Genomic DNA, 124,709 nt, shown 5'->3' on the forward strand with positions numbered 1-124,709 from the left:
TACTGTTGCACCAAGTCACAATTTTCACCAGTGTCCGTGGAATGCTTTTAGCGTAATGAAGCGCACACACTTCCTAAACGGTAGTCGACCAGATTCATCCAATATTCTCCCTTCCAGTGAGGGTGGTAAAGATTGACGGCATTCTCTGTCTCGCTTCATCAATGTCTGGACAGGTATGTCTGGCAGAAAAGCGTATTACGCAAATGGTACTAATTTCGACAAATAAAGGAAGCAAAAAGGGGACCAGCGTAACATGTTTAAAAAATGCAACAAATATGCGACACGTTGTGCGACATCGTGCACTCTCGAAGACGACGACAAAAATTGGAAAACCGACCCGGTCCCCGATCGACAAAGGAAGCCCCTGGAAAACGTGCCCGGCAGGTGCTTTCCATTGCGTAACCCTCCTATCGCCGAGGGAAGCCACAACCAGGAAGATAAATCAACGTTTGGACCGATCGTACCGACAACTGCCGGCCTCGTTTATGCAGAGCCCACTAAATAAGGAGCTTTAGGGTAGAGAGGCCGCTCCTCAAAACGGGGCAGCGATTTAGTAGCCTCATATCTAGCCCGGAGTGATGTGCACGTGCGTATGCTGCAAAGTCGTATTTGCAGGGCGTGACGTGATGCGCAAGCTGATACGTATCTAGCAACACAAACACACTCAAAAGGTGGTCGATAAAAAGGGCACACGCATGAAATCGAAAACAATTGCATTAATAATCAACACAGCACTAGAGCTTATGGTTTAAGCAATGCCTGGAGGAGAAATGTTGTTGACACACAATACAACAATATATCCGCGCCAAGCAGTAAACCAAGGAAACGGCGGTTCGATGACATTCCTTGACTATGGAAATGCGACCAGTAATAAATAAACATAAAATTGGTACGTTTTTGCATACGGCGCAGGAAAAGGCGGTCATCCGACCAGAGAGAGAGAGGGAGCCATCCTTTACCAATCGGTGGTTGTTTTGGGTGGTTTTGCATATTAAAAGATAATCCTTCTTCCTGGTGGTCATTCCCGGGTGATGTGGTGTTGTTTGTGCATTAATTCCGATTTTACTGGGTAACCTTTTTCACCGATTACGCGCACCGAAACCCGAGTGATCGGACGTGTGACATCATTTGATGTGATATAATTTCACACTTTTGGGGTGGTTTTGGGGTGGACCGACGACTGGTCAAAAAAGCGATATTTAATTTGAGGTTAAGCACTTCTATTAAAACTACTTCAGAAGACGTCTCCCATCAACGAACTAATGATACCTCTTCCTTATCGTCCACTTCCTGGCTACAAAAGAGGTCCCACCCTATCTGACCGGTTTCGGAAAGAAAGTGTATGTCACGTGTCACTTTCATTAATACTGCGCTGAGATACTATCTGGGACACAATTGCGGATTGCAACATATGGTTGATGTGATCAATGAAATTAACAGCATGTTGTGGAAGAAATTCTTCACCTCAGGCTTGATCGAAGATTGAAGATCGTTGGAACTATTTAGAATGAAGAAACAAGCTAAATCTCCTCACTCGAAATGCCAAACTCATCTCAAAATGCACGGTTTGATCGCTTATTAGTTCATTAACTCCCAGGCGCTCACCATTCCCTGGTGGCCTAATTTAAGATGATCAAGCTGGATAAGAGGACTCTCAGGCAACCTGTTCCACGGTTCGAACGGTTCGCGCTGTACGCTACGAAATGCTATCTCCCGTTAGGTTGGAATCGAACGACGGGATTTTGGGAGCCAGAAATCCAGCAAGAAACCGTAAGGCAATAAGCATACGACCGCGCTAGAGTTCAGTGTTGTGCGCATGGTGTAGCGTCGTAAAAACATAAGCTTTCGCTGCTAAATGCCACTCTTCGTGGAGGGCGATCCGACGCAGAAAAACCCGTCTTCGGTGTAGCGATCCGCACACATATGCCACTGAATTCCTGACGGCTTGCAAGCCAAAGCACATCAAACGATGGCCAGCCGGGAGAATGTGTACGACTGCATGCTGACATGGATGCGCGTAGTCGAGGAAACCCAGCTGGTGGAGAATGTACCAACCAATGTTCCGGAAGGGCATCTTGATGGTTTGTTGTTGGTTCATTCGCCGCTACGTTCAAGTGGAGAAGTTACACTCGATGCCAACTTCAAAACCTGTTCAATCAAACCGAATGGTCTTAAGCAAAACTAGAGGCGATCTCACAAGATGATCGTCTAGCGTTCCTACGTCCAGAGTGCTCCATGACCAGGAACAACTTCTTCCTACGGGTCCGGTTGGGCGGTTCGAGCCTTAGCAAAACAGGAAAGCAGAACCCGATTCCAACAAAGGTCCACACACAACGATGCAAAAAAGCGAACCACGATCTAAAAAGGACCACAACAACTTCGAAGAATGTTGGCAATGGAGCGCAACAAAAAAAAACTCCACAGCGGTGGAAAAAAGCGAAATCACAAAATCCTCAGCCCACAGGTTCCGCAAACTCAAACCGGGATGACTGGTGCGTCGAAAGTTCCATTCCGGTGTGTTGCAGCGCCGGTCATATTTTTTGTGTGTCACGCACACCCTTGTCAAGCGCGCTGCGCGTCATATTGGAGAAATTCCTGCCCTAACCCAAGGGTGGCCCGGCCCGGAAAGGGGGGCAGAAATACAGTGGGGTCCTTTGATCGAATCAAGAAGCCTCTGTGGGGCTTGTGAGATTGTATTTCTGTTGCCTTAGTGGATATCGGGATGAACACCGGCAGGACGGCACAATTATCAATTGGAGAAACTTGCTCACACTGCTCATTGATGTGACGAGAACACACTTTTTGTTTCACTTTATTAAGATCTCGCCTCGGGATTGAGGTATCGAGAGCAGTCGCAGGTCCGGTTGCTTCCGCCTAAACCAGTTCCGATGCGCTTGGCTACTGTAAAGCCGCGATCAGGTGTCGATCATATGATCTAAAACGCACAGGAAATGCATACTCTGGTGTTAGGAACAGGTTGGCAGTAGCAGGCAACGTTACTCTCCCTTGCAGGCTTTTCGATTTCAACTAATAAAACTAACCCCCTTCTCTCATAGCCTTCGCGGAGAAATTGTGTCACCCATCAGAAACTGGGTGAGAAGGGTTTCTGTGTGTGCTGAAGCTCGGGTTTTATTTGATACGCACGTATTCGGTGACTTCAAGCATTGATTCAGTCGGTCGAGACTACTCCATTCTCGGTAATGACTGGTACCCTACCGTGCCTCCTCTACCGTACGAAGTGTCTGATTTATTTGCACTGCGCCTTCAGGTCCACGTCCCTGAGGCATGATGGTCATTTTACGATCCATGTTTCGGCTACTGGACTGGAGACCTGGGTAGGCGTAAAGACGAGCTGTGTGCGCCCCGTCAGACCACCCGACACTTTTGAAAGATGATACCCTTACCGAAGGCAGCCAATGAACCGTTGGCCGGTACGTTCTTCCATGGTCGCTCTGTGAACTGGAAATACCCGGTCACTCTAGCACAAAAATGCGTCACAGCAAGTGCAAAAATATTGCGCCCTCGAGTTTGGCCGATCGGCGAAACGTAATCAGTATGCAAAATTCGAACTCCCACAATAAGGCCACTGCCGTGCGTTGAGACACAAAAGATAGACGCATTAATGTTTATTTCCATTCTTGCGGCATTTAATAGCCAACATGACCTTCTAAGAATCGCTGATACTAATGGCCACCGAGAAAGAAACATTCTAATCAGATACCGTTCAAGACGGTTGGAAATGGTTTTCAAAAATGGTAATATTGTTTTTCATCTTAAAAGAGCTGCGATAAATATTTTAATTGCGGTACTCCTACACTTCATCCCCATTAGTTTGTGCTGCATCGAACACCGTTGGCGACTTAAACGATGCATATTGAACTTTGCAAAGATCACGCACGTGTCACGGCTCAATTTCACCCGATAGTTTTGGCAAACGATTATCACCGTTTACGGGCGGTCATCTTCCTTTTGGGGGAGTTCACACATGCCTCCGACGCCCGCTTGCTTATAATGGGAGCTATATGAAAATTGGATCATTATTTGATTTTACCGTCTACACTGCCAAAGCGAGGGAGTGGACCACTGTACCACTGGTCATTGGCCTGTCCGGAACAAACGATTTCCTCGCAAGTAAAATGGAAAGTATACGATTTTTCCACACAGCCTTCATTCTCCAGAGTTTCGTACGTGGTTTCTAAGCACGACGGCCGCACTGCCGTTGCTCTGCAGCACCTCCCGAAAGATGCGTGGAACATTCATTAGAATTGATTGCTTTAATAATGATGGAATCGGAAAATAATGCAGAATAAGCAGTGCCCCGTACATATGCCATCGTTTTGCCGAAACGTCCAAAATCTTGAGCGATATAATGGAGATGGTGCGAGATGCGTGAAAGTTCCATCCACCACATTTTTTGGTCAGTTGTGGTGGCCCGTCTCGAACGCCCGCCGGAAAACCTGACCAAAGCCTCGGTTGGAGGTTGTTGGTTGCAACAGAGTTGAACTTTCTCCGATGGCTTCCTGAGTTTTCCCTCATGACCTTCCCGCCGAAAATGCATCAGATGTAGCATGAAGCAGTGGAATCTAGTGACAAATCGGGTTGAGGCGGTTGAGATACTCAATAAAATTGGCACTCTCGGTTCACAATCCTCTCGACGATCTCTCGCCTCGGCACCATCATTTGATTTTGTCGCTGGCGGCATTTAACGAGTCGCTTAGCTCAAGTGCTTATTGTCCCGGAGGCTCGTTCAAGCGAGGCTGGAAGTTGTTTTTTTTTCTCGAGTCAGGGCAAATTTCTCTCCGAGCTTCTTACGCCACGGGTCACGAGGAATGTTTAAACGTTGATGGAGAAAATGTGTGTAGAAGTTTTCACGTGGCAGAAATTCCATCACTTTTTCGGAACTTTACAAAGGGCAAAGAAAACGGTCACCAAAACGATGGAATGCATGGCAGCGGGTCGGGTTACGTGTGGACGAGAAAATTCACAGCCAGCCGTTGCTGGAGAGTGTCATAAATAGTGATTACAATTGTCAAACGGTGTGCTGTGTGTGTGTGATTAAAGGCGCAGCTCCACTCCACTCGGTAAACTTCCCATCTTCAGTTACACCACTAGCGGCCCGGAATGTGGCACCTTACGGAAAACCCTATAAATGTCTTCAAATACCACACCAGTGTGCTGTTTGTTCAGTCTCATAATTGAGTGCAGTAAAACATGCTTTCAATTAAACATTTTTCAAGATCTTTTGGTCATGGCTATGCCAACCCAAAGCTCACGAAGCTCGCCAGCTGGAGATGGTTGGCATTGTTAATTGAGTAGGAACTGAATGATGTGTTGTGCGAGTGATAAGAGCCTCTGCAGGTGTACTTTTTCTCAGCAAGCTCTCGATTAATTACTGCCATACTAGCGATGATGGTGGCTAAATGAAGTAATTTCGTAGCGTAAGCGGAATTTCTCAAACATTCAAGTGGCATTAATATTTAACAGCAGCAGCAGTAAAATTTTCAATTCAAATAGAAGCCAGGATTCAAATCTGATATTGGTATGAAGAGATGCCTGTTATTCTAACTGTATCCAAAGCTCAAGCCAAGTTAATCTTGTTGCTAGAGAAATCTGCATAAACGAATACGCCTAAAGATTGGCCATGCGTCGCTTTTTATAATTTGCTTTACGCTTTCTCTCCTGCAAAAAGTGACATCATTATGTCCATTTCATCCACTTGAGACAACGCGTTATTTTCGTTATCAGCATCGGAAATTGCTTCCATTCGGTAGAAGTTGTTTCGAGAGACGGAGATGAACAGAGCAAACAGTGCACCGCGACCGTGTCGCTATTGCCGTGGGCATTATTGCTCAACAGTCAAACGGAGCTCGGGCTGCCGCAAACATGTCTTTCCCTACCGGCGGAAAGGAAATTGAATATATTTCTTCGAAAATTCCTTCCGGAAGACGCTCAACAAGCGAGACTCATTCATGTACGCTTGCAACCCACAAACTTTGCAGTTAGCCCAAACCTTTTGCGTTTCTCAGACCAACAAATCAACGAGCCCTCTCAAGCGCGGTTCATCCATCGAGCAAGCACAACAAATTAATTTTAATGTGAGCTAAACCCCAAACGAACGGAAAAGATGGGCTCCAATCATGAAGAGCGTGATGGACGCGAAAGACGCACCAAGTCTGCCGCATACACAATCGGTTTGCAAACGGCATCTTTGTTCGCGCGGGAGGATGCAAACCGAACGGGAAACCGGTCGGTGCAACTCCCCGGGTGTCTGAAACAATAAATGAACAAGATTGTTATTAGCTTCGATGCAGCAAAACGGTATCCCGGCTTCGACGCGTTGTTTGCGATCGTACGTCACGCAAAGTTGGTGTGCGTTTCGTGCCGTTTTTGGACGGAAGATGCGGTAGATTGCACTTTGTAGATCGGTTGTGCTGTGGCTCGCTACGATCGTTAAGGAAGAAAACCAACGGCGCAAGAGAAGAGGTTCTGTTGAGCAGGCTAATGGAAAGGAAAGTGGCCAGAACGTGATTAATGCACAAAAAAAAGTTCCTCTTCAAAACGGCAATCTTTTGGGTCTAAAAATGCATCGTTCGGACATAAGTTTAAATAAACAAGGTACGAGTAGCTCATATCATCCCTTCGGGACATAGGTAATCTTTCAAGCCACATATGTGTTCATTGCGGGAATTGTGAAGGGACAAATATTCCCCAACATGTTACCAAACAATCGATATAGACATTCGTTTCGTTTTCGTTAATCGATGTGTGGTCTGAAGCTGAAAAGTCTTATACACAAACCTCTTTTCTTGAGCAGCAGCAGTAGCTAACGCAAATGTTTGCCCAACACTGAGTGAACAGCATGATCAAGTGTGAAACATGCCGCATGACATTTTCAAACACACGCACACAACGTGTTGCAAAACCGAATGCGCCTTATTTATTGGTTGTCCGTAAATATTTATAATGCCCGCATATGATGTCTATCAGAAGGTCGGAGCTAAGCATCGGAGAAGGTTGACATATAATAATGGTTTCCGGAAACTTTCTGATGCTTCTTTTTTGTCTGCCATTTACAGTCGATATTGCTTACTGGGGTTGACGTGAGCAATTAAACACGAAATGAGTTATAAAGAAATATTTGATTCAAATGATGGACAACATATACAAAAACCCAAGATACAGACTCCCTAAATGAAGTTCTACCTGATTACATCTTCTCAATAAAAATACATTAATGCTGGCGCACAGACATGGCAACAAGTACGGCCTCCGCTGGAATTACTGCTTGATTATGGCTTCTAACACCTAACAATGGGCTGCGTGATAGTATGCCACAATCGCACCTTACAAGGCATAACTCATCCACGTGTCAACCAGCATCATCGCATCATCGCAGCACCGAAGACACCTCCTAAATCTCCCCGATGTCGATGTAACACCGGCGGGGAGACCTCACTAAAGCAGATGCGTGCATTGTGAACGTTCCTGTCGCACGCGCATCAGATGCAATTGTAACCTTGCTGAGACACCGCTCATAGAATGCACCGGTGCCTCCGTTCGTTGGCAGCGGGCAGTAATCAGAGGAAGGGGAAGATCAGAGGCACTTTGTGGAGCTACACCCGCCAAGGAAAAGTGTGGCAAGATGTTGTTTACGACGTGAGAATGGGTAACATAACTCTTCAAAAAATAAGTCCATCCCGCAAGATGGTTCGAACGTAGACACCGATCAGACAGAGATCGCTCCAAATTGGAAGAAAATCGCGTTATAACGGGAAGACTCCCACACGTCGCTCGGCTGGTGGGGTGAAAAACAAGATACCCTCCCTCCCAGGTTGGGTGATTTTCTTCGACCTGTGAAAAGTTCACGTAACCTTCCAATAGCAATTATCGTTACTACAACACACCCATCATTAAGAAGCCCGAAGAAAGCCCGAGCAGAGGGCGTTGACAGGCGTTGTGGTTGTTGGGAAAATGAATCTCCCATACGATAGTTCGTGAAAGAGCTTTGGTGACCATACACGAAGGAAATCTTTCTTCGTGGATAAAACCACTAGCTTTAGCTTGCTGGACACAAAGTCGCACAAAAACTAGATTAGACACAACTCTGCTGAAACACAGCTCGAGATCTTAGGTTAGGATCACGCACGTCGAACATTTGAGGTGACTTCTACATTACCTTGAAGGCGTGTAGAGTTGGTTTTGAGTGGAACGCCACGCATGTCTCGCGCCAGGTGAAAGGTGGTTCTGTGCAAGGACGTTGATTTGGGGTAGAAGTGGGGGGTATTTTGTTTATATGTTTAACATGCAACCAACCACGTTTCTGGAGCACGTCCCATCACAACTCACACATCAAGCGGGAGAACCAACGGACGAGACCGGGTTCCAAAGTAACCCATTTAAACTGAATGCTTCCCCCGGGTGGAGCATTTGGTGTTTGAATAGCACGTGCCTTCAATTCTTAACATTTACCGTTGCATTCTCGCTTTAAGGGATGCTTTCTCCCTTAATCATGGTCGCTGTTGTTGCCTACATCGGTGCCAAACCTTCGGAAGTTCTCCCATTCTAAGACGCTTTTCACACGTCGGTGTTAATTTACCCCGAAACGATGCTTTCGTTTTTGACACTTCGACCCATTTGCTCCTCTTTGAAAAGACAAGAAGACGAAAATAAAAACTTAAAATCAGATGCAGAGAACTAGTTCAAAATATCATCCTCAAATTCCCTTTACGCACGATGAATCATTACGTTCAAATTAAGGGCAGGCGTAACCCACGTACCCTGTCGGCGGATTTCTTCGGCAGGCGTTATCTGGGTCAGCAAATAGTATCGAAAGGCCATAAACCTTCAGGGCATCGATTTATGCGTCAGTGAAAGGTTTGATTCTCCCGTCGAGTTGTCTACGGCTAGAGGAAACTATATTTACCATCGCAAATAAAAAAAAACCACACCCAACATGACTACTGACTACCTTGTGATAAGCGCAACTATTTGTTTTGGGGGGAAATCTTTGTGCTACTCGTTGCCATCAGCGTTCAGACGTCACCTCGGACGTCACACATTTAAAGGGCGCATTCAGGGTAAAGATTATTTGGAATAAGATTTTGGACACAATTTTAACGCGCTAACGGCGGCGAAGATAACTGTACAGAAATAGTCTTGTATGCAAAACGCTCACTTTCGGAGAGATTTATTGGTGAGACATATAGCAGCTGTGTATGCAAATAATTCGGTGGAACTGAACGATCATTAGGGTATTGCATGAATCATTCAAACCCTAATTTTGGCATAATAAAGAAATTGGAATCATAATTCCATAATCCGTATGCTAATTAGCTTATTGAGAGGATCGAATGAATGCCATTCGTTAAGACACTCCATGAAGCCTTACAAAACAGTTCAACAAGATTACGTAGCGACCGTTTACCAAACAAAAAACTCTTTTCTATGCAAATACATAGGGATAAATGAGCCCTGCTGCACAATAAATCGTCAACGCGTAAAGGGTGCGATTTCCGTAGTGCTTCGAACAAAATTTCTCTGTCACCACTTTCACGGTCCGGTACAGCACGTGTGAAAAATCACGCCACCTGTTCGTACACTCCGCCGAACGTAAACTCTTCCAAACACATTCCAACCATATCGATATTGGACACAAATTAGTACCGAAAGGAATACACCCCGTGTCATGGGATACTAGACGTACCAGCAAGGGTGAAAACGGAACGGATTGTTTTTTTTTTGGGTTCATTTTGTGTCGTCAAATAACCTTCGTTGATGGGCCAGCATAAGCACCAAATGACACTCGCTTCAGACCCCGTGTGAGATTTATGGGAAAAGCTTCGATATTGTGGTACATGTGGGAAAACCCCAACCAAACCGCGATCGTTAAGACGCTGGTGGGCGATAGAAGGCATCCCAGGGTGCTTCAATTTATTGCTTCGTGTTTTATACTGCTTTACGATCACTAGCCAGCTAATGGGGCTGGGATTGCATAAGAGGAGATAGGTCAGAGCGTGTAATGATTTATTAAAAATATAAATTTTCTAATGATTCCTAATGTATGATTCCAACACTGGGATTCCGCAATTTGAGCTTGTAAAATAGTATGTCAACTGCAATGCTGGTACTGGTATCAACACAACAACAATCGTTTGAGTTTGTAATTAAGCATCAAACAAACAGAGCTGAGTTTTCTTATTAGATTAGATAAAAATTTTACATACGCGGCATTCTCCAAAAAATGGTTACTCACAATTTAATTCAATAGTAAAGAGAGATAGGGACATAATTGAAGTAAATAAAAATAAAAAAAAAACGTAAAAAAGGTAAAACGTTACGATGTGTTTCCTTGGAATTCTTGGAATAATCTTATCAGACGGTCTGGTTTGATCAAGAGACAAATATCGTCTGTCACTACTGCAGCTGGAAACTTCAAGGAACATAGTTCTAAGGAAGTGGAATTTGACCGTGTGAGGGCGATCTTCAATGATGATTGGAGATGATTGGTTTGAGAACTCCTGCTAGTTTGTAAGTAATGCTTGCTTCTTCTGAATTTTGCCCCAAAAAAGCCAACACAAATGGTGTTGGCAACTCGATCGCTTACTAAATGAATCAAGTTTCGCTTTCCTTACATCGATCATTTGTTCGTACCTGGTTCGATTTTGACAATATATTGGACAACAAGCCCTATTTGGGCGACAACGAGTCGGCCGGAACTGTTGACGGACGTCTTTCCCATCCACATTCCAATGGGTGTCTTCTTTCCCGCAGTGCTTCCAAATCCGGTGTTCAACTTCGATCGATTACAGTACACGGTTGACAATGAATTCAGATAATGGTGATCACGTTCACCTTAAGTTGTCGTATTGGTCGCCACGACCGATGATTTGCATTCAGGAAAATGATGCAATTTTCAAAAACAATTCACCTAAACGATACAGCGATACGCACACAAAAAACGCACGTACGCACACGCGATTATTAGTTAATCACTTTGCACAAACTGAACCTTATCACAAGGATCACGCACATTGATCGTAGAATCGTACGGAAAACGCACACACGTTTCAACGCTAACACACGAATCTATGCGTCTTGCTCGCATCGCAGGCTTGTGTTGGCCATCTTTTTTCATTATCTATTTAACTTTGCATAGCGATAGAAATCAATGTCGATCTTCATCACAAGCAACCGGATCGGCGATGATAATAACACAGTGTTGAATCCATCACTCCACAAACACGCACACAAAGAACAGGCTTCAGCCGTGCGCCATCTTTGGAAGACGAATCCTCGTCGGTACCAGCACCTTTAGCACGCGCGAAATATAGCCCCCAAGAGGTAGCACGGTTGCGGTTTCGAAAGAGACTACAGTGACGCTTGGGGAGGCAAAGAAGATCCACGATCAGCACTGCTCCATCCAAATCATGGGTAGGATTCTTTCCCGCTTTTCACCAGCATGGGGTAAATATTGCTCCACACACGCACAAACACTACCGACAGCCACACAGATTGGTAGCAACAATAACAAGAACGATGGCGAATATACGCCACAAAAGACAGATGCGTCCACTTCCTTGGCAGACCGATCTCAACGAAACAATACGACGAACTAATGTTGCGTGCGACCGGCTCCAAACATCACCCGTGGAGTCGTCGGGAGCATGGAGAGTTGCGTGAGATTTTCTCCACTTTACAGTGAGCAACGCATCGTATGCGACACCATAAGCAGTCTTACAAACATACCACTTTTTGTAAGATTACCGAATTTAGTAATGAAAAATATTATTTAGTAAGTGTTCTGTTATCAATTGATATATGTTCACCAGTTACAGCAAGGAACCTGAGGGGTGTTGTAGCGGTACGTGTCGTAGCGGTGCAAATGTGTGTAACGCACTGTAAAATTTCACGTTTTTTTGCTGGGGAGCATATGACGCGACCACATTCAGCGAGAGAGCAGAGAAAATGACTACTTTGATGGAGCGCGGATCGTTGACGATGCCTGCTAAAAATATCATCCGCTAACGAGGTAACGGAGGTTTTGCTATCAAATGAATGAGAGAAATGCGAACACGCACACATCTTTGCGGGGATATCTTCAAAATTTTGTAAGGGACAATATGGGACCTAGTTCAATCTGGAACCGGAGCAGATAGCGTAAACGACAGTGCGCAATTGTCAGCAGAAGGATAATCCTTACCATTTAAGTTGATAACAGAAGTGTGCACCTTTCGCAGTTGTGTTTAGTTTGTTTAATAATTTATTCGCATGTCTTAGCTTGTACGTGATCGTACTTAGAATTCCTTGCCAGTTCGATCACTTAGCAACGGGCTGTCCTATCGGTGCTAATGAGAAGAATCGTTCGATGACGGCAGCTGATGGAAGATTCGAACTTCAAACTCGCGATGAGCAATTTCTAGAGTGATGTCATGAGAACAGCTCATTCCCACTGTGCACATATTGTTTGTTTGTCGTTCGCAAAAATTCGTGCAATATTTTGTTTAGATTAAGCCAAATAGAAGTAACAACTCAGACACAGAATTCTCGCTTCTGTGTAGGTGCCTCCTACTCCTGATGCGTATAGTGCGCTCAACAACAACCACACAGACAAGAGTGTTGAGCATATTCATTATCCAGACGGTGCCGAAAATCCAGTTTGAGGGTTGCGAGACGCTTAAAAGCTTCCTTAAGATGTTTCGCACACACGGCACACGGAAAAGATAGTGCGCCGGTCGGTCGTGAAGAGATAATTCCTTAACAGCTCCATACGGTGTTGCTGTTGCGTCGGAGGATGGATACGATGGAGAACCCCACGACGAAACCCCTCCCGAAACCAAGCCGTCTGTCAATAAAGTCAATGGATTTATGTTCTCGAAACGCGTATCTATTTACATCGCGATATGAACAGAAGAACGCAAGATTAGCGTTTGGCCGCGTCTTGGATGGAAATCGGCCGTGGCGTTTGATGGGACGGAAAGGTGCAACGGTTCGAGCAGCAGATCAAGAAGCTTTTACTGTGTAAAGCATATTAATTGCCAACTTTAGCGAAATGTCGTTGCGTTTTGGGCTTTAAAATATTAAATAATGTTTGGAATGACAAAATGCGCTCCCAAGTTCGCTTCCATCTACTCAACGGGCAGTGAAAGGTCAGCAGTAAATTTAAGATGCCGCGGAGCTGATTGCAGAAAAAAACCAGTATTTCACGAAGGCATAACATGCAAAACAAAACCACCGTAAACACACACATAGAGATTCGACAACAGATAGGACGGGTTTCAAACGTTGCTTTAAACATATTAGCTTTTCGGAAGCACAATGAGGCGAAGATTTATTAAATAGGGCGCACACTGTGAAGGTTTTGGTTGAGAGAAAACACGTTTTACCGAAATAAATAGACCCATAAAGAGAGTTTCCCCGTTTTGGAGGCAACAGTTGCTGTTCGCACTCGTTAGCAGCAAAACTCGGTTACGTTTGCTTTTCCCGCCTTTTACTGTAAATCGTTAGTGAGCACAGTACATTTCCGCTAAAAAGAGAGACTTTAAACCGGCGACTTGCAACCACCGAGCGAAATGGAGTCAACTAATGAATGGAATTGTTCCCAAAAGCGTTCACACACACACACTAACACGCGAGAGGTTGAAAGATTGATGGGACTTAAAGGCAGAGACTCCAAGATATGGACGTCCATTGCTTGACAGTGACCATGGCCACTCGTGGCAAAGCCTACAACCTCATGCCAGCTGAAGAATGTCCACTGTTTTACGGTACTTCTCAACGTGCAGGAATTATCATTACAATCGTGCTTCGCTAAATTAATCTACGATTTTCCACCCTGACATCGGAAACTTCGCGTGCTTTTCACCTTTCCGTACGGTCATTGACGATAAATCACGCTCACGTACATGCATGCCGAGGGAGAGAGAATAATTTTCCTCATTTGACTAAGCTTATGGCAAAGTGCAGCAAAATAAATTATCAATCTCTTTCAGGAAGCTGCCATCTTCTCTACTGTACGCACTGGAGATGCCTCAGGATAGGCAATAAAAAAGCTGACGACAACAAACTTGCCATTTTGGTGAACCATCTTCCCTCTGACGTTGCGCGCACGATCACTAGCAACAAGTAAGACACCGGAAGGAAAAGTGTCGTTGTGTTTCGTTTGTGGCAAAAGGGGAAAAGGAAGAAAAAGCGTACGACGAGAAGGTGAAAAGAAATGTCCACACTTTGTTAATCAATCGATTGGATCTTCGAATTGAAGGAAAGAAAATAGAAAATTTATTATGTGACCCACTGGCTCTAAACGGTACCAGCTACGAGGGATCTGTACATTTGAATATTAGATTGTATTTAAATCAACTAACGGTTATCGGTAACACTTTTAGTATGATTAGGAATTGGAATATGGTTTCTAGTCGTGAACTTGTGCATAAGCCAAAGAAAACGCTATTGAGCGATCAACATCATCAGCAGCATTCGAGCATTGGTGATTGTGAGATTATTATCTACCCTTTGCTTAACCACCCTAATCCGAGTTATGACGCTTCCTGAACCATTCTCTTATGCTTCCACGTGTTGCGATGCAATCAAATGAATTACTTCAATCGAATTAAATATCACATCAGATGTGCAACTTTATGCCCGCTCCTATGTTTTTCACCTGTCTAACAACGCTAGACACACGCAAAATGCATTACCGATAATTCGAAGACTGTCTCCATTATCGACACCCTGGTTGATTGTTTTTCTCACACATCTAATGCCGCTTTGCGTTTTCATTACCATCCTTTTCGTCACATTCCATCGAAGCCCCTCCCCACGCGGTAGCATTCATTTTAAAGATAACTGATTGCATCATATGCACCATCCATCCCGGCAGGCTCATCGGCTATCAAACTAACCAACGAGCGGTTCAAAAAACGAAGATGAACACCTATTCGATGCTTGAGTCACGTCTCTCAAAGCTAGACGATTACGATCATCCGATGAATGGTGCAGAGATTAACAAAAAAGTTGCCTTTTTCTTACTCGCGATGCATAATCGACGCCGCAGATCACACGGACCTGAGCTAAAGCTAGCGCGTATGTGTGTGAGTGTATATTTGCATAATTTATGCTCACCTGGTAAGGTAAATTTGAACTTCCCACAAAAAAAGCGTCCAAACAAACATTCCACTTCGATACTGCGGCTTTGGACCTTGCAGTGCCCTTTACCGGAAGGAAAAATGTCAACAAAATCGAAAGACATCGATGCACGCACACGAGATTTTAGGCGACGAACCCTTGTTTCATCACACATTCCAAAATGGCAACAAAACCATCGATACTATTCGGCCCGCCGTGCAATACGATTCTAATACGTTCGAACTATTACTTAAATTATTCACCTTTCCCAAGGGGGAACGATCAAAACATATCCCGTAATGTATATGTCGATGGTTCGCATCGCCCAAAGCGGTTCGTTAACACATCGGAATCGGTGGGAACTGAAGGAACGAATAACAATTTCTAATTCGATTAGAAAACTGATGTAAAATAATTTTGATGACTTCCTCTTTACAATGTCGGACGGAAAGATGCTGCATTGGAACGATATACCCGAACGCGATCTTGCCAAAGCTATACAACAGCGTGGGCATTAATGGCCCGCACTGCACTATGCAGCTCATATGCAGATACTACAACGCCGGGGCTTTTTAATAGCTCAATTAGCTATAAATAACGCGGAAAGACATGTATTTAGAAGACCTCCATCGTCGTTAGGTTCGAGCTGCGCGGAACAAACTTGTTAAAAATAAAGTTGAACCATATTATCAGAAACATTATGATCTGTTTACATGCACTTTTAAATACCTATATAGGTGCGAGATAATAGTTTGATGTTGTAAGTAAAACAGCATTTCCTGAAATTAGCCACCCATACAAATTGTTTGATCGTCGATAGGACGAGTATTTTGTTTTTAACATCAGCATCAACTAAGCCGACATTTGAGAACTGCGAACATTCCTCATAACATTCCGGCATGCTGCAGAGTCAACCCCTGCATTAGCTTTTCTGTTGCAGCCACAGCTTGGAAAGTTCCGACAGGCTGGTTTGAGGCTCCGCTAAATGTCGACTTTGTCGACATTCAACTTTCCCAACTGTCGAACAGCTCCCAACATGACTTTTCACTGGCAAGGCAGCACAAATCAGGACCAATTCGGGACTCCCTGATTTGGTACCTGTATTGGGATAGGAATAGGGCACCTGCCTTTGGAAGCAGGTTGGACTTGAAACTCAATCGAGATTAGGGTATTGGCTAAGACTTCTGAAAGCTTTTTTAAGCTTTTGTCTAATATTTAACGAATATTATTTTTCCTCTGCCTTAGCACACAACAACACAAGGTGGTGGTGGTGGTACACATGTCCGCTGGTATTTCGGTATGTTGCTCGAAAATGCTCAAGGTCGAGCGCCTTAGTCTGCCATTCCATTATCCCGGCCTTTCTGTCGAACGCATAAATGCCATCACTCCATCTCTATGGAGTCGGCGGACGATCCAAAAGGACTTTACGGGCTGGGTCGTTCGGTGTCATTCTCATGACATGACTAGGCCACCAGAGCCTGGCAAGTCTAATCTGCTGTATGACCGTGAGTTCACCGTCGTAGAGCTCGTCATTGTAACGGCTCCTTCCACACACACGGGGCCAAAATTCCTTCTGAGCATATTCCTCTCCAGCGCGCCTAAGAGAGTTTCGTCAGTTCGTCAGAAACAGATTTATCAGCATTAGTTTCTGTGCCTTGTCTATAATAAAAGATCGCGCATTCACACTCCTCAATGAAAGGTTCAGTATAGTCTAACACACGTCTTGAGAGTAATTTATAAACAAATTCCCAGTTAGCCGCTTAATGCGTTTGTTTCCTGTCACCACTTAACTGTGATTTCCCATCAATCCGCACTGGGTACGTTCGAACGGCCTTCGTCATTTAAATCTTTTGTACGCAATTTGTTCGCCTCGTTGTTCGGACACCAAAACGAGCGATGGTGTGTGATGACGGTGCGAAAAAACACCCGGTATCCATTTCCTTTCCACCAATCGGAAGCATTTTACTGCCCTTAGGCACTGTTTTCGCGATGATAAATGTACCTCTCAAGTTGGTGGCGACCGGCAAGCATCGGTTTTACACCATCTGCTGGAGCAAAACAACTCCGAGATGGGATTTACGTGTCCGTACAAGAGCAAAACGCCGTAGAAGAAAGTAGTGTCCGAACTCGATCAAACGTCAAATGATCCCGCGCGTAAGTCATTACTTTGCATCTGACAAATCGTTTGCTATCGTTTTTGTTCGCCAATTTTTGGGTAGCAGAGAATGGAATCGACAATCCGCCGCCTGGTGAAAGGCTGAGTTGGTAGATCGGTAGGACGAAACGAGTAGCGAGAGAGACGCGAAAAAACGAAATAAATAACGATCGGCTAATCAACGGAAACATGCTGCGAAGCTACCGTGACGCACCCTTTAACTGCGAACATTTTGGGCGCAAGAAGCGTTTCGAGAGTTGCTGTGAAATGGACGGATCAGTCCATGATGCCCGATCTAAACGTGTCCGGAAGCACAGAGAGATCGTAGCGGAGAAACGCATCGTGGACTGAGCGTGCCCGGTAACTGATGACAGGTTGCACAACGCAAAACAAATAGACGCGATAAATGTGGACAAATTCACCGTTTCCTTTATTTCCTTATCGCCGAGGAGAAAAGTTTCTCGCTCGCTGATTTGAAAACATTATGGACAGGGCGGCTGCTAAAAAAAAGAAATCTTACCACTTTTTAGTAACAATCATGCATGCCGCGTTCGTTTAAATAACGTGCCGGTAATGATATTTGTATGCGGAGAGAAAAAAGGGAATACTGAAGGTAAAAAGGGTAAGATTGGAGCTGCGGGCGCTCGTGAGAAATTTCACTTTTTCTGCAAATTTGTCAGACATAAGTGGATTAAAGGTGCAACTTTCAATCGTAATGCAGAAAAAATGGCGAACGATTACGATTCATTCCGAATATATTTTATTTGCTAACCATGCACACAATGTACATGGGAGGGACAAATTAAAATTTCCAATCGTATGCAAACGATTCAAAATTGCGTGCATGGCCTACTTATGCATTTGTATCGCCAAACGCTATTTCAAAAACACAAAACGATCATTTACCAATTTGCAAACCGCCAAATGCAGATGGGAAGAAGCTCAAGGGAGGAAAGAATACACTCAAAAATGGTCAGTTCGTGACCTTCTGCATGTGCGGCTCGTTGCTTTAAAGATGTTTGAAAAATGTTTTCCTAAAGCCCACTTATTGGCGCGGGGGATCATTTGGGAAAATTTGAGCGAGCTTTGTAAATTGAGTTTTGTATTGCTGATGATGATTGCACAGCGGTTCGGAGACGGATGTTGAATGTGGGGAGAGCCAATGTAACAACGCATGTCTTCATTAGTGGATGGAGTGAACCGACCACCACAAGAGCCACGTATAAATATGATCATTTGAATTGTACTTTACATTCACAAGGGAATAAATTACGCTACATTTGTTTTGCTTTCATGAGTGGCAATAGATCGCAAGGTTCGAGTTTCGGAGAGCAGTTGTAGGGCCAAGCCTCTGTTCGAAGGCGACATCAAGGCTACGGAAGGTATACATAGCTTCTTACTGAAGGCTAGCACTCTTTCAGTTTTAAGCAATTAGTGCGTAACGTCTGACTTTGGGATGAGATCATAATGTAGGTTCATGTACATGAACTATCTTTCAACTGAGAAATAATATCACTTTATCGCTTATTGGAGATCTTCCTACAATGTCATTCCCTAGGGACTGTCAACGCGTTTTAACACCCTCCAAAGCAACCAAATCGAAGCTCATACTTTCACTTGTTCATCTCGATAGCCTCCGGTGTGATGCGTCACTAGCGGTGGCTCATGGTAGACACGAATGCATCAGCGCAATCGTGCATCACTGCAGCCTTAGTCTTAACGCCTACGAGCGCATGTCTAACGTACTGACGAAGTACCAGTGCGCATAAACAACAAATAGCTAGCCTTAGAGAACTGTATGCCACTATGCACATGGCATTCCTCAGCAATCCGGTTTTTTGCCGTATGACCTCCGGAGGTGCACAGTAGTACAAAGAGAGGGAGAAAGACACTGACGCATTCGGTGAAGTAGAAGGTCAAAGTCGACGGTAGACGCAAGGCAAGGCAAAGAACCGGACACTGCTTAAGCATTATAGGAAAATCCGCGGTCCAACAAGATCGCGCCTAGTTTACCAAACTTTGGCCGAATTTGGATTGGCCCACTTTTAACAGCCGTCCCAGCAGAGGAACCGGTTCGATCGGAAGATTGTAATTGGTAAAAAAATGTATAGAAAATTTGGAATTTCATACCAAACAGCAAAGTTTTCCAGAACCGATCGAAGATGGACAACTGCCGCAACTAACGGGACGTGGTTTTGGCGATCACCTGGAACACTGAACAAGAATTGCTCTAGAACGTGCCTCGAATTGATGGCCAAAACAACGGCCCGAACGAGTTTTATTAGCACCCGCAGCAGTGGGTGTCGCTGAGGTGCGTGTGGGTAGCGAACCTGACGGGATGTACAATTTCTCTGAGCACAACTCCGGGCCACGGGTTCATTAGCTACGGTGGACCGAACTGACCAAAAAAAAAAAACCGAACCCCATCCCAATTGGCACACTTTTCGTCGGTGTGTTTGTTAGTGAGGATCGTCACTTTTTGGAGGGACGCTTATTAGCATGGAAAGCGGTCTCATACGGTGGATGTGTGCGTTATCTCAGTCGAATAGCTTTTTGTTTGTTTGGAACTATCGGAAGTTTCATTAACTAGGTTACGCTTCAAGTGTAAACTTCTTGCTATTGGATCATAATTCCATTTCATTTCCGTAACTATCATTGGAGCATGCGTTCCAGCCCTTGCCGGAATAAGCGCAATAATGGCGGAATGTAAGAAATGTATCTATTAAATAGAAACTTCGTTGCAGATTATTCTCACCAAATTTGCCTTGAAGCGCGTGAGCTCTCCGAGCAACTGCCACTGACACTGTGTGGGAGGCTGCTAAATTTCTTTTCCATTACCACGTCAGACAAACCTTGTGAGGCACTTCTGTACGAGTGAACTCCTCCTCCAGTAGGGTACCCATGCGTACCCACTTCTCGAAAGGTGTGCTCGAAACTCGATGGCCGATTGACGCTTTGTTTGCTGAAGGTTAGCTACTGACAATTCGATACAACAGATTCTATTCGGGTCGTGCGAACGTTCGTTCACACAACTTTCCATCGTGGCGGATGGTGACGAGCGCGTGACCGCATTCTAGCTGAACTCCACCATTCCCCGCCAAGATCGTAATGATCTACTGTAAAGGTGAAACGTATCTCGATTTGCTCAATATGGCGACGAAACTGACACTTATCGAGTAGTGTCTAGTGTTTTAATGCTTGTTTAGGTGTGCGACAAATTGAAAGATGGTATCTCATATCGTATACGGCCTTCTATAAAGCGCCTAAAGAGCGAATCCATTTTGAGGTTTAGTAGGCCATACCAGGCATGTGTCATAAAAGTTGATGAAACAGATACATGCGAATACTTACTCCATTTTGAATTCACCAGCTAGCATGAAGAACCCAAGCAGAATGATGCAATTATTGTGGACTATAAGCACAGACCAGTAATCCGCACCGTACGGTTAAAATCACTGCTTCAGAACACAATTACAATCTACACCCACCACACATTGGACCATGGTTTGCACTGCACTGATGGTTAATTTGATTCATAAAAAATACACCTCCAGCAACGGTATTCACAAACATCGTTCCACTTCGAATAACCACTTTGTGACACTTTGCAGAGCACAACTTTAACGCACAGATGCTGCTTTTACGGCACAAAGACACTGTTTACGGTATCACAAGTCACTAGAAACAACAAAAACAGAGGGAAAATCACCAACTTTTTACACGCGTGACTTCAGAACACTTTAGCGGGTGTTCTTTTCCTCCCAGTCGCTGGTACTGCTAGACACACACTGCATTGGTTGCAAACTGCCGGTTCAGATTAACACGTCCACAAACAGGTTTTTTTTTCGGGATGTGAGATTATGGAAATACTCGTTTCACATTCACAACATTTAGATTTGGCCACTGATTGTGATGATGCCGGGAGTTGCCAGAGGTCTCCGTAACGTTGATGATCTGCAAAAAAAGGTGGTTGACACGCAGAGAAAGAGAGAACGAGTGTGAAGATCGTGTTGAGAATGAGAATACGTCTAGAGATGACTACCGGGAAATAAAAGCGTTTTGGATAACGTTTTTAGACCCAACTTTGTTTTTATGTCCGTGCAGAGCATTTAGCACGACCCTAGATGTCTAAATTGTTACGTGTATCTAATGATATTTGACGCGTTCAATGTTACAGTGTACGAAGATCTTTTACTGACACCACGGATGAAGAATTCGTTTTGATGCTTTACATCGCTTTGTATGTACGTCAACGCTACCTGTCGGCTTTCGTAGATTTCGACACGCTAATGAACCGTTGTACATTGGTACATTGAACACATTTCATCAATCCAATTTCACAGCTCTACGACCACTTCCTTATTTACTGACTCGTGTATCGCGATGAAGCAGCTGTAGAGTTTCCATTACGGTTTAGATCAGTCCCCCATAATGGACTAATTTTCAGTAATAACTCATTTTGCTGAGTTGTCGGAGAAGGTTGTTGTTTGTCGCCGCTCATTACCGAGCCCAAAACCAAAAACGCACACAAGAGCATAATATTCCTGCAAGCAACAAACATTACTTTTTCTTACATTGTTTTGGCACGTCCACGGTCGTATGTTGTTCCCGTGTAATTGTTATTTCCCGCCGCTTACCGACAATATGCATTTGTGTAGGTGGCAGTACACCTTTTGTGGCTTTTCCCACCCGGAATCAGCTGCATCTAGGTGAAACCTTTGCCCTCCGCAGACTCCGAGGGCGGGTAGTCGTCAGTAGGGAACAATTTTCCACTTTATTTTCACCATTAAGCAACCAGATACGATCGAGTGATATAGATCTTGCCGGGGTTGGGCGGTGAAAATTACTCCACCGAAAAGTCAATGCTTAAAACGGTCGATTTTCTACACTTGGATAATGCGATCAAAACGGTACGAAACGGTTGGGATGTTTGAATCACATCTCCACCGGGCGATCGCTTTCCGTCGACGTTGTCATGCGGTCCGAGTATTTGCTATCGCCACTGCTATGGGTTTTCTCCTTGCAAACATGCTTATGCAATGGTTTTGCTAAACTGCAGACAACCGGTAACGTCGAGCTCCGGTTTGCGCATCGTTTTGCGCACCGGTCGCAATGAGTCATGGTGCATTCCTTCCCGGCCGGCCAAGTCCGGCTACGAATTAGTGATATTGTGTAACAATGCAGAAGATTGAAAGATATTTAATGGTTGAATAGTCTTTAAGTCCGTTTGTTAAAGTAACTTTAGATGGTAGCAGATAAACTTCATCTTGCATCCCCGGGAATTACTTTCGTAGAAGATCCATTTCCAACATTGATAATTTTCACTGAACAACACGTACGATCATTCATATTATCTTACAGGGACTCATCCAAACGGTGTTTCCCTCTCGTCTATCCATGAATTCCTGAAGATTGTCCTATCACTTGTTTGTCCTAACTGAACTCTTAGTAGAGTATTTCATAACGTGAACACAAAGGCAAATGTTTCCCTCCAAGTCTGTATTTGTCTGGTATATGATTCTCCAAATTAATCATCATTACCGTAATGAAAATGGGTACCAGAGCTCCAACCAGTCAGAGGATGGAGGACAGGATTACTAGAGCTCATTAACCGTGTACAGTTCTGTTGGCCGAGGTTGGTGTGTGAGAAGAAAAACGATCATGCCGATGACATAAGGTCTACCTGCTGGTTGCTTATAAAAAAAACTTCCAACGCGAAGGTTGGTGATGCAGTAAAATCGAAATTCCTTGCTTGTACTTAGAAATGACATGTTTGTTGCCGATTAAGGACAGGCGACATTTCCGGTGCTTCAATAGGCTTAATTAACGCGCTGACCCAAAGAGTTACGTTTAATCATGAGGTCGTATTGTAATACAAAAAAAAAAATAATAAAAGCAATAAGAAATAACAACATAACAAAAACAAGATCTCTAATTCAAATTGGAATGTACTTCAATTAAATTTTAAATTTTGAAATACTAAATTTGAAAATTTGTTAAACATGCATAGAACACAGCCTCATAAATATTTTATATTGAACTGACAGCACGCCGTTCGGAACCGGTTCGTCAAAGTGAGTTAGCACTCGAAACGTGCAAGGCTAGATCATAAGCGTTGGTCGCACATATTTGATTGTTAAAAATTTAGTTTGAAAACCAAATACTTCAAACAACTTGTAATAAATACATGCGATTCGTTCGTTGCTAATGCGTGATGGTGAGTGGAAGATGATACAGAAAATTGTATTTTAATCGTCAAGATTAAAACAGGACGCGGTGAATGCAGTACAGGCTGCAGACATTGTGTCAAAAAGAATCAAAATGGCCAACCCAACGCGATGATGGTTCAACCTTCTACTGTCAAAACAGTTGTGCTTATTTACCTCTTCGAACCGTGCGTCAAACCGGATTTCGAGAAAAGTGAATCTTTTGTAACGTTTTTCGCCTTTGGTTTGGGCACTGTAAAGTTTGCTTTCTGCATTCACCGAACGCCGCAAAATGTCGCAAATTAAATTAGAAATCACGGAAGACAGTACGGACGATATTAATACAAGCATGCAGAATCTCATCGAGGAGGCCGATTGGTTGCTGAACATCCTAGGAAGCCGCTCATCAAACAGCAGTAGTAACATCTTTGACGATAGTAATGCTAGCACCAGTCGAAGTAGCATGAGCGCTAACGACGTAGAACCAGAACCGTCACTGGAACCGGATATCAGCGCTGCTCCGGCATCCTCGCAACCAAACTATGATGTTGGCAACGATAGCTCGGGAAGCGATACAACCATAGTGTTGTGCAACAACGAAGAACCCTCAGCAGGACCCTCGAATCGGACACCCGTGATCTCCCTGGAAGGTAACAATTCGTTTGGGCGGGAAGTAATCGTAATCGGTACGCCTATAATTGAACCCCAACGCAGACGTCAGGTACGTCGAAACAGCTCCGCACAAGATCATGACGGCTCCGTGATCGATTTATCGAATTACCAGGAGATACGACGCGAACTGCCGATGGAACCCATTGTTATCCTTTCATCGGACGAGGAAAACGACGAAGTTGCACCAGTAGCGACAATCCAACAACCAGCGCGTCCTTCCAATAGAAGCTCTTTTACAATTAACAATGTTGCCGTATCCGTTCATACTTCATCTGCTCATTCGATTTCGTTTTATATGCCCAATACAAGCCGTGGGCGCAATCCGCGCAACGGTACACGATTTAACAACATTAATCATTCCTACGAAGTTGGTGATATCAGCGTGGTTGAACCAATGCCGGCACCAATTCTCAACTCTACGCAGCCCGCACCTCCACCACAACAGAGAGCAACCAGCAACAGCCAAACGCATGTGGCCGCCCAAGGGTCCCCGAAAACATTGAACATCATCTGTCCGATCTGTTACGAAATGCTGGCAAATCAGCAAGCCATTTCAACTTCCTGCGGACATGTTTTCTGTTCCAACTGCATCCGGCAGTCTCTGCGAACTGCCAAAAAATGTCCCATATGTAACAAAAAATTGACCAAACCTTCTCAGATGCATCCAGTCTATTTTGCAACAGGATGATAGAATTCAGTGCCTAGTTTTGTTTTATATTAATTATTATGAATTTTGCAGAAATGTAATGACTTTGAACTCGTTTGACAAGGAAAGTGAAAGTGAATAATGTAAATAGATGATTTGGCCAAAATGTAAGTAGCTCTTTTAAGCAAAATGTAAATAGATGTTTTGGCTGCGCCGTCTGATTAAAAATAAGTTGTTAAAGTCCGTTCGTAATAAAAAGTTCCTATATAACAGCGTATACAAGAGTGCTCGCAATTATCTATAAAAACATGTTGACATATCTTGGAAATCGACCTTTGGTTAATAAAAGGCGCTGAATAGTTAAGGTAATGTACTAATAAATGCGTGCAGCTTTTGAAGGTCAGATCCCAGCTGGTTGGCCTGGCACTACAGTACTACGGCTGGGTATTGAGTGTTCCGTACGTGTAGCATACAGCAATTTGTCTCTTTCCCGGGATCGCATTAGTGCTGTTTGTAAAGCACAACAACTACGATCTACGATCGGTGGTCACAATTGATCGAAACAAGAGCTGTATGCACGGTTTAGCCACACCACTGGCACGCACCATTCGTTCGTGCTGGTGATATTGTTTACCACACGTACGGAGCGCTTGGTATGTTCGATTATAATTCGCATCATCGAAGCTAAAGAGTGGTGTCTCTGGACACAGTGTGTGACTCATGAGACGGTACCCAATGAGGAAAAAGGAATTTTACCCACCGATCATCAGCGTTCTGTGCGGAAACTGGTTTAATCTTCTTATCGTGTTGCTTTGTGCTTTTGATGCAACGGTGCGTTCTTGACCACAAAGCGAGCACGATGTTCCCCTGGTCATTGCTTAAGGCCACGGTGAGTCACCATGCACAGGGCAGGTGCTGGTGCGCGTGAAGACTCTGTTCAGAGAAGGAAAGACCGGAATCTTACGGTGTACTTTCTAAAAACAAAACAAACAACAACTCAGACCGTTGCTGTTGTGTGTGACCGGGAGCCAAAGAAAAGCGGAACTCTTTAATACACGATTTTTACACGTTTACGCTCGGTATGTAGCTGTCAAATAGTTATTGTAGGCAAAATATAATACATATTACAAGGTTAATAAAAAACCGCCGTTTATATCTACTTTACGGCAGACCATTTCATCGATTCTTCCGTCCCAGCTGACGTCACAGGAATCCCCGAGAATTGAGCAAATAGTTATACGAGTGTTTGCGATAAGATATCGTCCATGCGTGTCGTTGCTTCGTGAGGAAAGTAATCATCTTTAACCCAACCGTCCAATCGTCGCCGAAATATTATTCCTAACGAAAGTGTGTGAATTTGTGTGCTCTCCACGAATTCGTGATGGATTGTTGTCTATCGAACCACCAACTCGTAACTGCTTCGCATCGCCAAACCAAAGGGGTACGACGTTACACTTTTACTACGGACAAACCTTTCTCCGTGTCTGTCAGAGGGAGAAACGATAAGAAACCCATCTTTATCAAACAATGCACTCCCCCGGTTTGAACCATAATTTTCACACATTTCACGAAGAAGCCGCTTCGACGGTTGCCTTTGCCCGTTCAAGTATCGTTTCTCTTTGCTTTTTAAATGGCTCCCGTGATGATATGCAAACACTTGCCGTCATGTTGCATTACGGATCTAACCGCACTTCGCACACAGTAATACACGGAGCACTACGGTAACAATCTTAACTGTGTGATTTCGAACGGGAAGATTTGCTTTTAAAATTGGAGTTGGAATTGATTCCATTTTCGATCTATCGCCTCTTTGATGATCGCACCCCAGGAGGTGCTGATCAGTTTCATTCCCATCTTCTAGGTTACAAAAAGACGCACGTCAAACTGAACGGACCAGAGGAGGAAGTTACACTAATCTGTCGGAATGTTCCACAAACACACACATTCCGTTATACGGAATCATTGTGACCGTACGATGAACTTTGGCTGCTGCATGCTGTGCTTCGAAGAGAAACTTCACTGTGGGCAACATTTGAACGGGCACGGGAAAACATTCTTTTGATGACCACAGTTTCGTGCATTGGATATCGCCCACTATACAAAGCCCTTCTCTCCGGGTATTGTTTCCGTTTCACTGGGGGATGAATTTATTTCGTGATCTCCTCCACCGTCAGAGGATCATTACGTTTCATGCACACATTGCAGAGATTCCACAGGAAGGGAAAGGCGTTCTCACGTCAATTTGGGTCAGCGGTTGGCTCCCGGTGGGCAATTGATCTCGAAAAAGGATTTGCATAGCGCTGAAGCCTTTAATTGAAACGGGTGGCACGTGGGTGTAACATTATCAACGCCTCACTCCACTACACGTGGCACTGTGTTTGGGTGCAGTATTTCAAAATTACCAAGCCACACACTCACTTTTCCATTCCAAAACGGAATGCGTTTTTAATGGTAGTAAAAGATCACGTTGCTTTGTCGATGTTTTACCCCACCACAACTCACACGTACAATCGCGGGTTTATGATAACAATTTCCGAAGACTCCACACAAACAGTCAATTGGTTAAACGTAATGTTAGCGCCCACGGATACAACCGCGGGCCAACAGTAAAAGCGTGCCTTGTCCGCACGGTTTCGCGCACTCAAACAAAATGGCCAAGGTAAACTTTGGCGCCGCTGGCCAGAGCTCACATAGCTTGGTTGGTGGTGTGTCAGCGCGCTCTCGCGTGACGCTCTTGATTGAGCCGATCGTACACACTTCATTGGAGAGAGAGACTTGACGGCAGCAGCGATTCCGTTGGACCACGTTTGGGTGGAAGGAAGCTTAGCGTGGAGTTGATCACGAGAAACGCTCCACCGAGGTGTATGGGAGCTCCATGGAAGAAAAGGGCTCTAAGACTACACCGGTGGAAGTGGTGGCTGAGAAAATGTGGAAAGTGGTATTTGTTTGCGAGGGAATGGAACGAGTTAAGGGACCTTGTCGTAAGGTCTGTGATTGTCTGTACACTGCGCATTGGTACGACACCTTGAGCACAGCAAAGGAAGCCGGTTCCAGTGTGGTACCAGAGCTGCCCCTACTGCAGGTAGCTGGAGGAAATCGTTTGTCAGACATACGGATTGTTTATGAGACGGCGCAATGCATTTGCATTCCCCATCGGGAAGGTGTTTCCTATGCGGTCTATCATTGATGAATTCTGCTGTGTGCGGTGAGTTGTGCGACGTTGGTCTTACCAAATCGCATTTAAGATCTTCAATCTGGGTCACTCGATCGCCATCTCAGCGAGGGGAGTTTTTGTTCCAAAAACGAAACTGTCATCGACCCGATGATCGTGGCTCAACAATTTGTTTTATGAAAATTAACATCATCGGTACGTAACAAACTCCAATTCTCTAGTGTTTTGTTCATTGAGACATAGCTAGGCTTGTAGGTGACACAGAAGATCTCAAAAGAAGTTCAAGAATAATAAAACATAAAAAAACGACTCAAAAACAGAACGGCGGTTACTAACCTCGTAAAGCTAATCTGCTCATCTGCTGGCAGCAAACTCCTTCCTTCATACATTCTTCTGGCAGTCGATCGTTGCGTATTCTTCGCAGCAAACCTTTCAACCATAAATCTTGTGCAGACACAGATCGTGCTAAAATAGAAAGAAATGGTAAAATAAATATACAACCAGCATCCCTACCACACAACACTACACTACAGAGATCGATGAAATCCTACAGCACAGTGATCACTTTCTTGGATCGTGCTGGTGTGCTGGTGTGCTGATGGTTACCCATACCACCGCACAACTCTTAGCAATAGAGAAACACACCTTCTCGTTTCTTAGCGCAATGTGTACGTGCGCGTGTTAAAGTGGGACGCAATTGGCGACTCGATGCTGTGAAAAAGGTAGATCTGTCCAGCTTTGGAGCTTTGAAGTTTGTGTGGGAGTTGCGGTACTAATTTGAATAGAAATCTCACCGTTCCGTTTGTTCTCGTTCGCTTTTACATTCGCGAAGGACGTTGACATTCGCCGCGACGTCACAAATCCGGGAGGGATGCGATGAATGTATAAATACTTGCCAGAATATGATCTCAACGTGGGGACAATAATGTTCAGAAGTGTGATTGCGCATTGATCTTCGTGATGAGACACAGACCATTGCAAACTCTGCCAGCTGATGCTTTAATCGACTTGGAGTCATCGGCCACCATCCCTCTGGTTACTTTTAGTTGCTTACCAGACGCGTCACGAGCGCCATAGCGTATAATGGATGCATACATTAGCTGCTGTCTAAAACCACAACGGTAATATGTCTACCGAAAAAATAATCACCCTTCTCAGCAAACACCATCCACCATCTAGCGGCAGGAATCCGGTTCCGCAACATTGAACCTGAGTTTGAGACCCTTTCAGGCAAGCTTTCACTCTCTTCCGGAGATGTGCAGGCGGGCACAGTGGAACAAAGCAAGGCCACCGATAATACACTCCCAGAGCTCGAAGAGAACGACAGTGTTCGAAGGGATAGCGTTTAATGAGGGGTGTGTGTCTAGAGGTTTTAATCACAAGGTCGCTACTTAGACTGCAAGCTACACCCCTTTTTGCGGTTATCTCCGGTACTCGACGGAGGACTTCGATCTGCTACAAATATTCCATTTCTCCTCTCTTTAGGAATAGGCCTCTCCAGTGGAGCTTCGAACGTTATCTCGAAGAAGTAAGCTTTTAAGAGGCTCCACATTGTTCTGAATGTTTCCATGGGAGGTACGATAAAAATACGCTATATTCGTTTGCGTTATTTAGCAATACTCGGTCACTCTTAACCACACGGGAATGATTAATATATTCAACTTCGTATGCCCTTTCTCGCAGCTTACGCACTTTGGATTTCATTTCCCTGTCCCAGTGCAATGACTGCGGGAAAAGTTTCCCTTCTTAACCATGGTGGTAGACGGCACTCGCTAAACGTTGACATCGTTTGATCGAAAGTCGGTAAGTATACACCGAGAAGCATCCTATTAGGAGCAAATATATGTCATCACACGTACAACAACCTTGTCTGAATCTTCTCGCGATATGATAAACTAGCCATTTCCACCGGTTCCGCCTGACTAGGTACACGTTTTTTAATTATCCACACCAACCCGCTACGGGGCGGGCGTGCTGAATGGCGCGGTAGGTCAGAAGCACACAGCTCCACGACATGGAGAACGCCACCGAGGGAAAAGTGTGACAAAATGTGCTCAACTTGCAAATCAACTGTGCAAACTCCACGGTGGTAAGATCGGCCCTACCTTCGACGAGTTTGGCACGGTTGAACCGGGTGATTCCTTCGCGGTTGTCGTGGACGTTGTCGTTTACCTTTGGCTATGGGTAATATTTCATCCGCTGGTACCGCCGCCAGCAGTTTTCCACTTGCACACGAGGGCTTTCACACTTTCCACGATTCTTGTCGGCAGCACTGTGGCACTCACAATGCAAACAGCCGCACTACTATGACCGACATTTTCCGACCGACAGGGAGGTAGTGGAAAACCTGTCCCTAAGCAAACTTTGCTTCGGTACAACCTGACACCGAGATGGGGTACGGCACACGATTGGCACTCCATTCATTGATTAATCGATCGGTAAAGGAGCATTGGGTACGCGGCGGATACCTTCACCTTTGCCGTAAATAATCAAACGGTTGCGCGGTGGCGTGGCCGAGGGCAATATCCAGAGAGAATCTAGCGGAGCGAAGATCATCAAAGCGCAATGAACCTTTGAAGATGAAGAAAGTTTAGTCTTCCTTACAGCAGAAAGGAAATCTACATCGTTCTGCCTTAACTTTGGTGTGGCACATTGGACCGTGAACTGGTGAAAAAACGCATAGAATCTTTTCCCGAATAGCTACTCTTTAATCACGTGTGTTGATGAGCCACCATATTGCCGTTGCTAGTGGCAACTGGTGGTATATCGCGCCTGCGCTGTGTACAAAAAATAGACGCAACAGGTGTGTCTCGTACCTGATGGTTGGATGAGAAGACTACCAACCCTTCGCGTCACTAGGGACAACGGGATTGCTAAAGGCAGAGCCCAAACAAACGGGATCTCCCGACTGATTCGTATCGAAAATCTGCGTTTGTACATTTTTTTTCACTTAAAACGAGAACGGAAGGCGTTCGCTGGTGGAAGATTTACGGTCATTACGGTGGTACTTCGTTGAGGGTGTGATTTGTGCTGCGGCATTATTTAGATCGCATCCGATTGGATCATCTTCGGTTGCGATGTTTTTGTGGTAAGTCTGGACCGAGATCCTAGCGAGAAAAGGTACCGTCAATAATTGCTGCTGATGAAGCGGAGCGAATGAGTGCTAGCAACCGCAACATCGCTCGCCTGAGCCGTTGGGGCCACCCTTTAATAAACACTTTCTATCTTAACCTAATACGCTGGAATTCTAGCAGCAAAACGAAACCCACCGACAAGTGGCTGGACGCGCAGTGTGACGGTACTGCTGCATTGCACACGCTCCCGTCATGCATGACGCTTTGCGATCTGAAAAACGACAACTACTACCAGCTGGTAACGGTGGATGTACCTCTGTTTGATTTCGACGTTAAGCCCAAACTGAAGGTGTACAAGGGCACGAACCTGATCAGCGAGCAACATCTGCCGGGGATTCCGAGTGCGGTGGAAAGTTTATACATAAACGATCACGAACCACGGATACCCAGTAAGTAGAATCCAGTGAGACGACCTTCCCGGTTCCTTGAACTTAAATGCCGTCGCTCTTCTCAGTCATTGCAGTTGCGGTGGAGTCATCGGTGCTATTCTATCGTAACATGAAGCCGTACTACAAGTACACCGTACCGAGCATGACGATAGAACCGCTCGAGGTAGATGTGTGGAAGAAGCTACCGAACGAACGAGGCGAAGCGCTTGACGTGCTGATCGATAGTTTGCGCACGATCGAACCCTCCCAGATGACGCTGCAAACACAGGAGCTGCTTAGCTTGCCCGAAAGTGAGCGTGGCGGATACATTCGATCGAACGCCGAGCGCAAGCTCGAACGTCTGTCCATAATTACTTCGATGGCCGCAATCAAGAAAGCTTCAAATGATATCAAATCGGCGTCCTGCTTGATTCTAGCGACGGAGTGTGGTGAGCTGCTCGTGCTTGATACACAGGCGTTCGTGGTCCTTGCGCAGGCCAAGGTTGGTCCGTTCCGTGGTACACCTAGCATGGTCTCGGCCGGCGGACAGTACGACATCGATTACCGCGTGGTGATTGCGACTCGAGAAGGATCCCTCTACCTGTTGCGTAAAGGTTGGCTTGCGGGACAACATATCGTCAAGCTAGAGAATCCTGCTGCCGGTTTGTCATTGTTACCAATTGACCAGACCATTGTGGTCGTTTGCATGAATCAATCCCTTGTCTGCTACTCCAAAAAGGGCAAAAAGCTTTGGACGGTGAAGCTACCCCAGCCAGCCGTATGCATGACACCGGTATGTTTGCCACACCTTGGCATCAACCTGGTGTGCGTATGTCTGAAAGGTGGTTTGGTGCAGTTCTATAGTCAAAAAAAACTGGTGGATCAATTCTACGCCCCCGAATCGGTGTCGGCTTTAACCTTCGGCAGACTTGGCCAGGAGGAACACGTCCTCATTCTAGTCACCATCGATGGTTCGCTGATAGTAAAGATTCTGAAGCGAACGGCAGAGTTTGTGACCACAGACAACGTGTACGACATGAAGACAGCCGAGGAACCTCCCGGTAATTTGCAGATCCCGAAAAAGACAAAAATCTTCGTCGAACAAACGTTGCGCGAGAAGGAACATGCGGCCACCATACACAATTCGTTTCAGTCGGAACTTTGGCGCATGCGACTTACTACAGCACGGGCCACGGTGGACGTTATCAACTCTGCCGATAGCAACATGTCCACCGTTGACGTGGGCCTCGCTCCGATCAAGCTAGCAGCGGAAGTCCTTGGTTTAGGACCGACGTTCAAGCTGTTTGTGGTACTGGAAAACATTTCCACCCGAAAGGAAGCCACTGGTTTGAACGTTCTGATACAGGCGGACCATCGCCATTATCTAGTGGAGAGACCCTACCTGAAGCTGCCAATGCTTGTGCCAGGATTCCCCATACGATTAGACTTCCGGGTGACGGTTACCGTTGATCCGTCGGATGGGTTACCTCCAGTGGACTTGACACCCGAAAATTCGCACATTAAGGTGTTGGTGTTTAAAACCGGTCAGGTAACGAGCTCAAGTGAAATGTGGCATTTTTATACCTCTGTTTTAACTAAACGTTTTTTTTTCTTTTCTAGATCAAACCCCTGATTGCATCGACCGTGGTAATGCCTCAGCCAGAGCCACAGTTTTTGAATTCGTTTTAATAGCTAGAAATGCTCATTTCTTGCATATTTTAATCATTTTAAGAAGGGAACTGAGTTTAAACACGCTTCACTGTTTGAAAACAAGGGTAGAATATAATTTCGATTGGTTGTCGCAATTCCCCACTCCACCGTACTCGGACTTGATCTTCGTTGTTTTTGAATTGAATGCAACGCTGCCGTGCAAGTTGCTAACCGTACAAAGTGTTGCGTACAATCTTTGTAGCGTTTCACCGTGTGTTCAATGTTAAACGCTTGGATTTCGAATAAATCTTGAGCATTGCTATGCTGGTTTCGTTATTCTGCTTACAATTCAATTCCAATAATTATTACAGAGAACAAAACTGATCATGGATGTCTTCTATGATGTTTGAAAACTTTCTTGAAAGGCATTTGCTTCACTAGGGCATGCATCTGTGAAAAATAAGAATTAAAACAATGTTAAGAGCGTTTTAATGTTATCAATCCGCACAGGAGGTTAATCCACACCAGTTGGCCATAATTATCATTATCGGTCACTTGGAGTTTAAGCGGCATAAGTTGGTCGGCAGTTTGAAGCGCATGACTCTTGTCTGTAATCGGCAACGCTACCCAACTTCGGCACATAACTACCGCTCCACCCCCCCGGTGCTAGACATTCGCGATTGGACATCGTCAAGTACGGGGGCGCGAACGAAGAAAAGCCCCCCATCACCGGTGGGCAACAACACAATCAACTGACATCGTACCAGAATAGCGAACCCACGAACAGTCTTCGTCGGACCAGCGTTTGAGTAAAAGGTGCGTAAGGGTGCTCTTGGTCGCGTTGGTCCAGTTGAGTTGGGTTGTGTCGGACGTTCGCAGTTTGCATTTGGGTGCCGAGTGTCGCTTATCAGTTGAACTCCTATATATTTCTGCCGGTGTGCAAGTGTGTGTGTACGTGTGTACGGGCTTGAAGTTTTGAAAGCCGGTCCCTGCTCGGATCGGAGCTGAAGGTCAATTGAAGGAAGATGTCCGTCCAGCGGTTAGCCGTTTGACTGTAGCAAAGCCGTGCGAGTTCAGTGCAGGTCATCAAAAATACGAGCGTTCTTCGTGGATACAAGTAGCTCATACTGCCACAGAAACGGGTGCACATGGGTGCTTACACGTAATGTTGGGACCATATGTGGACTTGCCTTGTCTGGGGCATACAGGCCAACCATAAGACACTCTCATGGCATTCGACGTGGGCAACAACACCGTCGCGTGCTTATTAATTGCAATCAACGATTCTGCGGTCGTTAATTTCTTGGTAGGCTTTCCACATTGCCTTCACTTCAAAGACCGTTGGTTATGTTGTTTGCAAAATTGGTCAGAATGGAAACCATCGTGGGTGGCGTTTCGTGATGCATTCCGGCCCACCTGGCCAGTGGGGTGCGTGCTAGTTGCCGCTAGCCGGATGCCGACATTGCAAAACTTCCTTCTTGCACGTGTGATGCAACCGAGCTCAAGGTTTTAAAACAGGAGGGAATCTATTTGCATCCAGTAAGAAAACCGAAGTGAAGGGTCGTTTGCGCAGATTTTATAGACATAAAATCCCCATACCCGTAAAAAGAAAAACTTTTCGTACGGATCAGAAGTTCACACACGATATAAAATGTCGAGAGAATGATCGATCTATCCTAAATCACGTCCCATCAACGTGTGCCTTTCACGAGAACTAAGCCTATCAATCTTTTGTGGCCCAAAATTATGTGCCAAAGGCAGCACACAACTAACTACCCAGTTGGACATCGATGATGCGTGAGAGTTTACTTAGAGAGGAGAAGAACTTTGCATACACGCCCGTGTTTGGTCAGAGTAGAGACATCTTCAGCTGGAATATAGTTATTGGTAGCATGAGAACTGGTTTTTTAAGCGTTTAATCTACTTATTCCTTCACGCACGTCGGCACACATGAAAGAAATGACGTCATCTCTTTTGGAAGTTTTAAAGCCGCTCCCTTCGAAGTAGAATATGTCTGGGAAATCATGGGAATGGTTGTTCGATGTCCAACCTTATCAACACCTACACGGTTCCGTCGCGTACCAAGCAAGTATGCCGACTCAACCAACCCGCTTAAACCGTGTGCGCGTTAGTACGCACCTAAATGCATCCAGCATGAATGGGACTTTCAATTGAATGCAAAAACCGCCATCGGATACAAGGTGCGAAATATAAAACAACACTGCAGTGAAAACAACGTGAACAAGGTTCAGGTTTTGTGACCTTTTTTCGGTTTGCTTTTCCTTAAACAGTGCACTATCGAACGATGCAATTCATTTCATGGTTCCTCCAAAAAATTTAAAAAACACCACTGCTTTCGCATCCACCATGCACAGTGAATGGAAACTACAATTGATCGGTGCATAAGGATAAGGTACGGTGCAGCAGTAAAAGTGCCACTATCGTCATGGGCCGACATTGAGCTTTCGTAGCGTAAAGAGAAACGTATATTAACTTACATTAATATCAAACCAGTCTTATAGCTTTTCAGCCCGTTATCATATTGAATAGTTCCATGTTAAATGAATTATTTAAATTTGATGTTTTTATTGTGTAATTGAGGGACAAAGTAAAAAATTGATTTACCTCGCCCAGTTACGAAATCAACTCCATCAACACCAAAACAAATTAAATACATAATGGATATCGGCAAAAACGTAAACCTCGGTACAGCTGGAATGAATATTGCGTCATTTGAAGTTAATGTTTATAAAGAAAAAAAAACATGGTTAGGTTGCATGGATGCAAAACCCATGGATTTTTTTTGCCGTACTGACGCAAAATGAACTAAGAAGTGTTTGACACACACTGGTTCTTTCTTTGCTTAATGTTTTGTCTAGTTGTCCGAATGGCCTCCTTCAAGTTCATACAAGTATTTGCAGGGCCAGGAGCAAATAAAAACATAAAAAAACCATCACTTCCACCACGTTGTTAAGCGACGGGTTAAACGGTTTTTTTACTCTCTTGAAACTTTAATTCATTTCGAGTTTAAGGCTAAGCGAGAGTAACACGTGCAGGAGGCCATTACATGCGTTGGTATAGTGTTTTATAGAGGATGAATCGGCACGATATCATCAATGTCAAGTACGCGGTACACGTCGATCATACGAATTGGTTCAAACCTCTGCGTGTACCACAAAGTCTTCGCAACGGTGGTTTAACACATCGTTAACGTCTGACCCGTGGGGGAGTTTACGATGGGGTAGTAGCAAAGGGAAGGGATGGGCAGATGTTAAACCCGTACAAAGGTTGTTTTGCAAGTGGACTTTACCACAAGTCGTTAGAGGTGTGCGAACTTTTTCCAATGAACGATAACAATTCAAGCAAATGGCTTGCAATTTTGCGTCCACAGGTGTAATGTGTGATAAACTTTGTTGATTTACCGTGCGCGTTTCATTATTCTTCGTTCTTGTATTTTCCGTTCAGGTTTCTACAGCCAGGCAGAGTTACATCATCCGATCAACACCGGGCCAACATGGAGCAGGTAGGAGGACGGTGTTTTGATGTGTGCGACCTGATAAGAAAATCGCCCCGATCGATCGCTTATCGCCGTACTCCAGCAAGGAGATTTAGCTGGTGATTACTAGCGTACAAATGTATTAACTGAATGTTTTCCGTGTTCCATAGAAATTCAACGAATCCGCAGAAAAGGTGAAAACCTTCACCAAGCGACCGAGCGATTCCGAACTGCTGGAGCTGTACGCACTTTTCAAGCAGGCCACCGTCGGTGACAATGACACGGAAAAGCCCGGCATGTTCGATCTGAAGGGTAAGGCCAAATGGCAGGCGTGGGCGGACCGGAAAGGCACCACCAAGGATTCTGCCAAGGAAGCGTACATTAAGCTGGTCGAGGAACTGTCCGCAAAGTATGCGTAGGCGGAACGCAAACCGTACCGCTTAAACAACACATCTAAACGGTGGGAAAGAAGGAAAATTTTGTTTTTGTTACTTTCGTTTCTAATCACTCCAAACCGGGCCATAGCAATGCCTTATCGTGACAATCCTTTTCCACTATTCGTTTAAATTCAATTCGACTTCCACGTCGCGCAGAGTTCGGATTGATTGCAGCTTGATTCTGTTATCTATTTCGGGGGCACCTTGGACTGCTGTGAAAACGGCTGCTTATCGATCGCGATCGAAGGAACTGTGCGTTTATTATTTGGAAAGGAAAAGGCAGTTGCGGAATCGGCTGCACCAAATGTCAGCTAGGGAAGATAAGAACCAAAAAACGATAGGGGATGGAATACGCTTACAAAGTAAATAAAATTATACAAATTGTTAAGCCGAAGATGTTAAGTTCTTTATGATTGGAAAGATGTTGGTACAGGAATTTTATTACATGATTATTGCATGTTCTTATGTTAAGCGTCCCAACAAAAATCGGGAACGAAATCATGGGTTGAAATCAGCAGAATAAAAAAAATCAAATAACTCTTTGTCACATTCTAACATGTTCTTTTTTTTATTCATGAGAGAACGGCCAGACCCTATTACTGAAACTAATATGTTAGTTTTGGTAAAGATTCATGAATCCTAAAGTTTTATGAAACCTCAAAGCATGGTGAATCCTCAAACATTCTTGAATCCTCGAAGATTCAACAACCGCCAAGGAATCATGATTTAAGCATATGAAATAAATATGGGACTCATTTAGCATGCCAGTACTATTTAAAGATTTAGCAAATGGCAACATTCTTCAGCAAAAAAGGAAAATTAGGACAATGGTCACTAAATGATTCGCTAAATGCGGTCCGAATGGAAAATGAATTTGATGGAAAGAAAATTGAATTGAAGTGATCTTCTTCACGTCAGTAGAAGAATTGCTGATTTGGTTGCCTATAAACTAATGCATTTTAATCCTTTAGCGCATAAAGCGATTGAAAGAAGCGTTACAAAAGACAAAAATCAGAAAATCTTATTTGCTATTCGCTCAGTTCAACCGCTGTCCAACGTGTGTTTTTGCTAGAGCACTGCCTAACCGAGTCAGAAACGATTTGACAGGTGCGCATAAGAAGCGGTGGAAAATGATACTTGGGAAAAAGGGGTGAAATACAGTGTACAACACAAAAACATACCATTGCTGTCAGTCATAATCTAACTTGGTGTCCAATTATTTATCGGATTAGTGTTGCTATTCACGATATCTTTAATTGATTGATTTATGATTGAATGATTTTATGATTAAAATATAATAAAAGGCGATATTTAGTTAAAGAATTAATATTCAATCAACAACATGGCAACATAATGTGCACAACTGTTTGAGCCACCACTCTTTAGGACACTGTTTTGTCACCCCTTTTTTGCAACATACAAAAGACACGCACACACCCCTACGCTCGAGTGGAGGAAACATCTTCCTGAGATCACCTCACAACAAATGAGATCGTTTTCATCCCCTACGTTAGAATTAGGTGGAAAACACGGTCCGTGATCGGGTGATAAAGTAGTGAAGAAACGTCTGTCAACGGTAAAACCGCATCCAGAGCCAGAGTGCAGCAAAAGGTGTGTTGTCGTGCATTTTCCTATAGTTTGCAGTTTTGTGTACGAGTGGAAGAAGAAAGTTGTACGTGCGGAGTTTGTGTGATGTGAGAAAGAAGATCACGATCGTTGAATGAGGAAAGCAAGAAAGAAATAAGATGCGTGCGTGAGTGCGAGTGTGCGTGTTTATTTTCACGCCGCTAGGAAGATGGCTGAGGCGCTACTGTTGTTTTCTTCCCCGTCTGTTGATGATGTGTCCATTGGTACGATTGGATGGATGATGTGAAGTGGTCAGTTCGGGGTGGAGGGAGGTTGCAGCATACCAGTGCAAGAAGTGCGTGGCCGATGTGAAAACGTAACGTCATGTTTACAAATATTGTGCACCGTTTTTGTTTTATTTTATTTTGTGTACAATTTTTTTCATGCGCCGTGCAGTTGCTGTGCTTTGCCTAAGTGTGATTGTTTGCGTGCTTCCTCGCTTCTGGTCACGCATCACGGGGTAGGTGGCGTTGCTAGGTGAGTAATGATTGATATTCTATTCGTATATAAGGGGGTGAGTTCTTTCGAACATTCGTAACGGGGGTCGGCCAACTGCCACTTGTAATGCTATCGATGCAACTTGATCTGCAAAGTTGCAGCGTGACCTGAGCGAACTGGTTAGGGCCACTTGTTGGAATGTGGTTTGGGCTCTTGGATGCATGCACCGAACGGACACAACCCAAAGCCCACACCACACCTAACCTATCATGATTCCATCAGGCAGTAGAACGGTATAGATTGTTAGGTTTTTATGCACAGCCACAGAGTTCAAACCCCTCCAAAGTGGAACCGGTGTATGTTCACCTTTTACTGCTCCACACATTCACGAATGTGGGTCACAAACCTCCAAATCCCGCAAACGTGCCATCGTCGCGTGGTATCCCGAGAGGGTGTGCTGATCGACACTGGTGCCATTTGCTGTTTCCTCTTGAGTGAAACTTGTTTTTCTCCCGCTGCCGAGTCTGCCACGCGAATCAAAGAAAGCTCACACTGCTTCCACATGGTGTGGCTTCCGTTGTGTAGAGTTGTGTATTATTCCATTTTTGTACACAGCGGAATGAAGTTTACATTTTATTTTATGTAAAAAAAAATAGTTCAAATTTAAATCTAATCGGCAAGAGTCAGTTCTGGTCTTTGCAAACAAAAAAGAACTCTTTTCCTGATGTAGACCATAATCTTTGCTCGTGGGAGCCAACAGATGCATTAACATTCGTTAGGAAAACGTTGAAGGAAAAGATTATTTATTAGTACCGTTTTTCGTAACAAGAAAAAGTATTCCAATGGACGTGAGAATGGCATAAGACACAAAGTTTATAGTATTTCAATTTTTTTTGTTTACTTGCCAGCTGTATGTAACACCTTGATCGCCGTATCTCAATTTCCCAAACCCAGTTTTACATCAAGCCGCGAATATAAACGGACTAACCGACATCCATTTTTATTACCTATCTGAGGATCTATCAAAAGGATCCTAACTTGTTGTGATCTTTCACAACGATCTAGCTTCACGCTTACCAACAGCAAATCCAAACATTCTCTGCCACCATCATCCTACCCACAGGGCAACTTTGGTTCGTATTCAGACAACCGTAATTTCTGCGCAGCAAATCTCCAGGATGGACTCGTTTCAACCACCCACAGGACCAATTGTTATAGCGCATAATCAACATGGCGTCAAGGTTAGGAAATCGCAGAAAAACATCGCCGAGCTCGGTGAGCTGATTGTTATTCACGCCCAATCCCCAAAGATTTGGCATGTCCCAACGGGAAATGTCCAGCGCTGTGAGCCGGTTATAGGCGAGCTGCAGTCTCTCGAGTGGAATCCGCAATTGTGTCTGGTTGGTGGTTACATTCGTTAGCTCGTTAGCGGCTAGATTCAGTTCTCGGAGCTGAGTGAGGTAGATATCATCCATCCGAAAATTGCGCAACCGATTGAACGAAAGATCCAACATGCCGATCCGCCACATCGATTGCCATTCAATCGGAGCGGAAGTTAGTTGGTTGTTGCTGCAGAAAAAATATTTCAACTGAGGTAGGCGCCAGTCGGTGCAGTTGAGCGTTCTCAACCTGTTGTTCCGTATCGACAACTCTTCTATCGAGGGATTTACTAAAGGAGGTGTGATCTCCTCTAGCCGGTTGCCGTCCAAAACCAGACAGCGCAGCTCTTTTAAGGCATGCAGAACCCTGGCATTCAGGTGACGAAGTCTATTGCCAGCAAGATAAAGCCTGTGAACATGTAGAGCCATAGCCGATGGAAGCTCCGCAATTGACACTATCAGGTTGTGACTAAGATCGACAGTGTACAAGCTCTTCAGATGCGCCATATCGTTCAGATCCAGATGCCGTATGCGACAAGACGAGATTATCAAACTTGTCAGGTGTGGCACATTCCGGATCGTCTTGGGTACAACATGGAGTGAGCAGTATGCGATATGGATCCGGGTCACTTTTAAGTTGTACTGGATATAGACGTAACGAAGTAGGGGAGCTTTATACAGAAGGTAAGATTCGAATGAGCCGTTGTTGGGTATCGTAAAAGTGGTTTGTGCGTAGCTATGTCGCGTATACGCAAACGAGCTAGTCACTAGCATTTGGCTGGAGTCTGATCCGCAGAATATGCTAGCTAGAGGCTGCGCATGTTCCTTTTTCGTACATCTGAGGAGGGTTATTGATTGGATCGTTGAACTGAAAAAGATCACTATCAAACTACAAACGAGTTAGTTGATTTCCCCAATAGAAATGACAATACTGAAACTCACTCAACAAAGTATAGAACGTTGAAAATACTCTGAACATTCATTGCTGTCCGCTCCACTCGATGAAATTTCACTATTCACTATTTCATTTCAATATCGTATCTTCTTCAATTGGGAACGGTGACATGACATGGTCTTATAATAATTCAATTAGGTGGATTCGTTCTTTGATTGTCATTTACGGTGTTAAATTGATCATGACGCTTTTAATATTTAAATAATTTGTTTAATAGCATCTTCAATATTAAATAATTTATATTAAATTAAAATTTCATTTTGATGGCGATTATGAAAACATTCGTTCGCATAAATAGCCTTCCTAGGCACTGCTTTTTGCAGTAGCGTGGTAATTACGGCACGGTTCGGTAGCAAATTCAAAAAATATCTAGCCTGAGTGATGAACATCGTTCGCGGTAAATAGCTCATGTGGTAAATAGATTTTGTACGGCGCTATACTTAACGTTCACAATTCATTGATAGGTATTTTGTCAACCTTGATCATTTGGCATCAATTGGAGATTAACTTGTGCGAAGAGGCTTGCAACAGTCGAACTTTCCGTGGTTGTATAATTGATGTCATCAACATGACTTCGGGTGACGGAGTGAAGCTACTGCGAACCCTTGAAAATGAAGAAGAGGTGTATATCGGGAAGCTGGTTGTAGCCATCAGTCCCGCGGGAGTATTTCTGCAAAAAATTAGCCACCTGGTTACATACGTAACTTACACTGACTACCAGGAACCTACCTTCAATCTTCCGGAAGGCAATACTATCAGTGAAATCCAGATTATGCATGCTACGAGTCTTCGAGCGTTCGTAGCAGGGCCAAGCACACGCCTTGAAAGTCTCAATATTCAACAATGTATGTTGGATCGCTTGCCACAGACTCTGCCCAAGATGACCATGATGAAAAGATTTTTCTTAACAAATTGCCTGTTATCTGTTTTGCGACTGGATATGTTGGTAGAAAATCAAAATTTAATCACCCTGGATCTTTCGTACAATCAAATACGCCAAATATTTCCGGTCACTGCGTATCCTGGAAGGACGTTGAGTATCAAAGGTTTGATACTTAATAACAATCAACTGGAGCGATTAGATATGAGCGTGTTTGCATCGGTACCTAAGCTCGAAGTACTCCACATTGTTGAGAATCGCTTAACGCGGCTCGAATCAACGTTGTCGATCAGTCTTCCTTACCTTAACACAATGTATTGTATGCTTAACCTGATTGAAATCTTCGATCTGAGGAACTTAACGCTTCCTAATTTGTCAATGCTTTCGCTCAGTGGAAACGCTTTGAAGCAGATGCCTTCTCTGTCCAAAATGTTACCAGAACTAGTTTACATAGCTGTTACTGAGAACAATTTAACCCGTGTGGATCTAAGCTATTTCCGACCATATCGAAAACTTAAAGATATTTATCTTTCATCAAACCAAATCACTGCCGTACGTACTTCATCTCCTGTCACACTGCCAGTTCGTAGGTTGGATTTGGGAAACAACAGGATTAGCGTCTTCAACATCACTGGATGTGGCTTCCCCAACATGACATCTTTAAATCTGAAGCAAAACCGTCTGACAATGATTCCACCAGTTTTCGACCGATTCCCAAAAGTTAGCTTGATAATGGATGGGAACCCGATCACATGCGACACTTTACTTCCCTACAAAGATAAAATTGAGAATGGAAAACTTTATAAAGATCAAATATATTTCTCACAGGCATGTGATACTACATCATCGTTCCTAGTTGGAGAGAAAATAAAAGTATGCTGCAACAATTAAAGCAAAATCAATTTGTGTTACAATTCTGTGGATCTTCACATTACAATTATTTCAGGTGATGTAGAAGAGAAATACTACTCCACCAAAATCAACCATCAAATATTTGTATGCTAAATTTAAACGTAGTGAAAAGAGCACTGAGGACGGTGAAAAAGGTGGTTACAGGCGAAAACATTCAAAAAATCCACAAATATATTAAAATCAATCATAATGTGAAGTAGATCGAGATAGCTAACACCCTAAAGATGTCTATGGGACGTGTTGGACATATCGTTCACGAGTATTTGGATATGAGAAAGCTCTGTGCAAAATGGTTGCCGCGTGAGCTCACACTTGACCAAAAACAACAACGATTTGATGATTTGGAGCAATGTTTGGAGCTGTTTAAGCGAAATAAATCCGAGTTTTTGCGTCAGTATGTTACCATGGATAAGTCTTGGCTTCTCCACTTCACTCCAAAGTCCAATAGACAGTCATCCGAGTGGACTGGACGCGATGAACCTGCTCCAAAACGGGGAAAATGTAGCAATCAGTTGGCAAGGTTATGGCGTCTGCTTTTTGGGATTCGCAAGGAATTATCTTCATTGATTATCTTAAGAAAGAAAATACCACTAACAGCAACTATTATATCAAGTTTTTGGAGCGTTTGAAGGACGAAATCGCTAAAAAACGGCAAAAAAAAGTTTTGTTTCATCAAGACAACGCACCGTGTCACAAATCAGTGAAAACAATGACAAAAATTCATGAATTACATTAAGAATTGCTTCCCCACCCATCATATTCCCCAGATATGGCTCCCAGTGACTATTTCCATTTCTCAGATCGCAAAAGGATGCTCGCTGGGAAGAAATTTTCGTCGGAAGAAGAGGTGATCGCCGAAACAAATGCCTTTTTTGAGAAAAGGGGAAAATATTACTCCAAAACTGATTGGCAAAATGGCAAAATTGAAAGACCGCTATAATCGGTGTATCACCCTCGAAGGGATGTATGTTGAATAAAAAAATTATTTTGCAAAAAGGAGTTTTACTGTCAAAGACCATACAGATATCGGCCCATACGTTTACATCAAAGAATGTGCCCTGATTAATTTTCACTCTGCTAGTTTTTTGCAAAAACACAATGGGCATTATTAAGTATGTTACGTGGCCACATTACACGTAGCCAGAGATCTGTGTAATTTAAATAGGTGGATGTTTTCATTTTTGGATAAACGCTAGTTTAAGATGTAACAGTTCAGCAGATTCATTATAAAGCAATTTATGTTGCATTAAATCCTAAATTCCATTCCCTTAAATAGCCGTACTCTGTATCGTTTTCGTTCAAATAGTTGAGAGTTGTACATGGTGTATAGTGCACAGATACCAAAGATACAGATAAGCTGAGTGATGAACATCGTTCGTGGTAAGACCTTGGCAAAATTGAACAGAGGATGGTTTTGTATGATTAAAAGTTTAACTCTCACAATTCATTGATAGGTATTTTGTCAACCTTGATCATTTGGCATCAATTGGAGATTAACATGTGCGAAGAGGCTTGCAACAGTCGAACTTTCCGTGGTTGTATAATTGATGTCATCAACATGACTTCGGGTGACGGAGTGAAGCTACTGCGAACCCTTGAAAATGAAGAATTGGTGTATATCGGGAAGCTGGTTGTAGCCATCAGTCCCGCGGGAGTGTTTCTGCAAAAAATTAGCCACCTGGTTACATACGTAACTTACACTGACTACCAGGAACCTACCTTCAATCTTCCGGAAGGCAATGCTATCAGTGAAATCCAGATTATGCGTGCTACAAATCTTCGAGCGTTCGTTGCAGGGCCAAGCACACGCCTTGAAAGTCTCAATATTCAACAATGTATGTTGGATCGCTTGCCACAGACTTTGCCCAAAATGACCATGATGAAAGAGCTTTTTATAAAAAATTGCCTGTTATCTGTTCTGCGATTGGATATGTTGGTAGAAAATCAAAATTTAACCATCCTGGATCTTTCGTTCAATCAAATACGCCAAATATTTCCGGTCACTGCGTATCCTGGAAGGACATTAAGCATCAACAGATTGTCACTTGTTGGCAATCAACTGGAACGATTAGATATGAGCGTGTTTGCATCGGTGCCTAAGCTCGAAGGACTCGAAATTGTTGAGAATCGTTTAACGCGCCTCGAATCGACGGTGTCGATCAGTCTTCCTTACCTTAACACATTGTATTTTATGTTTAACCTGATTGAAATCTTCGATCTGAGGAACTTAACGCTTCCTAATTTGTCAATGCTTTCGCTCAGTAGAAACGCTTTGAAGCAGATGCCTTCTCTGCCCAAAATGTTACCAGAACTAGATTACATAGCTGTTACTGAGAACAATCTAACCCGTGTGGATCTAAGCTATTTCCGACCATATCGAAAACTTAAAGATATTTATCTTTCATCAAACCAAATCAGTACCGTACGTACTTCATCTCCTGTCACACTGCCAGTTAGTTGGTTGGATTTGGGAAACAACAGGATTAGCGTCTTCAACATCACTGGATGTGGCTTACCAAACATAACATCTTTAAATCTGAAGCAAAACCGTCTTACAATGATTCCACCAGTTTTCGACCGATTCCCAAAACTTCGTTTGAAAATGGATGGGAACCCGATCACATGCGACACTTTACTTCCCTACAAGGATAAAATTGAGAATGGAAAACTTTATAAAGATCAAATATATTTCTCACAGGCATGTGATACTACATCATCGTTCCTAGTTGGAGAGAAAATAAAAGTATGCTGCAACAATTAAAGCAAAATCAATTTGTGTTACAATTCGGAGGATCTTCACATTACAATAATTTCAGGTGATGTAGAAAAGAAAATGTTTATCAAAAACCCTGGATGTCCTACCAAAATATGGTAGAAGAGCTCATCTTGGTAGAAGAGCTTTTCGTTCTCCTAAATTTTGAATTACGTTTATATCTAAGAAGGTGCCCTGATTAATTTTCACTCTGCTAGTTTTTTGCAAAAACACAATAGGCATTATTAAGTATGTTACGTGGCCACATTGCACGTAGTCAGAGATCTATGTAATTGAAATAGGCGGATGTTTTCATTTTTGGATAAACGCTAGTTTAAGATGTAACAGTTCAGCAGATTCATTATAAAGCAATTTATGTTGCATTAAATCCTAAATTCCATTCCCTTAAATAGCCGTACTCTGTATCGTTTTCGTTCAAATAGTTGAGAGTTGTACATGGTGTATAGTGCACAGATACCAAAGATACAGATAAGCTGAGTGATGAACATCGTTCGTGGTAAGACCTTGGCAAAATTGAACAGAGGATGGTTTTGTATGATTAAAAGTTTAACGTTCACAATTCAATGTCAGGGGTTTCTTGGATCTTGCTTATTTGGTTACAAATGGAAATGAATGTTGCCGAACAGGATTGCACGATTGAAAATATCTACAGCTGTGAAATCGATATAATCAACATGACTTCGGGTGACGGGGTGAAGCTACTGAGAACCCTTGAAAATAATTCATATGTCCAAATTCAGAAACTGATTGTGGCCACCAGTCCATCAGGAGTGTTTCTGCAAAAAATCAGCCACCTGGTTGCATACGTTACGTATATTAACTACGAAGAACCAACCTTCAATCTTCCGGAAGGCAATACTATTAGTGAAATAGATATTATGCGTGGTACAGGTCTTCGAGCGTTCGTTGCAGGGCCAAACACACGCCTTGAGAATCTGAATATTCGACATTGCTCACTGGATCGCTTACCGCAGACTCTACCCAAAATGACTATGATGAAACAGCTTTTTATAACAAATTGCCTGTTATCTGTTCTGCGACTGGATATGTTGGTAGAAACCCAAAATTTAACCATCCTGGATCTGTCGTACAATCAAATACGCCAAATATTTCCGGTCACCGCGTATCCTGGAAGGACGTTGAGCATCGACAAATTGATACTTAATGGCAATCAACTGGAACGATTAGATATGAGCGTGTTTGCATCGGTGCCTAAGCTCGAAGGACTCGAAATTGTTGAGAATCGTTTAACGCGCCTCGAATCGACGGTGTCGATCAGTCTTCCTTTCCTTAACACATTGCAATTTACAAATAACCTAATTGAAATATTCGATCTGAGGAACTTAACGCTTCCTAGCCTGTCAGTACTTTATCTCAGTTCTAATGCTCTGAATCAGATGCCTTCTCTGCCGAAAATGTTATCAGAACTAGATTATATCGCTCTTAGTGAGAACAATCTAACCCGTGTGGATCTAAGCTATTTCCGACCATATCGAAAACTTAAAGATATTTATCTTTCATCAAACCAAATCACTGCCGTACGTACTTCATCTCCTGTTACACTGCCAGTTAATTGGATGGAATTGGAAAACAACAAGATTAGCGTCTTCAACATCACTGGATGTGGCTTCCCCAACATGACATCTTTAAATCTGAGGAAAAACCGTCTTACGGTGGTTCCACCTGTTTTCGACCGATTCCCAAAAGTTAGCTTGAAAATGGATGGGAATCCGATCACATGCGACACTTTACTTCCCTACAAGGATAAAATTCTGAATGAAAAACTTTATAAAGATCGAGTATCTCTTTCACGGGCATGTGATACTACATCATCGTTTCTAGTTGGAGAGAAAATTAAAGTTTGTTGTAACAATTAACGCAAAATCATTTTGGATATATGTTAATGTAATACTATTGTATCGTTGATATCGAAAGAATACTATGTGAAGTGCTGGGATGATGCGCCGAATTCTTTATTTTATGTTTATTTTGAATTATAGAAAAAACGAAACATAAAAGAAAATATATCGTAGAAGAGTTCAAAATCCTCTGTGGATTCGATCTTTATCAATACTGTTGCAGGAAGATTCATGTTGCATATTAAAGTGATGGAGCGCTGTTTACAATACGCTTCAACATTTTTTAAACCTCCAACAAATGACTCTCGGAGGAGCGAATTAGTTCCGAATTAGAGATGTGCGAAAATAAATACGGAATGAAAAGGCTCTCTCTTCCAACGAAAACTCCACCAATACCTCGGTGAATATACAGCGCAAGAAGGAAAGACATTTATGCGAAAAATCACTCGCGTAAGAACAAAAAGTTTTATAACAATTCAAAACTTTGACTTAAAATGCTTATATTACAGTCGGTTGTCGTATACATCAGGGACTACCAGATGACATACACGTTTGAACTATTTTATCTAAATTTCAAATAGTTTTAGATCAAAGAAGCATTTTATTCTCATCTCTCGGGTTCTGTTGCATTAGAATGATTGCAAAATTTAAATGAACAACGTATTTTCTTTCAATAATGAAAACAGTTCATAATGAAAAATAAAATCATGATTGATGCAGAGCGTTAAAGGTGACTGTTGCACGTGGCCTAATTTACGGGAATCGTGTATAGTTTTAACCTTGGCTAGAGGATAGTTCATTGTGTGATTAATCCTGAAACACATTATAATGTAATTTAATGCAAATATTGCCAAATTTCGTCTGTATAAAAACGCATACCATAACTGGCTTATATCAGTAGCATAGTGACTGTGGTACGAACTGTGAACAGTTCATAAATCTCTAGCCTAAGCGATGTCCATTGTTTGTGGTAAGGAGTGGTGTGGTGATAGCTCAGGAATGAATTTTTATGCTAAACTTATTATTAACATTTTCATGTTAGGACTTTTCTGGATCTTGTTCATCTCTTGCCAATTCAAGATGCATGCATGCATTGACGATTGTACTAGTCGACAGATCCATGACTGTGAAATCGATATCATCAACATGACCTCGGGAGGAGCAGTAAAACTCCTAAGGCTTTTGGAAAACGAATCAAACGTCCAAATCAACAAGCTGGTCATAGCCATCAGTCCGTCAGGAGTGTTTCTGCAAAAGATTAGCCACCTGGTTGCATACCTCATGTATAACAACTATCGAGAACCAACATTCAATCTACCGGAAGGCAATACTATCAGCGAAATTCAGATTATGCGTGCCAGTGGTCTTCGAGCATTCGTAGCTGGACGAAATACAAATCTAGACGTTCTAACTATTCAACAATGCACACTGGATCGCCTGCCGCAGACTCTACCCAAGATGACCGTGCTGAAGCAACTTTGTATAACAAATTGCATGTTATCCGTTCTGCGGTTAGATATGTTGGTAGAAAATCAAAATCTGACCACCCTGGATCTGTCGTACAATCAAATACGCCAAATATTTCCGGTCACCGGTGGTCCGGATCGGACATTGAGCATTGATTCGTTGATGCTGACAGACAATCTGCTGGAACATTTAGATATGACCGTGTTTGTATCTACTCCAAAACTCAACCAACTCTTGATTTCGCAAAATTATCTGACTCGCTTTGATGTGCCAGTACTGATTACCCTTCCTCACCTAAAAAATTTTTTTGCTTATGGAAACCTCATCAAATCAATCGATCTGCGAAATCTAACACTTCCTAACCTCAGCATGCTTTCTCTCGATTCTAATCTGCTCACGCAGATGCCATTCCTACCGAAACTGTTACCAGAACTATATTATCTGTCTATTAATGGTAACAACATATCCCATCTGGATTTAAGCTATTTCCGACCATATCGAAAATTGGAGGAAATTTATCTTACATCAAACCAAATCAGTACCGTACGTACTTCAACTCCTGTACGACTGCCGATTGAATCGTTGGATTTGCAAAACAACAGGATCATTTTGTTCAACATGACTGGGTGCGACTTACCAAACATGACATCGTTGGATCTGGGGGGTAATCGTCTTACAAAGATTCCACCTGTGTTTGAACGATTCCCAAAACTTAGCATAACAATGGATGCGAACCCGGTCACTTGCCACACTCTACTACCCTATAAGGATAAAATTAATTCTGGAAAACTTTATAAAGATCGAGTATCTCCTTCATCCGCATGTGATACAACATCATCGTTTCTAGTTGGGGAAACAATAAAAGTTTGCTGTGACGGATAAACGGAGTTCAGTTTGAAGCTACTTTTATATTGGTTGTCCTTTCTTACTGAAAACTAAAATTAATTGCCTTAATATAATACCTACTCGCCGTTCATTTGTAAATTTCGTGTGATAACCGGAAATTTTAAGTTCTACGCAATGTTCTCACTCTTTGGCTGTCTTAAGATTTGGACTAGTGACTTTCATTGTCAATCTTGCATGCATTTCGAAAAGTCTATTTGTCAATCGTTTTAAGCAATTCGTTTCTTCACAATTTTCAATACGCTAAGATTGTCAGGGCATTATTATTTATGCCACTGTCCGAATTAGTAAACATTTTCTGAAGTCATGATAAGTCAATAATGAAACTGAACGGATGATCAATATGGATATTGATGATCAAAGCTGATTAAAATTATTATTGTATCAAAAATTACATCAGCATCAAAGATTAATTTCCTGGGTTCCTAGTTATGGCAAATTTCTCTTAAAAAGTTGCATTATTTTTCGATTGACGAATAACATGCGTTCAAGGATCATATTATAATCCAATTTAACACAAATGCTGCAAACAACATTTTGCTTCAAAAGCGAAGTGCAGTGACGGTTTTCATTGCATTAGCTTAGTGAATTAGGCACGCGCTGTGTAGTTAGCAAATATCTCGGCTGAAACATGTTGATTATGCGAGAACGAAAACAACTTGGTGGTAAGTTTGTGCTTTTTTCTTGGTGACATTATGTTATTTTAAATTTTAAACTATTCTCTTTGGTTAGAATTTGCCTGTTGGATTCTGTTAATTTGGTATCAATTGGAGAAGCACCTTTGTGATGGTCAATGTATCAAACGGTTTCTATCATATTGTGATGTCGGTGTTATCAACATGACCTCGGATGGAAGAGTGAAGCTTATGGGGCTTATTGATCAAGCACCGGTAGTACGTGTTGAGAAGATGATCGTAGCCATCAGCCCTACCGGACCGTTTTTGCAAACAATTAGCCCCTTCATTGATTCCATCGCGTATGGTAACTACCAAGACCCTACCTTTGTTGTTCCGGAAGGCAATACTATCAGCGAGATCAGCTTTATGCGTGCTACAAGCCTTCGTGCGTTTATTGCCGGACCGAACACATTTCTGGCTTACCTAAATGTTGAATATTCTGCGTTGGATCGCTTGCCACAGACTCTGCCAAAGTTGGATAGGTTAAAAAAGCTTACCATAAAATACGGTATGTTATCCATTCTGCGACTGGATATGTTGGTAGAAAATCAAAATTTGACTACCCTGGATCTGTCGTACAATCAAATACGCCAAATATTTCCGCTCACAGCGTATCCTGGAAGGACGTTGAGCATCGACAAATTAATACTTAATGGCAATCAACTGGAACGTTTGGATATGAGCGTGTTTGCATCAATGTCAAAACTCGACTATTTTTATGTATTGGAAAATCGCTTAACTCAATTGGATGCGTCGATACCAACCACCTTTTCCAAACTTTCCACATTTTACATAGGTGGTAACAAAATCAGAACGCTCGATCTGAGGAATTTAACGCTTCCGAGCCTCTTAACCGTTTCTCTTGGTCCCAACAATTTGAAGCAGATGCCATCCCTACCAAAGGCGTTGCCGGCACTTGAATACATGTCGCTTGAAAAGAACAACCTTACTCAATTGAACCTAAGCTATTTCCGAAAATATCAAACATTGAAATACGTATTCATTACGTCGAACCAAATCACTGCCGTACGTACTTCATCTCCTGTAAAACTGTCTTTTGTTCGGTTCGGTTTATTAGATAACAAAATCAACTTGTTAAACCTCACTGGGTGCAGCTTCCCCAACATGACATCTCTAAATCTGAGGAAAAACCATCTTACGGTGGTTCCAGCTGTGTTTGAACGATTCCCGAAACTAACTGTAACATTGGATATGAACCCGATCACATGCGACACGCTACTCCTGTACAAGGAGCAGATCAAGAATGACAAACTTTACAAAGACCGAGTATCTCCCGCATGGCCATGCAGTACGACTTCTTCGTTTCTAGTTGGGGAAAAAATAAAGATATGCTGTGACAGTTGAAGCTGGCGGATCGTTACAACGAATCATACTACGCTCGAAATCCTCTGAGAAACATGATTTTTAATCATAACATAAAAATAATTAATTGTATCTCCCACTTACTTATTGTGAACAGCGAAATGTTACTCCGCATACAATCAAAATTAATTATGCATACGTGAATGAAATGAAATGAAATTAATAAATAATTTTCTTTTCTGAATGAATTCTGAACAAAACATGTTGACGACCACTACAAAACAGATCATTTTGAGCACACTAAAATAACACGTTACCAAATAGTATTATGAACTTCTATCCCTTTATCATCATAAAAAAAATCGATCAAAACAGCATTAGACACATAATTGAAATCTTTTATTTTTTATGACACATTGTTGACTGACAAATTACGGTACAATTTAGCAACCACACGCAGAATTTCTTCAGGCCTAAATAGCTGAGCTGTAGTATCATTATCGACAGTATCGAGACGAGGTTAACCAATAGTGCATTGTCTATCAACATTTGAATTATGGCTGTTTTGTACTGTAAGTATTCAGCCAATGGATGGTGGTGATCTACGCATCTAACCGGTGATCATTATTGTCCTTCGTTAGCAACAGGATTGGTTCTGTGGATTTTGTGTCAGATTGGATCTCGTCCCTGTTTCGCTCAATGTAAGGAACCGAATGCGTTTCTTTGCGACATCGGAGTAGTCAACATGACTTCTGACGGAGGAGCCAAGATACGTAACGCCATTGACAGCCAAGATTTTATGTATGCAGTAGGCATCGAGAAGCTGATCGTCAGCAGCAGTGCTTCTGGTCCTTTTCTGCAGAGAATTGCGCGCTTTACGGAAACGATTACTTATTACTTCTATCGTGATCCTGTGTTCCAAGTTCCAGCAGGCAACACAATTGCCGAAATCGACATTATCAATGCAGCTAACTTGCGGGCAGTGGTGGCAGGTACGAATCGCCACTTAAAGAGACTGCAGCTGGAGAACTGCCAACTAGATCGTATGCCTCCGACACTCTCGCAGATGATCGAGCTGGAGGAATTGATTGTCGTACGTTGCGCAATGACAGCATTGCGACTAGACGTGTTGGTGACCAATCCAAAACTCAATATTTTAAAACTTTCAAGTAATCAAATAAGGCAACTCTTTCCGATTACCTCGTTACCAAAACAAAGGTTGTCACTAGCAACGATTGATTTGTCCAACAATCAATTGGAACGTCTGGATTTGTCCATCTTTGACCATATACCGGACCTGGAGCGGTTGTACGTACAAGCGAACCGCATCGTTCGCATCGAGGCGACAGCACCGGTAACTTACGCTTCACTCTTGCGACTGGATGTCAAATCGAACAAAATATCTTCCTTAGATACACGCAATCTCACGCTGCCTTCATTGACTTCGTTCTATGTGGACGACAATGCGCTCACAGAAATACCAACTCGTTGGGGATCGCTGCCCAGTTTGCTCTATCTCGGGTTGGATCGAAACAATCTGAAACAAATCGACATGAGTGTATTTCGGCAGCTTCCGAACTTGACCCAAATTTACATCAGCGAAAACAACATCCAGACTATACGCACCTCGTCCCCTATTACTCTACCAAAGCTTGATATGTTATCGCTCGAAAATAATCGCATCGCGTCGGTAAACTTTACAGGATGCAATTTTCCTGAGTTAACTATTATTGTGCTGACGAATAATCTGCTGACGACAGTTCCGCCTCTCTTTCAACGATTTCCCAAAACACGGATGTCCGTCGAGTGGAATCCAATCAAATGTTCCAATATTTTGTCGTTCAAGACCAAGATTGAAGAGAATCGGCTTTTTGTGATCACCGCTACGACACAGTCAGAATGTAACACGCAATCCTCAATTGTACTTGATGAAGAGATAAGAGCATGTTGTGAAGCTTAGCAAGTATTCAACCTTCCACGAATATCGGGGGCTTGACGAAAAAAGTTAATCGTTAGAATTTGTCCAAAACGGAGCGAGCCGGTGGTGAATTGGTAGCGGTGCCGGTTTTCACACGATAGGACCGGTCCAAAATCCCATCCAGACCTATACTCCCTATGCAGCACTGACTATTTATCCGGCTACGGATAAATAAAATCACATTTTGAATACGTAATAAAGAATGGCAGAAATGACAGGTCTTAGACCTTTTGAGGTTTTGAGACCAATGAAGTAAAGAAGATTTGCCCAAAGTAATATCACTTTATACAAGATAAATATAAAAAGTGCACTCATGAAAACTCATTTCTTTTTTACTCGAGAGGTCTCCATAACTCTGCACAAAAATGATTCCGACACTTGCGTCTAGCAACTGATTCATGTCAATATAAACACTTACTTCAATAATAATAAATTTGAATAAAAAAAACTTGATGTAACTGAATACCATTTTTAACGCTAGAACCAAATTTTAATGTAATCCATTTCCCTATAAATGGAAATAGAAAAAGTTATGGATAATAATGGCAAATAGAAAAAAACGTTATTACAATGATGAACAACATACGTCATAATGGGTAAGAGCTACACTGGACCGTAAAATCAAAAATTATCAGTCGTTAGTCAAAGAAGTTTATGTAATTGGTTATTATCAAACAAATTCAAATGGCATGCAGTAAATGAGTAAGTTTGCCATTATACTGTAGTTATTTTTTATTTTCATTTTATGTTATGAAGAACAACGTGGTCATACTGCATGCAAATTGTATTATGAACTTTCAGCAAATCTATCAAAACAGCATTAGACACATTATTGAAATCTTTTATTTTTTATGACACGCTGTTGACTGACAAATTGCGATACAATTGAGCAATAGCAATTTAACAATCACACGCAGAATTTCTTCAGGCCTAAATAGCTGAGCTGTAGTATCATTATCGACAGTATCGAGACGAGGTTAACCAATAGTGCATTGTCTATCAACATTTGAATTATGGCTGTTTTGTACTGTAAGTATTCAGCCAATGGATGGTGGTGATCTACGCATCTAACCGGTGATCATTATTGTCCTTCGTTAGCAACAGGATTGGTTCTGTGGATTTTGTGTCAGATTGGATCTCGTCCCTGTTTCGCTCAATGTAAGGAACCGAATGCGTTTCTTTGCGACATCGGAGTAGTCAACATGACTTCTGACGGAGGAGCCAAGATACGTAACGCCATTGACAGCCAAGATTTTATGTATGCAGTAGGCATCGAGAAGCTGATCGTCAGCAGCAGTGCTTCTGGTCCTTTTCTGCAGAGAATTGCGCCCTTTACAGAAACGATTATTTATTTGATCTATCGTGATCCTGTGTTCCAAGTTCCAGCAGGCAACACTATTGCCGAAATCGAAATTAGCAATGCAGCTAATTTACGATCGGTGGTGGCAGGTACCAATCGTCACTTAAAGAGACTGCAGCTGGAGAACTGCCAGCTAGATCGTGTGCCTCCGACACTCTCGCAGATGATCGAGCTGGAGGAATTGATTATCGCAAGTTGTGCAATGACAGCACTGCGACTAGACGTGTTGGTAAACAATCCGAAACTGAATATCTTAAGCCTTTGGAGTAATCAAATAAGGCAACTATTTCCGATCACATCGCCACCAAAACAGGGGTTGACACTTGCAATTATTGATTTGTCCAACAATCAATTGGAACGTCTGGATATGTCCTTCTTCGTCCATATGCCGGACCTGGAGCGGTTGAACATACAAGCGAACCGCATCGTTCGCATCGAGGCGACAGCACCGGTAACTTACGCTTCACTCTTGCGACTGGATGTCAAATCGAACAAAATATCTTCCTTAGATACACGCAATCTCACGCTGCCTTCATTGACTTCGTTCTATGTGGACGACAATGCGCTCACAGAAATACCAACTCGTTGGGGATCGCTGCCCAAATTGCACTACGTCGGATTTGATCGAAACAATCTGAAACAAATCGACATGAGTGCATTTGGTCAATTTCAAAACTTGACCCAAATTTACATCAGCGAAAACAACATCCAGACTATTCGCACCTCGTCCCCAATTACTCTACCAAAGCTTGATATGATTGTGTTCGAAAACAATCGCATCGCGTCGGTAAACTTTACAGGATGCAATTTTCCTGAGTTGAACCTTATTTCGCTGATGAATAATCTGCTGACGACAGTTCCGCCTCTCTTTCAACGATTTCCCAAAACACGGATGTCCGTCGAGTGGAATCCTATTAAATGTTCCAATTTATTGTCGTTAAAGACCAAGATTGAAGAGAATCGGCTTTTTGTGATCACCGGTACGACGCAGTCGAGATGTTCCACGACATCTTCGATCGTACTTAATCAAGAGACAAGCGCATGTTGTGAAGCTTGACCATCAGTGATGCGAGTGAAACATAAATCTTCAACCATTCGGAAATCTGAAGGACGTTTCCTCAATGTAATATGAATCCTGGAAAATTATACAAGAATAAAAAGTTGCTCCCAATGAATAGATTTCTGTAGAATTCGTGCTACTCTTGATGTATCTTTTCATCTCTGTTTTGCCCTTCCTTCACTATTCCAGGGCGTATTTATGTATAATGATGATGCAATCGGTTACTCATCATCGGCAAACAATTATATCGGTTCCCGGTGCGTTCCTACGCCAGAAAAGTCTGTTCACTGATGCTGATGTAAATTAAGACGTTCGTTTGCGTTCGAGAAGCTGCTATCCGCAAGGCTTTCAAGAAATGGAAGTCGATGAACTCGAGATGCTTGCATAACTGTTTGCACAGGTATTTCCGGCCACTGTTGCATCCAGCTAAAGGCATCAAAATTGAAGTTTGAAAATAATAATGATTCTACGTTCTCTAACTTTGATGTTATAACTTTTGTAACTACTCATAGTTTGATCCTCCTTATATTCATATTTCACGTCACTTAAAATTGTGTTTTCCAATTTACTCTCTTTTTCACAGATCTTCTAGAAATAGCAACGAACAAACAAGAATCATCTGACGTACACTCCGAAGTTGACAGATGCTGAAAGATTGTGGCAGCAAAAGTAAACTGCATATGTGTACTTAAATCGGAAGTGTATGAAAGCATAATTTACCGTTCTTTTAGTTCGCTTTTGCTGCCGATCAGCTTTCCTCTCACTGGGTTGAGCTAATGAGTTTTCTTTGTGCGAAGCGTTACAGACGGATAGAACGAAGGAGGCTAAACCAACCGTTGAATATTATCGCTCCTTTATTTTATGCTCTCCGAGCGGTGTAGTTGTTACCACAAGAAAAAGGGAAAATCTAAGCCAAGGTAACGTGTGATAAAAAATGCATAAACAGCAGACTGCATAAGGAAACCAGCCGTCGCGGTGACAGCGAATAGTATCGGGATGCAGTATCTTCCCTACTTTCCGGATTGATAGATTCATCAGATAGAGGAGCCAAAAGTGAACCACAAGGAAACGAAATAAAAAAAAAGTTTATAACTTCCTTGCAAGAAACAACAAATATCCGACACAAAAGTACATTTCCGGGGTGTCAAACATGCACGACCTATTTACCACTGTGCTGTCCAAAAGGGATCTATCCCGGGCCGGAGAGCTGTTTTCCATCGCCGACTACGAGATTGTGAATGATCTGACTGAAGTGGTAAGTTGTGTTAATGTGACCGTATGACTTTAATGGCTTGAAAAAATGAGTTTTCCTTTCTTATTGTCCACCAGTTGGAGGAGATTTCATCCATCATCTCCCACGAAGACTATCTGCACAACAGCAACGACCAGTCGGTAATCGAAATCTGCATCAACCGGGTAACATCATGCATCAAGAAGACGCACACGATAGCGAAGCACTGTGCCGGGCTGGTCAGTCTGTTGGAAACATGCCTACGCTATAACTTGCAACCCACGGGTAAGGATGTGGATCCGCCGCATGCGAAGATATCGTCTGACATCATTTCCAGCATATTTCTGGTAGGAACTGCCTCCGTCTCGTCTGCAATAGACATTCTTCCGCAAAGGTTTAATTCTACTTTTGGTTGTGTTTCTTCCGGCAGAACTACAACAAGCAAGTGGTGATGGAGGTGACACTGCCCGTTGCGGTTAAGTTTCTCAACCAGGGTAACCTCGAGCTATCGCGCAACCTCGCCAGCTACCTTTCATCGGCGGCCATCGAGTACTCGTATCTGCTGTCACCACATGTACACGTCATCCTCGAATCGCTGCTCGGCGGTAACTACGGCCTCTGCCATGTTCTGTCGCAAATTTACGACGCAACGCCGGACCCGATCAATGACGCTGGGCCAAAGTTTGTGGAGATTGTACCACGGTGCGAACTGCAGGAGCAGCTCGTCATACTGCAGCTGCTTGTCACGATCGCGAAACAGAAACCATCCTGCCTGACCGAAAGCATTCCATCGTTGCTGGAGCTAGCCACGATCCGGCCACCATTATCCGCGGCGACACTGCTGGTGCTGCTCAAGCTGGCCGAATCCAAACCGATCAAGCTGGCCGAATACACGGAAGCGTTCAAGCTGATCGCCCAAAGTGTACCGCAGACGGTCGGGTTCGCCGCACAGATACTCTCCGCCATCGGGCGTTGCGGCAAGGACCGAGCCCAGGTGGCGTTAGACTTTGTGCTCGAGCATTTACCACGTGCCGATCGGCCGTTGCAAACGATTCTGCTGAACGAGGCGACCAAACTGTGCACAAAGTATCCGGTCCTGTTCACCGACAAGGTTACCTCCGTCGTTCGGCAACGGCAGCTGAGCAATAACAGTCAAATCAAGCAAACTGCGTCCGGTGGAGTGACGATTGTGAATCTAAACTCGTCTGTCACGCTGCCCACGCCCACGTCCACATCAACAGGGACGGCAAGTTTGGGTGTGCACGGAAATGGTGGAACCGCTCTCGGTACGAACGGCCCATCCGGAGCGGCAGTTGGCATTCTGGGCAGTACGGGTAGCAGCTCAGTCGGTTACACCCAACATGTGCTCGATCACGGACGATCGATTGTGTCGAAAACACCAAATGTCGCCGTCATAAACAATGGTCATACGCACACGACGAGCAGCGCGATGATGTCGACCACGGTTATCAACACCTCGAACGGCACAACTCTGAGTTCGACCATTCATCCGGCACTGCTTACCAATTTTATGAACGCAGCAAATGGCGTGCCTAGCAGTGGTACCGTCACGACAGCTAGTGGCACCGGAACAGTGGTTAATGGAACTACTGTTGTCTCTCCAACGCCACATCACACAGGGTAAGATGCGCAGTGCGCTGTTGGTCAAGAGCTGCTAATCAATATCTCTGATCGGATGTATCGTTTTTCCCCTTTCTCAGTTACACCCGGAACCGTCCGAAGCTCGGAGACTCGCGCAGTACCGGACGGCTTCATTCGGGCGGAGGAGGTGGTAACAAGAGTACGACACGTTTGAACAATGCGGGCGGATCGATGGGCGGGCTGCACAAATCGCGCCTCGGTTCGTCCCAGCTGATCAATCAATTCAACGGCGATATCGGTGCGGGTGTGTCGATTGATCCAGAAAAACCATCCACAGGCGTTACACCGAACGGACCCGCAATGGTGGACGGTTCCACGTCGCACAACATCATCATGCACAGCGGCAACAGCCATCATTCGAGCGGAAATGTCGCTATCAAAGGAATGATGGCCAGCAGTGGTAGTGGTGGAGGTGGTGGTTTGCTTGGCAACTCGATTCCACCGCCACTAAGCCAGCACGTGACGATTACGGGTGAGAACAAGTGGGGTATACCCCAGACAAAGATCACATCCTGTGGCGTCACAGTGACGACGTCTCCGACCCGTGCACCCCGTCCGTACTCCCACGGCCCAACCAACACGCTGATGGGATCGACCGGTGCGCTCGGTGGCAAGAGTTCACTCGGCGGACTCAACCAATCAACTGGATCGATCGGCATTCAGGTGCACCATGCGTCACCAGCCTCACCGACGATGTTCAACAATCACTCGCAGCAGACGTCACCGCAGCTGACCACCACGCTATCGCTTCACTCGAGCGATGATCCATCTAACCAGGTATCTTTGACCGATCGATTGAATTCCCCATCCGAACGCTTGACTGTATGATGTTCCACGCTTTTAGGTTATTGTCTCCGGTCCCGCAACGGTAACGACACGTCCACGCACGAACGACAATCGGAGTGTAACGATCCTGAACGCCTCCTCGACCACTACGCGCATGAGCGTGTTCGAACCGTACCCGATGCGTGACACCATACAGCACTTCTGTGAGAAGCATCTGGACAAAATCAAGTCATACACGGAAGCGGTGGCCCATCGTATACCACCCCCGGCCAAATGCATCATCGAGGAACGGCGGGCGAAAAAGATGGCCAAGCTCCACTTTGCGTGTCAGGTGCGCGGTCCACACTGCCTCTACTCGCGTACCATGTTTACGATGCGCACGCGCAACCCACGCACCTGGATCCATCTGATGTTTCTGGATCTGCAGGCAAGGGCGGGCAAGAACGCACTCAGCAGCTGGGATCCGAGCGTCAGCCGACTCAAACATTGCTGGGACACGCTCAAGTGTGAAAATCGAACGTTTATAACGCTAGTCACGAGTGCGTTCCCCAACGGTAAGGAGCAAGAAGCGCTGGTCAATGAGCTTCGCCATGCCGGGTTTTTTGACGTGTTCGAAATGGGTCCGGTGACGCTCGGCCCGGGAGGTGGTCCCGCCGGGGGAACGCCCGGTCCAGGGGTAGAATTGACTACTGGTGCGTCGGGATCTACCGGAACGTCCGGTGTCGGATCGGCTACCGGTGTTGACCCGAGCGCAGCCTCAAACGGGGGCAGCTCGGAAGATCTGGAGGTGCTCCAGTGGGGTTGCTTTCTCTGCCACCATCCGGAGAAAGCTATCGGATTTCTGCACGGAAACAATCAACCCGTGATTGAGGGTCAGCTAAAGGAAAAAAAGGGCAAATGGAGATTGTTCCGGAGATGGCGCACTCGCTACTTTACACTTTCCGGTGCACATCTTTCGTGCAAAGGATCGGTTAGTGAGGTAAGTTCCCGCAGTACTGGGAAGAAGGTGAACCGAAGAAATCGTTTATTGATGTTCTGCCCTGTTCGAACAATTATAGACCGGTGGCGAAAGTATCGACGTGAACCAGATCCGATCGGTGAAGGTGTCTCGGGGTGCGCGCAACATCCCCAAAGCGTTTGAAATTTTCACTGGTGATCAGACACTTATCCTTAAGCCGAAAGATGGAAACAAGGCGGAAGAATGGGTGCAATGTTTGAGCATCGTGCTGGCACACTCACAGGTAAGAGGATGTTATTATATAATCGTTTTCACTTAAGCGAACAATATTACTAAAAAGTGTTGTAGCTAGGATGAAAAATACTCACGAAAATAACTGACGTCAGGGTTTTCCGGTTTTGTAGCAACAAAATCCATCGCTGGAGTGTTCAGTGCCACATTCACGTTTGAAAATCACACACACTTAAGTTAAAGACCGTTTTCAACAATAGGAGCACACTTTAATCACGACCGTATTACTTGCCCGAGATGGTCTACTATGATGCACTTTGTCCTTATACAGTTCCTGTGCAATATTCCACATTTCTTTACCTTACGTTTCGAATTCTTAGTTCTTTATGTTAGTTTCCACATGGTTTTTACGTTGTAGTTTATAGTGTTTTAATGAACATTTTTATTAATTTCACCCATTTCAACTTGTACGCTCTCAAAGCGTGCCTCGCTATGCCATACTGAGAAAAGATGGCCGATTGCAAAGGAATGATACCTCACCATTCTGTTTTCATCACTTTTTTCTATTCATACTAATAGTGAGCGAGTTAGAATGATGTGAGCGTCCCGTTCTCACTACCCCAAAATTATCAAGACGCAGCGTGTGCTCTCACTTATAGCCGTTATGTTTACAGTGCAATTGTTCGGTATTTGCGTACCAAAGATGGCTGTCCATTGCCGCGTTTGTCATTACTCCACCTGCAAAAGTATTTTGCAGAACAATAAGCAAATGAATTAATTTGTTCCATTTATCTTTTTCTTTATATCTGAATTTGAGGTTAGAGAATTGAATTGTACCGGTATGTAATCTCTTTTACTAGGCAGCACACATGGATGCTTCCGCTTTTATTGAATGTTATGATTATTTTCTTACAGTAAACCCGCTTGCTCTCTTTCGCTTAGAAAACTTTCTTAAGCTCCACTTCAAACACGAGGGTACTACATGGGGGGATCACCGGAGGACTGCCTTTGGTGCCGTACGCTAGTTTGTGTGGGATGACAAGTCGCCGTTTGCCACCCACCTTCATCCCCGCGACACCCAAATCCCATCCTTTTATGACCTCGCCTCGGCCAAGGCTGAATTTCAGCCCCGGACCCTTGCTCGTACTGTCGAATACCTTGTTGTTCGACTTCAGACGGCCCTCGTAGTAAACCGCTATCTTCTTGCCGGGTTTGGCCTCCGGTCCGGAGCCAACCTTCAAATCTTCGACCATTAGTCCGTCCTGCAGCGTACGCATGCCGCTCTTTTTCTGCTGGTCTTCCTGCTTCTTGGGAGCTTCCTTCGCGAGCTTCGCGTTTCCGTTTACCGGCTTAGCGTCGTTGCTCAACTTGGCTTGCTTTGCCTTCGGCTGCTCATCCTCTTCCTCTTCGTCGTCTTCGTCGTCGTCGTCCTCCTCCTCCTCTTCATCATCGTCATCGTCCTCGTCGTCGTCGTCGTCTTCATCATTATCCTCCTCTTCCTCGCCGTCATCGTCATCGTCCTCGTCCTCGTCGTCAAGCCCGTTCGCAGCACTGTCGTCCAGCATCGACTCGGTGAATGTAGCGTCGTCTTCATCGCTACCCTCTGATACCTCTCCGGCGGCTATCTTTTTGGCAACTTTGGCTTGGGCCACTTGCTTCGCACTTCGAGGTTTGCCATTTGCAGTTACCAGTTCCTCCTCCTCCTCCTCATCCATCTCGTCCTCTTCATCACCCAGCTCGTCCATTTCATCCGGCAGCACGTTGCCGGTGAGATGGACAACTCCTTGTCCCTTGGTCGCGAAACTTATTTCGTCTCCGGTGGCAAACGCTTGGTCCAGAACCACTTGAGGTATTGCCTTATTCAACGTGCACAGTAGATAGGTAATACTCTCCGTTGTGAGCATCACCTGCACGTCCCCGCTACTGTCGGTCAGGTCTAGGGCAGCGTGTGTGAGATGGAAGTCCTGCTCGACCACCTTGGAGTATTTCTTACCCTGCTTTAGGATCAATCCTGTATGGGGGAAACAGAAGGCAGATAATGTAAGACATTGTAGTGCGGTCACCATGTGCTTTTGGCGTGCCTTTGAAGAAACGCGTTATTTCCGTGAATACCGGATTGCAACAAAAGGTGCTACTCACACGCACACACACACGCTTCCACATGACAGCCATGGTCGGTGCGGTGGTGCCGGCAGCAGCCTTTTCCCTTCGCTAGCTAATAATCTTTCCCGGATGGCTGGAATCTTAACGCTAATTCGACTTACCCCAGAACATTTTGATGCGTGTGTGTATAAATGCCGTCAGAAACGAAAAAGCCGGAAACAAGATGTACAGTATTACACTTATGCACAAACAGAGCTAGCCACGAACAAGAGCTGGAGCGGAACAACGTGCTTAATCGCGTTCTGTGAAGGTATTGCGACTGACAGTTGTAGATGAGGCGGGCTAGAAACGAACCCCAGTTTTTATAAACGCGCTGCCTGGAATGAGATTCGAAAATGGCGCGTCGTTGTTCGAACCGGTTCGGAAACGGTTGTTCGAATACGAACTTGAATGTTTCGGATTGGAATCGAATTTCGTAAATTAAAATCTTCGTTTCATCGCGCATGATTAGTTAATTATAAACAATCGGAATAATTAATTTGTATTTCACGTGGTTTCTGTCATTTTTAATATTTTGCAGGCACGAGATAGTCCAACGACACGCACCAACAGTCTTCCAGCCCGCAGTATTGGCAACAGTAGGACGGTTTTCTAAATTATTCCATTTTGCTAGTGAATTACTTCATCTGCACCACTACTGTCGAAATCCTGAAAAATTTAGTGACATTAATTCCGGATTGAACAACGAAGCAACCGTGTCAAAATGAAAAGACATTCGTACTTAATGAGATCAAACACCAACAGGGTAAGCCTAGCCGCAGACATTTTTCAGGAAGCGTTTTCTGTATTCTTAGGGGCTTAAGGGAGCGTAAAAGACTTGAATGAACGAATTGGAAGCTGAGAGTGCAATTTCAGCGCTACTGCATAGTGACATCTTGAGACACGAAAGCACGTCTCAAAAAACCGTAAAGATTTCATACCCCGCTCAGAGGCCAACATATTTGCAATGCGGACAAATCATCAAAACTAGTGTTGGGTAAATCTGATTCAAAATTTGATTGACTCTTTGGACCGAATGAATGAATCTGAATCTCTATTCTAAGAGATTCGTGAACCCTCAAAGATTTATGATTTCTCATAGATTCTTGATTCGTCAAAGATTCTTGAATCCCATAAGACTTGTGAATCTTCAAATATTTGTGATTCCCTGAAGGTTCATAACTACTCAAAGATGACTGGATCTTCGAATTCATGAGGAATGATGAACATTTTTAGAGTCGGCTCATGATTTAAATTTTGATTCCCAAAAGTTTCATTAGACACAACACTAATCAATACCTATGGCTGTCAATCTTTACACGATAAACTTATTCACCTGTTTCACGTTTTCTATTGTTTCTATTGAAAAAAAAATATATATATATACCGAGTGAGATAATTGTACTTAATGAGGAAAGCGATTGAGGTAAAATCATACAAAATACGTCCAAACGAGGGAAACGTTTTAGTGAGAGAAACGAACATGCGTGTCGAGGATTATATTAGGTGATCATATAAACGCATAACATATTGTTTTTGATAATTTTAATAACGTTAAGGCTCTACGTGTTCAGCTTAACTGAAGAGATTTGTCCTTGCTTTTACATTCTACAAACGTTAGACGTTGTCGTTTTAGTGACTCCTTTCGATGCGATTTTGAGCCATTCGAGAAGGTGATACAGTGACCCCAATAAGAACCCCAGACTGGGCAACATTTTATATTATCGAAATGTATGTTAAGAACCTTAGTTTTACAAATATACACAAATACACGTTACAAAAAAGAGCATATGTGTGATTCATGTTCCATTCCCTTCCGATGACAATGTGGGATCGTGAATTCTTTCACAAAAATAAACATAACATGAAGACAAATGTGAACTTTGGGTGTTAAATTTAATTTTCTTTCATGGTTGTTTATTTTTCCGCTTTATTCCGTGTGCACACCATTATATTCTGCTTGTGGTAAGGTAACCAAATGTGCAGAAACGAAAGACTGAAAAAGCGCTAAGAAAATAATAGACCATTTTTGCTTAACAAAAAAGAAACATAAAACCCTACGTTAGAGACATTAACAAACGATACTACGATTTGAAATCGGCATTTTGTACGGTAAAAGTACACAACTAATACTAGCTGACTATTTGAAGCACGTATGTTTTGTTAACCCCTGTTTTGTTGCTGTTGCGTATTTGTTAAGTAAATTCTGCATATGCTGTGCTGCTTGGTTAATCAAAAAACACAAACAAAAAATAGCAATCATATGTTACAACAAACTCTGTTCTACTTTTCTCGCTAATCATCTCATTTCTGTTGTATCGCACACAAAGAAAACAAAGACTAAAAACAAACAGCGCTCACTTTAATAATTAAGACTTGCCCTCATTTGTCTAACGATGGTTTAATCCATGGCGTGCTTAACGCTTTTCCATTTTTGCCTATTTTAGTATAACCATGTGTCCTTTTTGTTTTGTTTTTGTTTCTAAGTGGAGCTAAGTTCGACTCCATTATTCGACTAAATTTTCGATCCATACTAAATTCGCTTCGTATTTAAGAAGAACCGCGGTAGAACTAGCGTGTCTAGTAGTTAAGTAATAGAAGTAGCAGAATTAGTAATTGTAGTAGTAATTATAGATACACAAAATGGCACTTCCGATTTCAGCATGCTACGTTCATTACATATTTGTTGCATAAGTGTGTGCATCAATATAAGGCGATAACGGGAAGCCGTTATCCGTTTCTGTTCTGTTGGCAATCGTTGGCATATACAGTCAAAAGTAGTAACTGCTTCCGAAGTTGAAATTGGCGTTGTAAAAAAGCGTTACTATGTACTATGTTGGCTGTAAAAAGTACGAAGGCATTGGATGCTTTTTTTTTTGTTTCATTTTTCGCTACCATTCACACATCATGTGGAAGGCAAACCGTAGCTTACTACGTAGGCACATTAGTGAGTATACACATTCAATACTCTCGTGCGCTGCTACTAACAGTTCTCACGTGCGCTACTTAAACGTTCGCTGTTAGTTACAACCATATAATACCCTATAGACTACGATTTCGAATTAATATATTAAACTTTTTCTCTTTTGTTACGGGCTAGTTTAGGATTTAGTTCATCTTTCGCTTTACAAAACATCAAACACGTGGCACTTGGGTGGCATTATTTGAAAAACTTTTCCGGAAGAAATATTACAAAACCGTTGTCGCTACACAATAAACATACACACCCTACTTACATTACATTGTTACAAACAGTTAAAAGTCAACAAATCAAACCTTGGCCTTGGCGCCCATACGAGGACACGTACAGACGCGGTTGAAAAATACGTTAAACTACTGTCATTAGTACTATGGGTTTTCTGTTTCGTAAATGGGCGAACTACACACAGCACACACAGACACGCGTTTACTTCCATTCCGTCGCAGTTCTGTCAGCGCTACTGGATTTCATCGTCGTCGAGGTGGAGGAGGACGACGTCATCTGGACCTTTTTGGTGTGGATGACCTGCTGCTGGTGGTGCCCCTCCTCCATTATCAGGTTGCCTCTCATTGTAGTGGCCCCAAGGTGTGCACCACTGTCAAAGAGACTAACGTTACCATTTTTAATCGTTGGTACGGAAGGCACAGAAGTGTTGTTGTTGTTGGAGGTGGTGGTGGTGGTGGTGCGAAGGAAATGTTGTTGCTGCTGCTGCTGTTGACGGAACTGTTGCTGCTGCGGTGAGCTAGTCGGGGCGTTAGTGACGTTTGCAGCGGGACTTGCGGCAAAGCTGCTAGTGCTAGTGCCTGTTTGTGCCGAAGGACTTGTTGCGGAATTGTTATAGTAACCATGGCCTAGTGACTGTGACTGCTGGTAGCGTTGCTGTTGCTGTTGTTGCTGCTGCATGTCGTGGTTTTCTACATTAAGCTTAGCAAACTTCTGCTCCACAGTGGTTAGCGGGTTTGGGCTTTGAGGATTAGTGTTATTGGCATTCTGAAAGACACGGGTTTCGTATCTGCACACGCAATGCGTGAAAAGAAGAAAGAGAAAGAAAAAAGACAACATTGGTATGTTTTAGTGGTTAGGGTTATGGATGCTGGTAACTATGGTGATTATGTTGTTGCTAATGATGGTCATTTGAACCCCTTCCTCAACGTTACTGTGATTATATTATGGTATTAATTTAATTATTTCCGCACACTGCATTCATTTCTTTTTATAGTAAAATCAACTTCCATTCACCACATCTAATCTACTTCCACAACCACAACTACATTTAGATCAAGAATTCTTTGTGTTTTCGATGTGTAACAACCTCCACTTTTTCAGCATAGCTCCCGAATTAAAGAGGAATAGTAACCCCGCAGGCAAAGATTGCTCTACACAAGGTTGCGGCATCCTCCGACATTGCAAAGAACTGGACCCTTAACCCCGTCGCATCTACAGTTCAAGCATTTTGGTAAGTTATTATGATTGATGAAATGATTAAAATTTCCAAAACTACTTCGGTCATCATCTACATGTTCCGAGCTTTCTCAAATGCTTTAGTTGCATGCTTTAGTCGTGGCACAAGATGAGAGGAATGTACATGGGGATTACAGTAAAAATGTACAAGGCCCCTACATAAGTGGCACTTGTTAAAGAACTCATGCTCATTCAAAAATTGTACAACAGTAATTACACAAGGAGTGGAAGAGTATCAAGCTGAAGACACATGAGGTCACTTTTCCCCCAACATGGGCACCCAACCACAGATGTCTATGTGTGTGCGTTCTCAGTAATTGCAGAACCTGTTCGTCCTTACCTGGTAGTGAATCCTTCGTACGTTTGTGGAGCTGGTGAGCTACCAGCAGCCCCGCTACCATTCGTATGCGGTTGTGTTGGAGACGATCGGAACGTACTAAGCGGCTGCACCTTATTTTGCAGATCCTGTACTGCGGCATCGAACTGTGTACGATTGAATTTGGAAGTGCTCAAGTTTGAATTCTCCACTCGCGTCATATCGTACGTGCGATTCAGCATCGATGGCGACACCAAGGCCGACGGAGATTTCAATGCATCGGACTGGTAAGGTTTCGGGACGGCATTCGCAGTGAGCAACTGATTGCCCGATCCGGGTCGCTGAAAGCTTGGACTTGCAGGCGATCCAGTGTGCTGTCCCAAGCGGGGCATTGTGTTTGCGCCCTGTCCGGGTGAACCACCAAGCGAAGCAGGGGAATAAGTGCCGGGTTTTGGTAGGGTTTGTGGCGGAGGTTTCGGTGAAGTCGATTGTCCATATCCAGCGAATGGAGGGGGTGCAACGCCACCCTCGTCGCTCTCGTCAGTCGTAAATCCACCACCCAACTTCTGTCGATACTTTGCGTGCCGGATAGCGATCAGTTTGTTCTTTGCTTCTTCGAGCTGTCTTTCGCGCATTAATATCTCTGAGCGTGCATTAATTTCCTGCGCCATACCGTCCACCATGTTGCGATTCAGACGCAGCGTGTGCTCTTCTTCGCCCTCGATTGCCTGTTGAGCGGCCTCCACCAGTTTGTCGGTAGATTTGATGACGGCATTACCAGCCGCTTGAAGACGCCGCCCAGTTTCGGAGTTGGGGTCCGACTTTACCTTACAGGCAATCAGCAGCTGCGCTGTGGAGCTGGCCACCTGTTTCGCGGAAGAGATAAGCATCTCCTCCGTGCCGACACCCTGCACAAGGTTCTGTGCTGCCTCGACGAGGCTGTGCGTGGCAGCGGCAACGAGTCGCGCCGCCGATATAAGTCCCTCCGACCATTGGCCGTCGTCCGATGAGGTGAGCGGACGTTTCGCTACCTTACCCTGGTCGATTAGTTCACGCTGAGCTGCGTTGGCTGCACGCACGAGTGAAGAAGATGCCGCCATTATACTCTTTGCCGCTTCTAGGATCATTTCGTCGAAGTTAAGATTCTCGTCCGCTTCCTACGTGTGAAAAGTGAAATGAAGTTTTACCATTTAAAAGAATCAACGCGCACTTCGAAATATGTAAGTAGAGAAAAAGGCCTAAAATTATTAATCACTCACATCAAATCCATTAAGGAAGAAAACAAAATAGAATTTACCAAAAACAAAAAAAAATCAAAATTCTATCAATACTAAATGAAAAGGATTTAATTGATACCGAAAAACGGAACTAAAAACTGCAACAAAACTAAAAGGCAAACATAAAAAGTTAACTACAATCCATTCGGAATGTACCAACAAATCAAACCAAAGAGAAAAAGATCATAATAACATTCTACTGTAATTCAATGCCATCATGTGGCCATCACATAATGGAACAAAGGTAATGTATCACACAGACACACGCCATCTCACTTATTTACACTGTACTGAATGTTTGCTCAATGTAGTTCAATGGGTTTTGTTGCGTGCGTTTCCGATTTCCGATGACCAACGATAGTCACGGTAATAATATGTTTGATTCCTGGGTGATAATTGAAATCTTAACAACCAAGAATATCAAACATATCTCACCGAAACTATCCCACCAACACCAACGCCCGGTTAGAATAGCAGAAAGATAAGGTTAGACCAGTTTTGAAGAAGGAATGCGGCGCGATATGTATCGCTCGCGGCTCACTGAGAGGAGAACAGGGTACCAGAGGATAAAGGGGTAGAAATTTAGCGCAATTATAACTCTTCCTTACCTTCACTTCTTGCCGACGAGGGCGCAAGTTGGCCAACTTTTTGGCGGCAGCCTCGATCGATGCGGCCGCACCCAGCAGTTCGTTCTCGGCAATTACCGTCGGATCATCCGGATCGACCCAATCGGATCCCTTCAAAAGCTGTGCCATGCCGACCAAATCGGTTACGCACATTGCAACGCGTCGGGATAGTTGCATCCTTTCGTCCGCCGTGCATGGGTTCAGAATACCTTCCAACAAATCCCGGTAGGCAATGGCTACCGCTGAACCGGCATCGAGTGTGCGCTGACGCAGATCCTGCGTTTCCGCACAAGACCACGCAACGGATTTGCATACGCTCAGCATGTCGGAGATGGTCTTCCGGCCAAGGTTGGCAGCGGCTGCAATGTCCGCTTGCAGATTCGAAGCACCGGCAGCAACTGCCTTAGCGGTGGCCGCCGTTACGTGCTTGGTGACGCTTATTAGATCTTCCGGGCGGGACAGTTGCTGCATGCTCGAGCGCATCATTTCCGGCGCGAACTGCATCGAACGTAGCTCCTGCGAGATGGCATCCACCGTAGCTTCCATGGCGCGTGTGCCGCGTGTGTGTTCGTCCTCAACGGCCTTTACCGTTTTAAGCAGTGAGGTGACATTCATCACCATAACCTACGATTGGGGCAGGGCAGTGAACAAAAAACAAACGTTAAATTAATACAATGTTGTTCAAGTATTTGACCGACCAGGAACGTGGGATGTTAGAAAGGAAGCAAACACGGCAAAGGTTAACTGATGGTGTAAACAAGCACGAGAGTATGAAATATTTTGATTCAACTATTAATGGATCTATGTAACTAATGTGTGGGCTTAATTGAAAACGACACTACTCGGTTCAAAATACTCCATCTCTCGTAAGCTGAAAGGATGTCACATTTCGTTTTCATTAGGACAGCAGCCGTGGGAGCATAATCAAGAAATGAATGAATTTTTACCTACAGTTCTTTGTCACTTTCGTTTGTTACCCCTCTTTTCGATCCAGAAGTGTACCAGAGTTGTCAATTTCCCCGCGTATACATCACACGGCACGACACGCGCGAATATTAGTAACCCACGCCACTGAGATTACACGCACAACCAGGAAACAAGGCGGTGCGAAGATCAATGTGGTGCGACACCGATCTTCTCTTTTTGGAGGGCGGAATGTTTGATTTTCAAGCGAACAGGTGAGGACAATCAACGTTAAGCGAGTGATTCCGTGTGGTTTGGATACACAAACATACATTTATTCTTGCACATCAGACGCGATAAATAGGGACTCATATAAGATATGGCTTTAGCTTATCGATAGGGAGACAATAACATAAATAGAGCAGAATGATTTAATGTTTAGTGTTCTGAAGGAAATCCTTCTAAGATGATCCCTAATACGAATGACATCAAAACACCCCATCGAACAATGTCGGCACAGTGGACAGAAGACGTAACAATTCCTCTTCCTGATCAGAAAGCCACCAGCAGGCGGCACTACTACCAAATTCCGGAACGATCTACTCCGTGGTGAATCAATTTTGTTCCCAAAAGGATGTTAAAGAACAGGAAGGTGATTGCAGCACAGATTAGCAGGTGTGATGGTTGAAAAGAAAGAAAAATACAAGGACGAATAGTAGAATAGTGGCGGTGGTGATTTCATACGGTGTCGGTGTCGGTTCAGTGGAAGATGCTTTTGGAAATGTGCTGCTATTGTTCGGAACCTTTTTAGCTACAATAAACACGCACAAAAGCACACGATCCTGATGCAAGCGAGAAGTACACACTCTCCCCAATCGACATCTATACGACATTTATAAACATTCCGGATGCTTCTCAACAGTTGTAACAGGCGAAACGGTGCCGAAAACAACGACAGGACAACAACAACACTTGAAGCATTGTATGCATTGTGTGTTAATTAGGATGAACAGTAAGAGCTCGCGTGGGCAGTGGTAGTGTGAGTTTGCTGTTGATGTGTGTAAATGTACTGGTGGCCACCACCTGCCGGACGATGGCCGGCTAGAACAGACGTGCTCGTCTCGGTAAGGCACAGCTCCCGTATCATCTGTGAAAATGAAACGATGAAGGACGCATGGTAGGGACACACCCAGGAGGAAGGGACGGGAGATTGTACGAGGCAGAAGGACAAGGGGAAAATAATAAAAGAATCAGCGAAATGCTTGTTGAATGTATCGGACTGTACTAATGTTTTGGGAGAGCTTGAGAGATTTAGTTGGCAAATAGTGGAACTGATAGAAAATGTGATCCTTCCTAGTCGAATCCACGATATTAGAACGAATACTCCCGAAGTGTTACGCCCTCCAACCGTCACAATTCGAGCCAGTTTCCATTTACCCACCGAGGATCGGGCGAGCGATTAGTGCGTTCCAATACACTACGCGGTCGTTCCCATTACTGATGTTACTTACGAAGCTTTGAATTGATGGCACAATATGTATAACCACTACACCACGCTCTTGCTGTTGCTTTCCGATAGCTACGATAACTACGTATGATTCGAGTAGAATCTTTAAGGATGCTGTTAGCCACGATTACGATTGGTTGGAATGTGTTAGACCAAATAGAACGAAAGCCCTGCTTCGAACGCCCTCTACAAATAACGAAAATACAAATCGAAAAGGTACAGCACGAAGATCCAATGCATTCCCCAATCTCATGCAACAACCAGACGAGCTTTCTCACAGGCGAACTACATTCCCCCGGTCAATATAAGGTGGCAATCGTAAACCCGTTTGTCAGTCTTACTTATAGATGAGCACCGCACACAGCATTCCATAGGTTTTTTTTCCAAAAGCGAAGAGAAAACTGTACACCGTGGACGTAGAACAGTGCTTTACGGATAGGATGGAAGGAATGAAAGCTTTAACAAGAACGTCGTGCTATAGCATGCACCACCGAAGAAAACGTACGCAGTATTTGAAGAGAACAAGACACCACCATCCTTCTCTTATTGAATCTCGACAAAATAGCAGTCATGTGCGAATACAATCGCTGCGTTGACGCGCGTTGAAAGATGTGCTTCAATCGTGAACATTCACAGGGAATTCATTCTTCTTGATTATGCTAATTAACACGGCTGCCTATGTCGTTCCACATTGGAAACTGTTTGGAGTGAGGCTATGCATGTCATAAAGGATATATGGATGGTTCTAGTGAGACTATTGATCCGGTTACCATGTGGAAGGAGGGTGTTTGTCTTTGTGTATTTGTACTTTTTGGCAAGTGCTTTAGATTTAAACGTGTTAAATAAGGTTTAGAAACATAGAAGCAACTTGCAGCTTGATAGTCGGTAAGGTTTAGTAATATAATAGCATATTTTACGGGCACTTTGTAAAAGGAAGTTATCGCAAATGTATATACAACATCTGATTTAGCTCCAGTTTAAAGGGAGCATTTTTTTTTTTTAGAAGATCGCTTTTATGCTTTCGCTGCCGTAGTTAGTGGTTAATAACGGGTCGTCTCAACGACGTAATGAAATGCAGATGCAACAAAGTGCAAAAAGGTCGTGACAAACACACCAAACACATTTTATGCCAGTACGCACGTGCACGCGGTAACATGTTTCGACTATTTTACCATTCCGTTCCAAGCAAACAGCGTGCAGACACGTAAAGGCAACGATTGGTAGGAGATTTGTGGGGAGAAAGTCTGAGTAATATGCGTAATATGAATGCCGAAAGGGAATCAAAAGAAATGGCACAGAACTGGAAGCGGGAAAATGAAAATATAAAACTTAAAGGAAACAAATGAACAAACAGCAAACTAAACAAAAAACGAACATACCTTAGCGCTATCTTTCAAATCATTCATAGCTGGATCGTTAATTGGCTTGCCGGAGGCGAGTTTAGTAGCGTTTATAAGCTCACCGAGTGCTGCGGCTACGTCTTTGACCGCGTTAATAACCATCACTTGCGAATCGGGCTGACCGGAACCGAGCGAGGCGGCTCCATGCTTGACTGCATCGGCCAATTGCACTGCAAGTAATAATAAGAGAGAAGATGAACAATGTGCATCATTTTGTTGTCGAAATTATCGTGTTTATCTTACGACAGAACTTACAAATAGTTGTGACTGCATTCTGTGCAGCAGCTGCTAATTGATCTTGCGTTCCGGCCGCGCCGGCGACCAGTATCTTTGTATCCTCAACCAATGCCTTTGCCGTCTTAAGAATGTGTTCGCGATGATCCGAGAATTTGCCATCCTCGTCGCTTGATTGAAGTGTGCCGGCCGTAGCAAACATGATTGTTGTATCCAGATCGCTGATGATAGCGGACACCGTACTGGAAGCGTTTATGCATGCTTGCGTTCCTCGTGATCCAGCCTGGAGTGCTGCCAGTACCTGTGCCACTTTTTCGGAAACGTCACGAGCACCGCGAGAGATCTCCACCAAACCGCTGCTATCATCCTTCCGAATGCCTGTGGTCGATTGGATCAGTACATTCACCGACCGACCAAGATCCTGCACCGTGTTGCGAATGCGAATGGCCACATCCGGAGAGGTAGTTAGTGCAGAAGCACCGATAGCATCCTGTGCTAACTGCGTGTAATGATGAGTCATTTCCACACACAGTTGAGCAAGTTTCGATGGATCGATGGCGGCCTTAGCGTTGATCTCATTCGCATAACGGGCTATCTCCTTCGCGCTCTGCACCATGCGCGTTTGATAGTCAACGTAGGTATCGTTGAGAGACGCTCCCAGGAACGATTGACGCTTGTCGGAGATGCGTGACATTGAACGGGAGATTTGTTCCATCAGCCCGGTTACTACACCGTTTTCGGTGGAGAGACGCTCTACCGTAGCGTTCAACTCCTGGATCGCTTCCCGCGTAGACTCGACCGCTTCGTCCAATTCCGGATGGAAATGGGCGGCACGTGGATTACCACCAGCTTGCTTAGCCGTCTGCACGAGTTGAGCACAACATTCCACAACCGATTTGACCTGATTGATTAATACCGTTTGCTGGCCAGAATGTACGAGCTGTGAACATGCTCCGATCACACCGTTGGTAAGCGGTACGATGTGCTTCGCTATTTGATTAACCGCATGACCCAGACTTTCGGCGTTCTTCTTTGCAGACGATTTTACCGGCTCCAGACGATCGATCAGCTCGGATGCCGCATTCAGCGACTGATTGGTGAAACCCTGCAGGTTACTATCCTTGCGTTGCGGCAATCCATCAACACCGACTGCCAAGGCGGCTGAGTTAAGCTCACGCGAACAATCTTTCAACACCTCCAGCACCTGATCACACTGCATCTGTCCGGGAGCCTTCTCACGGATGCTCGACGCTAGTTGCTTGATGCTATCAGACACATTACGGCTATGCGTAGCCAGTTGCTGCCACACCGGTGGATCTGTCGGTGTCAGTGCGAGCACCTTCGCTGTGCGCACCATATCGACTGCACCGTCCAGTATACCTCGCCCCGCATTTAGGATCGGTTCTTGTGCTTTACGACCTTCGGTTGAGATACGAGCTGGAATCGAGATGAATTCAGGAGACGATGCAAAGTGACAGAGTGATGAAACTGCCTCCAGCAGTGGTTCTGTAGCAGCCGCACAGCGTTGCCGTGAACCCGGACTATAATCCTGATCGAGTGCCTTGATTTCTCGCACGAGTGCGGCCGTTGAGTTGGCCACTTCTTTAGCTGCCTGGACAAAGTGCCGCTTGGCAACAGGGTTAGTAGTGGTTGAGCTCGCGTTGCGACACGCATTACACAGTGCAGACGTGTGTTTAGCTATGACGGTTGCCGCTGATAAGACCTGGGGCTGAGACGATGCCTGTCCCCGTAAGATGTCGCAACTCTGACGTATAGCTTGTGCAGCTCGCGCGTACTGCGCCTGGTCGACGATTCCTGGCCGTCCTCCGACGCTGGTCGGATTCGACACTCCTACGAGATAAGCAGCCTGGGCGGCTGACTCGATTAATCCACGAATAGACTCCGACACTGAATTTACCGAATGTCCAAACTCGACATGCTTCGAGTTTTTCGCGTTATTCGCTATACCGGTCATGCCTTCGCCGAGTGTGCGTGACTTTTCCAGCACAGTATCGAGACAATCGAAATAACCCTGATCTGTCAACGATTCCTGTGGAGACTCAAGCAACGGTCGTAGTGATTCGATGCTTCGAATCGCGCCATCACATTCCTTCTGACCTGGAGCAGCTTGCGTACAGACATCCACCAGCCGGTTGATGCTTTCTGTCACTAGACGCGCGGCAGATGATAGCTCATTCTTCGCATTTGGACGATCTGGATCACCCGCCACGTAGCGAGCCGTACCGAGAAGACTGATCGATTGGTTCGATACACCGCGTAGTGAGTTAACGATCTCCTCGCGAGCACGATCTTCTGCTGTTTGGCCCGCCATTTCGAGAGTCACAGTGAGCAATTCTTTGTAGGCGTGACAAAACTCCTGACTCGTGCCGGCCAATTTGATCGAACTATCGTACGACTGCGCAACTTGTCCACCGGCCACGTTCAGCTGATCTGCGGCCGATTTTAGTTCGTTCTGCAACTGACCATATGGTCGATCCGACGGGGGATACTCTCCGGTATCAAGAATTGTACGCAAATCACTAAGCGTCTCAAACGCCTCGTTAATATCCTTCACGCCCGGTAAGCAATCGATCGTACGACCAAGAGAGTGCTTCGTGCGCTTGATAGCGATGAGCAATGCTTCCTGGTTGTCCAGGTTTTGCAGCGTACGTTGTGCTTCTTCAATCACACGGAGCGAATCTACAATAACCTCATCGGCGCAATCCACTACGGCGGGATTTTTCGTTGTTACAAGCACTCCGCGTACGCTCTTGGTGTAATCTCCAAGGGCGAGAGCGGTATCGCGCCCTGCCACACCCGCGTACGTGCGATTACCCTGTTGAGCAGCGCTCATCAGCTGATGCATCGAAACATCAACGGAGTTGCTAGCTGCAGCCAGCTGCTTGAAGCAACTGTCCGCCGTTTCACCTGGAAGGGGACGTAAGCTACCTTCCTGTGCCGCACGGCGTGTGTCGCTTAACACGTTGCGAAGATTGCGAACCGCTTCCAATGCTGCATCCAGTTCATTACCGCCGCACGCTTCTCGAGCACGGTGAGCTGCTAGTCGAAGATCGTGGATCGCGTGAGTTAAATTCACCGCACAACGGCCGAGTTGCTGCGACGCTGCCTGGTCCATCACCGTCGGTTGTAGTTCCCGAGCGGAGCCAGCCATCTGAGCACCCGGTTCAAGGAACATCTCGGCCGCATCGATCAAACCCAGTTGAGCGTTGGGATCGTCTGGACGTGAAAGAGTGTTCTTTACACCTGCCACCAGGCGCGGTATCTGATCGGCCACCGCCTGACAATCCTGTAGCAGGATCTCTTTCGTTTGCACATCGTTGCTGTGGATAAGCGAGTTCTGTGCGGCTGTTATACACTGCGTAGCGGAAGACGCCGCCTGCTTGGCGCATTGTTCCAGTCGACCAATCAGTTGTCGCTTTATAGCGGGCGTGTTTGCCGTTGAGGTTGTGATAACACGCAATTCCTCAGCAGCGGCACGCAGTGTTTCTTGATGAATCGAATCGTGTGGATTGCCGGCGCACAGCCGAGCCGCTTCCACCATACGTGCAGTTGCGTCCGCTAGCTGCTTTGCCGCTTCCAACAGCTTGCGCTGCATGTTCGAGTCATGTTGGCTTTCGGCTTCGCCCTTGATACTCTGTATCAGCTGTGCCGTTGCTTTGCCAAGCTGTTGCGCTTGTCTGATCATCTCTTGCGGGTCGGTCGACGACACGAGAATGTCCGTAGCGACGAGCACGTTGTCGACAGGATTTTCATTTTCTACGCGACGTGCTTTCTCGCGGGCACTTAGCTTGATGTGCTCCAGCAGATCAGTGAGCGACTTGGAAACATCCTTCGCTGCGGCTGTAAGGTCGCCACGCAGCTGTTGATTGTCGGTTGCTTCATTGCACACTTCGGCCAAGTGTGCAACAGCTTTAGCAACTTCACGGGCAGCCGCCTCCAACTGTTCTCGACAGGCCGGACTTTGGATGGTTGGTCCGACGACGCGAGCACAAGCCACCAACTGACTCGTGGCCAGGGCACACTGACTTGCAGCTCCAATAACTACATTTGTAAGATATTTCGACAAGAGAAAGTATATTAGCATCACATTTATACAAAACGATCAAATGTCATCCCAACCTACCTTTATTGCGCGTTGCCTCATCCTCCGTGACGGCAGCAATCGATTTTGCCTTCAGCACTAGCGCCGCAGTTGTGTTGGCGACTGCCTTTGCCAGTCCGAGCAACATGTCGTGCAATTCGCGACTTTCGACACTTTCCTCGCCGATCGTGCTCAGCACCTGACCGCTAGCTTCGCCAACGCGCGTCGCCGCATTCAGCAGGTTCTGACGCGGTTCTTTGCTTTCCGGTTCCGCCGATCGCAACAGATCGCTGAACGCGTTGCAAAGTTTACGGGTCGCTTCGAGCAGCTTATCTCCGGTGCAGTCGTCATCCATGAGGGCAGCAATCAGTCGGACCTCTTTGGTCACTTCCGGAATACTCTGGGTGATTTGCGAAACAGCCGCACCGACCGCTTCATGGTCAATCTCATCCGGTTGCGATGCGGTAACAACCTGCGCAGTGGCAGCATTCATCGTGGCCAGATGCGTCGTGACGGTTTGTTTCGAGGTGTCGAGCGTTTCCTCGCGCCATTGCAATGAGCCCGGATCGGTGCCAAGCGGTGGTAGCTGTGCCTTGGTTTCCAGATCCTTCTCCGCTCGGTTGAGTGCTTCCTGACCGGCGGAAATGTATCCTAACAATGCACGCTGGGGTTCCGACAATACTGAACTAATACGCGTTTGTTGCAACTGATAAACCAGGGAAAGGAAGCACAAATTGAAGAGATAAGTATACAATCCTTCTTTGCTAGCAGCTTTGTTAAGAGTGTGTGAGTTTATGTGTGCGTGTGTGTTAGTTGATGCTTTGTGATTAGGGTGAGTTGTGTGAGTGTCATTAATATCCGAGCCAAAATTGTAATTCACCTACGTCTAGAAGTTACGAGTTTTGGTTTTAGTAGACAACGACAACAATGGTTACGCAGCATGAAACGAGATGAAACAAAACGAAGGTAAAGCTTTATGAGACATTAACCAACCACACAAATCCCTTCGGGTGAATCCGAAGTGTGGATAAAAAGTCACGAAACACAATTTGAACGTTCAGTTAGTATGTTAACAGAAAGTAAAGATATAAGCACAGCAGCTTGTCTGCTCTCACCATCGGTGGCTGGTGTGCCAGGTTGACCTGACCGACGATGGCACCGTACTGTATCGATTGCATCTCGCCTGTACCGTACGGCCGTTCGCCTTTACCCGGGCCAGCAACAAATTCAATCACACACACCCAATCACGCGCACGAACGAAATGAAGAAACGGAACCAGTATCGGCAACAGAAGATCGATCGTATTGCAAAAGAAAATATACGGAAAAAAGGAATAACAAATCAATACAAAAATATGTCAAAATATGATACTTTGCCGTACAAAACTAGAACATTGGAAAATCTAGCATAGCAACTAGAATACAAAAACAATTTGTTCATGAGAGGGAATATGCTATGCTTACCGTCTGTTCCACGCATAATGGCCGGTTTAGCGATGGAATGGGTTTCCACCTTTCCGGATTTATTGTTCGTCTCTTCGTGTTGCAGGAAGGTGGCCCTAAAAGTATAGTAGACATCTCCATTTCAGCAAATGTTGTCCAAGGATTTAAAAACGCTTGTTCATAGTATAACCATTCTTGTAAAATGCAACACAATACACTTTAGATAACCAAGAAGGCTCAGAAAGTTTCCACCATCAACAACCCACAACTTGACCGGTTCTATCAGCGTCTTGCTATGAGGTTCTAAAACTTTATCGTTTGTTAAGAGTACATACGATAAAAAATGATCACTTCCTCGAATGGTCATTCTATTAAAACCGAAGTCACTTTGTCATGCTGGCGTGCTTACTTTGACGGTGCGACGCTTTCCTCCACCATGGTGGATCCTTCGTCACCCTCGATACCGAAATGGTCCTTCGCTTGTTTCTTCTTCAGGATGATGTCGATGTAGCCGGCGATCAGCTGCACGATTTGTTCCGCTTCCGTCGTTTGCACCGAATAGTACGAATCGGCATAGTCACCAAAATCGAGCGTGAATGTGTTCGGCGAGGCACCCCACCGACGTACGGTCGTCAGCGGCCACGATTTCATGATCTCTTTCGTCGTTTCGTCGAGCCGAAGGACGGAATCCTTCGTTACGCCCAACAGACGAGGCACGAGCTTATTCTTGCCGGTCATTTTCTCCTTCACAAGGAAGAATGTTACACCGTACGTGGGAAGTTCGCGTGCTGTCTTGGTGTAGACATACTTCGCGTCTAGCTCGGACAGACCGATGAGCTTTCGGTGCTCGGCGAATATCTTCCGCTCGATGTTCTTCGTGCGAACGTACGATGCGGGCAGAAATTCGCGCAAACTGCAAATAGAAAAATAACCAAGTATTAGTCTAAACAATGTTTGTTGGTGTAATGCGTAACGGGCAGGAATCGATACATACTCCAAGAAACCAGCTCTGTGCTTCGTCTCGTTATGGTCACCGAACTGGATTTGCACTTGAATGCCGGCAAATTCGCACGCTTTGTCTTGCGTGACCGGATGCGTACCATCCAGGATGGCGTCACGTGCCTGCACGTACAGCAGATTGAGCTGTACCGGATCACGTGAGTCGATGTTCTGATCGGAGTAGAAGAATTTGCGCCTCAGCAGTACCGTTTCCTGTTCGTCAATGCCCTGCTCGCGCAACGTCTTCCCCACATCCACCCAGTTAATCTCGTCATCCGTCCGCAGCTTCTTCCGCAAGCTCTCCATCTTCGCATCCCGCTCCTTTTCTTGCGCCTTACGACGCAACGTGAGCGTGCCGGTGTTGGAGCGATTGTCTGGCTGGTTTTCGTTTTGCGCCTCCGGATCTTCGCGCACCAGCCCGTACTCTTCGTGGTTGGTAATGCCAATCTTTGTACAGATTACCACCATCAGCTGCAATACCGGCTGCGAATCGTCGACCAGAATCGTCTTGACGGCACCGTCCAGCATGCGGACGCGCAACGTCCGATGCTTCTGTCTGTACTCGAGCACATCGAGATTGTGCAGCATGTAGTAGCCCAGGTTGCGGGCCGGTTCCAACCACACACCCTGCCGGGTGTCATCGTCCGCTAGGAACAGGCCGAACTCCTGCGCCTGGCCCTGCACCGCTTCCGCGAACTTGTCCTTGATAATGCGACACGCATCGAACACGGTCGTGCTCGGATCGAACTGGATCGTCTTTGTCACCCGGCCTCCCTCGAGGCTGATCCGTAGGGAAAGTGTGGACATCCTAGTGACTGAGCTGCTGCTATGGTGGCTGCTCTAGTGAAGCTGCAATGATGCGAGAGGGAGAAACAAAATACGACGGATTGAGATTAGTATTGTTATTCGATAGCACCTAACTTTGTTGATAGAAGGAATAATTCAGCAAAGCAAAACCATTGATGCAGGCATATCCCATTCGCAATTGATCCGATTGTGATGCCGTATTAGAACTGTGTTTCTAGAGCAAGCTTATTGTAGACGAGCGTCCGGTTTTAATGCTATTAATTCCTTATCATATCGTGTCACTCAAACGTTCGTAATCGTTCCATCCATCCATAGTGGAGATGGAATCTTTCCGGAATAATAAAACAACCTCAAAATCATTCCCGAACAACGGGAACACATAAATTGACCACTACCAGTACTTCACCGCTACCTTCCCCTATATATCTCCCTCTGTGACTTCGTTTTGTGGTCCGCGGTTACCAAAGACCCCAACACAGTGTGTGTCCCACTCAAACCACACCGCCAGAGATCAGCTGCATTGTCGTCGTACTGGGGCGGGCGCGTGTCGAAAGCATCATAAATCACAATTTATCGTACGTCCTGTGCGAGGCTGTCATCAACCAGACAGTTCCGCCACTGTGCCATCCCGGTCGAAGGGACATTGACATCCTGCCTCCAAACCGCAACCAATACGCGAAAGGACACATTCACGCGTGTCCGCAAAAGGACTGCAAAACGTGGACAAATAAAATCCGTCATCTACCGTCCGCGGAACCGTACAGTGGCACATGGCACGTACGAATCTGTTATAAAGCGTGACCGAGATGCAAAATCGATCGATGCAGAGAACGCACGGCAACTGTTGGTGTTGTGGCTCACAGGAATCGAGTTTGGAACACATTACGCTCAAAACCGCTACAACAAGCAGCAAATGGCCGATAAAAAGCGCATCATGTTTCTTCCTTAACGTTGGCGCCACGTCCCCTCTACCCTCTTCATGCTCTCTCTCTCTCTCGCTGGGAATTCAATCACTTCGCTCTGAAGAGTGTATCCTGCTGATGGATGTCTGAATGTCCTTTCGATGCGGTGCAACACACAAACTTGCCAAGTGTCGCGTAAGTCACGAAGCGCTATCGCAGTCACGTTTCCTTCGTTTGCCGTTTTATTTTCACCACTTTTTCTTGCGCCCCGGCACGATAAGCAAAGTGTTTTGAGCACTCCTCAGTGGCTCGACGAGCGACGGAGCGAGTCACTTTGTATCGGTAATCTCCCTCATACTTCGGTTGTGATGAAGAATCTGATGCCGTAAGATGCTTAAGCTCCGCTGGTGCAGTGGAGTGGAAAATTAGCCGTTACATTAAAATATGTTGCCATCGGAAAAAGGGCGGGAGGCCATAAATCGTACTCCAAGCAGTAGCGCCGTGCCCAACAAGAACACTTCACCTCCACAGAGCGCCACCGCCGCGTGACACAAAACCATATATTCGATAAATCGATAACGTTTGTTGGGTGGGGACGCGGGAAATACACACAGAGATCCGTTTCACGGAAAATCGCTTGACGGGCGCGCGAGAGTGTCCTTCTGCTTCTCATTATCGGTTATGGAGTGTTGAAAAATGGTGCACCCATTCGTATTCTATTGGATTTAGCCGCCAGCGGGGACCATTTCGAGTCCAGCGCGTCGTACAGTAGTCGAATCGTGGAGAGCTTGGATACTGATACAACGCGGAAGAGAAAAGATCGTGGGAAGCTTGAAGTCAACCACGGTAACCAAGGCAACGACCGACGTTCATTAATTTTATTTTCCTAATCTGACACCGCAGAGGTGGGATTAATGTGATTATTCACTTTTCGGCAGAATAGCACTAAACAGCTTTCGGTCGTTTATTTGCTTCTATCCATGTGTGTAAATGCGTTGCGGAAAAGCTTTTCCAGCCGAAAGTCTTCAACAACCTTGCAAAGGAAAGCTGTGGCGTCGTGATATACGACATCTTGTCTTAGTTCGTTTGGCATCTTCACATCCGTCCTTCCTTGACACGCTTCAGATTGGCTGCTCGTTGCGAAGTGTCACACTTCCGGTCGTAGAAATTAATTGAAACATACTGCTGCTGTCCCACCCAAAAGGACTAGCGTCTCCCTCTGCTTCAGGTACACCTATCGCGTACACGCTCTACAGCATGCAACCGATAAGAAAATGGTATCAAATACCCCACATACGCTACTACGGTAACTGCCGACGAAAGCTGCAGACATCAAAACTAGCCTATTCGAATGGCCATTCACCATGGCTTTCTTTCATCAAGCTGGGGTTCAGTGGTGAGTACAATTCATCCATCCATCGAGCGTCATTGTCACCATAACAACGGAAGGAACGCCTGCGCACACACAAAGAAGAAGCATCTCGCTTCTGGATGGCTTATACAAGCCCAACCACTCACCCCAATACATACCAACCAGCAAAAGGAAACGCTCTACTACCGCGAAGAATTTCTCTAAAGGTGTCAAGTCGGTCTCCTTCCTGTCATTCGTGTCAAAGAAAACGCGGTATAAAATGAAATCCTATGTCCATTTGAGGAAAATAAAGACGAATTCATCTGAACATTGAACAAGAAAAGAAAATTTGGATTGCATCACGGGGGGGGGGGGGGGGGGGGGGGGGTAAACAAACACATTCACATACTCCACACAAACACACCTACCCACACACACACACACACACACGAATAGAAAGATGAACGAGCGTATTGCGAGAAGTTTTCCACCGGTTTCTCAAGTGCTTTTGGGTCGTTGCCCTTTGAAGCTGATAAGAAAACAGCTTTCAAAACGCTTTTCTTTTCCAAGAAGCCTAGTGTTTTTTTGTGTGTCTAGGACTTCGTGGTTGTATAATTCTTTTTGAACCTGATTGTCCTCGCTCCACAACGAGGTTTCCCGCAAACAACACATCCAAAACCGCTTACCGCAGCTTGTTCTCTGTTTGTTCAAGGCAAGTTACAGGTGAAAGGTTTAGCAACATTCAAACGCTTTCCTGTCGACTCCGTTGGGAAAGGAAAAAAAACGCACGGTAAATGACATTCTTTTCCGCGTCTCTTTGGCACCACGTTGGGCTTGATGTCAAGTGTCAGACGATCGGCAGATGCGATGCAACCGGGAGGGATAATAATCCTGCAATTGTGCGCAAAAGGATAACTGCCGATATTTTGCAGAAACGGAAGGAAATACCTCTAGTCTCTGTAACCTTCCTCCTACTGCCCGGATCCGGTAAGGGATCGAGCCGAGGTCTCTTGGTGTTTTAGCAAGCAAGACATCGGAAGCAGCTGGGATTGAACCTTCTGGTTGTGAGACATTCAAATTGTTTCCGCCACATATTATATTCTGTTGCAGAAGTTTTCTCGATAATTACTTACATACATACGACGCATAGCAGTACACTTGGTCTAACATATATCTGCCCTTCTCACTATGAACCCGAAGAGGAATGCTTGTGGATTAATTTCCAAAACCTTTACAAACGCAACCCTGTGCAAGCGCAGACACTATCAAAGGCTATGGTGTCTGTGCTCGTGTCTAGCTTTGATCCACCACGGTAGCACAGCGAGGTCGTTCGATACCAACAGCCACAACACGGTTGCATCAATGTTCGCCGCGTACACCCACCCACGCAGCGAAAGGTGTGTGTGTAATATAATACCCATTTTCCACACCGAGCCCGTCAACGGAACGGAAGTCATCCTCCTTTCTTTCTTCCGATGTGTTCATCAGGTTCAATATTTGCTATTCGCCAGAGTCATCTAGATGTCAGGATGACACGTGTGCTGACACACAGGTGTATCGTGTTGCATCACACGAATCAGTACAACGCGCTGTTTGGACATCGAAGGAAAGAAAACAATCACAGTCCATTATTTTTGCCCATGAGTGACTGGGAGAATCCTGATCCTAGATTCCTTGTTATCAGAATGGAATTAAGACACCAAAATTTGGATGTTTTTTATGTCCACGCCATATTAAATGTTATCTTTGAAAATGTCCAGTTCCTTCCTGTTACCGTTTGGTGCTCGCGTGTCGATCAATGAACAACCTGTTGAGTAGAGTGTACACCTAGCTATCTAGGACACACCTGACCATTATCCTCCCGAATGGATGCTTGGTGCCTTATGTTGCGTGTGTTGGTTTGCTGGATATATTGATGCGAACCATAAATAAGCACAGTCAATGCAGTTCTCGAACAACACACCAAGCGTGTGATGTGGTTACCCTGTGACTGTGCCTTCATTGTCCAGCCTTCCTTCCTCCAGCACATCCTCGTCGTGTCTCACCATTTTCTCACGATGTGTCGCCAGGCGGCAGACTCTACTTTATCGGCTTTCCACCGGTGTGGATAACGACGATAAGGCCATTCTTAATGCAAATTTATCGATCCCTTTGCTTACCCAGCAAAGCATTGCACTTGCACCGGAACAGTACGGACGGAAGGGTTCCACCATAAGCGGGTTGCACCACGATAACGACGATTCTGAAGGGATGGAGATAGCAAAATACGGTCTGTGTGCCGGAAGTAAAAAAAAAAAGTACGTGTCGACGGTACCGGTGTTGACGCTCCAATCCATTCCATTACGTTCCAATGCAGAGAGAGTGAGAGATTGTTTTAATTGATTTCATTTTAGGCCGAGAAATCCGAAACCGTTTGTTCAGATGTACTGCGGTTTCGACGTTAGGTCCGTGCTATTTCCGTGTTTGTATGTTCGCACCACACACAACTACGAGTGTGGGCTATCGAATCAATTCATTTCGGGGGTTTGGGTTGTAGCATACACTTTCTTGTTGAGTTGAATTTATTGCTTATCGGGCAGACACAAGCGAAGTTCGGATGGGATCGAAGAGATGCATAAAATTATCATAATTTGCACAAACAATGTCCGCAGCACCACCCTTGAAGAGATAAATAAAGATAAGCATCCAAAGTTTCATCGATCTGGGATGTTCCTTCCGTTGAAACTCACTTACTTCAAGACAAGATGGCAGCGTTGTGCAACATCAGGGTGCGAAATCAGTTGAGGGATCATATGTTCTTACCAGAAAAATGCTTCTAAGTAAACTGTAAAGTGTACAGGAAGCGATTGTAGATTACAATAAAAGGTGACACTTTAATAAAAGGTGGGACTCCTTCCCACCCAATATGACTCCCTACTCCACCTGATTCCACTTTAACTTCTACTGGAAGAATTCCTTCCACTTCTACTGGAGAGTTTTCGTTTGATAGTATCGACATTACCGGTTGATTCGATTTCTGAGATAATCGAGCAAAAGGCGGTTCTAGCGGATGCATCGTTTAGTCGTCAAGCCTCATTAACTTCCGGTACACGGCAGGTTTCCTGCTTTCCCAATAAAAAAAGGGTTCCTCTGCTTTTCATGCATCGTAACAAGGACAAAACGTTACCTTTTCGAGTGGCTTTTGAGTCGATTTTGCACAAAGCAATGGATTTTTTAGTGGGTTTTAGGTTAACCATTGTCGAAAAAGGATGCATTCAGCTACAATTAATTTAATAGAGACTATGTTCTATAAGGTAATATAATTTGCCACATGTGTAACTCAATGTTACCCTTATGCTATTTTACGCTTGTGATTGATTTTCTATCCATTTGGCATATAATATATAAAGTTATAGCTTTAATCCACTAAATGGCACAGGCTCTTTTGTTCTCCGTCACTTTCACTTCATTAAATGTAGCATAGTTTCACTGACAGCTGAGGCGACGAAATCAATCGCTTTTTGTTTTTGCTATCGTGGGGAGAGAGTTTTTCCTAACCGCATGAACTTTACAACTGAAAACATTTTACTGTTTTGTGGGCAAAACACGCTCACTCAACCCTCCTCCAGCGTGAGGTGAGAGTTGTCTGATGGGTGGGAGTGAGATGTTGCCGGTGTAGTGGTGGATACACACACTAAGCTACACGTCCCTACACTCGACACACCCGATACTTTACCAACAATCCCACACTCGCGCACATACACTCAGCCGTGGCATGGGGATTTCACTCCGATATTTACGGAAGGGATTCACCTATAATCGTATTATCCTCTACTTAGCGCACGCACGCACACACCGATAACTTCATTTTCCGATGCTCATTCGTAGGAAGGAAAAGGTAAGCGATTACACAAATTTCATACATTCTTACGTAAAAGAAATTCGTTTCTTACATCTTTAAAGCCATGGCACGATGCGTGTGTAACGGAAAAAGGTTTTCCAATACCACCAGAGCGAGTAGAACGGAATCCACGATAAGGAAATCGACACACAACGTTTGATGTAAGGCGAGATTTTCCGCTTGTTACTTCTACGGTGGTACAGCACCAACTGAATGACAGCGTACCGCACACACCACGATGAAGTACGGTATACGCTTGATCCTTTTCGGTGTGAAAACCTTACCAATACCAATAACCTTTCCACGCTGTACGTGTGTGAGTGAAAAACGAATTTATAGTATCCGTACTGTGATGGGAAGGAAAATTCATCCCCTATTTGCGGCTCACTAGGGGATGGTTGCTATGGTTTAGCTGTGTGCGTTATACAAGCGGTGACTTCTGCGCACTGTACACGTACACACTGAAACGTGCACAGTGTGCTAACACCAACACATCGCACCACAATGCGCCTACTGAACGAAACCCGCTTTGCTATAACTTATTTGTTAACCCTTAACTTCGAGTGTAAACTATACCAATATACCACCACATGCGTTCTCGTAGTACAATGTTTCTTTTTAGTTACTTTCTAAATTTTTCACCGCTATCGAGTACTACGCTTTTGTCGTAGGGGGGGCTTTGAGGTTTTTCCGAAACATTGCAGCAAACGCGTAACAGTGGCTCCCCTTTTCCTAACGCTTACACCCACTCTTACCCAAGTCGACGCCGGTAGCACACTCCTCCAGTGGTAGCAGTAGTCAGTGGGTCGAAAACAATCCTTCCTTCCCTTCGATTCCACACGAGTCACTTTGCCGTTACATAAAAAGGCAACGAGACGTACTCAAATGCTGTCAGAAACAAGAGTCACATTTCGTCACAAAACCATTCTGCGCGCACAGAGGACGACGCTTGGAGGGCAACGCCATCGTGCAGGACGGATACCTACAGGCTGGAGCGACGCATGACGGGCTCTCGGTGTGTGTTGTGTGAGTTACTGTGTACGAAGCAGTTTGTTGTCAATGTTGATTTGAATTCTGCTGCTTAACGTGATGTGCGGCAAGCAACGCGACGCGAACCGTATGTCCCCGTATGTTTTCCAGTGACGGAGCTTACATGAGCTGCTTTAAGAAGGATTAAAATTCCATTCTTTAGCGAGCGGTGGTTTGCTGGTTGAAGAGAGGTGGTGGTTGTGCACATCATTCTTCTTATCTTTTTGGTCAACTGGCGTATGTCTGTGTATGTTTGCCGAGCCAAAGGTCGTCCGATAGCTGTTATGGTTGACGCCGACGGTCTCGACACCACACTGCGAGAAGTCACCTAAATCCACCTCATACACGCGGTTATGTACCGAAGAAACCTTTGACGTTATCAACAAACTTCTGACACACAGTGAGCCACATATCTCTGGGTGTGTATGGGAGCCCCCGCCATCAGAATCGAAAACTCAACCGTTAACTTTTTGGCATCATTTTTCATCTACAAATGCGTCCTCGGATGGTCGTTTGTTAAAATATCCGACCAAGACATCCCAGCGACACAGCGAATGCCGGGAATGGTTTTTATGGACATGGAGGATATCTTCACTAAACCCCCCCGCTGCTGCTGCTGTTCCGTTCGAATTTTTTCATCTTGTCCATGCTTTACTCGCGCTTTTAGAATGAATTACGAACGCGCCCCATCTTCATTAGACTGCTGCTGCTAGCAAAGATGTCAGCAAAGACGATAATCGATCGCATTTCTTCTGCCAAAAGCAAGGGATCGTCCATTCCTTTCTCACCTTCAACAGCAAAAGAACAGAACGTGGCACAAAAATAATGAATCCTATATAAGATACGCGCGCGCCCGGTCGTTCGATCGATAATGAAAGGTGGTCACACTTTTCAGCGCTTTTAAAACGGCAACGGTGCCGTGTCCCGTAATTCATGCCATTCCACGGTACGTTGATGATTGATTGGTTGGGTAAGCGAGTTTTCACCGTCGAAAGTTCTTAAATGCTTCTGCAATATCCGGAAAACTCTACCGGAGGTGTTTTAGGACGCTTGGATAAAGTTTGTGAGACATGGTTGGAATTCGTTCCAGGATGGAGCTACTGCCACTTCCACTTGCCATGCCCACACTCAGGGACGTTTAATTTATGAATGAATATATACATTTCTTACCCCCACACGCGCTCTAATGAACTGACTAACGTGTATACGGCCACAGCTTGACTGTCTGTCGGAATGGCGACTGGACACTCGGGAAATGACACATAACCACCACACAACAGAGCTTCTTGTTTTCCCGGAGGGCTGTTTTTGGATCTCTCAGGAAAATGCAATAAGTCGGAAAATTGCCGACTCTGTGTTTGCCAGTCCGCATCGAACGACCAATCCTTTTCCGTTTACTCTCTTTTGCTTATATTATTTATCTACGAAGGTTTGACCGCTCAGTCAGCCATACCAGGACCAAACCTCGCCTTAGCGTTGGAAGGCTCTGGGTAAGCTTGCTGAACAAGTCGTGTTGTAGAGTTGATAGATACTCGGCCGCCCCAACACCAGCTGTCGCCCGGTGTAAAACTGAATATGAAGAAAAATAGAATGGCCAAAAGCAAATAATATCTCCCACCCCGGAGCACTCCGGAAAACTTACCCCACAAGCAAATAGTTGGCAGGCAATGGGAAAAACGCACATTTTCGGACCGTTTTTTTCTGTACGTGTGTAAATGATTAATTTGATGGTCGTCTGTTCGTTTTTTATGCGCTTTTCGCCATTTATTCTTCGGCGATTCGGTCTGCCCTATAAAGGATGTGGGGCGTCGTCTTCATTCCTTGCCAAAGGTGGAGTCGGAACGAAGGCACGACCTCAGCCAGATCCTTCCGCCTTGGTGGATTATTTAAGCTTACGATTTTGCTTTCCTATTTTACGCAGCTGTAATTACCATTCACCATTGAAGTGGGGTCTACAAGATCTGCAAAACCCCAAAAACCCATTCAATAATGAATTAGAAAATTCGTAACGAGTTTTTCATCCCCAAACCACAAAACCCCAAAACTCGAAACTTGGTAGCGGACCAAAATTATTATTCTGAAACACTCGCCAAAAAAAAAAAATACTGGGCGATGTCTCCAAACTCATGGGGAGGAAAAAATCTCCTATTGGATGTAGAGCGTCCTCCATGATGAGTCTCGAAAAGCTTCAAGCTACTCTCCCCGCCCTAGCTGGAGAGGGTTTGTCCGATAATTATTGACACATTTTCCAAGTGATACGGGCTCTGCCTTCTTTTTTTTTTGTTAATTCTCTTTTCCACGACCTCTGTTTCCGCTTCATTGCCCATTTCCACCAATTATCTTCTCTTTTTTCCTCCCCGAGATTCTCGTGCAACTCATCCTTACGGTTTCAAATTGTCATCATGGCGTATTTTTTTACCGTCCGACATTCGATGACACACTCCGCCCGGAGGATCAAACAGAAAACTGGAACACTCGGCAAAAAGGAAAAACTACACACATAAAAAATATCCTCGTACTACAACGGGAAACGAAAAATCATCTACAAAATACTGGCATACTAGGGCATCTGCTTCTGGAGGATGCCTTCGAAGCGTCACCGTCAGTCAAACGGACACTCTGATTCGGAACCATGGTAAGAAGAACAGAACAACAACAACAGCAAAAAAAAAAACAACCCGTCGGGTTTTCATTGATTAAAATGAATTCAATTTTGAGCTGAACCTAATGGAAAAATAATCCTTTTAAAATCAATCCCGGTGTTTCGCTGCCTGGCTTCTGCTTCCTGCCGATGCCGGGACCGGAGTTGCGCTGCTTCGGGCAGCAGCTGAAGTTCCCGCACTGGTAGGAACAATTTGTTAGGTTCTTTCGGACTTTGGACTTTCCCGGAACTTTGTTGAAATTTGGTGGCAAAACTTTATCCCCGCACTGCTGCTGAGGGAAAATGGAACACGGATAAAGTTTGGAACAGTACTGCGGACACACTTTCCCCACTTCCGAAACAAGCACAAGTGTTAATGAGAATAAGAACCATCGCAGCATGTGGGACATCGGAAGAAAGTGACGATAGGTGTTTTGTGTGTGTATGTGTGTGAGAGTATGTCTCATCCATAACAAGATAATTTATTTTCCCAAACGATAAAAGGTACGAAACAAAAGCGCAGATTACCTTCAAAGCCACCCGCGGGGACACAACCGTCCCGATGAAACCCGATTCCGCACAGTCCGACTTTGATTGAAACTGGCTTTGACTTGATGCCAAAATTAACTCCTTCCGCTCATCGGTATCGGCCAGCCTGCCTTTTAGTGATACCCTCCCGCAGTGACTCCGGTAACGAACGAGAGAAACGGATGTAATTGAATAAGTCTGTCGTTTGTTTTCGTCGCGATTGCCTTAATTTTTCCACCTTCCACCACCTCAGTGCAGTTTTGTTTTATGCTTTGATCATTTCCGTAATTTATGTTTCATTTCCCACCCATTTATCTCGGCTGATGAGCGACCAGGGAAAACAAAAAACTACAGGCTTTAATTGAATGCGTCGCATCATCGAGATGCGAAATGTTTTCTCTCGTTGTAGAACAATTCATCAAACATTTAAAAGAATATTTCGGAAACGTTTCTCGGAAGCAGTAAGAAAATATACTAATGAGAGTACGCCTCAAAATATACTATTCGTAAGCCAGATTAGCAACTTTTTACTCGATCTCGATCTACTCGATCCTCGATAAGCTTCCACCATGTATTAATCACCACATTAGGATATAATCGTTCTATCCTTTTCTCCTAGTTAAAAGCCAATGAAAACAAGATGTCTGATCAACTATTCTGGTAATGGGCTCTCAAAATATCGTAGAAGTGAGATGGCCTGGAGGACATTTCTCGCCAGTATTAATTACAGATAATACACCTGTTCATTTGTGCCTGCTTCGCACAGCCATCGTCTTTTGTCCGATATGAACAATCGATACGGTAGAAATTCATATTCTTTCCACTCATCAGGTCCCATCATCCATGGCAAACACGGATAGGGAAGCCAACTAGACAACCGGGCGTACATTTAATTGATGCTGAACGAAATGACTCCTCTGCCACTGTTGCGACGATTGAGCCGTTTGTTAATATATCTCGTGTCTCGTGACTTACCCATCTCTTCCCCCCCACCTTCATCGTCCTCAATTCTCGGACTTTCCTCCGAACTTGTTCCACTTCCGACTGTTGCTCTGGGCTTGAATTAGTTACAGTCTCACCATGGTGACACTTTTCTCGTGCCGTTCATCTGGGGCCTATCGCTACTGATGGACGAATGACAGGCCGGGGCTTTTTTCTCTCATTCATGGAGAGAAATGACCCGCTTTTACGGTCGCCTTTTTGTGATGTCCATCAAACGATGGGACAGCTTGTCTCTTGTACATTGGGAAACCGATATCATCCGTACCGAAATCGAACCTCGATGGGTATATCTTGGGGGATGCGGTTGAATATGAGCGCCTCCGAATGCAACGAACCCGCCTCCTCCACACCGTACCGTTCGCTCAATCATCCTAATTAGAGTCAATGCGTCCTCCGGGGTACTCCGGTTTTGGTATGATCGGAATTGAATTCGGTCGGGCATAAAGATGTCTCCCGGGTTCTTGGGGGATGATAAAAATAAATCATACCCATTTCATTCGTGTTACGAATCGGCCGGCAAAACGAAGGCACACATATTTACTCACAAACAAACAGTTTGCCGAAGAAGAGGGAGAATAAAAGGCATCACGCCAAAGTGTTAATATATCCTTGCGCTCGTTTCCTTTCCGTTTCACATTACGCACAGCACACGTACCCTTCCCGTTGGCCAGGGGAGAAAAAAAGGTCAACGGACAGCAGCAGAAAGAAACCCACGCCGAAACGACCAGCCAAAGAATTGGTCCCGGATTGCTCTAATTGGGCGCTGAAGCACGAGCATTGATTCATTGATTGGCGTCGGTAACCAGTCTATGGATCGGACGATGGGCATTCATTGAATTATGGCCGTGATGACCTGGGCGGATTACATCGTGATCAATTTTAAGAGAAAACGCTGCTTTTCCGACAAACGACTAAACAAAACAATTTCCCTTCCAACGGGCACACATCACAGCATCGTTTCCATGGGAAAAGTTCATTTATGTGTCATCGTCTAATGAGTTTCGCGTGACAAACACGGTCCAAACAAGGTGTCAGAGAGGCACCATACACCCCCAGGCTTCTCATCATGTGGCGATGAAGTAGGAGGACGTCATAGAATTCGTGTAATCCATCATCCATTAGCATCTGCTCCAGTGTGAAACTGGATATGGCGCTGGCTCCATCGATGGAGACGCCTGGTCAATTGTGAACGAACGAATTGCATTGGGACAAACATTGGGGCCCCTGCCTGGGGCTGGTTCAACATTATCAGTAACCGATTCAGTAAAGTTCGTCGTAAAGTTGTCTCATTATTTCCCTTTCTTCAGAGCATATCAGGAGAACTTTCAATAACGTGCGTACGAACCGATCGACACAAACCACGTGTCGTGAGCACATTTAAAGCACCAATATGCTGCTGTGAGATGATATAACCGAGCAGAGCATTAAATTCAGCTGCTGCAGCTTCTGCAAGGGTGGGCAGCTTCTGGTAGCACTACTGCTACTGCCTTTAGCTGACCAAAGCGACAAGTAAATGTGGTCCACCCGAGAACATTGTCTCAGCAATAGAACGCGTCTATAAATTCGGAACAGACACGTCCACCTCCCATCACACCGGAATGCTGCTGCCGTTCACGCATTCTATTCTAGGGTTTCCGGACTTTCGATGGAAGTAGATTTTTATCGAAAATTATGTCTCCACTTCTGGGCCCGTCTCGAAGTTTCCGCTCGCTTCAGTTCCGGTTTTATTGCCCCGATTGACACCAGTTAACGCCTTTTATTGTCTCTGATGGTGGTGTTGTTGGTGATGTCCACTTTCTGCTGCCTGGACACTAAGCAAAGCATCCATTTTGTCACGACTGCCCACCGTGACCCCAACAGCCCTGTGCGCTCAGTGGGCTCTGTGACTGACTGACTGAGCGAAGCAAATTAAATTGTGGTCAAAAAATTCCAATTAATTCTTTTCCTTCCCTTCGTGCGGTATAAGGATAACGTTCAGGATATTGGTCCACAAATAAGTTCCTGCGCTGTGCTGAAATTGCACTCAGCGTACCAGCGAACAACCGAGCGTACCGAGAGAGTGTGTAATGCAACCCGAGTTCGAATTACTTTTACAGCGCTCGAGTGCTGCATTTTCTGCCACCAATTGCATTGCTTCAATGCATCGAACGGCCAAAGGCAGGGTGCGGGACTGCCTGACCACACCCCACCCGGGGTACACCCGTAACCCCAAAACACCCATAAACAAATAAACAAACAAACGAAACGAACCGTTCGTGTTATTGCCCATTACGCCCTTATGCTTACGCCGGGCAATGGTCAAGAGCCCGACATAATTAGTTGGCCTTCGTCGCATCTGCCCAAAGGATATGCCGTACATGTTGGGTTGGGTTGTGTTGCTCTCCAAACAACCCGCCACTGCGATACTCGCTTTCATTTTTCTCTGGAATTAATGTTCGAACAGCATGACCCCATCACAGAGTCGGAAAGATGGGCAAACGACACACACACACACGCGCCATACACACCGAAAAGATCATTTATCGTTGCATGGTGGTGAGATCTGTCACTAGCAGAGTAGGAGAGCAGCAACCGGTTCCCATTCCACATCACTTCGCAGCTTAAATCAAATCATGAAAAGCACACGAGCAGCACTAAAAACAGTTGGAAAAGCCCTCGAAATGTAACTCACATCAACCGGGATAGTTTGTGGACGTCGAATGTGATCTCCCACCCCATCACATTGGAGTTCCCAAAGTTGGCCTTTTAATATGCCACGACAGTGGCTTTTCTCCGTCTAGCAAAAGGATGCATGCCCCGATGGGCACAACATTGCTCAGCAGCAGCAGTGAAGCCCTAGCAGGACGTGGCATTTGTGAAGCTTAATAAGACAGCTTCAACTATCCCTTCGCATGTCAATGCCACCAAAAGCGAGACAATAAAAAATCGATTTTAAAGTCGTCTTAACCTCAAACTTGGAAACCCTCCGCGCATTGCGTGTGTCGCAGTGTCACTGCGGGGTGACCCAAACTACACAAAATGGCCAACCCCAAATACCACCCACCCTATTATGACTATCCCCGGGTATAGAATAAACGCAAAACCCGGTCAACGATGCTAACTGTCAAACCCAACTGGCGTTGAAATACCGCGCAAAGAATTCCTTGCTGGAGGACGGTGACGGAATCTCCCTTTCTCGCACTGAGGGCTCGCTACTCGATGCTTAGGCTTACTGAGTCCACTGTCACTGCTGCCCCCCGAAACAGCAACAAGGTTGTGGGGAGTAATTGTAGGTTCAAAGGTCGTACGCTTTTCATTTGCACGTGTCGTGCTATTTGGTTCCACCACGGTGTGTCCGGTGTGGAAATTTCAAATGCTTTCATTGGATTTTCCCCAATGCACATCCTGCTTCTTCACGACTAACCTTCATAGGCGGCTCGGTGTGATCCTCTACAAGCACGGGACCGGCTACAGTTGGAAATCGGTTCGGTAAAATTAGGCTGGAATGTAACGTTGTAGAGATGGATAAGGTTAGGAAATTCCACCAGCCCACCGAAACCCCAAACGCACACACACACGCACACACAGAGTATGTTTGTTATCGTCCGTCAGCAACTTCGAAATGAATGCTCCACTCTGCAAACCGTCGCCCAGGATAAATCCCACCCTTAAGCTTTTCCTGTCAATATTTCACCCGGTAAATCGAATGCGGGGTGGTTCACCTGTAATGCTTCCCTAATTGGCGGCATGGGGTTTGCAAAAATTAATACAAATGGTCGCTTAATGTGACCGTCCTTAGCTGCTAGAGCTGCCGAGCTCTGGCAACCGTGTTCGTGGTTAACCGGTGCGCTGTAGGAAATGATAAATTAAACCATCGATTGTGTCTTTGCACGAGCCGAAGAAACTTTCCGTCCCATGCTCCGCTCCGGCAAGCTAACGCGTGCCAGTTGTTTATGAACGATTCCGGCGAAATGTTCATGACTTTACAAAAACACCGGGACGACTTTGGGAATTTTGGGACAGTCATACAACCCGGTACAAACCGGCAAGCTGTGTTGGAAAGCTCAGATATCTGCTCAGTATACGGGATCCTCGTTTCTTGCACTTACCAGTCCACGTCGTCACTCGGCACCAGTTGCTCCATGGTGATCCCCTCGGATGATTTTCTTACGGTAAAATGTCTATAGCTATAATACACACATACACACACGTACACACGGTCAAACGCACACATATACACGGGTAGCACGGGTATGCGAAGACTCCGGAGCGAGTAGGTGGTGGGCAGATTTTGCCAAACCGTCCGTCGTCCCGTGCCGAAGAACTGAGAAGCGTTCGAAAAATACCAAAGGCACAAACCGGGAACGTCTTGCCTGTCCGCGTCCTTTCTGCTGCGGTGGGACAACCGCGGCGCTGGATTTGAAGGTGGCCAGTAGCAGAAACAGGTGTGTTGTTACTGCATTAACTCACCCGCAGCACACAGCACCGCTAAAACCCACCCCACGTCAGGATTCGAGACCGAGAGTTTTTACGGAGCGAGAGCGAGCGCACAAAGTCAACAAAGGCACCTCGGCATCTACGAAAAAAGCAACATGAAGTCACCCGACCAAAAAAAAAGCAAGGAACAACGCAAGCTAAACCGCTCAATAACGAAAGGCACGTTGTGGGAGGGTGCGATGCAAGGAGGCGCGAGCGCGGGAGTTTCGCGGACGTTTGTTCCAAAGGCTCGTATTCGGGTTGGGCTGTCTGACAGCCAGCAAACAACAACGGAACAACAACGGTTGCAACGGAACGGAATACAGTGAAGGCACTCTCTGCAGCCGGGTCGGAGGACACAACGTGTCGAGTTTCGATGAGCGTATCGGTGCCGAATCGATGTGGGCAAGCGTCGAACATTCGTGTGGCTTCCTCTTCCCTTGGCCGAAGTGTGCTGCACACAGTGCCGGCCACAGTTATAGGTGATATTGTGTCAGAAGCGGAAAGAGAAAAAGAAAGTAAGGACAAATAGATAGTGACAAGGGGGTTTGGGTGAGAAATTTAACCAGCAGAGGAAACACATACTATCCTTAGGACTTCTTCGCCGACGTGCCGATGTTCGGTTTTGTATAAATGTTGGGGGTTTCTGTTTACCGTTTTGCAAAATTCCATTGAACCAAATAGCAACATGCTACACTCCTTTATTTGGATGCCTTGTTAGCTTAATGTGAACCATTTGTTAGAATTTTTTCACCAACCCAGTTCCCTTTCAATACCTTCTCCTTCACACAACGACGTGTACGCGTGAACGAAGAAGAAAGCGGAAAAAAATACACAAGCGTGCGAAAGTTTTATTAAATTTCGTAAATTAGTTGAGGCTGGTGAAAAACTCTCAAAAAAAACAACAACCCTTCTACCCTGTATCCTGCCCAGCAGTTATTGAAGAGGAGAGCAAAAAAAAACAAACGAAAAAGGACCCACACACACACACACGCACACGATCTCTTTCGGGAGGATTTTTTTTCCCGGCCCATTTGAACATTATTTTTCCTTATCTCTTTTTCACGTTTCAATTTTTGCTTTTCCTGCACTGTACCCCAACGTTCGCCACGTGATTCAATGCGGTTTTGTTGGGCTATGGCGAAAGATTCCGAGAAAAACTTCCGAACAATCGGACTGCCTCTTTCCCACCCACACACGTGGGCATGATCGTCCGGGGAAAAAGCATTCTCCGTGTGTGTGTGTGTTTTTTTTTTGTTGGTAGAGAGAATTTTCCACTGTTTTTTGATTCTCTTTGCCAAAAAAATAATACCTCACACCTACGCGCGCTGCTGCAGTTGGGAATTGGAATTTTCCGGTGTTGAGAATTGGATTTAAGTAAAACAAAAATACAAAAGCGTCATGTAAATGAGCGGCTGCTGGTGTGTGTGTTGAGTGAGAAGCAAAAAAAAAGCAGCAAACCATTTCATACGGTAAAAGTTTTTTACCGGTTGTGGTGAATTTTTGCAAGTAGTACACATCCTATAAATAGAGCAACTATCTGGCCGAAAATCATTAAAATGCATTTACGCAATGGAACAACTGCTCGTTTCAAAAGCCGAAGCCGAAAACTTCTCCAACGTAATTACAGCCACAGACCAACTTTCAATGTGTGTGTGTGGATTTGTGTTTTAACAAATTTTTGCTCTACACGCTGGAAGAAAGTTCTACGATTCAAACGCAGAAGAAACTTCCGACTACTGGGATCTTTTTTCCCACCATCATAAACACGCCGTAAAATCCCACAATTCTTCTTTCGACTTTCTTCTTTCTTTCTTTTTACTCTTCAAAGGGAAGCACAAGATAGAAAAAAAACAAGCACTTCATAGTCGGTTTGCCAATTTTTTTCCTAGTGTGGCAAAAAGGCAAAAAAAAAACAGGGAACGCCGTCAAACCCACAATCACGAGAACAATCGACTTCCAGCCGGTTTAACTTACGGCTCTCAAGTCAAACCCTGCGGAGAACAAAACTTTACCACTTTACCAGCCTCATTCCAGAGGGCCCAAAGGCTGACCCAACATGACACCCTCACTGACAGCCAGCGCTTTACACCCTCACCCTTACTTACGATCGGGATACGCGATCAAATTAGATTACAAAAAAAAACTAGACACACACACACCAACCTGTCAGCACAGTAAATGGGAAAAGGATCGTGTGGTGTGAAGATGATTTTTCCTTCATTTCGCTCTAAAAAAGTTGTTCCCACCATTCAGGATGGATTATGCATTATACGACGGGAAAGGACGAACTTTTGCTAGCAGATCCCATTCCGTGTATCAAACGAATGTGGGCTAGATGACCACACAGGCGTATTAAGTGCTGTACCGCGTGGTATGCGCGTGTTGGTGATCCAAAATCCCACACACTTTTTGCTTCGTGAGAAGGAGGACGATAAAGGACGGTTCTGGTTTGCAGTTTACTGCCACGTGATAGTAACCACCCGGACATCCTGGCCAGAGCGAGAGAGAGCCACAATGACACGCTTCCAATTTCTGATTGATGGATTGGATCATTCGGAAAAATGGGAATAATGTGCTGTTTCTCTTCTGCTCGTACACTAACAGTGATAAAAGGGTGTATTGATCCATATCATTGCGCTAAACATTACTACAATACGTTGTGCAAATAAATGGCGGTTTTTTGGAGCTGTTGAATAGTAATGATTTCAATAAAAGATATTCCTATACAAACTGCATTCAACTGCAACTGGTGGAGGATATAAACTATCCAGAGAGGATATCCTGTCCACAGAGTACAGTGAAACAGAAAAGCTTAAATCACGAGAAACTTCTGCAAGTTCCGACCAAGAATCAAAGGTACTAGAATTTACAAGCTCACCCTGGCGGCAAAGTTAACATTGGGTTCGAACAGGCCCTCAACTAGAACTCGAATGGCTTACTCGCTTGAACACATACGGCGAAGAAGATAAGGATAGCTTTTTTCCTGGAGAAAAGTTTTACCCCAAAACTCATTCTGAATATCACCCACCGGAGCCAAAAGATTCTCGTTGGGGAAAAACTATTCTCCAAATGAAGAAACAAAAAAGACGAATGAGAACAGCATAGACACTCACGTTTTGTTTCTGCCGGGTTGGGACATGGGCTTCCAAAAACAACAACAACAACGACTCACACAAACACAGAAACTACGGCCCGACTTTTCCGGCAAGGAAAATTAAACGCGATCGTGCAAACTTTACCGAAAGTTTCTCTTCAAACACCAACTGTTCGTACGTCGTTCCGGCCGTAGAGTAGCTTTGCAGATGCATTCCAAACTTTACGCCGAGTCACGAACGTGAACGTGAAGTCTTAAGTACACTTGTGGTAGGTGAAAATGGCCGCAAAAACGACCGTTTGCTTTTCGCGTGTTTCAATAGTTTCGCTAAACAAAAACTCAACCTGTCCTGTCTGCACCGGTGTAGCAGTGCGAAGATCTTTGATCGACGCTTAAAATCTTAACGCGACTAAAACTTAACGTAACGATCGTCTGCGGACGTTAGGAGTTGTCCAGTTTCAAAGGCGGTATGGTGTGGTATAACACTGTCAACTGCATAACTATGGAGGCACTTTGTGAGCAGTAAACGGGTCAATAAAAAACAATCGAAAACAGTAACGGACGGAAATGCTTTCCAAACGGTGCGCGGTGCTGTTGTTTCATTGTTCCTGGACGTTCACTTTCGCACACGACTTTTCACCGAATTCTTCCTGCCGGTAAATCACTATTCCTGAGCCCATCTTGGGGTTTACACTACGGGAGAGGATCATTTCGTTCACCAAGCAACTTTGAGATCCCGATGCGACGACTTGCCCGCGGCACGGCCGGAGCACGACTACGAACTGCTGCTAGCGTCCATTGACCGGCTGGTCTCAACGACGACGACGTCCACCATCACGCTCTCCAACGGTGTGCACCACACCTCCGACACCAAATCAGCGACTTCGCGCGAGTGAACGAACAGGTTCACATGCCCTCGGCGGCGTCCGTCCGATCGTGACAACGGCTAGACCTAGAATGACGTTAACCCTCCACCAAGGTTTGCCGACGAAAGGTTCTTCTCCGCCGGACCAATTCAAACCAAAGCCCCGAGATGATGTGCACCACACTACGAACAGTCACATCGTGTGGAAGCTGGAATACGACAACTATGGGTGTTATTTACTTAGCCCACTATCGACGCAAACACGGAGCAAGATACGGAAGGTTTTGGTACAAGCGAAAGAGAGATCCCAAGATACCAAGATGAGAATAGCAGCATCCCGAAAACCCATCCAGCGAGTCCTCGGATAGAGAGAGAGATAATTGATATCGGCAAACAAATACAACCGTGCGGAAAGGATGAAGATGAACGCAAGCGCAAACACTACCACAACGTTTCCCTCTGGATCGATGTCGTTGTGAGGTTAAATGTGGCAGTATTGGTAGACATTACCCATTCGTACACAGGCGCAATAGGAATGCTTTGCACCCCAAACCCATCCATCCGATATCCTTCCGAAATTTTGAAACGCGATTTTATCGAGGGGAACTGGCCCCTATCTGTATATGTGTGTGTGTGGTCGTGCGTCCTCATGCATACAACCACCCACTTGCCAAAATGTTCTGTCACATTGTTTTTCATCCACTGCACCCAACGGCAATACTGCACACGTGGCTATGTAATACACTTCCATTACATAAGCCACTTCTATCATCAGCACTACTCATTTTTCTTTACATATACCCCCTACACACATACACACATGCACACATTAACGCTGCCAATAGATTTTCACCGTTTTCCCGAAAGCGACATTTAGAGGGGGGACGCGACCGTTTCTACCGTTTTCTTCTCGGCTGGAAATTCAAAATCAAATGGATAATAAATCGTTACGGTAGCACTCGGCACAAGCATGTGTGCGTGCGTGCGTGCAACGTAAGCAGAAGCTAACCTCAAATATCTACAAACTGCTATTTCTGGAAGGGTTTTCCCCAGTTGCAGCAAGCATTTTATTATCTATTTGTATATTTATGCTCGGTACGTCCAGTACGTTGGAGTGTGTGGAATTTGCATTTCTCTCTAGCCCCAGTCTACTACATCCTCCACTACTTCGACCACCGAATGCAGCTGGTGGTGACCAAGATATATCCACCTTCGGTTGCTGGAACGCCAAAGGTCATCTTGAGTGGTCATCAAGTGAAATGTTTTGATACCCACTCTTCTATCGCCCCGTCCCACACACACCGTCGGCAAGGCCGTTCTGGTTGCACTTGGCAAAGGATGCTCGTATGCTTACGTGAAGTGACGGGGATAAATATTCCAAGGCGTCAATGACACGATGCAACTTTCATTCACGGTTTGTTTGCAGTAGCGGGTGTGAAGTAACTAGAAAGAATTAATGCCAATAATGTTTGACAGTCTTTATACACCGGCAATATGCCTTAAAATCTCACGAGTTAAAGCTCAACGCTTTTGTAGAAGAATGGCGTCTTAATTTTAATGTTCTTGACCAAATCGTTGCATTGGACGATTGGCAAAACGGAAAAGTCGTCCAAGAATTAATTCCCAATAGAGCCTCGTGTCAGCAGGAACAAAACGGTTGGAAAATGTGTATAGCCGTCGTAAGAGTTCCTTCCTCTCACAGTGCCTGTACCAATGCTAGTGCGGAGGAATGTCATCCCGACCATCGTTCGGGGAAGGTTCCGGGAGCAGCCATCCCACTGGCGCGACCAGTTGGCGCCAGATAAATTGTGTACCAGCTACCACCCGGACCGAGCGTTAGTTACTCTCACTTAATTCCTCGTACCACTCGCTCTTCCCCCGCCCAGTGCTGCGGTACATAGTACAGTATGTTTCAAAAAGCGCACCCAGCGCAACACACCGTACCGAGATAAGCAGTTGGACGAGATTTTTCCTAAAAGTAAAAGAACTATCCAGATAAGTCTCTCCCACTTTTTGTCCGGCTGTCACACTGTGTGGGCAAGATCTACCGGGGAGGAAAAATAGCAATTTATTTCATCTCAATTGCGGAAATTTCATGTCGCGATAAGGGAACACCGCCTCGGCCTCGGCTGGTGTATATGCCGGTTCAATAAATTCTGATGTCTGATCTCCAAAAATCACTTACCGTTAGTAATTCGTAAGAACTTCCAAGCCGTTTGCCGTCCCCGAGGACAATCCTTCTCGCATATGTTGATTTATGATGATTGAGAGGCTGTTTGTTTTGCGAAGCGCAGAAGCGATTCGTACTGCAGGTATCGAGTTTTTTTCGATATGATACGGAAGCACTAGAACACTTAAAACATTAAACACAGCAAACAAAAAGTACACTCGTTTCGTTCGTTTTTAGGTCGTTTCGTTTTTTTCCCCTTTCCAAGGCGCGTTACGGTGATCTGCTGCTACTGATTAATTATCGCTAATCGTGTAAATAGTTTCGTGTAGTAAAAGTTGGGCTGATTAGAAATTGTTGACTTGGAATTTTGATGATTGCTCGTTCGGGTGTGCTTGTGTTTGAAGGATCGTTTCCTTAGCTGTTTGCTGTAGGCCGTTAGTTACACTGTGCGTTTAGTTGCTGTTGGATGTTACTGGAAGTGAAGTAAAGAAAATGTAGAAAATTATTACTCAAAATGCATCATTTTAATGCAGACATAATTGCTAGTAAACGGGCACAAGATATCAAATGGAATTCGATGAACTGTCCCAACCGTCGCTGTTCAATACGCGATCAACGACTCCTATACCTCGCTATTGCCTCATTAAATTACAATACAATACCAAGAATAAGGTGTCACACTCAATCACGCTGCTGTGGGCACAAAAAACCAGTTCTTTGCCTTCCAACAAGATGAAAGAGAGTAAAAGCAACCAAGTGGCAAACTTTCTGACCCCAAACCCGCCCTAGCCCACCTTCCCTCCCGTCTGCACATAACCATTCCATCGCTTCTCCCGCAATGGAAGCAGTGAAAATCATTCTGCCGTGGAAAAGCTTGCTACCGTGCGGGAAAATGTAATGTAGCCAAGTCGATAACAACAAAAAAAGGAAGAAACACACAAAGCGCGGCAAGGGCGACTTCAAATGGATATATTTTACATCGAGGGATTCGCCGAAAGCTTTCCTGCAAGGGGAAAAGAGAAAAGAAACTGAAGAGAGAACGCGACACACATACAGTTCACCAACAGTTCGGGGTTAAAAGGAGCACATAATGCAGCAGCCACCGAAGAAACGGGCAGCTGAGCTGTACATACGCATCTCCATAAACTCCAGTACCGATCGACAAAAATCGTACTGGCGTCCGACTGACGGGCGCCAAGGATTCTCCCTGTTTTTCTTCCTAGCCTCCACACCGCACACTTCCACCGCCGTTTGATCCGTACCCTTGCAGTGATGCTTGAAGCCGGGCACGGACAAAAAAAAGCCGCCCAACCAAACGGTGCGTTAGATATCATCTGGTATTTTTTCTCGTACCTTCGCCTACCCACGACAAGATGGGAATTATCCTCGGCTTTACACCATCGAGGAGCTTGTTTTGCTCGCGCGAGTTGCAGACCGACTCCAACACCAAGCGGCAACCGTTGGTAGACAGTGAACCCAAAACAGGAAGCGATGTGCTGTAGGGTAAAATCTCCGTAGAGGACACCGCAACGTATCATCAACAACTACCGTTACCTACAGCTTCACAGGGATATGCTCGGGATCCGTTTTTCTTCACGAAAAATACTTCCTTCCTGGCAGGTTTGTGTAGGTGGCGAGGACAAGTAGCCTTTTCCTACATGACATTCTTTCATCAAACCGCCGATGGAACCGTCGATTATACCACGTTCAACAAGGGCCACGCGTTTTAAGGGCAAGAAAGCCGCACATTGCCTAGTTTACGTTGCGCTGTAACTCAACGCGGTGCTTTATAACACACATGGATTTAGATCTCTTTTTATTTATGTGTGTTATATTAATTTCTTCTAAATAACTGCCACCATATAACAAACTTATTCTACAAGCATTACCACTTTGTTTCGCAGTGGAAGTCTCGCACAACAACAATATTTAATGCTTTATACAGCGAAATAAAAATGCAGCGCAAAGTAACGATGGGACGCCAACATGGTTGACCAAATGGGTCGCTAAATGTGTCTATCACAACGTGATAAATGAATTATGTTCTTCCGCTCTCTTGCTGCTACGCCAATAACGCCACGAGTACATAAAACAAAAACATAATTTATTGCTTTTCCAACAACCTCTCAACACAAGGTACCAGGCGCCTCCAGCAGGAAAGGATAAATGATTAAAAGACATCACCTTCCACCGCACACACCACCACCTTCACACCTACTGTGTACCTTCCCGTTGACAACACACTGTACAGCACATGACAATCAATTGCTTATTCACGCGTGACGCTAATTGCACGATCACAACAAACACCGCCAAGCAACTCGCTTCTGCTCTTCGATGTACTAAACTCAAGGTATCTCATGTGATAACATAATTCCAACACTAGTGCGAGATTTGTTGCAACACTTTTCTGGCGGTGAACTTCAAACGTATCTCACACCATAATTGGTATCGCGTTTTGCTGTATCAGCAGCTTCACTAATCGTTTGCAGCTGCCATTATTGAACACAACTTTTTAGCCGCCGTGTGTAAGAATTTTTCGCTGCCTCTGATGTCGCGATGGGGGTGTAACAATGGGTTTCATTTACATGTACATTAATATATCGTTTATAGTTTGACAGTCTGATACGCCTTGTTTTGATGTCCTCCAAATCCGAAACATATGTCCGATTACTTCCAAACGAACTGCAGTACATTAACATTGGTGTCTTTGCACCGTGAGGCGTGCATTTAACATTATTTATGTGTTTTGACTCACACTATGTTTCAACTATATTTTCCGCTACTATCTTCAACAGTATCGATGAGCTATTAAACCATCTTTTTTACAATGTGAATCATTTGCCAAAGTATCTTTAAATAAATTTGCTGTAAGTCAATAGTCCATCACTCGCACGATCGTACCGCGGAAAGCATATTAACCTCAATAACCGCGTTGCGACATTGTAAACGAAAATGAGTAAAACATGCTCGAAACGCCTACAAAACCCATCGAGGTTTATGTTCAGTGTTCCACCTCTAAAAAAAAGATGCGTGGCACAGAGACGGCTACGGCTACCAATAAACACATAATCTACAAAACCGGAATGCAGCAACCAATGCAGTGCGGAAAATCTATTCTCAGCGCAACGACGTTTGATGCGCGATACAGCAGCGGAGAGAAAGTGCCTCTATTCGCGCCTCGTTTGTATTTAACTTTTCCATCGCAAAACCAAACGATGAGTTTTGCGGACAGAAGTGTGGAAAGTTAGAAGTAATAAAAAAAAAAAAACAGGCAAAAATACCGCGCATGCCACAGTGCTGTCGAATGCTGAGATGCAAAAGAAAGACTAAAATGAATAACCATGTTTCTACACCCCAGCATTGCACATTCGCTATTGCAGTTGCATTCTGCCGGGTGTTAAGTGGTCTCACATACCAGGGAAATGCCTCTCGACTGCATTCCAAAGGAGTGTTTTTTTTGCAACATAAGTTGCATATTTTACTTTACACGATCATTCCCTTCTTAATCATTCAATCCATTTTGGTTGAACTGTTCAATCACAGTAAGGTATTCAATATTGGTGATGAATATTGTTTGATCAAGTTTTAAGTTAGAAAACAAAAATAATCAAATAAACTCCCTTTTCAAAGTACAGGGTTCGACACTTTTGCTGTTTGTTTTTCGTTCGTTCCATTCTGGTCGAACTCTGCTTTCCTCATTAGCAGTAACGAGTGTTGGCATCCGCTTTGAGTAACTGCTACTATTTCCACTGCTTCTCCTTCTAATAAATATCAAGCAAAATCTTATCCTTGGGATTGGATTTGAAGTGCGAAATATACTTCAGCCCTTAGCCCTGGATTGTCAAGTCTTCAAAATGACACCAACGACAAAGAACAGATAGGTTCACCAACGCCCACCGAACGGCTGTACGTGAGGGAATTCCATCACACTTATCACAAGACAACCACACTCGAAATTGGCATTATCGACTGCAAACAAACCTTCTGCGTACGTGCGAGCACCGATTGGTGCGGTTCGGTAGGCAAAGTCCCAAGATTGCAACCGCTCACTTACAACGAACGACGATGACTAAACCGTAACTGACGGTAACTGGTAACTGAGTCGTAACTGACTGACCAGACGTTCGGTAATGGCCTGAACGTGTGAAGGATGATTGTAAGACTGCCGCGTCGCCAGCGCACATAAAACAGCTGCGTGTGTCTGCAGAAAGGGATTTGTCATCCGCTCGACCATTGCCACGCTACCCCCGCCCGTGCGAGGATCGTCGTGCAAAACGTGCAAAGGTGAAGCAGTAAAAAAATACACTTCCTCCAAGCGAAGATTGGCTGCGGTTTTTGAGGATCCGTTGTTGTCTGCTGCCTCGCGATACTACGTCAATGCGAGGATCTCCTCGCCAGCAATTAGGGACACAAATAAGAAAAAAAAATCACATCTCTTTTGGCATCAGCTCTCGTCGATCGTGACACAGTGCGCGATTCAGCGCTCTCGTTACAAAACGGCGTCTTCGAGACGCCCGTAAGTGATTCATCTGTCAGTTGCACACACATCATTAAGTGGAACACACTTCAAAAGGGCAGACACAGGAGGATGGGTGATCGTCGGTGGTGCGTTCTGTGTCACACCCTTTATGCGATTGCCAAATCATTCATATTCATTCGTTGTCTGCTTTTATTTGAAGCGAAGTTTTATTTGTGGAAAGTGCAGCAGACACGGTCACAGCTCAGATAGATTTTGTCATGTAAATAAATTGTTTACTCTTGGTTGTGATTGAATACATACAAAAGGGAGTGGTGGTTGATCTTCACCGGCTATTAGATCGATTTTACAATGGGTATAATTTAATTTGCTGTGTGTCTAAGGGGATGAGATATTCAATATCGAAACAAACAAAAGAAATCTTTCTTATGATGTCGATCGGTATAATATTTTCTTTTAGGCGCCCTATGAATATGTAAAAGCACAAAAAACAACACGATATCTTTCGATCGTAAATTACGCCCGAGTGTCGGAGGGATCTCGCGACACCCGCCGATTTCGAAGACGACACAAACATTAACGCCTACACTTTCTGTGGCTTTTACTTTCTTTTTAGCGTTTCACGTCTCTCGCTGGTACCCTCAGAAGGTGAAGGTGTCCGGGAACACATCTAACAACACCTTTCTAGGGCGATTGATCACTGCATTGATCACATCCGATCGATGTAGATCGACGTTGTTATGAGATGCCAGCAGGAGAGGGAAAGGTCCACCGCCAACACACACGCGACCGATTACAACATTCACGCACGGTATTTCCGAAGCAAACGAGCGATACTTCATTCTCCTACCTAACAAACCGAGTGTCTCCTGTTTCAAAGATGCTAGGCCGCTACTTATAATGTGGCATACACCTTCCACCTACCACATCAGCTGCTGGGACAGCGACAGTCGCTAGATGGAGGAAAGCGAGAGGAACACACATCTTCCACCCAAATGAAAACAGTTACATTGCAAAACGTTCGTAATTCGTTCGCGAGCTGTGGTGTCGTGAGAAGTTTGCTCCATTCGAGGGACCGGGTGCGTAGGATTAAGATGCATGTTCGGGCACGATTTGATCATCAAGCTGGTTTTTGCCTCTGCGCACAACCCCAAATGTTACTCTCCGGATGAACATCAACCACGAATTTGACATAATCCGAAAAATTACGATCTGTTTGGTTAAAAATGAGGAGATTTTGACTCAAACGCCCTTTTCAACGTTGATAGATTGTGCTTGCTGTTCGCACATATGGTGCTCAGATTAACTGCGCTCGAGTTTCTTCGTTTTTTTTATCGGTGGAGATATTTCTAAATGCAGACATGTTTTGCTCTGTCAATCGCAAAACCGTCATAAAATTCATTTCAAGATCGAAAAAGACCTTCAACGTTTAACTATTTTTATTCCCGACAAGGTAATAAGACACTTATTTGAAATACACACAGCACTGCAGGGATCTAAACTGACCAAGATGTATGTGCTTTTCTTTGCGTATTAATGATAACTTTACGAAATAAATCATGGCTGCAAATTTTAGCACTAAATGTCGTTCCTTACTTTTATGAGATTCCACTTCCGTTCCACTCTTCACATTAGCATGAGATATCAAGTTATTGGTGCTTTTCGAGAGAACACTATGAAATTCACTGTTCACTGTTGTTCGTTTGCTTATCCCATAAGCAGGGCCAACCCCGAAGAAGAAGAAATGTCCCCTCTACGTCAGAAGGTAGAGTTGCTAACGTGGTGCGAAATTTATACGCCACTCCACACTCCGTGCGGTACGTACGCTATGGATTGAGTGTGCGCACGTTGCTTATTTTTAGTATGCACAGTCAGCACAAATATTGCGCCATTAGCTAAGTCCTAACCGAAGATTATAAAGCCGACAAGGCAAGGTGCGTCGTAACTGCAAACTGCAGGAAAGAATCGACGAATCCAGGGTCCTATAGGTGTTGTGTTTGAAGTAACTGACAGTATGAACCGGTAGATCTAATTCTGTTCATAGCGTGACACCACTTCGCCATGGTCAGCAACTGCGACCATTAGTCAAGATTGATGGTGGACGACCCTATGCTCGAATGGCGTTAAACGATCCGCGAACACACGCTTTCAAGCCGCACACAAATCAAGAGGGGCTTTCGTTACTTCATGGCGAGGATCAAAGGTATCCACGAGAGAGACAAAATGGAGAATGGAAGTCTTATCTGCTTACCGACCGGCTCGTACTGTAGTTTCCAAAAGGTACTCCAGCCATAATAAAAACCACACAACAGAAACGTGTTGAAAGAATTTTCCCTCAAAGATAACAAAACACTCCCAACACGATACAACTTAATCGCCCGTTACCCAAAGAAGTCGCTACACCTTCACGGAGTTTCGCAGCGTAACTCCCGTCTCTTAAAAAAAGCCGGGACTGAGAACCTCCAACAAATAAACTAAACAAACTCCCTTCCCCTTTTAACACATCCACAACCGTACCGAGCGATGGGGCAAACAGACGAACGTATCAACAACACCTCCCGTATACCTCAACAAACTGATGACGATGACGCGCGCACGCTATAACCACGCAGCGGAAAGGCAATGATGGCAAACAAAAATGCGCCACTCACGGCTATTCTATCACCGTCCCACCTCGTCCTATTCGGTGGAGTCGGAGCATTCTGTAAACAAACGGCACAAAAATGCATGCACTGCACATAGGGGGCCAAGGCACAGATATTTCTTTTGCTGCTCATACCCTTGGGGGCCAAAGCTAGAAGAATTCGAACCCTGAGCGCGTGCCCTGCTGACTCCGCAAAACATGCGCGGGAAACTCAAGAAAACTACCACACACACACAAAGAGACATCCGGGAAATTTACAAAAATACACGCACAAGAAGGAAGCTCTTCCGTTTGGTGTGCAGGGAAGAGAAAAATGCAGGGCCCACGGATTGAAATTCTTGCGCAATCTGCTTCACAGTTCTTGCGAGGTCTCCAAGCACCAATCAACCCGTGTGTGCGAACACGATCATAAATTAAGTATTCACGACCACTCTCAGTGTGTTTGTGGATACTCAAGCGAATCAGTAGCATTGGGGCCAGTCTTCGTTGCACTATTGCACCAAGCGCCAATTGAGACGGCCCCATTACTTCAATCGATTTGTGCGCTTGCAGCTCACGGACCCCACATCGGTGGTAAGTGTTTGATAGAAGAACAGCTACACAGAACTGACGAACGTGCGAGGCTGCCTTATATAGACAACATTACTGGTGCTTCCAACACGGTTTGGAACTGGGAGCCGGCAGTTGGCGCCAGACTAATCGTAAAATATTCACATGACATTTCTTAAGCTTAAGTTTGTGGGGCAAAAGGCGGCCCAAAGGTACAACTTGTATCTAGAGTATCGCTTGTCTAAAGTTATCGACTTGCTGACCTCTTCCAACTGTCCAGCAATTTCGCTAGTTCCCATAAGAATAACCTCAGCCCATAATTTAATTAACGCACTGTAGTGTTTATTTTAACAGCGTATAAATAAACCCAACCATACGGCACCTAAATCTTCTCGTGGCGGGGCCCATATTTGCAAACATCTTCCATCCAAAACAAGGCCTTCATGCTACAATGCTACCCATGCATTCCGTGGAGAGGCATGGGGAGGGCACACGTATGTTTACACCTTCCCGATTTGGTTTGGCAAGATCTAAGACGTGCTCAGCCGTGAAGAGAAATCAAACACAATGGCCGTAAGGTTCGAATGGTTCGAGAATCGGCATTCGATGCAAATGATGAAGCATTCGCGCAGTTGCCTCTTTTTTTTATGCTACTGCTGCTGCTGCTGCTGTTTTCCAATTGCCATTGTCCGTTCATTCGTTAAGCTACGGAGACGGTAAAATACGAGATAAATTTAGGTTATGTTTATTATTCTAACAGATCTTCGCCCATTCCCTACGAGACGCCAGCCACCCGAAGGGCATATGACAAGGCAAAGCCGTCCAGCATCAAGACAACGATTTAGACCTCCTTTTTGGAGTCCCCGCTTACGGGAGTAGATCCAGCAGCGGCGCAAATGGTTTGAGAATATTTTACCCATTCCGCACACAACGAACAGACGGACAGCGGAGCGCCCGGAGAAACGGTGGCCACCACCACGCTACCAAGGAAGGCGGACACCATAAATGGTTCCCGTGCATAACCGAATAAGCGAATGATTGAATACCAATAAACGTGCGGCTTTGGCAACTTGGTCGGAGCGGAAGTACGAACAAAATTACACATTCACATACACACACACACACGCACACAATCGCGCCTCAAGATGGCCCATTTTGGACGACGTCGTTTGGCGTGTATTGGTGTCATTTCCTGCATTCAACTGCAAACAAAACAATAAAACAGAAACCACCACTAAAAATCCGACCCCACAAGGACAGCACTGCCGTGTATGGGAGGACGGCGGAACCAAAATGACGTCATGATTGGGAGGCTGAAGTAGCACGGACACGGATGCCTCCCGCTCGCAGTCGACGAGCAAAATTAACCTTTCCAATTAGCGGACCAGCCCGTTCGGCGAGATCGCTCCGCGTTTGTCCGAGTGGTGTTCGTGTACGCGAACGATGAGGTAATATATCCGATATATCCGTTGGAGTCAATTTGTGGTCGAAAACGCTTCGGATGCGCGAGATGCCGTTTGGGTGTTGTGGGTTAGTCTCGCGGGCCCTAAGTCACCCGCGCACGATCGCGCTCGCATGACAATGAAAGCTAATTGCCCCACCACAACGCCATTCGTTTATTTCTGATGGAACAATCTGCTGAGTAAGTGATACTGCTGCTTGTGTATTCGTTGCTCGCAAGGAGATGGCATACAGCAACTCGTTATTGATATTTGACGCCACCGCAAAGGCGAAGTAACAGTTTCGTTCATGTTGGTGTCTCCGCCGACTGGGCGTGTGCTTGCTCGAGATCTTCGTGTCTTGGTGGTTGGCTTTCAAGATAAGAACAGGTGAGCAACCTGTTATGCTGATAAACCGGTCGCTCGGTTCGAGGTTTCGATTCGAGTCACATCAGAGTCTACGATAAGAGACGACTACATGGCGATAAGCCCGATGTCTGAGATAAACAAACATTTACGTGCTACACATTCTTCAGGGTAGCTACAGCTTTTTTTGCCTTGATATCTAAAGTTCGATGCCGTCAGCACATAAACGCTGTTACAAAGAGGTTGCATTGCAATATCCCCCCAAGACACACGTTACTGATGACTGTTTCAAGACGAAGTTCTAAATATAAAACGATGCCAGTGTACTCTCAACACGTGTGTCTGGGAACAAGAAGCAAAGCAACATGCAACAACAGGCCGTAAATTGGTGTGAATATGACGACGGAACCTCCTCTGCTCAGCTGACTTTCTGTCGAGATCGGCATGGACGATCAAATGAGTGACAGACTGCATCATCATTATCATCGTTCGTCTGTTCGGTTCAGTACACCCAACAACCACGATCCAATGCATTTCACGTCTGAATCCGGTTCCGGTTCAAATGGTGGCCATGACGTGATGCAATCCACAGTACATCCTTCGCCCGATACACCTGCCAGATATTGTGCTTCTGACGGATTTCTATCCCCTTATTTTCAGAGCACATAACATCCTCTTTAGCAATAGCAAAAATTAAACTTCGAACACCGGTCCAGATGTTACCCAAATGCTGTTACGATCACAAATTTAAAAAAAAAACCACACACACAGGACGCAACACAGCAAAAGGCGAGCATACGATACGGAATGACCACACTCGGTGGTTGGGTTCGAACGCGATCGAAACCTATTTATAGCTTAAGCCACGGAGAGTTGCGCGGACACACAAATTATCCAGCCCAAAGAAAATGCGATTTCTTTTTCAAATTTCAACTCCCCCGAAATGCTGTGATCTTTTTTTTTTTTTGAACACCAAACACCGTGGACAGAATGTTGAAAAGATCAGAAACTCAGCAAAACAAAAAAACAGGTTAGGCCCGATTCCGGTTGCCCAACTTGGATTTTATTATTTTTTTTGCATGAATCGCATATAAATTCTCTTTTATTATGCGATTGAGATGAAGCAACAAAAAAAAACAGAAAAATAAATATTAAAGAAAGTTGACAACTGGCTACGGGCCAACCTCGAATCTGGTCAGAGGAGGGTTGGTTTGTGCGAAGAACGCACTCCCATCTCGCGCGACAACTCTTAATGAAATGGACGATAAAAGCGCACAGGAAAAAAGGGAAGATAAAAATCTTCCTGACGTAATATGAATGCGAAGGACGACGCAAGGGGCTTGCTTTATGCTTCGAGCGAGCGAAAACGCTTCGTACATGAGTAACATAAAGAAATCAGCAACGGGTACAGGAGACAAACAAAACAAAACCATACACCTGTGTGATCGCGAAATCACTACCACCAGTGGGGAGAGCGATGGTTTGTGGAATACAAAACTGGTTAGCCGGATGCCGGGGACGAAACTTCCATGAAGGGCACTTAAGATCGCCGCACGGTACCATGGCGAGCGTCTCGTGCTGGTGGTGAGTTTCTTCACATGCGTGACGTGGCATCGAAACTGCAGGCCAACTGCAAAGGTGAGTAAAGACCTTATTATTCACGCGAATTTCGTTTCGTGATTCACTCGGATTTCTGCGAAAAACGGCATCCACTAGACCCTGCAGTGCTTCCTGATGATCGTTAAGATGTCATGGCTAAAGATAAATCTTTCGTGCAGCAACGTAAATGATCGCGCATCAGCACCGTGCTACTTTGGGAATCAATTTGAATCTCTTGAGAGCTTCCTGAGGCTATTCGTGGCAGTAATATCTGCTCCAATCGAGCTGTTCTCACACCGATCGACCAAGTGTACTTGCCGTCCACACTTTAGTAGGTAACTACGGTAAATGCAGTAGCGACCCATACACAACAACAACGTGAGATGTGGCACTCACCGTAACCTTCAGCGCATTACAGCCTCCACATTATCCAATTAACCGCTACAGCAGCAGGTCCAACGTAGGAGAACTGTGCGCTCTGTAGTACAACGCACTAGGGCGTCCATTCGACACCCATGCAAACTGCACGGGATCTACGATCGGATCGTAACGAATTGCCCGCTTTTGCCCAACGGATTCTAGCCAATCTTGACGGTGGTAAAACTGCCAGAAAATGTTTGCGGAGGCGCCAATACGATCTGCAGTTAAAATAATATGGATGGCGAAGAGCGGTTGATACAGCGCGACATAACGAAATGTGCCCGAACGAAGTAAGCCCTAACCTGCCAGTAGTAGGAGAGGTCAAAAACACCACACTACTTACAAGGATGCTGCTCCTCGAGTGGGACGAGCCGTCCTGTACTGGTGCGCACGATATTTAGAGGTTATTTCGATCAGACCACTGCTTTTGCTGGTGCTCTACTGCTAGACAATTAAGACGGTTTGACGAAGAAGAAGAAGAAGAAGAAACATCCGCCCCACTTCGATAAGTAGGAGTAACTGGTAGGGCCGGTTGCGGTGAAGTTGTGGGCGCGAAATTATGTTTCAAAAACACTCACTGGCCAGCTCACGGGGATTTTTATGTTATAAATACACTGTATCCGAATGTTGCCACACACTCGACGCGCCCGAATGCTTACTAATACTTGTCGTTTGCCCTTGCGGTGGCGTTGTTGCCGATGTCGTTTTCTGAAGGGAAAGAATTGATGCTTAATTTTCTTCCAACAAACCAAAACTCTACACACCGGATGTACTCAATCTTCCAGAGGAGTGATTTCACAACTTATTCACTGCTTTCCAAAAAAAAATACCACACACAAAAAAAGAAACGTCGCATCCAAACAGAAACTGAGCATGGATTATCTTCTAAACCTCACAGTGAACGTACGGACGAGGCTGAGCAACTCGTAAGACAGAGCACGGTAATTGAATTAAACCGGATCATTTGCGAAATTAATTGGATATGACCGAAAGGAAAGGGTGCTATTTACAAGATTCCCGTTTGGATTTTCCCAAGTTTGGTGTGCGAAAAATAACTCATCACTTGTTTTGCAACTCAAGGACGACTTTGCGACTTTAGAGAACTTTAAACATGTTTTTCAGCTTTTTAAAATTGTTAAACTTTTTTTTTGCATTGTCACTCAATGTACTCTTTGCACAATGAAACACACGCACACACCACACCCTTGTATTCCTTCGCATGGCATATTCTTCAGATTTACTCTTTTTACTCCCACTTTCAGGGATGCCACGTTTCGTCAGTAATCGTACGTTGGTCGTCTAGCTTCCAGTGCAACATCTTTGCATTACAACTTCCCAACCGAAAGGCGACGCATGCAATTCTTTGACCACATTCGCGAATCACTTCATTAAAACGCTTCGCAATGACGTTTCACACACAGTGACAACACAAAATTTTGATCTTATGCACACTCTTACCTTAAAAAAAGCAAGATCAACACCAAATAAAAAACAGAACAAGCGAATGAACAAGTGTGTTGGAAGCGCGCGCGCGCACACACAGTTCTTTACAAAACCCCACCACCTGGTACCACACACGCACACCGCTCACACAGAACCCCTTCAAGAAATCAACACGCAACGCGCAACTAACCGCGACAAGGTACCGGTTCCGGCAACGTGATCGTTCAAATTGAATCCGCGGCCACGGCCGTACCCGAACGGAACTCCTCATTCGCGCGAGCGACGATCGTGATCGTTCGTGTCGTCAGCCGACTGCAAGCCGATCATGTCGATGACGATGATCGCACTTGGGCGGAGGAGTGGGCCAATGCGTACCAAGATGCCCCCTCCCCAGAAACCAACAAGTGTTGATGGCAAAAACAGACAAATGCTGATGACAGTTAATTGTTTTTATTCGCACTTTTTCGCACTTCATCGTGGCGATGGCCGTGGGAGGATTTTAGAAACATTTTGGGGATAAAACTGTAGCGCAGAAGAAGGAAATCGAAACGATTCCAACATGTCGTGAAACGAGTTTACGAGCGAACAGGTGCAATGTTTATCTATGGAACACTAGAACACGCATTATGTACCAGCGATAAGGGTTGTACCGTGAATTGGAATGTTGCTTGCAGGGAGCAGAACCCGTTTGTTTGCCGTATGTTACCCCTTGGCACATACTTCGCACCGTTACTTGCCAAAAATGGGTGACGACCATGGACGGTGTTGTGATTGTTGGACTCTACTCGATGGCGATATCACCGCCAGATATTGACGTTCGGAGAGCACTTGTGGGGCTGATTTTGTTGCTGCTTTCTCCCGGGGAAAGCAAACCCGCGTATGCAATGCATTCCACAATCTCACAATTTTCCCTCGAGTCCCTTTGACAACATTCGAGACGCATCCGTCCAGCGAGGGTGCGTGGTTCGTTTTCTCGGCGAAAGAATGTCACCAGCAAACGCGTACGGCTTCCATCATCATCCGTTTGATGCGTGAACGATATTTGAGCTCCGTGCCAGATCTATTGAGGATGTATCAAGAGATGCGTACATTGAATTGAAATATGCTTCCAAAGAAAGGTTCTCCTTTCGAAGATCTTTCCGCGATCTTGTAATCGAAGAATCTTCGTTCAATAGCCCAACAAGCATTGATCTCTTCTTGCCGACAGGTTTCATTCATAAAACTCATTGCTGAGCTGAGAACGATGAATAACTGGATCGAGTGTAAGACCATTTCCGCTCCAACCAAGCAACAGACCTACTAATATCCAGTGGAGGTGACATTTATACAATCCTCCATTACGATCGATTCATTCATCCAGCATCTCTAAACCGCCTGCTTCGCCAGATTAGCCGAGCGGATTGCGCGTTAATGCGTAGGATTCGCTTCCTTTCCGTTTTAGCACAGGTTGGGTACAAGTCCGCCGTGCTACAGCAGCTCGAAATCCAATCGTCCGCCCCCGGTGGAATAGGTGCTATGGCCGATTGGGCGTCATGTGTGCGAAGGCGTCAGAATAAAGCAAGGTGAAACACACACGAACAACGGCGGCTAGGTTTGTTTTCTGTTACGCTATAAAGGCAAATTTTAAAGCAATGGGTTAAAGCTTCCAAACACTCTGCCAAGCTGGAGAAGGAGTCGAAGCTGCATGCATACTTCACCGCGCTACACACGAGCATAGCATATGAATGACGAGAGAGTGGAGACTTGTAAAAATAGTTCACCAATGATATCAGCACCATCATGGGGCCGACGCCATCATCGCCTGCAAGTGGGTGTTTCGGGGCCGCACACCATGTGTTTGCCAATCGATCGCTCCAATCCCTCACCGCTGGCCAATACACTCCAAAAGTGCTCCACTTTAAATGGTGGTGCAATGTAGCGGGAACAAGTGCAAATGCAATTGCAAGATGTGTGCACGCTTTTTTGTTTGTTGTGCTTGCTCTCTCGGCGTACTAGCTCCTGTGTCTCGACCATCGGACGAGCAGTGGGTGCAGTCTTGAGTCCAGCTCACAAAACGTACCATTCATAACAGCAGCAGCTCGACAGAGAAGCTTCTTCTCCTCGCCCGTACGGAAGGCATCCCTTGCAAGACTCGCTGGCATTCGCTATCCAGAGTTCGAGAGATCCGAGATCCGAATGACCGAATGTAGTTCACCGTTCAATCTCGACATCGTCCCGCGACGCCTCAAGGCAAACCGGTATATCTCGCGGTAGCAATCTTCCCTTCCACTTCAAGTTGAAACGCTGCGGACGAAACGCAGCGATGATTTGTGATAACCGGTAATCGACCAAACACTGCACCGACACTCAGCTATCCCGGCTGGCTGTGCAACCATATGGAACGAGATGCCTCGTGCCAGCATCTCTCACAGACGATTCCTCTATCCATGATGGCCATCAACGGAGGATGCATGCATGCTGCTATGCGTTTTGTATTACTATTCATCCATCAAACAGGCGCTTAGCACCTGCATGGAACTGCACGCAACGGAGGGTGAAGTCCGTCGTCTAAAGCGTCGGTGAAGCGGAATGGGTTAAAAGGCGCCAATCAAATCATTTGAAGACGTAATCTTTAAAATCAGTTAAACTATCATGACTACATGGGTTGATTACACAACTTACGATGAGATGACTCTTGAGGAATCAATTGTGAAATTCGTAAGATTACTGATATGCCTAATGTGCTAGTCCATCAACAGTAGTCGAAATCTTTCCAAATTCCATTCCAATTAGTCTAATCAATGCGTCACTCGGACGGGACTGGCCGTTTAGAGCGGGTTCAAAAGGCTTGGGTCGTAAAGTCATCGGAATACCACGCGATGTTTTAGACCTCTTCACCGAGGATGATAGAACTACAGAGTTCCTGCCGATTCGCTGATTGACAGCCCCATTCCACAATCTTGAACACCCAATCCTACAGGGAACGGCTTTCTCTTGAACATGATCAATTTCCCATGAGCAACATTGATCGGTTGTAAGTGTACGAAAAACCATACAATTTCCCGTACGCTCGCCAGATGAACACCGCTGAATGGTGAGTTCTACACGAAATCTATTTCACCCTTCGACCTGTCCATCTGCAAAAGGGCAAGGCGTGCAGGGGGTAAAGGGTAACTCAAGCTCAGCATCCGACCATTCGCATTCGGTGCTGGTAGTTTAACCGAGAACCAAAAATAACGCATGATGATTTCATATGCGGTTAATTTTAGAACACGAAAAATAAACCGTGCTATCCGCTCATTCAAGCAGAGAGTAAGGTATATGGTATGGCCTGGCATGCTATGGCCCTCGAATATTACCACGCACAGTACCGAGAAATTACGCCCGAATACTAATGGAATACCGCAGATGCTGGTCCTGCACTTTGGGTGTAGTTTTTCGCTTTGCTTCACTTCTGTGCGGCAAAAGGGGTGTGCGCATTTCCAGGGCGGGATATGCTCTCTATGCTAGACCAGGAAATCAGTTTCTACTACAGCTACAGTTCCAGCGGACTGTTGATGCAATCCGTTATCAGTATCTCTATGTACATTCGAACACGGAGGCCTTGGTTCCAGTTACTGTGTCTGCCTGGTTATCGTTGAGAAATGTGTATTTGTTTGCTACACCATTCCTCGCGCCACAACTCTTCACTTTCCCGGAAACCGCTTGCGTCCGACGACGCATCATGAATCACATCCGATACATCCGCTTTTCATCCGATAAACATTGCTGCCGATGTGCTACCTCTTTCGCAGTAAGGGCATTCACTGATGATGATTGTTAACGGTAAGGATAATGTAATTAGAATATCCCTGCGATTTCAACCTAAAACTCATGTTAAAAAATGTTAGCAACCACATTCACCTAGGCGCGGTGACGCTCGCGTGTCTCAGTTCTATTATTATGAACATATTTTTGTTTACTTTGAATCTTCTTCGTACTCGTGTTCATGTGTGTTCTTCTAGAATGGCAACACGCAACCGCCTGCCAACGAAATCCTCTGCCAAAGCCACGAAGCTTCACGGTCTTATCTTGGTTTAGCTTTTTGCACCTTTTATTTCGCCAAGCTGGAGAGCGACCAATATGTGCAATACATACTATTTTTTCATATCGCACCACTACAAAGGAGGGGAGGGCACATACAATCCATCGAAAAAACACGGCACCAGATGCAGAAGCAGGGCTTAAATTTCCACTCTTGTCATCTACAATTCATTCAGATAACAGCACCCACGCACTTAAGCATGACTTAATGATTCGCACGTACCTGGTTAAGACGGTTGCGGGTGTTTTTCACACGGAAAATTACGGAAAATGTTTGGGAGTATCCCGTAAGGCACAGACAGCGCACTCACTGAACGCCATGAACAGACATTGTACAGCATTACCTCATACGTTCGAAGGTTTGTGGCACTAACTTAACTTGTTTAAGCTTGTTTCAATCACTTTTAACTACACGGTTTAGGAATACAACACTTAGTACTATTCTAAATAAAATTTTAAGGGAAAATTCGCCTCCGTTGCCCACAACCAAAGCGCTGTTTTCGATGAACGAAACAAATGTCACAAACAATCAATAATTTTTAACGAAACTCTCAAAAACCGCCCCTATTTTGAACGAAAATGTCAAAGTCAGGGTTGCAGCTCGGGGCTTCAAATTGACGGCGATTTAACGAAAATGTCAAATTCATATTTCATCGAAACATGCCGTTGGCCGTTGGCGGAAAGCTACGTACATTTCATTTATAATTTTACTGTACAAATCTGAATAAAAACGACATGAAACCTGAAACTTATTGGTGCAACATTCGGTTTTCTTTAATTTTGTTCATAAGTTTTCTATCAAAGTATTGATGAATTCTGCATGTAAAGATTTTAAACGAAACAAACAAGATTAATCATCATGACTAATTTAGCAAAGTTTTTGTAAGTAGTTCCATAATGTGAATTTTAGAAACCATAGAAATACAGTCTAAAAACAAAGAATTTTTAACATGACTGATAAGTTTTCCATTTGTTTTAAGTAGTTATCACTGACTTGGTTTCTCCCGAATCACCAAATTATTATTTTAAACACATTCCATTTAGTTGTTTCACATTTATCAGTTACAAGTTTCATTGTCGGAAAATTAGGAATTTATGACAGAATGACAAGAAAAGAAACATATTGTACAAAAAGGATAATATAAAGTGAAGAAGTGACTAAATAAAGAAAAGATATATTTTCAACATAATCTTTACAATCCCTAGACAGAATTTGCTGTTCAGCTCCACCCAATGCACGTATCTAATGTGAAGTCCATTGGCCCGTGAAAGAAAAATCGCGCAGAAGATGCTTGAAATGGTTCCAGTGCGCAGTTCTTCTTCCTGGATCCACCCACCTATTGCTGGGCTACCGTTTCTCGTAGTTTGGGGTAGTGGAAAACTCGATTATGGTTTCCACCGAAGCTGTTTTGCTACTGGTTGTTTGATATTTTCCTTGCCATAAAATCCCCTCACCACATCAAATATGCGCACCACAACGAGTTAGAACTGAGGTTCAAACGGCATGGACAACGAACTTTTCTTATGTGCTTGTGAGTTTTATCTGATGGGAAGGATCAGGTGCACAAATAAAGTACATAATCGAGACAAACAGAGCACCTTTTTGGGAGGAAACAAAATGGCGTCGAGATTTAAGATAGAAAACTATGAACAAATGTGTGCGCTGTGAATGGAGTCAGCATTTTTTGTACTAAAGAGGTACAGGATTATCTCAATTTGTTAACCGTTCCAACATTTCCATGACAACTAAACACACTCTTAATCACGTTCAACGTATTCAACGTATTCGTAGTTTTTAAAATCAATACGCTTTCCATAACGTTTAACACATTATAAAAATTGAAATGGTAGCGCACAGTACATAGAACGTTGCTCATTTTACGGGTTCTTTCCTCTTGCACTCACAACCCACCGAACGGGCAGCGAAAACTCTGCAAAACGGTCCTATCTTATTTTCCAGCCATGCTGGCGCCATTTTATATCATCCTCGGGCTCGGAAAATCCTCTACTGTTCCTTGCGCGTTCCTAAGCCTACATGTGACGCATCCTGTATTGAATTGTTGTTTCTTTCTTTCCGCTGGGAGCATCCATCCCATCCACACAGAAAGAATAACAGAATTTGGCATCGTATTTGGGGCCACCAAGTCTCTGCGCAAACCGCCATTTTATTCTCGCTCACTACTAAATAGTACATACTGCGGTCCACGTTTCGATGCTGGATGGATGTAAAAACACAGACCGTTCCGTACCGTAGTGTTTGTGTTATTTCCCAGGTTATGTTCATCGCCCATCCCGAGAACCTTGGAAATAGATTGACGCAGTGCAAAAAAAAAGCATACGACAAAAAAAGGAAAAAAGAAATAATAAACGTTACCAATTGTGCGACCAACTGGCGCCAGCGTGATGAAGAACTTGTCTCTTTCGTACGTCTCCACACTGCTGACGTCGACCAAGAACACCAAAAAAGGTAGCGATAGATCCCAACGGAAGCTACACAATAACCGCACAGTGTAATTCCACGGCACGAAAGGAAGAAATCCGTCTTTCCTTTACCATTCACGCCCAAACGCCTTTTATGTTGGGGATCGCTCAAGCTGTGGAGCCGCAGAGTGCTGGAAAAATATACTACGCCATCTTATTTCCGGTCCGTACTCTTTGGTTAGCGAGGAAAATCTCCGCAGTAATAAGCTTGTCAGCAGTTTCGGCAATCATTGTGCTATTCTAAAAGCTTTTTCGCATTGTGCAAGCGTTGCTATTCGTAGCGATCTTTTGCAGAAGAAAAGTGGGGAAGTATTTTTGGTATATTTCCAGTTGATGAGGATGTTTTGTTGTCGAGCGATTAATTACTGGGCATTCCAAACAATATAGTTGATGCCTGCCCGCATCAAGGGGTTCTTCTAGCAAACCTATCTACGCAAGTACGATGGCTTTGAGGTAATTGAACGGTTGATAGAACTTATCATTAGTGACAGCATTCCTCAAATTTAGTTTGGGCATTGTCAATGTCTATCACAATTACAACTAGGAAGACCCATCTTCGGAAAAGTCACCAATGCAACATCATAGTATAATGACGGCATAGTGAAGATCTTTTATATGCTTTATTTAAAGACTTTTCTCAATCCCTGAATTATGAAAGATTTATCTTATAACTATCATATAGCTCTACTAAACATTGGACATATTAGTTCTTTCCTTTCAGCCTTCCTCAAGTAATGTACATAGCAAAGATCTAATATCTCCTATCTATTTGCTGTTGTTATCCCAATAACTTTTTCAAGAATTTCCATATTTTGAGAGATGGATTATCGACCGAAATATTACATCAACATTTGAAATTAAACTTTGGTTTTAATGAAAGTTGTACAAACAGTTTTGAGCAACAAAAACTATGTCCTAGATGTCCAATGTCTAGATCGGATCCCTACGAACTAGACCTCTAGTATTGGACCTTATCGAAAAGGTAATTAAATAAAGATTTATTTCTGTACAGTATTCGGTAAAGTAATTAGATCCTTAACTAATCGACAGCATCGTATCCGTTCGAGTGAGAGATTTCTTTGAATCAAACCACTCCACTACCAAATCCCCCACTGGACAACTTATTCTTGCATCCGTTTTCAACGCCCCGAGCTCGTTTACCAAATGATCACCAGCACTAAAACACCATGAACGTGTACTTTTATTTTATAAATTCATTCGCATCGCCCGCCCAACTACCCACAGCGTAGAAAGTGAACGCAAACCGGCAAACGCATCTCGTCGGTGCAGTCAAATTGGTCCATAAATTTTCATTACCATCACGATTAATTGAATTAAGTTCTGCCAAGCTCTTGTGCGCTTTTGTTGCGCTGTCTTCAGTTCACTTAACCGACCCGAAAGCGAGCCGAGATTTATCGCCGCGCCTTTGCAGGAACGAGAGAACCCTTCATTGTGACCGGGGAAAAATTGCACATTTTGTGCCGAATTGCCCGTTTGTCATCGGAGGAGATGAACCATTCGATTATCCGTTTCCCATACTCACACACATACACACACACTTACGCAGTTTTTCCGTAAACCTATGTTGCCGAAAT

The 124,709-nt window shown here is 44.7% G+C and overlaps 11 protein-coding genes across 15 annotated transcripts in view; 7 read left to right on the forward strand and 4 right to left on the reverse strand.

Moving 5' to 3' along the window:
• Positions 1–20,763, reverse strand: part of LOC128305622 (uncharacterized) — a 55,081-nt gene extending 34,318 nt beyond the window's left edge. Inside the window, exon 1 of one of the 2 annotated variants that reach the window (XM_053043166.1) lies at positions 20,627–20,763. The gene's annotated coding sequence lies outside the window, so the exon portion shown is untranslated. Of the gene's footprint in view, positions 1–10,650; positions 10,788–20,626 lie in introns of those variants that run through there. The other variant, XM_053043167.1, reaches the window with a different exon arrangement.
• Positions 20,764–23,705: 2,942 nt separating this feature from the next.
• LOC128304081 (uncharacterized) lies at positions 23,706–25,067 on the forward strand. The gene is made up of 2 exons (XM_053041212.1): positions 23,706–24,464; positions 24,522–25,067. The coding sequence occupies exons 1-2, from the start codon at positions 23,774–23,776 to the stop codon at positions 24,839–24,841; spliced, it is 1,011 nt and encodes a 336-aa protein (XP_052897172.1). The 5' UTR covers positions 23,706–23,773; the 3' UTR covers positions 24,842–25,067.
• A 5,981-nt stretch (positions 25,068–31,048) lies between these two features.
• On the forward strand, positions 31,049–33,257 carry LOC128305833 (Bardet-Biedl syndrome 1 protein homolog). Its single transcript, XM_053043449.1, has 4 exons — positions 31,049–31,059; positions 31,226–31,494; positions 31,560–33,022; positions 33,094–33,257. Exons 1-4 carry the CDS (start codon positions 31,049–31,051, stop codon positions 33,160–33,162), a joined length of 1,812 nt encoding a protein of 603 aa, XP_052899409.1. The 3' UTR covers positions 33,163–33,257.
• Positions 33,258–33,923: 666 nt separating this feature from the next.
• On the forward strand, positions 33,924–37,603 carry LOC128305836 (acyl-CoA-binding protein homolog). 2 transcript variants are annotated; one of them, XM_053043453.1, is made up of 3 exons: positions 33,924–33,939; positions 36,589–36,646; positions 36,790–37,603. In XM_053043453.1, exons 2-3 carry the CDS (start codon positions 36,638–36,640, stop codon positions 37,036–37,038), a joined length of 258 nt encoding a protein of 85 aa, XP_052899413.1. In that variant the 5' UTR covers positions 33,924–33,939; positions 36,589–36,637; the 3' UTR covers positions 37,039–37,603. The 2 variants fall into 2 exon arrangements, with proteins under 2 accessions (XP_052899413.1, XP_052899414.1); XM_053043454.1 differs by lacking the exon at positions 33,924–33,939 and adding an exon at positions 34,115–34,133.
• A 2,590-nt stretch (positions 37,604–40,193) lies between these two features.
• LOC128303115 (leucine-rich repeat-containing protein 40-like) lies at positions 40,194–41,273 on the reverse strand. The gene has a single exon (XM_053039973.1). It carries the CDS (start codon positions 41,271–41,273, stop codon positions 40,194–40,196), a length of 1,080 nt encoding a protein of 359 aa, XP_052895933.1.
• Positions 41,274–42,022: 749 nt separating this feature from the next.
• LOC128303116 (toll-like receptor 13) lies at positions 42,023–52,290 on the forward strand. Its single transcript, XM_053039974.1, has 6 exons — positions 42,023–42,299; positions 44,701–44,936; positions 48,959–49,255; positions 49,325–49,552; positions 49,748–50,009; positions 50,981–52,290. Exons 1-6 carry the CDS (start codon positions 42,023–42,025, stop codon positions 52,288–52,290), a joined length of 2,610 nt encoding a protein of 869 aa, XP_052895934.1.
• Positions 52,291–52,804: 514 nt separating this feature from the next.
• LOC128305834 (leucine-rich repeat-containing G-protein coupled receptor 6-like) lies at positions 52,805–54,208 on the forward strand. The gene is made up of 2 exons (XM_053043450.1): positions 52,805–52,820; positions 52,890–54,208. Exons 1-2 carry the CDS (start codon positions 52,805–52,807, stop codon positions 54,206–54,208), a joined length of 1,335 nt encoding a protein of 444 aa, XP_052899410.1.
• A 1,031-nt stretch (positions 54,209–55,239) lies between these two features.
• On the forward strand, positions 55,240–56,643 carry LOC128303117 (leucine-rich repeat protein SHOC-2-like). The gene is made up of 2 exons (XM_053039975.1): positions 55,240–55,255; positions 55,325–56,643. Exons 1-2 carry the CDS (start codon positions 55,240–55,242, stop codon positions 56,641–56,643), a joined length of 1,335 nt encoding a protein of 444 aa, XP_052895935.1.
• A 1,153-nt stretch (positions 56,644–57,796) lies between these two features.
• On the forward strand, positions 57,797–65,348 carry LOC128305830 (protein melted). Its single transcript, XM_053043448.1, has 7 exons — positions 57,797–57,901; positions 57,976–58,224; positions 58,308–59,518; positions 59,599–60,316; positions 60,384–61,304; positions 61,384–61,566; positions 64,198–65,348. Exons 1-7 carry the CDS (start codon positions 57,797–57,799, stop codon positions 64,270–64,272), a joined length of 3,462 nt encoding a protein of 1,153 aa, XP_052899408.1. The 3' UTR covers positions 64,273–65,348.
• On the reverse strand, positions 62,337–63,927 carry LOC128305835 (46 kDa FK506-binding nuclear protein). Its single transcript, XM_053043451.1, has 2 exons — positions 63,779–63,927; positions 62,337–63,525 (listed from the first exon to the last, which is right to left on the reverse strand). Exons 1-2 carry the CDS (start codon positions 63,786–63,788, stop codon positions 62,453–62,455), a joined length of 1,083 nt encoding a protein of 360 aa, XP_052899411.1. The 5' UTR covers positions 63,789–63,927; the 3' UTR covers positions 62,337–62,452.
• A 185-nt stretch (positions 65,349–65,533) lies between the features above and the next one.
• Positions 65,534–116,684, reverse strand: LOC128305110 (talin-2). Of its 3 annotated transcripts, XM_053042413.1 has the most exons (12): positions 116,587–116,684; positions 103,647–104,103; positions 80,900–81,753; positions 80,315–80,818; positions 79,927–80,021; positions 79,578–79,666; positions 78,505–79,168; positions 74,382–78,422; positions 74,106–74,296; positions 70,299–70,940; positions 68,438–69,570; positions 65,534–67,648 (listed from the first exon to the last, which is right to left on the reverse strand). In XM_053042413.1, the coding sequence occupies exons 3-12, from the start codon at positions 81,709–81,711 to the stop codon at positions 67,063–67,065; spliced, it is 8,757 nt and encodes a 2,918-aa protein (XP_052898373.1). In that variant the 5' UTR covers positions 81,712–81,753; positions 103,647–104,103; positions 116,587–116,684; the 3' UTR covers positions 65,534–67,062. The 3 variants fall into 3 exon arrangements, with proteins under 3 accessions (XP_052898373.1, XP_052898374.1, XP_052898375.1); XM_053042414.1 differs by lacking the exons at positions 65,534–67,648; positions 68,438–69,570; positions 70,299–70,940 and adding an exon at positions 71,648–71,818; XM_053042415.1 differs by lacking the exons at positions 65,534–67,648; positions 68,438–69,570; positions 70,299–70,940 and adding an exon at positions 71,672–71,818 and having other exon boundaries at positions 74,189–74,296.
• Positions 116,685–124,709: the final 8,025 nt, after the last annotated feature.

The sequence above is a fragment of the Anopheles moucheti genome, chromosome 3 (assembly GCF_943734755.1).
Source record: "Anopheles moucheti chromosome 3, idAnoMoucSN_F20_07, whole genome shotgun sequence".
Classification (NCBI taxonomy): domain Eukaryota; kingdom Metazoa; phylum Arthropoda; class Insecta; order Diptera; family Culicidae; genus Anopheles; species Anopheles moucheti.

Excerpts from the sequence above, each read along its gene's own strand:
- LOC128304081 (XM_053041212.1), top strand. The coding sequence starts at position 23,774 with ATGTCGCAAATTAAATTAGAAATCACGGAAGACAGTACGGACGATATT. Across the intron at positions 24,465-24,521 it reads TTATATGCCCAATACAAGCC|TTGGTGATATCAGCGTGGTT; the intron begins GTGGGCGCAATC and ends ATTCCTACGAAG.
- LOC128305833 (XM_053043449.1), top strand. Across the intron at positions 31,495-31,559 it reads TCACGAACCACGGATACCCA|TCATTGCAGTTGCGGTGGAG; the intron begins GTAAGTAGAATC and ends CGCTCTTCTCAG. Across the intron at positions 33,023-33,093 it reads TGGTGTTTAAAACCGGTCAG|ATCAAACCCCTGATTGCATC; the intron begins GTAACGAGCTCA and ends TTTCTTTTCTAG.
- LOC128303115 (XM_053039973.1), bottom strand. The coding sequence starts at position 41,273 with ATGCTAGTGACTAGCTCGTTTGCGTATACGCGACATAGCTACGCACAA.
- LOC128303116 (XM_053039974.1), top strand. The coding sequence starts at position 42,023 with ATGACTTCGGGTGACGGAGTGAAGCTACTGCGAACCCTTGAAAATGAA. Across the intron at positions 44,937-48,958 it reads TTAGCCACCTGGTTACATAC|ATGCATGCATGCATTGACGA; the intron begins GTAACTTACACT and ends TGCCAATTCAAG. Across the intron at positions 49,256-49,324 it reads CCAGTGGTCTTCGAGCATTC|ACTCTACCCAAGATGACCGT; the intron begins GTAGCTGGACGA and ends CGCCTGCCGCAG.
- LOC128305830 (XM_053043448.1), top strand. The coding sequence starts at position 57,797 with ATGCACGACCTATTTACCACTGTGCTGTCCAAAAGGGATCTATCCCGG. Across the intron at positions 57,902-57,975 it reads TGAATGATCTGACTGAAGTG|TTGGAGGAGATTTCATCCAT; the intron begins GTAAGTTGTGTT and ends ATTGTCCACCAG. Across the intron at positions 61,567-64,197 it reads TCGTGCTGGCACACTCACAG|GCACGAGATAGTCCAACGAC; the intron begins GTAAGAGGATGT and ends AATATTTTGCAG.
- LOC128305110 (XM_053042413.1), bottom strand. The coding sequence starts at position 81,711 with ATGTCCACACTTTCCCTACGGATCAGCCTCGAGGGAGGCCGGGTGACA. Across the intron at positions 74,297-74,381 it reads GAATGCAGTCACAACTATTT|TGCAATTGGCCGATGCAGTC; the intron begins GTAAGTTCTGTC and ends TATTACTTGCAG. Across the intron at positions 67,649-68,437 it reads TACGAAGGATTCACTACCAG|ATACGAAACCCGTGTCTTTC; the intron begins GTAAGGACGAAC and ends TTGCGTGTGCAG.